The 144,179-nt window shown below is 40.4% G+C and overlaps 1 protein-coding gene across 1 annotated transcript; it reads left to right on the forward strand.

The window, feature by feature from the left end:
• The first annotated feature begins 5,356 nt into the window (after positions 1–5,356).
• On the forward strand, positions 5,357–66,236 carry cnih3 (cornichon family AMPA receptor auxiliary protein 3). The gene is made up of 7 exons (XM_061091888.1): positions 5,357–5,434; positions 19,533–19,601; positions 32,582–32,629; positions 58,772–58,884; positions 60,698–60,700; positions 65,463–65,606; positions 66,209–66,236. The coding sequence occupies exons 1-7, from the start codon at positions 5,357–5,359 to the stop codon at positions 66,234–66,236; spliced, it is 483 nt and encodes a 160-aa protein (XP_060947871.1).
• The last annotated feature ends 77,943 nt before the right edge of the window (positions 66,237–144,179 follow it).

Consider the following 144,179-nt stretch of genomic DNA (forward strand, 5'->3'; position numbering starts at 1 on the left):
ACTTAGCATGCTGTGGAGAAAATGAGAATGCATAAATGATGCAATGAGCTGTAAAATTGCCTTTTGCTTGTTAGAATCTTTTTCACTGTTTATCCCAGCGGATTTATCTCAGTAATAAATCATGTCTTGAATTGAAGTCATTAGACCTGGTGTGAGTTCTCAGCATAAAGTGTTTTAAATTGAACTTTCCACTCATAGCAGAATCAACAACCTAAATAACCCCCAAGTTAACACACTCATAAATCTAACCAGAAGCCTAAGTGTTGCCTGATGTCCAAAGTGTGTCCAAAGTGCATAATGTTTTTTTGTTATTGAGCTTTTACAAAGTTCAGCTCATTATCAAAAGCAACAAGTTAGACTGTAGGATGAATACATTTTCAGTGAGGCCTAATGTTTCAGTGTTTAGCCTGGAGTTTAGATCTCCTGGTGGGTTTTCACTGGATTCCCCTGCTTCCTCCCACAGTCCAAAGACATAAAGACTTGGGTTAGGTTGTTTGGACACTTTAAATAAAATTGTGAATGGGAGGGGGGAATGTTTGTCCAAGTGAACCCTCCATCACGGCGACAGTCAGCTGGTCCCAATCCTAACAGGATCAGCAATAAATATAATGGATGGATGATATTTTGCCCAAAACTTGCAGTTCCTAATTATTAGAAAAAAATTCCTAATGGGCCAAAATACATGCACACATGGCTACAGGAGCAGTTCAGGTCAAACTTCTGCAGCACAACTGGTTGTTGGGTAGCATCAAGGTTGGATCCCATAACACTGCAAATGTCCCACTACAGACTCTGGATGAGACCAGACCAAGACCACCTCCTCTAAGGGGTCTTGGTCTGCACCTGAAAAGGACCACCAAAGGGGAAGAAAAGTTAATTGGTCTAGAAGTTCATATATAAAAATCTTGAAGTGCTGTGTGGACTGGGTGCACTATTGTTGTCCAGGTGATATAAAGCCACTTCTACTATGGTTTGGATTCAAACATCTTGATCAAAATGCTGCTGCTCGTAGTTTAACTAAAACAAACGGTAGGTCTCATGTCATGCCAATCCTTGCATCCCTTCACTGGTTGCCAGTTAAACTCAAGATTGATTTTAAGATTATTTTAAAAACTTTCCAGAGGCTCTGGAATTATCTTTCTGATGACATTAGGCTCGTCAGCTCACTCCCTATCCTTTAGTCACTGCTCAAAACTTATTTTTATAGGAAAGCATTTTTGTTTCACTTGTAAGTCTGGTGCTTCTGTGTTGTTTAAATATTTTCTTTTATCCTTTTCACCACACTTTTACCTACAACTAAATATTATCTAATTTCTTAAATAGGACAGCTTTTGACTCTTATGCCTATGACAGTAGGTGTTTAGTTTAAAAGGGCATAGAGGTAATGATGTATGATCTACAGAGCCTGGCTTTACTGCCATACAAGCCAGTAGCCAGTCAGATTTATCTTTAGCTTCATGCAGCGTTATTTTTACCATGTATTTTGTGAAGCACTCATTAACCTTGTTTGTATAAGTGCTTTATAAATAAAGTTATTAATATTATGATCTACCTGAACCCCAATCAGCTGTCACAGACACGCTGTTGCTAGGCGACAAGCCAACCTTTAAAACCTTCAAAATGATCCTCAGCTTTGACAGGGTGACATCCACCTGCCAGAAATACACACAGGGAGACAGACGTTTAAAGCTGGTTTGCCAGCTACAGTCACAGCGAGCAATTCTGTTAGCACTCAAGCCAAGTCAGCTTTGTTTAGCCTGTGTAAGCTGAATTCACACATTTGACTCAGAGGACTGTACAATCTGTACAGCATATGATTGGGCAGCTATTAAAGGCTGTTTACTTGTGATGCAGCCAGAACAGCATCTTTTCATGCTCCTATTCTCAAGGCCTCTGTTTTCTGCCACTGCTGTTTTAAAGACTCTTTTTATTATCTATTTATTATTTAAATCATTGATTATTCTTCTTATTATTGTATTTTATTCCATTTAACCACTGGGCCACTATTACTACTTCTATTTCTATTAACTAACATAAACTCCTAGTCCTGTCATGTACAGAGATGTTCTGATGACATTGTGCTGTGACTTTTGGAGGGTGGACAGGAGGATGAGGAGAGGGGTCTGGTAGATCCCTCTGTGAGTTGGTGTGAGACAAATCCCCTACAACTGAATGGTATGCAATGAGGGTTGTGGGCGCCACCATCTTCTTCAGTCTGCAGAAAGGAGGCAGAGATAAATGGACAACAGTCAGAAAACCATCTCTCCTACGAACAAGATGTCAATCAGCTAACCGAAGCTCATCTCTAGCCACTCGCCCCTTCTCTGCCGCTGAATACCTGATGAATCCACATCATCTATGGTACAGCTGTCAAAGTTCTCAATAAACTTCAGTCCATCCATAACTCTGATGCCCCTCTACCCTCCCCCCTCTTGCTCCTGTGACCACATCACTCCTGTCCTCCAGAACCTCCAATGGCTCCCGGTCCCTCAGCTTCTGATGCAAACATCCTCCCCCTTCCTCACAGGACCAAGCATCGGACCTGGGGTGACAGAGCCTTCTCTAGCTGCCCCATCCCACCTGAACTCTCTCCCCCAACACATCAGAGACTGCACTGAACCGTCCACCTTCAAATCCCTATTTAAAACTCACCTCGTCAGATCTGCTTTCAATGTTTAATGATGGTAGGTTTTTATCTACAGTGTATATTTATTTCAAATTATATGTAAAGTGTCTCTGAGTTTCTTGAAAAGCTCTACACAAATGATATTTATTGTCATTATTATTATTATTATGATTATTAACAAGCTGGAGAGGTACACCAACGTGAGGCTGTCTACAAGGAGGACCTGAGCTCATGAGACGTAGGTTCTTTAGTGCGTGCAATTAACTGCTTCAAATGTTGAATCAGTCAGTTGTTCCATGTTCTATGTTGGGCTTTGCTGGGGGGCAGGCATTAAAGCTGAGGATGCAAACAGACTTACACTACACTACAATACAATACTCATGTATAAGTACTATAACAGTACATAGTATTCATAGTAAAATTTGTGTGTGCACAAAAGCCTAAAACAACATAAACCAAAGAATAATCAGATATATATTACCACAACAAACCAATTCAGCGCACAGAGCACAGCTCCAGAGGAGTTGTCCGATGAACAAAATCATGGAATCATAGAAATTCTTCATGGTCGCTGAACACTTGTTTATCTCGCGTTGTCCTCTGAGAGCCACTGCATCCAATACGCAGCATTACACATGAGTGTCACTGCAGTCTCTATGATAACAGTGAAAGGACAAATGAGTTCACCCTTCCTAAACTAATCAGGAAAAACAGTGGTATCCCAAACTACACCCAGGGACATCATTTGGAAATGGAGGTGAACATAGTTTATTTTCTTAAGTGGTCTCCAGTGGCTCTGTGCGCTTGACGGAACACGTGTTCACTGCAGCAATTTTACACACAACCTAAATGAAAACTGAAGTCTAACTTGAAACAGTCCCAGTGTTAGAAGACATTTATAACTGCTATTCAATGGTATCTGCAAACTGACACAATACAGTTATCAGAGGTGTTGTAAATGTATTAATTCAACCTCCTAAGATTAACTATAAGTACAGGCTCAAAAATGTAGACTATTAAACCTAAATTACATCACAAAATTATACAAACAAGAGTTGAAGCATGTTTTGCAGCCGTGCTACGTTGTGAATGTTATCGGTGGAAAGTACAAATATTTGTGTTCAAATGTAGAGAGTAAAGTATAAATTCATCAGAAAAATAACTACGAAGGTAAAGTACAGATACCTGAAAAATCTAATTAAGTACACTAACAAAGCATTTGCACTTTATTACTTCCCACCTCTGATGGTTATACATGTGGTTAAAGCTAACACCCCTTAACAGAACACTGCTGAAGTGTGTTACAGAAAACTTTGTGAAACTGTATGCAGGATAATTCAGGTGTTCACTGTGGTTCACTGTGGTGTATGTTACATCAGGAACACACACATCCAGTGAAGATGATAATAAACCAACATCATAGGCTGTTATTGCGATCATATCAATAAGTATTAATTTTACAGGGGGTCAGCACCATTAACCCACTGTGATGTTTTGATTTGCCAATGTCACTGCAGGCGATCTACAAAAACGCCAGAAGGTGGCGACACATCTCCACAGTGTAAATGTGCCTCATGCTCCCAGTTTAGAATGGTGCCATTGAATTAGTTTACCTTCAGTCTGAGTGATTTCTCTCTCTCTCTCTCACACACACACACACACACACACACACACACACACACACACACACACACACACACAAACACAAACACAGTCGTGTCTACTTAACTTCAGATGACTTTCCATTGATTTCCATCGATTTCCTGGAAACTCTCACTAACACCTTAATTAGTTCTCTCACTTACACTTACCTAAACCTGACATCATCCTAACCATAACCTAAATCTAAACTTAACCTAAACCTGACATCATCCTAACCATAACCTTAACCTAAACTCAACATTAAAAACATATTTCACCTTACAACGTAATGATTTACACTATGGGGACTAGATTGTTTTTCCCATCAGGAAGACAAGACCCTATCAACATGAGTTATATTGGGACCACCACCCACATACACAGACGTGCACGCACCGGGCGCAGCGCTTTTAGATCCACCTGTTCACGCGCCTATCCCCTTACTGCTGCTGATAGGTTTGTCAGAGAGAGAGAGAGAGAGAGGGAGGGAGAGAGGGAGGGAGAGAGAGGGAGAGAGAGAGAGAGAGAGAGAGAGAGAGAGAGAGAGAGAGAGAGAGAGAGAGAGAGAGAGAGAGAGAGAGAGAGAGAGAGAGAGATCGAGAGATCTGGGTTTATATTAACGCCTTGTGCACGAAGTGAGGAGCTGCCCTCTCTCTCTGTCTCTCATCAGCACCACACACACAGGATTGTGAATGGATCACCCAGGAACCCTCCTCTCTCGGGTGCTTTTGCGCAGCAGCCTCGTCCCATCGGTTCCTTGAGGAAACTGCTTCACATGATCATCTCTCCGACGCTCTGGACGCTGGATCATGCGGAGCGCACTGATCTGAGAGCAGCTTGGACTTCACTCCCGTCGCTGCTGCCGCTGCTGTTTGGAGGACGACGCGCGCCTCACCACCACCTCCATCATCTGGGGAGGTTTCCTGCAACAATTTGTTGCAAACATTGCGAAGGGCGAAGTCATGGTGCCGGCACCGCCTTGGCTCCTCATGGCACCGTGAGAACTTTCTTCCTGGCCCCGCTTCTCTCCATCTTTTCTTTTTGGATGTTTGTCAGTGGGATCGTGCTCCTTTGGGGAATCCTCCAATAATGTTCACTTTTGCTGCCTTCTGCTACATGCTGTCTCTGGTCCTCTGCGTGTCCCTGATCTTCTTTGCAATATGGCACGTAAGTACCTTAGCTGTGGTATATCCTGTTGTCTCATCATCGGGGATGTGTGTGCATATTGGATGCGCAGGTGTGATATTTGTGCACACATCCTAGTGCATCGATTCTCTTCAGTTTCGAGGCTCGTGCACAGTGCATGCACGATCTTTTTTTTTTTTTTTGCAGACAGGACAGGTGTGCACCTGTGTCTTCACGGAGAAGGCTCCATCGTCAATACTGTGCATGCACACGTCATTTGAATCACAATCTCCTCTCATTGGCTCTCTTCACACATTCGCACTGACCCAGTTCGATATCCAAAGATGCCTGCAGCCTTACACAGCATCTGAGATCAATTAAAGCCCCTAGCTTGCAGATCAATTAGGAAATCTTGTTGAGCCTTATCTCCACTCTCTCATCTCCCTCTTATCCCTCTGCCTTTAATCAAGCCTCAGCTCAGCTACACACCAGTTCCTGTCTGAAAGACTGCATTATGATATTTGAATAATCTCATTATTTGCTCCCTGAGCAACATCTCCATCATGAAGGGCCTTACATAAAGACAGATTTGGGTCAGGTCTTCCAGCCTATTGCCCCAGGGCTGCCTTCTGTATCGAAACAGCAACCGACCTGATGCACTTGTGATGACTGATCCTCTGGCAATTACAGATATTAGCCGGTCTGCCTGTCTATGAGACACTTGGCCTGTCTCTGTTGCACAGAGCAGAATTAAAGAGAGCAGGACAGTGACACGGCAGACAGTAATGATAGTACAAACAAAATGAGTGGTTATGAGAAAAGGAAAACCCTGTGAGATGCTAGTGACTGACAAAGAAAAACATCTCCATCTGTTCTGATTCATAATACAGGGCCAGAAGCCACAAATGCTCCCTTCAAGTGCTGTCTACGGTTTAAAATCGGCACGGGTGGAAGGATCACAGAGGAAGACAATATTCTGTAGCTTCAGCAATAATCCATATCGCACCAGGCTTTATCTTGCATTCTGCTTAACACGGCAAAACAGTGGAGGAGCCTCCTCCGCTGATTCTCTTTCCCGGTGACAGACAGACATGCAGCAATAATAAGCCAGGGCTCCATACTGCGAGTAAGCATAATTAGGAGGGGGGCTGTGAGGTGGGAATATGTGGAGCTGTGGGAAACGAGCAGCAGAGCCAAGGCTGCACATTAACACCAGCCACCTGCCAAAAGCTGGGGAATTTTTTGGGGGTTGGAACTGTTCGGTCGCTTTTGGCAGGTGGCCATCTCTCAGTATAGGATTCAGGTTAGTTTTACGCCTTGAGCAGCAGTGCAAGCATGGGTGCTGAGTCAAACCTACTCTGGGTAAAACCAACCTATAAATAAACGAGACGTATACAGAGACAGAGGTTATATGTTTTTTTCTATACGGCCGCTTTAGCCCTATAAACCCCAATAGGAATAAAGTGAGTAACCAAGTGCTCTGACTCAGACCTATCACCGGTCCTGTCAGCAGGTAACACGAGTGCCGGGGTCCAAGAAGACAAATTACTTCACATAGATAGACTTCTGTCATTAATTGACCATAATCAATCAAAGTACCCGCTGCCTGGTAAATTAGCTCATATGCATGCGTCTTCTACTTATTTTCAGGTGCTGATAAATCTTTCATTAGCTCACACTGAACATAACCGATTCTTCCTCTTCCACTCCCCACATGTGCAAATCAATCTGTGCCGTTAAAACCAATGTGAAGGGAAAAAAGGAGAGTGCATGTTTGTTATCTTTAGAATATCTACTGTCGTTAATCACTCCTCTCTGGCCATCCCTGGACTCACTGTGGGTTGACGTCCTCGATAAGATCAGGTCAGGTAATAAGGACGGAACAGAATGTGGAACTTAAGAAGTTCATTAAAGAGATGCTGCACAATCAAAGGTGTTTCTTGAGCTGTTAACTGAATTCTATGACTGTTCTTTGAGGAAATACATTAATGCAGGTTTTAACTTAACGTTCATTACCACATTTATGAAAAATCTACATTTATCTGTTGAACCTGACTCACAACACCACCTAGAGTTTCAAATCGTCTTGGACCTTGCAAGGCCAATGCTTAGAAAGAATCCCTGTTTAGGATGATAATGTTGATCTTTAGCCTGGATGGATGGCTCAGGGCAAGTACCTGTCTGTGTCATGACATTTACATATATTTGAAAAGTTTACACGTTGGGCAGTTCCCATCCACCAGAGACAACTCATGAGAGGTCTCAGCCAGCAGTCCAAATGGCTCAGGACGGCCGAAGTCTTGTTCGTCGGGAAAACTCTGGAGGTGAGAATCCTCTATTTCAAAGGACATCGCCAAAACCTAGAATTGGAAGTTACACTTTAAAGCCACTGCATGATAAACTGGTGACGAGGCTTCTTTTGGGGAAATCAAGTTGATGGGTTCATTAAACCATTGATGGTACCATTAATCACGATTTATAATCCTGGCCACTGAGCTGTACTTCCAGAGTGAATTTTCTTTTACAACCAGTTGCAGCAATGGGCAGGATGAGTCTGTTCATCACATAAAATAGAAGATCACAATCACCCACGGGAGTACTCACATAAGCAATTTTGAAGCCATTTTAATTAACATATAAGGTGAGCTGCGACCTCCCCCGAGCTCTACGGTTCAGCGCTTCAACAGCTCCACTCTGCTTGAGTGATTCACCTCCCATGTAGCCACGCCGCCTAATGTGCTCCGAGTGTCATTAATGTCGAGAGAGAGGCAGACGCTCGTTTCGCCGCCATCTGATAGATGGGAAAGCCCCATAGCAGTTATGATGAAGAGACTGTCCCGGCAGCGTGGCAGAGGGTAGGATGTCAAACTGACATAATTTACTCTCCCGCTTGGGGTTTCCATTATATTGTGGCAGTTTTGGTATTTACTGGGTGGAAGGTGTAGTGTGGTATGAAAGCACATGTTAAATGTTAAATGGACTAACTTCCCCTGTACCTCCGACCAACGTGAGAGTAGAGGCCCCGAGTTAACTTTGTTTTGTAGTAACTTGAATAATAAGAGTTATAACAGTTTTTAAAGCTGAGCGACGATGCAGTGGCAAATAATTCCATTTAGCTCAGAGTCTGAGCGCTTGACCCGAGCTCGGACTGTGCAATCTATTCAACTGCAACCGGGCCAAACAGCACTTATTCCTCATGACAGCCCCCGGAACCAGAAGAGCTGACGCTGTAACAAACACACCAATCTCAGTTTAAAATCTTGACTTTAAATGTTTCCTCAATGGATATGACTTCCATTTCTTTTTAACTGATCTACAGTTCAGCGTTTCCTTTGCTCAGCCTGATTCTAGCGGTCAAAGCTGCTGATTATCATTCAGTTTTGTGGGTAATCCTAACGGCTCAGCAAAGTTACATGTGCAACAAAGCCGTTAGGATTGCAGAGTGGCAATGAGAGTGTCTCTCTTTTACATAGTGTACAAATACCATGATTCTGAAGCTGTTGTTTTCCGGTAAAATAAAGCATCATTGATAATGTATATAATAGCTTATAGTTAATACAAACTAGACAATGAATGTTGGAATGCTAGAAATCAATAAAATGATGTTTGGGCTTGTTAATTTGTGAAATGAAAGGATATGGTGTATGTTTATCCTCCAATAAACTTTTCTTATAGTCTTCATTGAAGACCCCTAAAGTGGTGTATAGACCATCTTACATTTGTATTATTACCTTATAAACATTTACAGACTTATTCTTAAGAAAGTGAAACCTGAAGAAGCTTTAATAAATAGGAAATATATCAATTATTACCAAGTTAAAAAGATACAGAGCAGTTTGAGAGATTTTTCTCAACCTGGCAACCCAGCACAGTTCCTTATTAGCTTCTCAATGGTCTATAGAATATTAAGTAAATAGTTTATCTTTGAAAAAACAGTGCTTCACTTTTGAGGTTTACACAGTGTTTCATTCCACTTCTCATAATGACACAAGATATCTCTAAGTTGTTTTTTGTTGCTTTCCTGCATTGTAGTATGCAGCACTATTTGTAGCTCACAAGTTAATGGATTCTAACCTGACCCATACCACATCCTTCCATCGTGTTTCATGGTAATCTGTTGAGTAATGTGTGTGTAATGATGTTAAATAACTGACTAGAAGACCAACAAAACAAAAACATGAGCTCATTGGTGTAGATAATTTGTGATTTGTTAAGATGCTGATTGGCAGATTAGTTGAACATTTCTTCTCTGTTTCCAATCTTAATATCCAACAAACCATCCTCTGGTTCCAGCTTTATATTTAGCATGATCTGCATGCTGAGTGACGGTAAAAGCAACCGTCTTAGATAACTGTCTGTAGAAAAAGCTAAGAAGTTTATTCGCTGATATGTCAAACTAATCCTTTCATTTAAGCTGTGAGATAACCTACTAATATACCTAATAAGTGATAGCTTATTACACAGTGGTACAGTTTCACCTCTTTATTGTTGTTTTTTTCAAATTATAGTTTTTTTCCCCAAAGAGCAATGCAAGTGAAAATGTAATATGATAATAACCTTGGTCATGGTAATATGCAAAAGACAGTATGAAGCAATACGGTGAAAAATTAATTTGTTTACCGAATTGTGATGATGTGTCTTTTCGAGGGGCGCTGTTTCAAAACTGGATTGCCTCAGGGTGTATATCAAATTAAATGTATGACTTCCTCCAACCACATAGAAAACATCTTAAATTTGAGACATGCCTCAAACACAAATAAATGTCAAAGATTGAGACACAAACCACATTTTGTCATTATTTCCTCACTGTATATAACAATAATTCATAGTTTATATATATATCATCTTCAAGTTTAATACGGCTGTGGCAGAGAGGAAGGAATATATTCCCCTCACCCTTCATTCCAACTGTCTTCCATTAGTTCACTTAAATCACCTCACACAAAGCACACGCTGATTTGATTAGCACTGAGGCGACACCACACATCAGGATTTTGTGCGCTCTTCAGGATGGATTTTGAGGGGTGCAGCTCAGCTCGAGTCTCAGTTGGCATCGCTTCCTCGCCTAGCGTGACTTTGTATCACACTGAGATTTTGACAAGTACAGGGCATTCGCAGGCTTAACAGAGGTGTCGTGTGAATAATCGTTCACACAGAACAACCATAACACTCCCTCATTCGTTTCTGTCTCTACGGTGCTCTGATGATATGGAGCATAACAAGTTTTTTTATTTATTTATTTATTCAATGGGGTGCTCTGTGCCGGAATGAGAGAAAATGGGGGTGCACGACAGAGATGCCTTTGAGGAAATGCATCGAGAAGAAAGATTGAAAGATTGTCAGAGTGATATTTAGCCAAATGTGGTTAGTGCTCTTTCATTTTAACCCGCAGAAGCCTTATCTTGTTCCCATGATCTGTAACACCTCAGTATGGCTCCTCTGGGGATAGACTGGTCAAGACCCAGAGGAGAAGGAAAAGAGAAAGTGACAGGAAGATAAATGGAAGGGGGTTGAGGCTGGGTCTGCAGACGGCGAGGGAAGCTGCAGGAGTGATGGGATGATGGAGAAATAAGGGGGAAAAGGCCAGAGAGACTATGGATTTCACTTACTAGGGGTTCAGCCCAGTTCAGACTGGACTGAATGGATGACTGGAACAGCAAAGTGATAATCAGCCATGAAAAGGAAGGATAAGGCAGCACTGCAGATAGGACAGGATCAAAAGAAGAGAGGAAGGATTCATTTAAAAAAGTTCTATATGGGAAGGTTGAGTCTCCTTCAAAGTGAGGAAAGGTCCTGATGTACCGAGCCAGGCAGCGTAGATACGAATGCAGAAACAGATAATGAGATGAAGGAGGAAAATAACTTCAGACAGAGGAGCAGACTATAGTAAGAAAAGCTTTATGTTGTGGGGAGGGCACTCAAAGTTTGTCTTCGTCTGGATTATGCATGTCTTTATAACAGCGATGAAATAAAGATGTGGTTCCCACTTAATGTTCTTGTTACAACTGTCTACAGGCTGCCTCTGAAATAATGTACTCATTTAATATTAACTAAATACTATATATGGAATTTAATATAAATAATGATTTAGTTCATTCAGAAATGCAAAAGTTAAAACTATTTATTTATTCCAGTTGTCATTCAAATTCGGCTTTTTTGTAGCAATGCACTATGGTAGCTAGCTCTCATTGACAATCAACTGGTAAATCCCAAAGTTAGCACATCTTAGATGATGGTATTATTCCCCTAATAGCAGAAGAAAAAGGTGTGCGCAAAATAATAATTTATAAGTTTCTCCAGGAAGCTGGTATGGATGACATTTTTGGGTCATATGATCTTTATCAGCTTTCCCAATTCAATTAATTTGGCTAGTCTTATGTATTTTTCAGATCTGAGTGATGCGTTGAGTGTTACAACACAGGGTTTATACAACCCAATCATGTCTTCTGCCATATTGCTCTTATAACTGGAGGATGCCATGTTACCATTCGTTTAAAGGCCAAAGTTTGATTCCTTGTTCCTACAGTTACTTCTATTACGACTACAAAAACCTAAGGGAATATAAAGAAGAAGATCGGTGTTTAAGGTTGGAGAAATAGGTCTCTAAGTATTGAAACAAAAATAAGTTAGTTCAGACCTTCACGGTTTGGTCTGTTGACATGTAGAGTCAGCCTGAAATTCCACCCACCTCCCCTGAACTGTAAAGGAAGTAGCTCAGGCTCAAGGTGCCCTAGTAAGACTTCAAGGGAAAAGAAATGCATGGTGATACAGCTGATTGTAATCTCAATGAACAGTCAACCGGGCTTTCTGGCACCAGCCACTGGAAGCTAATGGAGGTGGCGTTCACTGTATAGCCAAGTTGGTTCAGCATCGATCCATGTGTTCATTAACCCCTGCTGGCTCCTCATCCATCAATCTGACTCCACTGTTTCCATTGTTCCCTACACAGTGCACCCACTGGGGGATTATATGGGTGATCCTTGTCCTCTTTTTCAAATTTCCATCCCACTTCTTTCTTTCTTTTTTCTCGCAATTTCACCCACTACAGCACTTGCTTTTTACACTAGAAAAATATGCAGTTTTCGAGCTTAGCTTTCTTTTTCATATCCTTATTCATTAGCTTTGTAAGTGATAATGTTACAAGAGACTGATGGCGATAACAGAGCCAGTGTTATCACGTTTCGATTGCCCTTCTAGAAGCCCTGACTGCTCCCATTAAGCAGCCCCGTCATAGACAGAGTGCTTGCCACCTCAGACAAATTGCTACTCCAGCGTTTTCTCTGTGGCTATGTTTGGTTTGTGAACATTTCTCTTGGCCAAGTGATCACAAGTGACAAGGTAAAGCTTGTGTGGATTGTGTGGATTAGAATCAACAAGATTTGCATAGATTTTCCCTCTGCGTAAAGAGACTTCAGCCTCTTCACATGTACAGTAGTGGATAACTGTCAGAACAAGGGGCCGTGTGGGGAAAAGGCTTTATTGATGATCAGAATGGTGAAGAGTTGTTGTTTTATTCATTCATTCATTAGATCCTTGCATGTAAAACCCCAATACTGCTTTACCATGTATACATTGTTGACAGATTTTCCGCCATGTAGAAATCATCGACCCTTTTGTCATGGAAATTGGACTGGATTGGTATTTGCCACATTTAACAGGTCGTGTGTATGTATCAGGCAGTTTAGCAGTATAGCTTGTATTGAAAGATCAGAAGGAAAGACAATAGAAAGCTGTATATATTCCCCTCTATGTGTGAGAAAAAAGGAAGATCCATCCGAGGTGATCAGCACTTTAATTCGTTTTTTTCATTGTCAAAATACTGTAAACTTAACAGCAGTAACTGTTTAGAGGTTACAGCTCCAGTCTGTTACAGCCAACGCTCTTTGTTATGTCTTTGTTTAAGCTGTAGCAACCTTTAACTACACATGTAACACCATAGTCCAAAACAAATAGTTACCCTGTTTCCAGGCCATGGGGAATGCAATGTAAATGAGTAACTTTACTGTTTGGTCTTCATTTTGGATGGAGATGTGTTGATCTCTGATTTTCTGCTTAAAATCTCTTAGATTTTCTACACTTCTGTGGTACAACAGTTGGTGTATGTGTTGATTGGTTAGTGCTCTTATGGGGGCATATGCAGGCTGTGTTTGATTGAGATGACCCTAACGTTTCCTTCTTACACTAAATCAACTCTTTTGGTCTTGGCACAGTCGTCAAGTGTTTACCTGTCATGGGAACTGTTGGCTTTCTCTGTAATTTTGTCCTGTAAAGTGCCTTCAGATAATGTACTAGATGTTGTGATTTGTTGCTATACAAATTAAATGGTATTGGCTAGGGCTGCTCAATTAGTCGAAATATAATCGTGATTACGATTATTGGGTCAAACAATCTCCAAACTACTATAATCGTGTTGAAACGATTATTTGGCATTTTTTCTAAAGAGACGCGCCTGCACAATTCAGTCCCTCCCCCAAAGCATTCAGCGCGGCCCCGCTGACTGGCACTCACTCTCAAGCAGCTGTGAAGTGAAGGAGGCGAGTTGTGTGTGTGGGCACCGGAGGTATTTAAAAAACAGCGCGAGTGGAAAATGGCAGAAGGAGGGCAGCCCCGTCTGATCGACTCTTCGAATCCGACGAGCAGCAGCACCACACAGTGTAGCGGCTGCGCAGCGTCCATTCTACAGCGCGCAGCCGCCCGGCTGCTCACACCGGACCCGCGCGGGTCAGCTCGTGATTCTCCGCTTGTTGTTGTATGGAACCCGTTCAATGTCGGGGTTCGGGGGTAAATGATGATGGTCCTCATAGCCCCCCCCTCTTTTTCTCTCTCTCTCTCTGTGTGCTTGTAGTGGGGGGGGGGGCAGATGGGGACATTTAATAATGAGAGGAAATTTCAAAGTTCTCAGTTACAAAGTGTTTTATGGAGAATGTTGCCCTCATTAAGGGTTTGAATAACCAGGCACCGATATCCTGCATGGTTTCACGGAGGAATAAGACACGCAGCCGTAATCGGTGTTTACCGGAACCAGAAGTGACTGGTACTTCCGGTTAGTCATTAAACAAAATAAGGGCACATTAATAATCGTTTGAATAATCGTGATTTCGTTTTTTTCCAAAATAATCGTGATTATGATTTTTTCCATAATCGAGCAGCCCTAGTATTGGCTCTTATTGGTGCATGGTGTTTGACCTTATGTCACAGCTTACCCCGCAATATGAGCAGAGGACAAAGGCCAGAGGCTGCACAGGGAGCTGTAAAACAAATTTGATAGGCTGACGTGATATTACATCATAGAGTTGAAAAGACTAGTGCAAATAAAGTAGTTGCCTATTTACTCAGGCAGCAGACAGGGAGATAAAAAAAGATCGCAGAAACGTGATCATTTTGAGTCAGAACCACAGCAGTTAGTTGGAAGGGAAGGAAAAACAAACAAGAAGCTGCGGCGATCACATATATTTGTTTACAGCACATCACACTTGTGTGGGGCCAATGGGCTCATTCAGACATTATCCAGGGTTTTTACTAGCGGGTTGAAAAGAAAAACTGCGGAGAATGTCCAAAGCAACTAACTCTGATATTTGCATTCTCACTTACAGTTCAATGCAGGTATGAAAGCAGTTTATAAAGCACAAAGCCCCCTCTGGTTATAAAAAAGGTTTACTACTGCAGCTTTAAATATTTAAAACTACCAACATTACTATTTATTTAGGTTATCTTCGTTTGTTTACTCGTTTCATGAACAATGAATATTGTTTGACATTATATTGTGGGTTTTCCTAATTCGTTTTTTATATATTCCAAACTATTCACAATTACCACCTAGAATAAGATCACAGTACACAACCTAAAATGTACAATACTCTATCTGTTGAATATGCTCAGTTGATCTATTAACCTAGTCACTGTAGCTGCATAGGTGCTTATCATTTGCCTTTGGTGCCTCGCTGCACGACCTGATAGCTTAATAAAGCAGAATGCTGATTTAGGAATTTTCGGGAAGGAAGAGCTTTATTTCATTTGATCTTGTCACATGGAACGGAGGAGTTGACTCTGCCAATACCATCTATTCAGGGAATATTCAGCTGTCTCACCCTGACAAGGTGTTCAGCCAAGATATTGCTACCAAGGTGTTCAGCACAGATACAGTGTGACACTGACATGTTGGTTATTAAAAAAAAAGCCATCTGCCACACATGACTCCCAACCAGTGGCCTCTGAGTCTACAAGAGAGAGATATTTTGATGTTCAGCATTAAGTCATTAATAATTAATCTGAAAAGGCAGGGACTGAGAAGCGTAGTACATTTGGTGCAGTTTAACGGATTTATTTATTATCTATACTATTCATTGTTTGAGATTGCTAGAATAATATCTTGTCTCCTATGCATTTAAGCAGAATTGTATGCATGTCTACAACATCGTTTCCAAACATCTCCATTTCCGCACATCCAGAAAACAACTTGGTATTTTTAGTACTAAAGCAGGGCCAGCAGCGTTTCCAAGTTTCCCTGTTTTGGCCACTCTAAACCTCTGGAGTAGTGTTAATGCGAGGTGTATCCATCACAGTGTTCAACAGTTTTCAAATGAAAACATATGGATGTAGCATATGCCTGTATGAAAGCCTTCCAATTAACTAAACGTGCATGAAGCTCAAGTACCCAGTAAAGGATACATGTTTCAAGAATGGAACTGTTAAACTGTAAGGGTTTTCTCCTGAGCTGTTTTCATTCATCATTGAGTGAAGCTTGTGATCCTTCCTCACTGAGCATCCCAATCCTGCTGGGGGTCACCAGCCCTTTTAAATTTCTCTTTGCTTTCCTGACATTTTACAATTGACCCTTCCATTGCTAAAAACTAGAATTTGAAGCTGCAAAACCAACACAGGCTTACTGACATCAGATCTCTCTCTCTTTGTCAGCTAACCTCTGCATTTAACTATCTGCTTGGGGTAAAGATATAATTGTGTGCTCCACATTGGGAGATTTGTTCTAACTGTGTTCTTAACTTTGCATCGTGTCCTGGTGGTTAATACAAAGATTTCATCTGTCAAGTTCAGCACGGTTCAGTTGTCCCTGGCTGCATGCGCGGACGACTTAAGGTTCGGCTTCAGCTTCACTGGGCTGTAATTTGTGCATCAGAGGTTGGTGAGAAGTGGTTGTGCAGAAAATTAACCCACGCCGAGTGGATTTAAAGTCTTGATAAATATTTAAGACGAACTTTGAATAATTTAAACAGACCTTGTAGTCTTTCACATTAGAGTGGAGGTTCCGCTGATTGCTGTTGTTGTTTTTAATGTTGTTATTTCTATTTAATTTCTTTGAAGGCAACATGGGCGGAAACATTTTTTTCGTTTTGGTCGTAGCTTCTACCAACTGACAGACAGTGGAAATGAGCACACATTTTCCTCCGTGGACTAAAACACAACAAATTATGCTCCATCCATCTCGCTGTTGCCGTCTCTCTCCCATGCAAACACATATAGCAGGGCATCGGCCCACTAGCAGCCACAGTCTGCACTGTCACACAGAATTCAGTGAGCCAAAAGAGAGGAGCAGAGGGCGCCAGGTTTGATGCCAGCCAACCATGACTTAAAAGCAGTCAGTTAAAGTGAACATCCACATCAAAAGAGAACTGGATTTGCAAAAAACAGAATCCAGGGTCTCTGCCATGGATCTTCTGCAGGAATCACCCTCTGAGCATGTCACATATTTGAGTTTTGGTCGTCTGGTCTGCAGCTTAGAAACAGATGTTGATACTAATCACTAGCTGAGGATCATAAATCAACGGGAGTGAAATTCTACTATTTTCCTTGGGAATACTTTTTTTTTATTACAACATGGGTCTTTTTAGCTTAAGTCAGTGTTACATAATTTACTTACTTAAATTAGTAGTTGATAACAAGGATTAATGCGTTTTTGCCAAATCTATTTAAAGAGGCACCAATAATCTACAACAGAGTATAAAGGCCACTAAGGGGGAAATCTGAGATTATCAGTAAAGTTGTAAATTCACGAGAATTAAGTCGTAATATTATGAGTAATAAACAAAGTTATAATTTTAAACTGCACATTGTTTAAGAAGGGAAATGTCAAAGGATAAGTATCTTGTTAAGTTATATTATAGGTCTCACAAATAACACGAGGCTAAATATGTGTGGGTCATCAGCACCAGATTATCTAAATTATGAGCGCTTTGACAAGATTGTTTAAGAAACTTTGTCTATTCTGAAGAAAAAAACACACAGGCTTGAAACTGCCTCTATTGTGGAGTTAGAAATAGTTGATGGTGGGTGATTGTATGTCTTTGATTTCATCTGTGTGATATTTAAGGGGTCTAATCTTTTCACAATGAGATTGGTTCTAACATTCACATTCAGGCAAGCATGGTTTCTTTTTTTCCCCTTTTATTATTGTAGAATTATAACTTAAATCCTGTACATTTCTTGTAACGATATCAATTTATTCTCGAGATATACAGTTTTATTCTTGTACTTTGATAGGTTTCTTCTAAATTACTACCTTATTCTCCTACTACTTGAAATCTCAGAATCTTTTAAAGCATGACAACATTCACCGTTCCCCTCATGTGTTGCACAGAAAGGTGCAGTTTTTCTATTTTTTTAATGTAGGCATCCCTGTGGAAGAATGTGTTCCTATATGTCTGGATTGATGCACCTAGAAGACTTGTTTGAGTGAATGATGTGTGCGTACGTGTGTGTGTGTGTGTATTCCCATTGCCCAGGAGGAACAGCCTGGGGGAAGCTCGCTCACTGTAACACAGAGAGGCAATGAGCCAGGATCACTGTCGAGGTACACTGGGAAATAACATGTAAAGAGATGGCTGTTAGTGCGGGGCGAGCCCAGGGAAATAACCCGGGAATGGTGTGAACCTCTGCCGTCTCTCTGATGTTAATTCCCCTCACACATTCACATGTATGAATGCACACACCACTGCTTCCTCTGCTTCCTGCTCAACACTGTATACACACAATGCATCGTTAACATTTTCATAACACACAAACAAATTACATTTCTTACGACACTCTCACTCACACTGATGTACTGATGTTACATTGCACTGTTGCCCTCATGCACAAATACTGATTGACACACTCATATTTCTTCCCCGCGCACACACAGTTCCCTCCTGAGGCCAAACTATTCCAGCAGCAACATCTGTCTCTGGTGTGCACTTGCCTCCATTGCAACTCTTGCAACACACATGGAAGTGCTGCGTAGTGTTTCTACTGTTCATCATTACTTGATGCTGTTATTACCGAGAGTCATCCCAGAGTGTGGCAGTGAGTGGGCGGACAGATCAAATGACACCAATCCGACGGGTTCGTTTTATGTCTCTTGCATCTAAATGTTGTCCCTCTGGGCAGAAGTGATCCAACATCTCTACTGGTGCAGATCATGTTAATTTTGACGACGAGGAAGAGCTGATTGTGAAATGGAGGATGTCTCCTAGTCAACCCTCAAGAGAGCTCTGGCTACATATACTGTTATGTTTAATGTCGGGGCCTGTTTTGTTCACAGTGCAGCACGTGGAGTGGTTTGATGTTGACTTTAAATGCTGACCTTGATGTCTCAGGGCAGTAGAGGCGAGGAAATAAGTGAATAAAGAGCTCTGGCATATACGTTAGGTTTGGGTGTGTGTGGGTGTGTGTGTATGTTTGAGCGAGCGAGCGAGCGTAAGAGAGGTACAGAGATGGCCACTGGTGGTGAGGGGCTGACCATCTTTGATAAGAGGGTGTTAACATTTTCAAATATATATAAATGTCATAATGCAGAGACACTCCAAATGGTTGACACTACGTGAGCATTGGCCCATGAAGGTTTAAGATGACTTGATACACCTGCAGTCGCTTTATGAGTCATGTTCAACCCATAAATGAAGACTGCTTTTTTTGTAAATTTGTGGATGCACCAGTTGTTTTTAGCATTATTAAACACAAAATAAAGTCAGTCCTATAATGTGGTCCTTTACAGCCCAGCTGGATGCATAAAGCTTTACTTTCTGCATGAAAGGTGACAAACTCAGGAGGCTTTTGGCAATAATGAGGCTATTTTATTCTACATTGTCCATCTGCTTTACTCATCCCTTCTAACACTACTCTCTCTCTCTCTCTCTCCTTGTCTCAGATAACAGCTTTTGATGAGCTCCAGACTGACTTCAAAGTGCCGATTGATCAGGGCAATCCACTCCATGCGGTGAGTTTCCTTTCTCTACTCATTTATACATTTCCACTTCTACACATATTGTCCTACATGTTTCTTTCAATTACTGTCTTTTGTTTTGTGTTGGGGAAATAAATACAATCCATTCGCTAAGGGCTACAAACATCAACACACTTGTCTCCCCCTTTCTGCCTCGGTCTTTCCTTGTCTACATTCCTGTTTTTTCACATTTTCTCTCCGTCCATTAATTTTAAATCAGACAGCTGGCAACACACTGGTTTTTTGTACGCCTCTCCTCTGCTTACTTCCTGGCTGACATGCAGACTATTACAAGACATTGGGGCAAAGCATCAAGTATGAATGAATCATCTTTTACAAATAACCCCTGAATCCAAATATAAATAAAACAAAAGTGACAAGCCATAAAAGGAGATAGATATTAAATTTGCATTTGGTGTGATCCTGCTCACAGCAGCAAAAGGTTAAACGCACTCGTTGTAAACTGTGTCTGACCTTTTACTACCCTAAACCAGCTCAGTCCTCACACCTCCAGCTAGTTTTTCAGCGTTGCCTCTGGCTTTTTATATCTTAAATAAACTATATCCAAAATGAATTGCCAAAATCCTACTGGAAATCAGAATCCTGTGGGAAGCTACCTACCTGTTTACTGTGCAAAAATGTTTAATTCCCTGACTTTACGTCAATTTCAGGTATTTTTATGTCCCCCCCCCCATATCTTTATTCAAGAGCGTTCAGGGCATGATTTATTATTTTTCGCAGATTTTGTAATTCAACACCCTGCTCTTGCACTTTAATTGACCCTGTGCGTGCTTAAATTTACTCTGCTTGTGCTCAAACTGTGTTAAAGTAGCCACCTTTACAGGACTCTCAAACAAGTAAAGTAAACGCACACACAATGAGGACAAGACAATTTCATTAGTCACCAGTCAAACAGACAAAAACAATCGGTGGAGATATCTGATTGCACATGTTGTACACATGCACAGAAGCAGCGAATGTGCAAACAGAGCTGAAGCTGAAGCACAGAAAATATATCCAATCAACTATCGCAATGTTTGATGACAAGCAGGGGCTTTTTAAGTGTGGGCTCAGGGTTTAGAGTGAAAAGATTACAAAATCTGACAGAGGGTGATCTACATGCCTGGTGAATATACAAATGTGATGAAAGCAGACTTGTTCAGATTTTTCAGGAGCACAGAATCATTTGTTAGTGCCTTCCCAAAATGAGCATGTACTGATATGTCCACTCAAAGGAATGTTAAGCTCCTGTCAAGAAATAGTGTGGAGTGTTACAGTCCGTGTTAAAATGGGAAATGAACACTGATCTCCTTTGTCAAAGTCACACTCATGGTGGACTTAATGACAAACTCAAAACTCCTTCCTACAAGGCTTTGCCGTGCTAATAGCATAATTCATTATAAAGCTAGAGGTCCTTGTCAAGTAAACATAAAATATAGCAGCTGATGATGTTTTTCAGTTCTAATGTTAGCAGGCAGATTTTTCTTTCAGTGTCATAATCAGCCCTTCTGTTGTGCATAATTCCCTGCCACATTCAGATGACGGCTGATTTGCAGACGTAGTTGCTTTTCTGGCTGTCAGGATTTTGGGTTATTAAATGGCCAAAGGACACCAGGGGAATATGATATGTGTCAAAACACTTGAACCTATTGCTTACCGAGGGAGGTACTGACATTAGCTGCATCTTAATATCTATAAACAGATTCTGCACGTGAATATGTAAATTATGTCGGTTAGGGACAAGATGTTTGGGCTCAGAAGCCCTCTGGTCTCCATTACTAGTTTGACCAATCCTGTTTGAGCAGGCTTTGGTTGCCCGCTGGTAAACAGTCCTAGTGGAGAGCAGAGGAGGTTAATTAAACGCATTGACCGAGATGCATCAGCTAATGACTTTTAAATTGATATGCATCCATATACTGATGTCTAAACCAGGAGCCGCAAAATATTGTCCCCTTTCCCCAGAGGCTAATGCATCTAAGATAGACAATGGGCCATCTTGACATGCATTGTGCATGTTAGGATCCCACTGTGTTGGCTACCAGCATCAATAGGCATGAGTCTAGCAAAGAAAAAACTGTAGTTTAATTTCTCTCCCACATTGATACGTCCCAGATACCAGTGTTTCCCATTAATTATTTAGACTGTGGTTACCCGCCCTATTCTAATTTGTCCCACCACAGTTTTACAATGAACCAAAAATTGTATTTCACATTTTTACCATCCACGCAGACAGACAGACCTCATAGTTTCAGCTGCAGTTGTGGCATGCGATGCAGTTCTGCCTTTCTGAGATTTGAGATTCGTGAGATTTTTTCATGTGCACATGCACTCCCGTTACCGCCATAGATTAAATCAACTTTGTGGAAAATGCTGCAGATACCATGCTTTTATTTTGGGGGTCCAATTCATCTGGTGTGTCATGTGCATCAGTTGACAAATGATGTTTCACTACACAAGGTGGATGTTGTTTGTTTCCAGTGTCTCACTGTTTGATCAAGGAATTCTTTTGACTGAAGATTTCACTTGTCACTGTCATTTCTCACCAGGAACAGCCCAAAACGATACATTGAGGCTCAAGTGTCACCTTGACAGATACATAGCAGCAGTCTCACTGACTCACTGCCACACTCACAGATAATGCTGATCATTTCAACCCATCCCTTTTATGTTTTTAAGACTTTTTCCGGCTAATGCTGGAATTTAATATTTGTGATATTGTGTATCCCATTTGCTACTTAAATAGGAATACACTTTTTTTGTTAATTAAATGCTGTGGTTTAATCTGTGGCCTAGCAGATCTGCATTAATGCATTTAATGTAAAATGTAATTATATGTTTACATTTTAAATTATATGTATGAGTGTACTGTGAGATAAAGTGGTCCTTTCTGAGCCTTGTAGTGTTTTGCTGCAACCCACACGTTTTTTCACCCTTCACCTCAAACATCTCTTTCTTTTCCCTTTCGTCACATTGAGGAACTGAAAAAGCAAACAAAGGAGAGTAAATATGTTCTGGTTCGTTGCTCCTCAGAATTGCCACACCAGCAATGAGGAGAAGCTGTGGAGAGTAATGCACATTTACTGTTGGCCAGCGTAGGAAAGCATGCCCCAAGTGAAGTTGCTCTAGGACGACTTCCAGCCCGCTAAATCCCTTTCCCATGAGTCTTTTGGGCTTCCACTAACACAGTTGGCGCTTAATAATACATGGTGCTGGAGTACAGGACAAACAGTTAGTTTGGAGGTGACTTTGACTTAAGAGCTCTGGACTGCACAGATCCTCTGGAGTATTGACTTCTATAGTTCCTTTGGGATGAGAGAGGGGAGAAAAGTTGGAGAGGGAGGGAGAAAGACGAACAAACTGAGAGCAAAAGAAGAGTCAGAGATGGAGACACACAGAAGGAGGGAGAGATGCATGAATGAGGATTTCTGAGGAGGCGAAATGAAAAGAATTCGTCAGCTTGAAAGGCATTTTCCAGAGTGTGAAAACAGTGCATTAGACCAGATTCCCCCACTCATTGCCACTTTCATACTTTGTCATATTTGCATATCATTATGCAATACAGAATGTATCAAAGAATCCAGCAAGGGAATGGGCACAAAAGTTCCATCTAATTTTCTCTTCCCTTTTCTTTCTTCTCGCTCTCTCTCATGTTTCCTAAACCCATCCTTCCCCTTTGCCTCCTGATTCTTATATGAAATGCATCACTGCTACCCATTTTCAGAATAGAAAAGTGGCCCTAAATGTATTTTTTCTCTTTCATAGCGTCCATTTAATAAATTGTTGAAGTTGTAGCTGCTCTTAAAGTTTTCTAATGAGATCCCGCAGGCACCGGAAAAGCCTAAGAAGATTATGGATTTGGGAAAAGTAATGATCAATAAATAAGGTTTCTAGACATGGTTAAATATTTAACATAACTTCATGTGTGTCTCATATTATGACGGATTATCAGGGTGATCATACTCACGTGCCCAGTATGTAAAGAGCTGAAGCCAGGATGGGATTAGCTTAGCCTAGCGCTGTCAGCAGAGGGAAACAACAAATAGCTCCAAGTAAAAAACACTAATAGTTTCCATTTCTGTTAAACCATGAATTTAAATTAGAAATCATTGCATGGCAGAAGCTTTAGACAAGGGGGGGCTATAAAGGGCCTGGATATTATTTAAAATAATAACTTTTTTCTTCAATATTAAAGTACTAACACGATATGAACTGTCCATTTCATGGATAACTCAAGGGGAGGGCCCAGGGGGACACTGACGTCTAATTGAACCCTAAAGTTCCCCTGTCCTTTAGGAAGTCTTTAAAAATAGGCACCTATTGGTACTGCTGGTTGGTATCTGCTGTTTTCCTCCTTTTGTTTTTAATATCTTTAGATATAATGATGTTACTCATTAAAGGTTAATACATATTTAAGTTATTCATTAATGTTAAGAGACTCTTCTATTCAATATTTTTACCATTAAACTTACATTTAAAGTGTAAAATACTTTAAAGCCTCAAGCACATTTCTTAGGGAGGATATCAGTCCACTGTATGCATGTCTGCAGAGTGTTATATTTTCAGGGTTTAGAAGTGATGGTCAGTGTTTTATTCTGCACTTCGGATTATAGACTGTTGTGAGACTGCTCTCTGTCTCCATGGTAAACTTGGCCAAACTTGTTTTGGCTTCAGCTTCACATGTACCACTCATTGGCTTCAGCTACACATCTAACACTCACTCATTTGTCGCTTGGAAAGAGGGCAAATATACATATTTCCCCAAAATAATGACCCCTCATTAATAATTGAATCTTCTACTTCATATACCCTATATTCCTCTGTAAAAGATCAAGGCCTTTAGTCTCTCTGTAAGCACTACAACTAGTAATGTGTGACTATTAAATATTACTTTTTGTAAGTGATTACAGTTTACAAGCAGTGATCTTTCAAGTGTCTTGGGTTTTGAAATCAAGCTTGAGAATCTCACACCATCTTTCTTTTTCAGTCTGGGTGAGATTTGATCCTGACTGCAGTACTAAGCCTCAGTTCACATAGACACACATCACACACCCAGTCACACACTTACAGAAATTATATATATATATATGTGTTCTCTATCTCCCTTACACACACACATATTCTTTCAAAATGTCTCGCAACCCGGCTTTCTTTCTTTCTATCTTTCGGCATCTCATCTTTTTCTTTCACGCATGATAATTAGCAGGTTCTGTTAGCCTGTTCCCTCGGGGGGGAACCTCACTTTGTGCAGACCTGTCCCACAAACACACACACAAACACACACACAGACACACACACACACACACACACACACACACACACACACACACACACACACACACACACACACACACACACACACACACACACACACACACACAGATACACACGCACACACAAAGAAAAAATTTACTTTACTGCAAATCACCTGCATTTCTAGACCATCTCTTGATTGAAGTAAACAAGCAGCCACCTGGCTGATAGGAAAATGAGAACAATATTAACAGCAGTATATAAATTAGTGGATAAGGACTAGGGTTGGGTACCGAGAACCGGTTCCAATATGGAACCGGTTCCAATACAACCGGTACCTACCCGGACCGAAATGAAACGGAGATTTCGGTGCCTCATTTCGGTGCCTGAGCCAATTGAAGACTGAGGTCTCCGCTCGTCCCGCCTCCTCACACTTCCGCTCCTTCCTTCACGGGAAGCGGCTGCTCCCGCCGGGCCCCCGTGAAAAAGTCTGTTCCGGAGGAACAGACTCTTGTCTCCGCGCTGTCGAGGCTTCCGTGCAGGTGGTGGGGAGGATCTCCTCGCGAGACCTCTCCCCGGCGCTGGCCCCCCCCCCCCGCCGGGTGCATCTCCTCCGTGGCGGTGCGCCGCGACCGGCTCCGGGTCGGCTTGGAAAGGCTCGGGGCGGGAGGAACGAAGACCACGCCGAGAAATGTTTCATAAAAGCGATTTTAGGGGGACGAAGGCGGGCCGAAGCCTGCCTGCCACAGCCCCAGCCGCGGAGACACGGGGGTCTCCGAGTGATGGAAAAGCGACCCTCAGTCTTCATTTGGCTCAGGCTCCGAAGTCAGAGTCACGAGTCAGAGTGTGTGTGTTTTGTATTTATTTTTATTTATTTAAGTATAGTGGAAACTTTTGTTAACAGTTCGTATGTTATTCATAGTTTTAAGTTAAAAAGGGTTTTGTATTTATTTATATTTATAATCTACTTTAAACAGTTAATATATTTGGCAATAAAAAAAGCCTCTCTTAGCATCGTTTTGTGCCCTTTTTTCAAAAAAGTATCGGTTCAGGCACCGTTTAGGCACCGGTATCGTTTTAAAAGTATCGGTTAGGAACCGGTATCGGATAAAAACCAAACGATACCCATCCCTAATAAGGACAGTAAAGGATTTAGTCATATATCATATTGGAATAATGTTTCTATGCTAAATGACATGCATGGGTCATGACCCCCCCCTCACCCTATGTCAGCAGGGATTGGTTCATTGCCTATTTTAAGTACAACTCAGGGCATTACTTTTTCTCTTCAAGCCCAACATCTACTGTGCACAAAATAAACGAGAGACAAATAGCTTTTTTTGTCTACCAGACCGAATACAAAATGGCCAAAATGGTCTTCTTCTTCTTTGTCCGGTTTATTGGCAGGTGGCAACCAACGTCAAGGTGCATTACTGCCATCCACTGTGTTCGGTGCACTGTTCCCTACTTCTATGTCTGGTCTAATAGCTGCTGAAAACCAAAATCAGGCGCATTACTGCCACTTACTATAATTATTTTTCTTCTTTGCTCGATGAGACTCATCCATTATTCTCTTCATTCTGTCTTCATCTCGGTTCGTTTTTTTGGCGAGTGGCAACCACCATCTACTGCTTCTTCTTCTTGGTTTAGCTTATTGGCGGGTGGCAAACAACATCAAGGTGTATCACCGCAATCCACTGTGGAAGCCTTTTTGTCTTTTATCTGACTTAATACAAATGGGCGCCTTTGTCTTTGATAGGACTTAAGACAAAATGGCCGCCTTTTGTGTTGTATTTTCATAGTTAAACAGCTAAATCAGATTGAACTAACACAATTCTTAGTGTGGCACTGCTCTAAATATAATACTCACTTTCTTTCTCACACGCTCTCTCTCTTGCTCTGAACAAGGGCAATCAACAATCATGTGACTGGTTAAAATAAAATGAAATCCAACACCACTTGGGTTGCGGATACATGTGTTGGTAGCCATCATCCAGTTGAATGACAGGTGGTTTGGCGTGAGGTGGCAGCTGATAGCTGTGAACGTTGTGCTCCCAATCAGTGGCCAGCTTCATCTACCAATTACCTGTGTCTGCAAGAGAAGAAGAATCAAGGCGCCATTGGGTTTCAGCCATTAGCTTGACCAGCTACAGCAGCTCTGCAAGGAGTCATCCAGCGTGCAGCACCACTTATTTCAGCTGGTTGAATGAACTTTGCTGCTTTCTGGTGTGACTGGACCTTTGCTGCCAGCAAGAAGCAAACAGGCGTATCTGTGAACATGCACACTTACGTGCTCACACACATTGTCATGCATGACGACATATTCTCTCCCACGCTGCAAAACCACAGCTTGCTGTGCATGTTTCTCATGATTTCACACCCATCACTCCCTCACATGCAGACACACGCACACATAGATGTCCCATGATGAAAATGCATTTGCGCTCTATTTGCATTGTTTTCCACTGTGCTGAGAATTTAAAGTCTCCAATACTAATGTAGCTTGTGTCACTGTCGCACATACGCAGACAGACTCCAACCAGGGTGCACACTCATGTCTTTATACACGCACACAGATTTTTTTATGAGGGGATAAAGCTACAGCCGTGGGCGATGATAATATCAGATACAGTCAGAGTGATAACTGAGGAAGGAGATGAAGGAAAGAGAGATTCATGGTTTTGTTTAAATAGCTTATGGATGCACCAAGGGCATAAGCACAAGTGATGTCTGCTGCTGTAGCCTCTTCTTGCCATTTAAATGACCCCCCCACCCACACTTCGTATCTGTCCATCTCCCCCCCGCTGCCCCACGCCTGTCTCCCCTTCTCAAGTTCAAGTCTTCCTTTAGTCACACAGGGAATTTATTTCACAGCATTTGGACAGTTCATTAACATTATGAACATCACGTCCATTGCCCAATCAAGCTCACACTGCTCAGGCGCTTCGCTTTAAATGAGAGTTTGCTCCTAATTGGTGCGGTTAAATAAAGGTCGATTTAAAGCCCCCCCACCACCACCTCACCCCACTCCACTCCAGCCTCCCTCCTCCCAGCTCCTGTTGATACTGTACTGCCGCGCCACTCTCGCTTGTCAAGCGAATTCTCGCTGAGTAACATTTCAAAGAGGCATCAACCTAATTGCTTGCTAATGAGTAGACAGTTGCACCTACAGACGCACTCACACAGGCACACACTGACACACACACACTCCAGTGTTTTGAGTGGGATATATTTGTGTGTCCTCATTCAAACCCGCCAACAGATGAAGGCGAGGGGAGATGATGCCTTGCAGGAGGGAAATTGTCCAGGTCCTGATGAGATGCATGTTCTCGACCAGAAATAGATATTAGCAGCAGATAATTGGCCACCAGACTGGTCCCTTCATGGCTGTTGTGGTGTGTTTGTGTCAGAAAGACAAGTGTGTGTGTGTGTGTGTGTAGGAATGTTGGTTTAATGTGCCTGGAGGTCATACTGAGGACAGAGCACACGCATATGCAGGGAAATGTAATCCACCACTGTGAATACAAAGTCTGAGCCCGACCAGACCACACCGCCGTTCCTCCTCCCAATCGTAGATTCCCTTTTTTGCCCATCTCCCCTATATATTGCACTTCAAAGTGAAACTTTCTTCTGCTGAAGTGGCTTCTCCTTGTACTTCAAAACATTTTAAATAATGAAAATGCAAAAGGAAGAGCGAAATATTTTTTTTTTCTCTCACATTTTTTCCCACGCTTCCCTCTGATGCTCTTGTGAAATGAGGTAAAGCCACATGAGGCATTTGGGGGGGGGGGTTGGGAGATTGAAAGAGTGGAAGTCGGGACACTTTTATCAGCCTGTCTCTCTGCACACACCCCCAGACACACACACACACGGTCCCAGACACAGGCAAGACTAAGAATAAATGTTACAAAATGATAAGATTGTCACACTCATTTCCATATTAGTTTCTTACTCTGCTCTCTTCAGCTTCTTCTCTCTCCTTTGTTACAGTGGGGTTATCTCAGACTTGTTTGCAGCCTCCCACCCTAGACCCTCTGGTTTCATTATTAAAGCACAAACATAAATTAAACATTTAACAGTAGAAATGTCTTTAACACTCTAGAAAAACTGTAATGATACAATAGCGCTCAATAATAAAAACTCAACAATACATATTTTAGGAAATTCTAAGCCCTATACATGTGAAGATCTATTTTTAAATGAAACTTCTAATTAATGCAACCGCAAGTAGAACTCAGTTGCTTATTTGCTGAGTACATCCATCAGACACACATATAGCATCATTTTGAGTTGTGGTTTCGGTCACCTACCTGTTAGGTCCAATTCTCCTCTATGTTTACCAACCTCTATCTAATTTAAAGTCAATTAAGAGCATTTTCATTGTAGAAAGAAGATGCCCGCCTCTGCTGGAAATGTATGAAAGAGTATTAGGATCACTCAAATTCAAGGGGAACAAATATATGCGATTTGGACAATAAGGAAAAGGCATACATTTACGAGAATGAAGATGTACTGTTATAAGAAGAATGTCATATATTTACAAGAATAAAGCATTTTTACATAATCAGTATCAGTAAGTATCAGGACTTTGAAAAGATTGCACAAGAAGTGGAGGAAATGTTTGGTAGCTAGCTGTCGACTACCAGCGTCATGTTGGTAACATTTGTGTGCTTTTCAAGCGTTTTTTGTTTGATTTGAGATTGGTTCATATGTGATATTGGATCTAGAAGGAGTAAAATTCTTAATTTAGCATTATTACCGTTTTCTCATTACATTAGGGCTTTATTCTCATAACAATATTAAAATGTTCTCGTTAAATTATGACTTTATTCCTGTAAATGTATACGTTTATTCTTGTAAATTTAAGTCTTTATTTTCCCCTTTAATGGAGACCTGAGGGGCCTATAAGCTAAACAGTGGACTAAGAATGCTAATAAATCTATGCATACACTGATATTAGAAACCCTTGTACATGCTGATATTTGACTAGTACAGCTTTCATTAAGGAGCATGGTTTAGCATCAAGAGGTTGAAAAAAGATAGCTTAGATGTGTAGTGAAACAAGCAAACAAGACACTTCCAACACCTCTACAGCTCTCTGATTAATGATGTTTTCTAAACAGCACATGACATTTCTTGACAGTTCATCCATCTAATGAGCAGCTGTTTACAGCATCTTTGGCTAATTTGTTGTACTACTTTATGTCATTATCGTTATTAAGACTATCGACAGTGGTGTGATGGTTAAAATAGTATAGAAAAGTAAAATAACACATGCTGTGCCACACAGTCGATAAAGACTGTGTGCACAGCACGCTGCTATTGATTTGTGTATATTAATACACTCCACATGCACAAAGAGGAGAAATAACTGTCTTACAATAATAAACAGCTTTTACTGGACTGAAATAAACTCACACACATAAGCATATCTCTTGCAGCTTTTTTTTAAGTGAGCTCCTGCCTCTGCATGTTTTTGACACATGCCGACACACCGTCACACTCACTTCTACTTCTATCTTACCATGGACACTCTTTGGCATAATGCATTCCCAATCACCATCTCCTAACTCTAACCATCACAACTAAATGCCCAATCCTAACCCTAACATAAACCTAAAGGTAAGTTAAACCAATAAGTGAGGATCTGCCAAAATGGCCTCACTCCACAAGGTATATGCTCTAAATGGTCCTCACAAAAAATAAGTACAAGTACACACACACAGACACACACACAGACACACACACACACACACACAAACTGCTGCATGACTATGTACACTTCTTCCCTGCACTTAACATTAAACCCACATGATATAAAAAATGCACAGGTGAGCTAGAACTCCTGGTCCTTGAATGTAGACTACAGTGTGAGGTATACAGACACAGATTCTCTCTTCGGCTTCAAGCTGATGAAAAGCTAAATCACAGAGACCAGACCAATGTGGATCAGAAAACACTCAAAACAGGGTTTCCATTTTGTGTTTTCACTCCAATTATTTCAGCAATTTGCTCTGTTTTTTGTTTGGCTTCTAGATATCAGTTCATCTTTTGACATGCTGGCTTTAACACTGTGTGTGAGCCCATATACTGTTTTTTGAGTACATCGTTCCCATGGAGACGCTGTTGTTGACTCGCAACCAGTCCAAGAGGAACAAAGTCAAATGGACTGTCCACGTTTCCACAAGCACAAACAGTGTGGCGCTCAGAGTGATGTATGATTTATAAGCTGCCGCAGCTGTGCATTGCCCCCCCGTGGAACACACTGCACTGCCACTCCACTCCATATTGGGTCTCGGTAGGAGTTCATTTAATATTTGATGATGATGTTAAAAGCTTCGGTGAAACGGTGCCTCAGCATTGTGGCGATTGCTGATTTAGGCATTTTACAGCTGAATACACACACAAAGACCATAGAAATATTAAAATGTACTAACTTGTATAAACAAAGACAACTACTGCTGGAGAGAAACTCAAATTTGTCTCACGACCCCAGAAGGAGGTGAATGAATAGTGAAATTGTGCCGTCACACTGCACTTTTTATATGGAGACTTAATGCAAAGATCTACGGGTTGGTTGTATTTAACAATATATGCAATTAATTTATCTGCAGTACATGGTACTTGTCTGGACGAGGTGTATGTGTGAGAGCAGATGTCTGAGTGAAAGCCTCTGGAGTTTCTGCGGACTTTCTCTGCCTGGCCGTTAAGAATGTAGAAAGCCTGGAGAAACACATGTGAGGAGCAGGAAGCACTGCTCCCTAAATTACAATGTGAAACCAAAAAGAAGTGGGACAAATGTAAACGTGTAAAATGATAAATGTTCAGACTTTCATGTGTGAAAACCCATGATGACATCCTTTGTCCCATCATTCAGGAACAGATGACAAGAAACCTGAGTGAACTCACTCATCTCAGCATGTCCTATATTGGTAGAGGGTCATTTTATGCAGGTTTTGAAGGTTTAGGTTATGGAGAATGAAAAAGGAATGACAGAGGCAACAGAACAGCTCACCTGTGAAATCTAAACCAGACGCTTGTTTAAGTTACAGGCACACTTTTTGATGTTTGCTTTTGCTGGTCATAAAGAATAATAGTTCCTCCTCACCAAGCACTTTCTATGAAGAAGTTAGACACATTCCCTCCTAGTAGTGAGCTGACTGCTCCTCTTCCAAAGATCAGTCTGAAATGTAACACACACCGTCACACAGATCTCCAATATTTAGCTAGTTCAGGAGAGGGTTGTTTTAGAGCTGCACAGAAATAAATAATATGAGCAGGTAATGGAGATGAGTGCTGATTGGCTGCTGTGGGTGACATGACGTTGAGAAGAGGAATATTTATCTTGCAAAATTGGGTGTAACTGCAGCTTTGTGATTTTCTTCAAGTCTGAAGTCTGAACTGGACTTGAATCCAAGCCTTTAAGACATTAAAATAGTTTGTGTGGTGCATTCATGTTCAGTATAATTAATGTCGAGTATATTTGGCTGTGATCGTTCCTGCAGCTTCTCATCATTCATAATTTTGAGCAGCGTTCTGGAAGGGTGCTCTTACTGAGAATCATGCCCATTCGACACCTACAGCGTCTAGATACTTGCACTATTTTTATTCTGCTTCCTCTTTGATCACGTGTCAGCATACTCAGCCATCATAAAAAACAAACTAATTGGATCAAGTGTGACTCCTCAAACTTACCTCTTTCTGTGTTCTGTGTCTTCTTACAGAGGGAAAGACTGCGGAATATCGAGAGGATCTGCAACCTGCTGAGGAAGGTAAGCAGAGGACAAATTATCATCATCATTCCACTTGTGATGTGCAGATTGTAATTACTATGCTAATGAGATTCAAATTAAGTGTAAGGAGCATTGCACCTTTCAGTGAAAATTGAAATGCAAAACGTTTAGCTGATGAAACTTTACGTTACACGGACAGATGACACATTAAAGGATATTATACGTGTTTGAAATGCACGTCATTTGCAGCACAAATGTACGTTTCTAATTGCAAGGCTGCTGTGTGAGAATGTTGCTTTGCACATCAGTGTTCGCTCATAAAACGAGTGTTGTAGTTTGTTAATTCTGTTATTTGCAATGCGATGCTTCTTTTGTCCTCTTGCCTCATGTTGTACTGACATCAAAAGGGAGACTGCTCTGTGCTCTGCAGATGGAAACTCTCTCTCTGTTCTGTGTCTGTGTGTGCGTGTGTGTGTGCGTGCGTGCGTGTGCGTGCGTGTGTGTGTTTGCAGACAATTTGCCTTGAGGTACAAGTGAGTCTGTGAAGAAGCCTCCTCTCAGCTTCAGTGTGACATCTGTTTCTCACTCCAACTCCCCGAAACTCAAGCTGTGTCTGCACACTGCATCCTTGGTTGTGTTTGTGTGTGTGTGTGTGTGTGTGTGTGTGTGTGTGTGTGTGTGTGTGTGTGTGTGTGTGTGTGTGTGTGTGTGTGTTTATGCTGGAGGTTCATTACTCCAACAGCTGATCTTGGTTATCAGTGTTGTCAACTCAAGCCCCCGGGCCCTCCACTGGCCCCTGGAGAGGACATTTTCCCCACAGCACTAACACCGAGAAAAATACACACATGAATGAATGCAGAAAGCAACATACAGAACAAATACACACACATGTGCACACATCCAGATGCACTGTCCTTGCAGCTGTGACCGGCTGTGCAGTGATAACTGGAGGTAGCAGTAGATGTGTTATCACAGTGCATCTTAAAGCTGACCTCCAGCTAATGTATCACTGATCTTTGACAGTTTAATCAACACGAAGAACATTGCTAAATCCTGGATTCACACGTCTTCTAGACCTGTGACGAAATCAGTATAAGGTTAAAATCTGCAGCCATGCGGTCAGTCTTTAAAGTTGATTGATTTTTGTGGGACAGAATTGCATTAGCTGCTTTAGTACGATGGGTTATTGTAAGTGGAAAATGCGGCTTCATTCTCTGGAGACATTAAACGGTTAATTTCACTGTTGTGGTCATATGCAACTTTTTCCACAAGCCTACTATAACACAATATTATGGTTCTGGCAATCTTTGAGGGCTCTACTTGTGCCACGGCTATTGTGCATGACACCTGCTACAAGCCCCCCCCAGGCCTTGTGATAAACACCCATTCAGGGTGTAGTCCACTTACCTTATTTCAGCTGGGATCAGTTTAAACCTTTCTAGGGTCCCTAATGGATTCAGCAAATGGTAGAGCTGATGGATGAATGACAACATGTAAATCTTCAGACATGCTAGAGGCATAGCTCCAATATTGGCAAAGTCCGTCTGTTGGTTGGTTGATCGGTCGAACCACTTTGGTCCTGACAAAAATAGCTCTACACCTATTTAATGGACAGCCAAAACATTTGCTACAGCTGTTCTTGATGCAAAGAGGATGAACTACATTGCCAATACCATCTAATGTTTTGCATCCCCAATGTTCAGCTTTACCCAGCAATACCAATATTTTGTGTTTATGTTATGTATTGGAGCACCATTAGTTGTGCACAGTGCAATTCAGCACAGTCTCAGTTGGGATGGGCTCAGACACAAGCCACTTTTGTACTCTACACTACAGGTAGGCAGATTATTGGAGCTACAGACCTGAGTTAACCTATAGCTCTCTGCACTGAAGAAAACTAAAGCCCAGATAATGACTGAAACCCTGTGTTGACATGGCTGTGTCACCTGCCCCTACCTTATTACATAGGGACGTCTATATAGAGGACTATAGCGTGAGCTCATTGGCAAAGAAAGAAACGCTTCCAGACACTCCTCTGACCATTTTCTCTTCGCCTGTAATTACGTAATTGTCGCAGGATTATGACGTACAACAACAACGTCAGCCAGTGGAAAATCCCACGGCAAATTGTATTTATTTATTTCACACTTTAATATTAATCTGCTCAGGTTTTGCCAAAGATTTAACTGTCACAACTAACAAAATACACTGCTCAAAAAAAATTAAAGGAACACTTTTTTAACAGGGTATGGCATGAATTCAATTGCACTTTTTTGATAATAATCTGGTCAGTTAAGTAGCAGAGGGGGTTGTTAATCAGTTTCAGCTGCATTGGTGTTGATGGAATTAACAACAGGTGCACTAGAGGGGCAACAATGAGACGACCCCCAAAATAGGAGTGGTTTTGCATGTGGAGGCCATTTCAAGTTTCTCCCTCTTGATCACTTCGACTGGTTTTCCATTAGTGTTGGCTTGAGCTAGAGTCATTATCTCTCCTGGGAGCATGAGGCGAATTTCTTAACCCTAAAGAAGTTGCACAGATTGTCCAACTCCTCCAGGATGGCACATCCATGCGTGCCGTTGCATGGAGACACATCAAATCGATGTGTCTCCACCATAGACTGTATATGGTCTCCACGCGTAATCTCCAGAACATGGAGGAGATTCCAGGAGACAGGGCCGTAGAAGGTCCTCAACCCATCAGCAGGACCGATATCTGCTGCTTTGTGCAAGGAGGAACAGGTTGAGCACTGCCCGAGCCCTACAGAATGACTCCAGCAGGCCACTGGTGTGAATGTCTCTGCCGAAACAGTCAGAAACAGACTTCATGAGGGTGGCCTCAGGGGGCGACGTCCTGTAGTGTGCCCTTTGCTCACTGCCCAGCACCGTGGAGCTCGATTGGCATTTGCTTTAGAACACCAGAATTGGCATGTCCGCCACTAGCGCCCTTTGCTTTTCACAGATGAGAGCAGGTTGACCCTGAGCACCTGTGATAGACGTGAAAGGGTCTGGAGAAGCCAAGGAGAACGCTATGCTGTCTGCAACATCGTTCAGCATGACCTGTTTCGTGGTGGGTCAGTGATGGTCTGGGGAGGCATATCCATGGAGGGACGCACAGACCTCTACAGGCTAGAGAATGGCAGTCTTACTGCCATTAGGTATCGGGATGAAATCCTTGAACCCATGGTCAGACCCTACACTGGTGCAGTAGGTCCTGGGTTCCTCCTGATGCACGATAATGCCCGGCCTCATGTGGCAAGGGTATGAAGGCAGTACCTGGAGGATGAAGAAATTGATGCAATTGAATGGCCCTCACGATCACCTGACCTAAACCCGATAGAACACCTCTGGGACATTATGTGTCGGTCCATCAGACGCCGCCAGGTTGCTCCTCAGACTTTACTGGAGCTCACTGATGCCCTTAGACAGATCTGGGAGGACATCCCACAAGACACCATCCGTTGTCTCATTAGGAGCATGTCGCGACGTTGTCAAGCATGCATACAAGCACGTGGGGGCCACACAAGATATGTATGTGGACATGGACAAGCCTGCCACATCACTTTTTGACTATGATCTTGGGGTGTCTATAAAGTTGAGCCCTCTGTAGGCTGAAAACTTTTATTTCCATCAAAGATATGGCATCCTTTTGTTACTAAGACATTAAACTGTCCATATCAGTATAAATATCCAACATAATTTTTTTTCACAATGAGATCTGAAGTGTTTTTAAAGTGTTCCTTTATTTTTTTTGAGCAGTGTATAACCCTATATATTTTTTATATATTACTTGGTTTGTGACCATCGGTTGTACGCTACTTTTCACGATGCATTGTGGGAAACAATGAGTCCACTATATAGGGATTAAAACCTTCAATGAGCATTTGGATAGCACGGCCAAATTGCTAATTCACTATATAGTGGACTATATAGGGACTAGTGAGTGATTTCAGACACAGCCATGGCTCATGCGACTTGTGTTACTCTGCTTTATGGGTGTACCATGGGTGTATCCTCCATTCACCAGTTTGTGTGATATGATTGCTGAGTATTGTACTAAAGCCATCATATTCCTGAAATCATGTGTTGTACTGGTCACACATCTGTGCTGTCTGATAGAAGCATCATTTGTTCAAATCCCTGCAAAGCTATCTGAACAATCTGCAACAATATCCATAGCAACGCAGAGTCAACCACAAATGCAAGGGCAGTCGGAGCAATAACCACATACACGGCCACCCTTCACAGCCAGGCTGTAGACTGTCAAAGGTCAGCCCTTTGAAAGGAGGAATGAGCAATAAATGCATAAAGTGTCACATCTGCTCCTCTTTAGTGTCTACAGAGATAAACCTCGGTGAAATACAACAGGACTGGATTTCTGTGAGAAACGCAGAACCCTTGCAAGGTGTGCTCCCTTGGAGTTAAAAGCCAATTGTGACCTTGTAAACTCTCTCTCAATAACTTTCAACAGTCAAAATAAAGTACAGTGCAGCTGGGCTGACAGCTCCTTTCCTCTAGTGTAACCTCGTTTCACCTGACACGGCTCAAATTTTTCTTATTTTTCAATAGAGTTCGTTTACGCCACTAAATTTCCAGCATAGCTCAACAATAAATAAAAATGCCCACAGCATTTATATTGATATTAATCCTTTGTGGTGCATGTCAGCAAAGATTACTAAGATCTAAAATACAGCACTTAGTCATTGGACTGTAGTTAGTCACTAGTTTCCTATTTATTTCTACTAATTTGTCCTCATCAAACTACCTGCTGTGGATTTTGATTATTGCCAAGGAGTTCAATTGAAAAGCAGACAAAAAATAGTGTCACAAAAATAGGTTTGTATGCTGAATGCACACAGTTTTAGGAAGTATTTTTGATTTGTCACACACTGTGCCAGTCAGTGTGGATGCCTGGGGTCTTGAAGCAGGAGGATCTGCTGCATTGTGAACGTTTTTCCTCCTTTGTCCGGAGCTCCTCTCTACTCCTCTGAAACTCTACAGCTCGCTCCAGCTGGCAAAGTCTCAGCGCGGTGTCCCTGATTGATTTGGTTCAAAGCTTTGGCTGCGTTTCTTTATGTTGGCACACCTACTTTATAGTTTTCACTATGGAAGTGGACACGGGCCATTTTTTATCTCACTGCAGTGTTTGTGTGAGTGTGTGTGTGTGTGTGTGTTCCCCTGGGTATGAAGCGGTTGCAAACACATGGAGATGACAAAAGCTTGAAGGGTTTATTCTGTCCTTCTACTCTCAGCTGTTAGTGAGTGTGTGTGTGTGTGTGTGTGTGTGTGTGTGTGTGTGTGTGTGTGTGTGTCTGTGTGTGTCTGTGTCTCTCCCCCTTTCTTAGTACAGTAATGAGTAGATGATGGAGGATGAGCACAGCACATTATGGTTTATTTCTATGGTCCCAAGGGTATTAATAACTTCCAAAGTTCATCTTCCAAAACCATCTTTGGCTGCTTTTCACTTGTGTCCAAGGTCATAACATTCAGTATTTAAGATAATTCAGATAATTCCATCCGTCTTTAGTAGTGGTCACAGAACGCAGGTTACAGCTTGAGATGGTTCTCTGCTTGATGACACTGTGTCAAACCGTGTGCGCGTATGGGTGTTGGTTTGTGTGTGTGAGAGAATGGGTAAAAGTGACCTGTAGTTTAAAGCACTGGGAGCTGACAATAAGACTGGAAAAGTTTGGAAAAACAAGGACTCTTCCTGAAGCTCGGCCAAACTGAGCAGCCAGGGGAGCCGGGACTTGGTAAGAGAGGTGAACAAGGACCTGATGGTCACCCTGGCTAAGCTGAAGAGATCCTGTGAGGACATGTGAGAAACTTCCAGAATGACCACAGTGGACTTGTGTTGTTAAGTCGGGAGAATCTATAAGAAAGCGGTTGGTGATGTCCTGGGGGCATTTGTTTAAGGTTTTGCTGTCTACAAACAGTCACTCAACTAACCTGATTTCCCAGCTGCTCAGGACCAGCTGGGTTAACAGCGAACAGGAGCCACACTTGCAGATGTAAGGGCAGTTTAAGTTGCATCAATTTCTTGTTTTCTTCACGTATAATGGTGGCACACAAGTAAATTAAAAACTTCTCATGTCTGCCTCCCATCACCTTCACAGCTCCTCTGGTCAGACTTCCTCACAAACTCTGCTGCTCCAATGAAACAGCTTTTCCTGTATTTATCTGCCACCACATTCAATAGAACCTCCAGCGGTAAACATAGTTCATGGTTGGTTTAACGTTGTATCTGTGAAAAGGCTTCGGTGCGTCCCATTTTTCACAGCAGTGAGCTGGAAGCTGAAGTCCACTGGGATGCGCTCTGTTTGAACAGTGCTCCTAGTGCTGCTGCAAACAAAGACAGGAAATTCTTATTATGAAAAGTAAGCAGAAGAAAGTAGGATTGAATTGATTACATTGAAATATGAACTAAATTGATATTGACATGAATCCTATCATTAAAGTACTCTTGAAATGAGGAAAGTGGCCACACACTGTTATTAACAAATGGTGTAACTTGGATGTTTTTTATGATTTCAATTTATTAATTTTAGCTATTTGTTTAAAGACTGAATGAATTGGGGAATTGACCTTCTTGGGAAACAGTCTATCTTTGGTGAAGTCATGAAGAAAATTGTTAAGCAAACAGGATATCAGGTGACAGGCTGGACGTGGCAGAGATTGTGTGTGGAGGTGGAAACCAGCAGTTTCGTCAACACGCCAACTGTCGCTCTGCTGTTTTCTCCTATGGGCTCATTTGGACAATCTCAGGAGATTTTATATGGGGACATCTAGAGAATGTCCGTATCGACTGACTTGGACATTTGCCTTTACGTATACAGCCCCTCCAGTGAATGTCAGGAAATGATCTGCAGTTCAGTGCAGGTCTGGAAGCAACTCGAGAGTTGAGTTCAATCTTGTGAGTCTTGTTTCTTGTAGCTTGAATCCTTTGTGTCTTTCCCTGAGGAGGGGCATTAATCCCAGATCTGGGATTGCTGCAATGATTACGCTACTTCTCCACACAGGATCTGTGGAGCACGGCCAGAGAGACCATCATGTTCTTGTTAACCTCTGTTACCAAGACTATTCTCCCCTGATTGCTCAGACCACATCTCATTGGAAGTTTTTTGTAGCCTTCCCAAGATCTGTGCCCTAGCACAATATAGTCTGTGAGCTCTGAAGACAGCTACTCCCACCTCATGGCTTGGTTTTGGTCTGATATACATTTCCTCATGACCAATCAACTGAATTTACTCCAAACAACACAAAGAAACAAAGAAAAAAGGTCGAAATAATGATCTCAATATTAAATTTCAGTTTACAGTATGTCCTTCTTAATATCTTTTCAAAACCATTAAATTCTGGTTTTACTTGCATGGGCTCATTATGGGCTATTAGGCTGATCAACAACAAAATGATAAAGAGTGTGTTTTTTCCAGCAGAAACACTGAGCAGTGGGCGTCATGGGGACCAAAGCCTGCAAAACGTAATATCTGAGGTCCTAGTTAATCAATAAGGATGGCTGCAAAAACCTGTGCGTGTATGTGTGTCTGTGTGAAATCTGCGTCATTGAGCTGCTTAATAAAAGTGACTTAATTAACATTGCTAAAATTAATAAATAACAAAACTTTCTTCACGTTTTTCCTGCTTTTCATTTCACATATTTTGTTGATTGACAGCGGAGCTTTTGCTTTAAAAACACCCAATTGTGCTCTTGTGTCGGACAATAAGACGAACATGATGCGACTGCCAGACACTAAGTAAACCGACAACAACAACAAGGCCATCCGGTGTGTTGCTGATAAATGGCTGTACATGTGTGATTTCTCGTGTGTTATCCTTCACGCAGCAGCTGTGTGAGTTCCCCGTCAGTCACAATAATGAGCTTATATGCAAAACCACAGTGCTCCCTCGATCCCACACACTGTTGCCAGGAAAAAAGACCTGAGAGGTGAAGTGAAAGGAGGGAGGGGGATGAAGAGGGAGGGGGAACCTCGTCCTAGACAAGAAAACACCAGCCACTGTAAGGCTCAGCAGGAAATGAATAATAATGGTGTGCCGCATGACTTACGCTCAAAACAGCCCCGATTTCCATAGTTGTAGTCATCATAAAATAAACTCTCTTTTCTCAGATTCTCTACTATTGTGCACAGGAAGCGTGTTGAATAAATGATGATGTGATTGGTGACTATAATAGTCTGGATGCTGATTTGGGTTATAGAGTGGAGGCTTTCAAAGTCTGACGCTGTGCCATTACCACACTGTGCTAAATTCTTCAAACTGCATACCGTGGCAAAATATAAAACCGTTAACCTCATATCTAGGAAGAACCTTTAATTTTTCTTGAGAAAACCATGGATTCAACTATCTTGACACTAATTGATGTATACAAACAAATAATTTGTAAAATAATAGTGATTGAAGGTCTAGATCAATAACATAAATGGAATGGGGGCCGGAATGATGCGCAGCACAGTCATGTCAGGTCTGTGTGGAGTTTGCATGTTATCCCTGCGTCTGTAGGAACCCAAAGTCCAAATCATGCATATTGGGGGTTTATTGGAGACTCTACATGCATTTGACGATGTTTTAATCTGAAAACGGTGTCCAGACAGCGTTTTTGCTCCTAACCAGTTACAACCCCTGTCCATACTAACTCACGTGACCGCTCACATACACTGGACCTGCACGTGCCAAACAGGAACACATGCGTGTGCTGGTGTACACAGAAAGCGTTTGGATGTTAGCTCCAGATTTCTCTAATAATAGCTTTTCTCCTATGTAAGAACTTGTTCCACTGTAATACTCAAAATATATCTGCTGAACAGCTGTGAGTAAAGACGACAGGGCCAGTAACCCGTGTAATTAATTATTCACGTTGTATTGTACACTGGTAGCCGAAGCAAAGCAAACCAGTAGGCAAAGCTACGTGGTGAGTAATGTGGAGTAGAGTAAGACAGAGTTGAGTCATTTTCAAACAAAAACATAGTTATTGCATTACCCTGAATTGTCTGTAGGTGTGAATGTGAGTAGGTTGGGTTGTTTGTCTCCGTGAAGCCGTTTTCAGACGTGACCTGCGGGTAAAATCCAGAGAATTGGCCACGGAGTTTACCCGCCTGCCTTTCACCAATGCTCTATGCAGCAGGAGGTTCCCTGCACAGATGTGTTCAAGGCAAAAAATCCTCCACATTATTCAGGCGAGAGATGGAGCAGCCAGGTGCAGCAGACAGAAACAGGAAGCGATGTATTAACTTGCTGCATGATTTTCTTTACAACACACAGACACCAGTGTCGGCTCTTATCACCACTCTCTTGACATCTTCGACTGTGTCTTCTACGTGTGTGTCACCACGTTTTCATCGGGAGATATTTGTTTTCTTTCTGATTTTTTAGAGTTTTGCATCTGCCACGAGTTAGAAGCATCATCAACCTTCTCCCATTTCTACGGACAATGTACTAGGAGGCCAGGCGGAGAAAGTCTTCAGAAACTGTGGATCGTTCCATTTGGACAATGTTTGCCCTGTGATACCATGGGATTGGTTCCAGCCAAGTGAAGTGTTACAGATAATGGATGGATGGAATAAAAGCTTGTCATTAATGTTTGACTGATAAAACACCCCTGTAACCAATAGTATATCCCATACAGCATGAATCCACCCATCCAGTCTTCTCCTAAATAAGCAACATCATGCACTACAGCACAGAGTGCGTTGGTAGAGCTAGACCGTGAAACAGATGTGCTTCGTACGAGGCTGTGCTCACACATGAATGAAGAGGTATTACACAGTGTACACTCCATCTGCCAACACCTGGCTGATGTTATAGCAGCATGTTGTCATCAAACAGACAACACACCCTAATAAAAAGATATATATGCAAAGCAGGTTATAACAGCAGCAGGGTTTGCATGGTTTTGATGGCAGCTTGCTCGCTGCCGCATGGAGAAGAATATGACAAGCAGCATAATCCCCAATCATTGTACAGTTGTTACTCCATTAGATGCTACCCCCATCCAAACATCTGTCCATCCAGATGTTGCTTATAAGACTTAAGTGTACATCCATCCATAACTTCCTACAACAGACCTTTCTCTTAACCCATGACTTTTCACGAGCACGATTAGCAGATGCTGGATGCTGCGTTTGCAAATTGAAGCTCTGCAGCATCATGGTGTGAACTCTCTCCAGGAATCTAAACTCAGCCGGTCAGCCTGCCTGTTCCAAGTTAACTCAGATTCAAGCCCAGGGCAAAACAGCAATGCATTCTGAACTCAATTCATATTCATGAGGAGGGAGCACTTGGTTAAAAACTTAGCTGGAATGAGGTGGGGGGGACAGCTTGTATCTACGGCATGGCACAAAATAAATCAGCAGAGCTCCACTTCATGGATTTCCCTGTTTGCATGAATATGATGAATAAAAATGGGATGATTTTAAGGAAAATATAAGAGCACAGCGCTTTCCTAACATAAAATCCCTGTTACACCAACATAGTAATTGTTTTCTAAATGACAGAACAATCTCTCAAGCAGTTTTCAGACATTCGTAAACACCTTCGTGTAATATCCGGAGAATTGGCCTCAATGTTTACCCAGAGTTTGCCTTTCACACATGCACAACGCAACAGGAGGTTCTTTGCACAGACATGTTCACAACAGCAACAAATCCTCTGCATTTTTCAGGCGAAAGGTGGAGCAGCGCGTGCAGCAAACAGAGGCAGGAAGTGATGTTTTAACTCTTCTGCGAACATAACGTGATTTTGTTTACACCACCCTGACACCCTCGTCATCTCTTATCACCACAAACTCTATTGCAGCTCGCTCACAGCTTTAATTAACCACGAAACAGGCAGGTGAAATATATTCTTTGGTCTGTACCCGGACCGACCCTGAGGTTCTGCTCCTGCCGCAGCCCTATACTCATCACTCTCTGTGTCCCCTGAGCCGCCTCAGGTCAGTGTCTTTACTCATTACAGGAAATTCTCACCAAACCCAATGAGAAATAGGGGTCACACCATTAATAATCAAGCAAAATATTATATTATATTTTTTGGAAGCCATAAACTCTTTAATTGCAGGCTTCCTCCCTTATTTCTGTCCCTTCCTTCACTCCTACATGCTAGTGATGTCATCGTGAAGCTTACCCCACGCTCCAGTTATAGCCAACCAGATTTGAGGATGCAGAGGAGTCAGCCGAAAAGGGGAGGGGGAGGGAGGGTCCCCTGTGGTTGCCGTGATGTGTTTGAAGTTTCAGTACAAAGGTCTCTTTGCCTCTTTGCCTCCTTCCATCCCTCAGACACCCCCCCCCCCCCCATCTCTCATTGACTCGCTCTCATTTCCTGTATCCATCATGCATCCATACCCACATCTCCCTCAGTCTGTCCCCTGTCCTTTCTATGTGTTTATCCACCATTGTGTACACACACTCACACACACGCACGCACACACACACACACACACACACACACACACACACACACACACACACACACACACACACACACACACACACACACACACACACAAGCGAGCTGCACAGTAGAAGATCCCCCACTGGATTCACCGCAAGCATGTGGGGTTTATGAAAAAAAAATTTAAAGGTGAAAAAGCGGTGACACACGTAGAAGACACCGACCAAGACACCAGTTGTGGCGCTAAGAGCCGACACTGGTTATTGTTTGAAGTGAAGAAAATCACGTAATCTGCACAGCAGTGTATATACGCCACTTCCTGCCTCTGTCTGCTGCGCCCGCCTGCTCCTTCTCTTGCTGAATAAAAGGATTTGTTGCTGTTGTGAACACGTCTGTGCAGAGAACCTCCCTCCGTGTTGTGCATGTGTGAAAGGCAAACTGAGGGTATGTCAGTCAGCTACACACACATACACACACACACACTACATAGTAGCCTCTTGGTAGACAATCCTCAGAAGCCAGTAGGAGGAGCTAGGCTTGCAGGTGCAAGTGTGTATGTACTGTGGAGTGTGTATGTGTGTGTGTGTGTGTGTGTGAGAGAGTGTATTGTCTGATATGGGGCCACTGAGGGCCTGTCCTGCATACTTTGATAAAACTCTGTGAAGTTTGCCAAGACACAGGACACATAGGAAAACTGCAGTCTGCACTGCACAGATGGCGATTCTGTGTGTGGGATTTATCTCTGAATGTTTGTGTGTGTGCGCTCGTGTGTTTTCTCGTTTGGCTTGTGTTTATGGGTGAACTTTCTTGCGAAAAGGTGGATGTCAGTCATGCAATCTTCTAAAGTAATGTATTCAATGTAGATATCTTAAAATAGCATGTAATTCAAGGGACACATTTAGACTCTTTCTATTCAAGCAATGAATCTCTGCAGTCTGACGACTATATTTTCCTGCAGGTGCACTGCAAGCTTATGGGGAAATGCAGTTTTTATGCAGTTTTCTTCTTGCACATTTTCTCAAATTCCTGCTTCCAAAAGAATGTGTTTCCTCACATGTGGGGGAGAGGTGCGGCTTGTGTTTTTACCGATTAGGTGATGCAATGGAATACTGGTGCTGATTTTGGGGCCAAATTGCATCTGTGTATGATTAAACCACCTTTTATCACAATGGAAGGGCTTTGCCTGGCAGACACGCAGGGAGACACACGGAGACACAAACACACACACACAGACCTACACACAAAGATCTGTCCAGTAAAAAAAAACTTGTGTGGACTCTTTCTGTTTGCTTCTTTTTCCATCAGCTGCAAATTAAAAAAAAAAAACAGACACTACCTACAATAACATCCATGAGTGTGACACATCAGTGCAGCTGTTGTGTGAAGAGTGAACGACCTATAGAATCACCAAGATTTGTTTGTCCCTTAAACACCTGGTACATGTGTTTTATCTGCAGTCTGTGATTTCGGAGAAGGGTTGTGAATAATTCTACACTTGGCAGGCACAACAGCATCACTACATACATCATTTAAATGTCCATGATTTCAGTGGATTATGTTCACTGGTTTTTCCTGCTGCTCTGCACCGTCTTCACGTTTCAAGCTCGGGCTAGCAGCTCTCCCACAGCTCTCCCATATTACCTGATACACTTGCGTGGATACCTTATTAAATTATTAATAAATTCTCCAAACCCTATTTTGAAGATTAAAGGATAAAAGTGCTGGTTTTTGTTAGACAAATAAGAACAGTTGTGCAGTTGAAAAAAAGAACTTCTTCCAACTGCAATTATTTATGCTTTTTAATGTGCAGAGCAAATTGTGGATTAAATTGTTCAATTACATTTGATTTGTATTTGTATCACGCTACGTTACAGCATTCATCATCTCAAGGAACATTACAAAGTAAGGTTGAGCCACTCAAATGAGAGCCGCCCCATGAACAGGTAACGTTTATCTAATGAGCAAGCTAAAATACACAAATGCTCTGCACAAGGCGAAATATATATGTGTGGAAAAGGTCAGGGAATGTTTAATGTAAGGAAACTAAAACACAGTATGTCATTCAGGTAAGGGAAGGATCGTGTCAGCAACCCTCTGCATCCAGCAGGAAAGATGCACCAGTAATAAACTATACAATCATCTACCACCACTATCTCCACATCCCAACTTCTGATACAATAAATGCTGGCACAGCAAAATGCGCTTTGCTGATTTGAATGAAAATAATTCCCAGGGTTACTTAGCTGGGTATCCCATCATGCATCTTAACATTGAACTGTCATTGCTGGAGAAAAGGTGTATAATCCAAGTTACTGAAAAAACTACTAAGAATTTACTTATGCAGCATTTTCTTTTGCATGTCTTCTGTTTGCTTCTGCCAGACAGAAGCTGTTCTCTATGAACAGTACGTGTTACAGTAGTGGGAATACACTCAGAGTCAGTCATACACTCAGCCAATGTGCTTTATTCTCTATGGGTCTGCATATACCAGACTGTCACCTTGACAAGTTCTACATACAAATATGTGTGTGTATCTGTGTGTATTCATACACTTGAGTGTGTGTGGACGTGGCCTGGTGTTCTTTGTTTATATTGGTTTTGAATATCAGACTTTTGTGAAAGCTAAAGTGTTCCTGAGCCTGTAGAACATCAGTAAAGGATATAACAGTGTCACATCATCATTAAGTGCCTGCAGGGTTATTTATAGACAATTTGTTCTCATAATGATAATTAACAAATACATTAGCATAAGAGAATGATAGTAATTGTGGCAGAGATGTTCAGTGATGGAGGCGTAGCTGAACTCCTTCTGCACCATTGCTCCATTCCCAATGCAATTGTCTGGAAAATTTAAACAGCATCATATTCTTAGTCGTTCACAAGCAGGGGCACTGTTAGCATATGTGGACCCACTGAAACAATGTTGCTCCAGCTCCCAGTTTATTACTGTACATTCCAGTAGACGCTTTATACTACATAGCAGACCCCTGTAACCATCATCACTTTTTACCTGGTTATTGAGAGCTATGGGCTCAAGGAGGAGGGATAACATGTTATTCAAGGGAGACGGTAAGAACTGCCATTTGTTCCCAATTAAGTAGAACATACTGGCCTAGTATATGTACACATTCAAGGAATTTAACTCTGGATTAACACCGCTCTTATTGTTCTTACATAGAAGTAGACATACAGCTAGGGAAGTTAAAGAATGGTCCAAAACTACTTAAATTATAGTGGTGGATGGTCTGGACTGTACTCTACAGTAATAATGGAGAATATGTAGTACTTTGAAAACACCATATAAGTATTTCCACCATGAGAGTGTGTACACACGTAAAGTGGTTATGTATGTCATAAGAGTACTTTGCAAAGAAGCAGCAAAGTTTTGCAATTTGGCATGGAAGAACATATTAATACAGGCTTTGTTGTTTAGCACAAATTATTTAAAAAGTGTATATTACCCTCCTAATTTCATTGTTACAAATTCGCCAAAGACAAAAAGTATTTCTTCAAAATCTTGGTTTAGGGTTAAAGAAATCAAGAATAACACAAAATAGTAGTTTCATTCTGTGGGGACCATGAATATTCAATGTTAATTCAATTAAACTGCCCAAAAGCTGATGCTTTGACACCAAGTTGTTGGACAAGTTTGACTTGACTATTAGATCTACTAATATCATAGTAACATGTGGATAGGAAGGGTGGTGATGAAGCCACTACTCAATAAGAAGGGAGTCTGAAACAAGTGGTATTGCTGCATCATCGCACATGACCACCATTGTCCACATCTTCCGAAACAGAACAGGGTATAATCAAAGGGAAAGGCTGGGCCTGCCAAAGAGGAGGCGATGCAGAGGGGAAAGTGTGGGAGAGGAGGACTCATTAGCTTGTCAGGGAGCCTGTGAAGCTTTGTTGGAAGAGACCAGGCTGAATATATGGGAGGGGGCATGGAAGGGCTAACTAGAAGAAACAATACCGCGAGGCACAGCAACATATTCAACCCAGTATCCTTAGGAGGTTCGGTCATAGTGGACAATTCTGCACCTAATGATTCACGTTCCGAAGCAGATGTTCAAATAGTGTGTGCCCTGTGTAGTGAGGTGGCAATTTCAGGTCTTTGTTTTATTTATGCAATTGTAAGCCTTTACTCATGGCTAATGTGATGACAATAGTTAGCTTCTTAGCCGGCAACATATACACCAATCCAAAATCTGCAGTTCTTGTTTAAGTGAGCTCAAGCTGATTTTAATCATCCAAATAGTAACAACAGAAATTTGTTTTGAATTATCTTAGTCCAGTTTTTCTTCCTCTTGTCATTTAACATTGATCCAGGGTCCTATATTGGCTGGAGGTCAGTTCTTGGCATGTTAATGTTAAACTGCTCTGAGTAAGTCGTTAACTTTGCACCAAGATAGCTTGTCAGTTTCATTCTAATTAAATATAAAGACCTTCAGTGGGATGAGAGAGCAAACAGGTTTAAGAGAAGATATCCAGTATATCTACTACACAAGGATGCACTCGTTTGTGCTTTAACAGACTCAGATGCTGTGATGGATGCTCCAGCTCTTATTAGTGTTTGTATCAAGAACCCCTTCAACAACTCAACTTTCAGTGAGATTACGACCCTGTCACATACTTTTAGCAAGACACAATAGTGTGTCTGTGTGTGTGTGTGTGTGCATGTCTCAAAGTCAGAGGGATATTCTACTTGGCAATCCCCACTTGGACGCCTTTCATTACAAAATGAGAAACACCGCTTTTAATTTAGTGACAGCTACTGTAACACAATGGCAGCTGACACATCTAAAACGTAAAAGTTGATGGGAGACTATTTTTTAGCAGTTACTTTAGTAGTCATGACAGTACAATAAAGTAAAAACTCAAAGTGATGCACATATATCACAGTAAATCTTGGAATTTAATTCTCCAGTTTCCTCCGGCTGAAGGCAACATTGCATATGTCGCCCGACCCAAAGCTCCATCCGAGTGTGTGAGGGCTTTTGGAATATGCCCACGCCTGGGGCAGCCGTCCTCCCCAACTCATGCGGAAAGAGCATTTCATCAACTCAATTGCAAAAACAAGACTCTTCCAATTTCACGCCTATCATTCCTGGCCTCAGGGTGAAAGGGCATCAGCAGAGAGCTGCTGAATACTGTAGTGAGCGCAGTGTGTTTGAGACGAGGAAGAGGGGGCTTTGATGTTTCAGCTCAAGGGAACATGGTCTCTCAGCAGCTTGGCAATCAATGCAAGAAGCCGTGGAATAATATATAGTATCACTACTGTTGTGCCAAATCCTTATATCTTGAAAATGTCAATATTTAAGCAATTATAAAACTGCCATGATATTTTAATTGAATTTAGAATATAGAATACCCCTTCAATGTAAAGGAAAACTAGGAGTTATTTCAATTCTTAATATCACTATTCCAACCCTTGATACTTTTGATAAACTGATGAGATTGATCTCTGAAGAACAAAACAGGCGGTCAGCTGATTGTACCTGTTGAAAACACACCAAGATAGATCACTGTTTTTGATATGACCATTTATAGATCGACAGTCCTGGTTCACCTTTGAGCTACACCACTATTGGAGTTGTGCACATGTGATTTTCCAGTGCAGTGCAGGATAATGAGTGAAATTACAGATGGTAGCTGAACTCTATCTTTTGTATATAGTTGTCTTCTGCTGTTAGTATTTTAGCTTTTCAGGCTTTATTTCTATAAATCTTTACACTAGAATATATATGCATACCGTATCTTTGAATCTTGAATCTTACCAAGGTAAAACACACAGTAAAAACTAATAATTATGTTAATACATTTGAAATGGTTGTAATAAACTCCAAATGTCTATAATGTATCCATGTCATATTGATAAATTGTACTGTTTATTGTTAGCACTAAGTGACATGATAAAAGACTGCTGACAGAGGGCACTTCAGGGGCTAGTCAGATTTCAGCTGGACCAGTGCTCCCCTGGCCAACACCCTGGAACAGCCCCTGGTTGCACTCAATAATGAATGTGGGAGAGTTTAGGAGGAGGGAACCACATGTTCACACAGATTTAAAGACACCATTGATTTCTCTGGGGCACCTTTGTCAAATAATATTAAAAATAAACCTGATGATGTCATCAATCAAATGCAGAAAGAGGGAGAGTTTGAGTGATTTGGGCATTTATTAGTCCACGAGAGTCTGGAAGTGTGAAATGAGTCATTGATTCTCAAAATTGTTTTTGTGTCAGCAAACTGACTAATAATCTGATTGCTTCAGCAACAAAAAAAACAACAAGATTCCACAATTGTTCTTAGACATGCATTCAGTTTGATGGAAATAATACAGAAAACTACTCCATCCATAACCTTGTCCATCATCTAGTTATGTATTTTATGCTTTGAAGTCTGATGGATGTTATACGCAGGCTTCATCTGGTTCGGTGATGATGAATGATGCATGACACAAGACCAAAGCCACTTTACTATGGACTTATCTATTTTTCCACTGTTAAATGGTTAAAACATATAGAGTATAACTAATGTGCTGCTACAAGTGACACCTCCCATTTCCTTTAAAACCCAGGTGTGATTTATATATATTGCTAATAAAGCATTTTGGCATTTTGTGCTAGTAAGAGTGAATACTTTCTGTAGAGGAGACTGTTTCAAATCACAGAAGCCAAAAACATCCTTTGTGTGTGTGTGTGTGTGTGTGTGTGTGTGTGTGTGTGTGTGTGTGTGTGTGTGTGTGTGTGTGTGTGTGTGTGTAAACATGATGTGCGCCCACCAATGAAGGAGTAGCATTATACCATATTGATAATATGTCCTTTAAACAACGTTGAAATGCTAAGCTAATGATGTTTTTGTTGGTCGACCTCACAATCGTTTAGCAAGATTAGGCCCAAAGTGCCCCAGCCACTCTGCACTGTTGGGATCTGTGCTTTCACACGTGCTGCGGCTCTGCAAGCTGCACAAGCAGGTGGCTGACAAACAGTCAGTGTGACCCGGGTGTGATGGTGACTGGAGAAATGAAGTTGTGAAACTGGTGAGCCGCCTCACAATGAACATGCTCAGCTCTCTTTCTTTTCCCATCGCTTCTCCATCATCTCCTTTATCCTCTATTTATTGCCCTCAGTTGTTAGTGTTGCTTGTGAGCCAGCGACTTACCCGGCGCTCCTAAAAAGAAAGTCACATTCGAAAAAGCCTCTGAGCACACTCCATGGCAGGGGGCCTGACTAATTGGACCTGGAGAGGATGGGCCGAGTGGAGTCGTCCCTGCCAGGTTCCACTTGGGCTCCGACACACGCGTGGGCAGAGGCGCTCAATTACCATGTTGGATGGTGATTTGCAGTAAGAGGTCTGCTTGAGCGCCGGGGTAATGAGAAGGAAAAAAAGAGCATGTGACGGTGAACGAGCAAAGAAAATCGAGTGATCACTTACAAGTGATGTGAAATATGGGCTGGATTACCATATTATCAGAGACAGCGGAATAAAATAAAGTAAAGTGTTGATTTTGCCACCTTACTTTCATTTGGTCGTTTTTTTGATGAAAATAAATCATCTTTAGTTTGACCTTAGTTGAGATTGTTGTTGGTTTTAGCCTCAATTTAATGAACAAAGATTCTGTCTAATTTTCATCAGTGAAATATGACCCTAAGTTTTTTAAATTACTGGTGGTCCACCAAGATAATTGGCCATATGGGTTATATGGCATTTATGCCGACTCTCACATACGAAGCATTCCAGCTGTACAGGTACTATATTTTACCCAAACAGCCCATGAGTTTATTTTGCAGAGGGCAGTGTGGCGTTTTTGATATTTTATAGTAGAAGGGTTATGGGAAGCAGTAAAGTTCAGTAAAAAAGCTGGGGGGCAAAACAGATAGATAGGAATTGCTTTTCTCCCATTATCTTTTGGCTGATAATAAAGAGACAGTAACTTCCAGTAGTAGTTTTGTCACCATGACCTTAACAGGCAAACACTGTGAACTGCAAGAAGTCCCTTTGAGTCAAAAACCAACATTTACATCACACAGAGCAGCTTACTCTATAACCACAACTACAGTGTTTGTGCTAAGGTAGGGTGATCGCAGGTGGAACAGCAAGAAGCTTCTGGGTTTGAACCTGATGACCAGCCTTCTGTGTGACGTTTGCTTTATCTGTGCCTGCGTGGGTTTTCTGCAGCTACTCCAGCTTCCTCCCACAGTCCAAAGACAAGTGGCCTCGGCTAATTGGCGACTCAATTGCCCAGAGGTGTGAAAGTAGGCGTCAGTTTGTCCCTGTGTCAGGCCTGTGATGGACTGGTCAGCTGGCTCCCTCAAGGATAAAGGGTATAAGGATAACGTATGGGAATGCTATTGCCTCCTGGCTCTTCTTAATACACAGACATATAAGCACTATCAATATTCTTATAACACATTCAGCAAGAAAAACTGCTTAAATGTTGCCATCACAGTGTGTGGAACCTATCATTTATACATAATTCATGCAAATATTTGGGATTTTTTCAGGGATTATGCTGAATTGTGAGAGTTTTTTCCCAATGGACATTAGAGAGAATGAAATTTTTGGGAAGTGTGAGTCGGATTGAATCAAAAATCTAAGTATACTGTTTGTCTGACTGCAGAAGAGTGTGATTCAGTTTTTAGAAAATTATGTTTAAAAGTAAGACAAATTAGTAGAACTAGTACAGTGCCCATCCTGAAACCGCCTGTTTGTAATGTTAACTTCTCTTGTCTTGTGTTAATTCTCCGGAGAAACGTCAGCATTTTTCCTTTTCATTAGTGAGTACTCCTCAGTTCTACAATATACTGTCCCTTTTTGGAAAAAGTCTATGGTGCACAGTAACATTGATCAAATTAAGCAGAATTTACTATATTACTGTTCATGTGTGTAGTTTATATCTAAATTTTAATAATTTTGTGATCCAATGTTATTTTTTTATAAATTGTGTGTCAGCTTTTTAAGAAATCAACACAATCTTTAGACACAAGTTCACAACTTTTCAATATAAAAGCTCCATAATTCAGCTCAATATAAAACATTGCAGCAAAAAAGATTTTCCTTTATTAGTGTGTTGTGAATGTTGTTGCCATGGCAGAGAACAGCACCCACGACTCCCGCAAATGTTCGCTAAGATGAAATAAAAAAAAAAAGTTTACCAAAATGATCTGGTGACGATTTAGACCGATACTCTGACCTAGTTACCGACCACTGCCATAGTTTATCTGAGGATGTAAAAGAAGACATGTTCAACTCAGTTGCGGAGAGACTGTTTTCTTTTTCATTGTTATTATTGTCTGTATATTTTACCCTAAATATCTTCAATAGTGTAAACTGCTATTGGTGCCGATATGAGATAAATACCTAACGTTATAATTCAATCCATTAAAGCATCCTTGCAGACAACTGTGTTCATGTAGCTCGTCATGGTTAAACTACAGATACCTATATCTATACCTACAGTATATGTACACTTTTAATGTTCTAAGATACACAGTGCTGTGAGTTTTTTGGCTGTGGAAGGCAGCATGGTTGCAGTCGTGTTTCTAAATTGCAGAGTCGCTGTGTATCTTGGGGCTCTAGTAGTGACTGGGGTAAAATGTAGATCCCCATATGAATGATGCCTTGCCAGTGCTGCTTGCTGGATGGATCAGATGGGTTATGAGGGGGAGCCCCCGGGCACCACAGCCAGAGAAACAGATCTGCTGTCCCAGCCAGGCACAGTCCCAGATGGGTCCTCAGTCAACACACACACACACACACACACACACTAGTCTATGATTGAAGGAAGAAAAATACATTAGCATGGAAATTGAATGCATATGCTTTCATACACACATATATATATATATGCCAAATTGTAAACACATGCACTGAATATAAATATACAAAGAAGTCATTGCAAGGGCATCTGCCGTGTTCAGTGGAGTTTATTAATTGTTAATTTGCATTTGTGTGTGTGTGTGCACTGACAATATACATTCAGTATTTGTAATGGTAAACAATGAACAGCCTCTGTTTGGTCAGTTTATTTTGACAATTATACGAATGGGTGCGACTGCTCAGCAGACCTTGGCTGAATGGTTTGTGGTCACACTGTTGGATTTAGAGAGCAAATAGGACTTTATGCTTTCTACCCAAATTATAAATAGGAAAAAGGGAGTTTGTTTTTTCCAGAACCTCAACTTTAACAGTAGACTACTAAATGGTTTACATTGGTTTCTCCATGAGTCTCTGATGTTATATAGATTTGTAGTAGTAAATGTGGGAGGGAAGAGAGGGCCTCATTCTGCTCTCAGACATGCACTGAACTCTGTATGTTTGAATGCATATGTCCAAGTGAGAGCCTCTGCAGTTTCTTAGGACTTTCTACGCCTGGACTTTCATTGTGAGCAAATGTGGGTGGTGGTGACGCTTTCAACACGCAACCAACACTAAAATAAAAAAGAAATACACATAGAAGACACTGACATTACAGTTTTTTCCTATCGTTTTAGGCAATTTACCTAAACCATGTTCACATTCCCTAAACACTTCACACAGTGAGCATACCAGTAGACCATGTGAACAAAACTGTGGTTACTTGCCCCTATGCTAAGATACAAATGCTGGCAATGACGCCTTCTTCCAAATTTCATGGATACCTGCCCCAGTCAATGTTCACTACCAGCAAAACGCTGTGGAACTACAGCATATTTTACCAATGTTTAGATACTCTGTTCAAAACAGTGAACTTTCTGTTCAAAACCTAACTTATCAGTAATTTAGATCACTGTAGATGGAAAGATGCTGCATTTGGACAGACAAATGAAGTTACATGTTTGAATAAGAAAAAATGTTTAGTTTATAGTTTATTTATTTTATTTTACAGTAATTTAGATTTTTTTCCCCCTGTGCACCATTGTTCTTGGTGAATTGGCATGGAATTACTTTTTTTACGTAAAAAGCAACACCAATTCTGCGCCACTGTTGGGCAACTGTAATATACAGTATGTGCAGGTTTTGTGCATTGCATTTTTTGTTAGAACACATTTTTTGACTTTTTTCTGTTTTGTGTAACACTTGCACTGTGACAAAATCTCCAAAAAGTAAAGCACAGTGAAAAAAACTGTTGTGTTTGTGATTTGTTTCTGGATCATATATTACATACTTACTGTATGTAATTTGCATTACAAAAACTGAAAATTGTTATTCTCAGTTTCTCATAAAACACTTACAGTATTTACTGTATTTACAATTACAGTACATTTACCACACTCAATTGTGACATCTTTTGTGGGAGGTAAACCGACATATGAACACTGTCAGCAGATACTTGGCTTGGATTGTCATACTGTAATATTACAAACTTTATTACTGTAGTCCAATGAAGTGTTTGTCTGTGTTTTTTCTCTTTTTTTCAATGCAACACTACAGGAAATCTATGCCAAACTGGAGGACACAGCAACATTTTATATATGCAATTGGCAATGCTTCAAGATGTTAGTGTTTTTTAGGTCATAGTGTTCTGAGAGGAAACATGTGTTAAGTTATGGCAGCATTGTTTGTGGTGTGGTTGTTGTAGTGCATTTTGCACCAAAGGTTAACAGATATGCAGAGGTGTGTGTCTCTAAAGCCCACTGTGTTAAGTGATAGGGAAAAGTGACCATAGTATGGGTACATGACCGAAAACGATAGGAAAAAACTGTAATGTCAAGAGAGATTGCGGAGATAAGAGCTGACGCCGGTGACGATGTGTTCCGCAGCGGAATCGATACGTTACAAAAAAAATGCTAAAGATTTGTTGCTGTTGTGAACTTGTCTATGCAGAAAACCTCCTGCTGTGTTGTGCATGTGTGAAAGGCAAACTGGTGATCAAATGTTGACTCGATTTACCGGACTTTATCCTCAGGTAATGTCTGAAAGTGGCTGATGTTGTGACACAATCCTTTGTTTGATATCAACATCGGTTTGCCATTAAAAACTACAAAAAGCCAGTAATGTATATTTTACTTAATGGAATGCTAATTATGTTTTTGTTAGGGTAAATTTGGGTAACCTTGGACAGTTTTGCAAATGTTGACTTCTTTTAGTGTTCTTTATGCCAAACAGCAAATTCTGCTTGAGTTTATAATCTGGGACTGGTCAATTTGTTATGCCAAGCTCACAGAGAGGAGTTTCGGTGTCTCACGTTACCCGAATTCACCCTCTTTTATCAAACTGGAACATAATCAAAGAAGAAATGTATCTATCGTTTTACAGTTTATCCTGCCACTGCTGTATTTCATCTCTGTTCTACAGAGCTGACATGGCCAGAATTCTGTCTACCTTTATAAAATCCAAATCTTCAACTTTAGTTGTTGACACACATATTGCTGTTGTTTTTCCAATACAACCAGGTTGAGTCTTACAATGATTATTGAACTTTTACTTGAGTTTTAAGACCTGTTTCTGTCAACTGATTCATAAATACAAAACAGGCCACCGACTGTGTCATGGTACATTTAGTTGGATCCAGTGGTCCACAGACTGATGTAGTTGCATCTCTTACATTTCATTTAAACCTTTAAAGGTCATATCTGTGAATTGTTACGCCTTCATTAATTCCTCTGTTTTCTAGTATGTGGGAGCTGGACTTAGAACAATAACGATGCCTGAATTGGTTTGAGTAACCACTTTTAAGCCATAACTGGAGGAGGTCAACACGTCTGCATCATAAAATCATCATTGAACATGTGATAGGATACTTGAAACTTCCGCATTGGTGCTTTCATATTAAATGCCTATAACAGCGTAGTTATTTGGAATTTTTTAACAAGGCCACTTGGGGACAATGCTTTCTTCATCTTGTTGACATCACATTGTGATGTTGTTGCCTTTAAAGTTTCATGCACATCTCAGTGTTGTGTAGTTTCTGCAGTGACAGAAACTAGTTTGCACCTTCATCTGAGCACTGAGCCAATAAACATGAGGGATCTCAACAGGGAAGAGAGAATGTAAAGCTCAGAGTGACTATTTGTCTTTAACTTCAAGCTTTTTCTCTGTGTGTGACTGTGTGTTTGTGTGTATTTGTGTGTGTGTGTGTGTGTGTGTGTGTGTGTGTGTGTGTGTGTGTGTGTGTGTGTGTGTGTGTGTGTGTGTGTGTGTGTGTGTGTGCTCTCGTCCATGTGCTGCACTGTGCACAGTTTCACTGCTGCATGTGTTAAAACTAATGGATATATTTAGGTTTTGTCTTCACAGCAGTTTTCTGGTCTTCCACTGTTAAAGAGCTATTGAGTGGAGACGTGTTTTTCTGTTATTAGGAGGCATGTAGCCATCTGAATAATGCATCCTGAACACGGCCTTGTTATGGCAGCGTATACAGTAATGTTCAAGGCCCAGAGTGGCACCATAATGTGCCGCCCTGTACACTGTTAAATATACATGAGTGATGAAGTGGCTTTCTTTGTGAATAACATTAACTATAGTGGTGAAAGGCTTCGGTGGACTAACACTAGGATTTGGGTTATTGTTTGCAGGGATTTGCATGACACACAATTTTAACCACGCAATACAAATAGTCCTAAGACTCACATAGCTTGGTAAGCCAGGCTTTAGTGTTTTTCTGTCAGCTCCTGTGGTAGCGAAGTATTATACATGTATTTAATCTAACCTGAAGTGATCATCTGTAACAGTGTCAGGGCTAATGATGCACAAACGTCTGTTGCTTAACAACAACAGAATCTTAGCTGATCATCATGAAAAGATTTATATTAGAGGTGCCAGGTATCAAACCAAAGACGTTCTTTCTCATTTATTTTGAATAATAACCCAGGCAGGGGAAAATGAAGTGAAGTGAAGAACTTGTACATTTTTAAATAGAAGTAAACATGATAAATGTTATTGCAATGTAATTGCACATCAGCAGCTATCTTCAGGGTGCATTCTTATAGTAATCTTTTATTTTTTTAACTGAAAAACATATCTAGATTTCTTGTACCCTATCTCCTTCAATGAATTCTTCTTCATGTGACCTTTGTTTAGCTGTTGGGCTACTTCTCATGAGGACTTGTCGAGTGAGGGCGTATGTGGATGAAATGCAAATGTTTGGTATTGGGTCATTATAAAAAATACATAACTTCTTTAAACTTCCCTCAACCTTTCCATTTGGGGAGCAAAAGGGAGCTTTGTTACTTAAGGGGAGGGGGTGGGGGAAAGATAGTGGAATCTGTTGGGTTTGGTGGCGAGCACCTTCACACATATTCTTACCCTCACTGTTTGCCAAGAGGTGGTCTTGTTATATGATAATTATGATAATGATGGCACACTGCCATCAGTGTGTGCTGCCCATTGTGAAGCTAAGCTCCCCATAATCTTGAATGGGGGCATTTAGCCACTTGGAATACATACAGATAGACAGATTTCAGTGGCTAAATATAGGCTAGGCTAAGGATTTGAATGCTAATGATGCCTGATGCGTTTTCTTTCACCTGTGGGCATTAAAATGATAATGTGGCATCTGCTAGCAAACTGCCCTTTGAATGTAGTTTAAGCTCAAGTAATATCTGCATTTAGTATCAGCACTGCAGTAAAAAAGAAGATGGAGAAACAGATAAAACTGAGTGTAACATTTTATTAGGGATGTACATCTGAATAATCAATCTAGCGTGGCATTTTCTTTACGGGGAAGCAGCATTTAAATTACAGCAATCACCTCCCCACGTACAAATGTTCCAACAAACCAAGTTCAGCTGCCCAAGAAGATGAACTATGTGACAAATCCTCATTAACCTCCTGACTCTCTCTCCCTCCTCTGTAGTTGGTGCTACCGGAGTATTCCATCCATGGGCTCTTCTGTATCATGTTCCTGTGTGCCCAGGAGTGGCTGACTGTGGGCCTCAACATCCCCCTACTGTTCTACAACACTTGGAGGTAACTATCCAATCCGTTGGATTGGCCGTGTGTGTGTGTGTGTGTGTGTGCGCGCGTGTGTATGTCTGAAACTTTGACGAATAGAAACCTATGCTTGAAAAGCTGTAGATAACAATGAAACTTATGATATTCTATTTTTTTGCCAATGCAGCAATGTTAAAGTGAAAGTAATTATATCCTGATGTGTTTCCAGACCTCATAATTTACATGAAACATTTACTTGAAGTAGCCAAACCTTGCACATTGTTTAACCACAATTTACTAACCATAATCTCTCTATAATCACACCAAAGTTGCCATTGCAAATTTATGTACTTCTTTCTCAAAAGTTAGAAACAAGATGTGATATAACCCATAAAAATAGCATAGCTAAGTATCAATAAATACCACAAAGTATTTTCATGATTTCTCTCAGTTTGAGCAACAGTTCCTAAAAAGAGTCCTTACATGGAATCACAAATTCATCTTCCAATCTTGTCCAAACACAGCCTTCTTTTCAGCAAATCTGACAAATTTGTGTAATTTTTCAAGAATCTTAGCAATAACAGTTTTTGTAAAATGTATTCATGTTTGTCACCAGACTCACTTACTGGTTCTAAAGATGCAAACGTGTGTGACATAAACGTCTAAAATTTAAAACTGACTTCTGAAGTCCATTTCCTCTGCACAAAAGTGGGCTCTTAATTACATAGTACCACGTAAAACGTTGTAGTCAAACACAAACACAAACTTCTTATTGTAAGACACACCTGGAAAAAGGCTGAAACAAGTTTACAGACATGATAGTATGACAGAAGCTGTTGCGTTCATATCTAATACAACTGGCCTATTGTTAGTGGCAACAAAGTGGTACGCTCAAGTGATTGCATAGAAATGTTCTAAATGTTAAAATTTTTAAATATATAAAATAAAAACATGGTTCTAAAATTACGTGGGAAAATTGAGCTTTTTTAGCTTTTTCCTCTCGCAATTTTGAAGCAAAACAGCCAAAACACATCAACACACTACGCATATTTTCTAGAAAAGCTGCCGTGAAATCTCCTAACTGAAGGGACGTTAAAAATCTCTACTTTAGGATAATTGTAATTATATATTTATGAGACTACATGTTTTCAGTAGGAATGAATGGGCTTGGGACTGAAGGTTAGGGAACTTATTGATCACGGCAGCTAAAGAAAAAGTGGTAACAAGATCCTTTGGTTTCTCTTCAAAGCTTTGTTGTGTTCTTTGTTCTGGCTTCTTCTGACATTTCTCCACATCATGATACACCGCCCCTGTCATTCATGTATTTAATGGCATCATGGGGTTATGTCGCGTTTCTGAGGACAAAACTCCCCCATTGAAGCTGAATGAAGTGTATCAGTGATGTACGCACCACTAGCCCCTTGAACAGCAGTGTCTGAAAATAGGTCACCAATCAGCGATCTTCAGATTCCCTTAGCTGCTCCTTCTGTATCTGTTTTTGTCTTTGTTGCTGCTCTTCCCGCTGGTCGTGGGTCGGACGCTGGCTGCTGACAGCCTGATTGGTTTAAGCTCGTGTGCTCAGCTGGTTGAACTTACAGAGTGAGCGGAGAGGAGAGCCAAAGAGGGAAAAGCATCTTGCTGTCTCATTAATTGGAGACTGTGCCAGATGCCCACCAGCGACAGATGCTGCTTCCTGCACAGCTGAGAGAGAGAGAGAGAGAGAGAGAGAGAGAGAGAGAGAGAGAGAGAGAGAGAGAGAGAGAGAGAGAGAGAGAGAGAGAGAGAGAGAGAGAGAATAGAGAGAGAGGAGGGGATGAGAACACAAGGAAGAGGGGGTAAGTCATCGAAGCAGGTGGATGGAAGTTGAACGAGGGGGTAGCTGGTGTCAGATAGGTTTGGTGAGAAAGGAAGTGAGTAAGTGACAGGAGACTGATCTAATTTGGACAAGATATGCAGTGGGGAGTGAGAGGGGGAGGAATGGAGTCACTGAGGGTGGAACAAAATGAACACTCAGCTCATGGATACATGCAGTGTCCACGTATCACAGCAACAAAAAGCAGGATGTGTATATGCTATAGCTTTTCGCTCAGATGTAAGGCTCCGATCAGATTTTTGTGGAGGACTGTTTTGAAAGGGCAGATTCACACAGACACCATTGATTTTGAGAGGTCTGTCGATTCAAACTTGTATTGAAGGATTTCCTGTTGCGAGGGAAACCAGTTGTCGTAAATTGCTCACTTGAAATGACTCACTTTCAGTGGCTTCAGAAAGTAATCAGACCCCAGCTCTGGTCTGATGAGACAAAAATCAAACGCTCTTAGTGGATCAACAATATTCCTGTTGTTGTCTGTGTCTGTTTAACACCTAATATACCTGGCAGCATCATTCTATATGTGGGGAGTGGTCTTCTCATAAGCGGGGACAGAGGAACAGATGAATGAATGCATCCAAGACTTGGGGGGGGCGTACATGTCTTTAGGACAAGTCTCTGACTGTCCTAAAGTGGATTAACCCAAAGAACAGACTAAAAAGTCCACACACCATCTGCCACACGTTTACACAAGAAGACTGGAAAACCTGACGCTTTGCCCTATCGCATTGGTGTTTGTTATATACTGATGTTTAATCTGTCCTCACAGCTTTAACATTAGCTTTACCAAATTAAGTGTTTGTCCTGAGGGTGGTGCAATAGGAAAGGTCAGAGACCATTCAAACACCGTAAAAAGCTCTTCACTGCAGCAGTTCATAATACCCACATTCAAAATGTAAACTTGTTCAAATAATAAATTTAATCCACTTTTATGTCTGTTTAATTCAGTCACAAGTAATTAAGAAGTGTCAAGATTTCAAAGTCGTATTAATTCCTTTACTAAAAGCCAACACTGTACTTAAGTGGTGTGGCCAAAGCCCAGATTTAAACCTCAAAAAACATCTGTGGAGAGACTTGAAGATGACAGGCAGTCTCAAGAAGACTCAAAGCTCTAGCTGCTTTCAACAAATGGCCAAATTAAGACAAAACATTTAATTGTATGCATTTTTTCCAATTTTCCAATACAAGAGTTTGTTCTTGTTTGACATTTCTGCTAAACCACTTTAGAATATTAAAGTTTTGAAAATATGAAAACTAAATATTTGAAAAAACAATGTCTTTCTGACCTCTGGAAATCTGCTTTTCTCATATAAGCCTTTTCCACTGCCTTTGTGGTACACATCAAATGCCAGGGAATGTCAGGACTACTTTGCAACACGGAAAAACATGCAAATAAATAACACAAATACATAGGAAGTGAGTTCAGGCAAAATCATGGTTCAGAACGGCTGACATGTATATTGCCGCAATGTTCTGGATTTGTCCACATCAACTGTAGATCAGTGAAACATGTAGCCAAGGGGCTTTTGAGGTGGAGATATGGAGAAGGAGCGATATTAGGTGTAATATAAATTGCACAAGATAAAATGGGCAGATATTTCCAAATTACTTTCCTCCATTTTGTCATGTATTACAACTCGACAACTGCCGGTCAAGTGGGTCTCCTGCCAGCCCCTCGAAAAAGCTCTAGATAATGTCAGTATGAGCTTATGTGACCAAACCGCAGTAGGTTATCCGAATGATTCACCTAGGTGCCTCAATGAAGCTTCTATCATGCAACATAATAATAAAAATATATCTCAGAATGGAAAATTGGAGCCATATACAAAGAAGATACTGAAGAAGTTTTAAACTTGGAAGGACAACAAGATTGGAGAGCTTTGATAAGGGCAGACTCCGGTGTCGATGTGCTGTAAACAAAATCACGTGATCTCTGCAGTAAGGAAGTAAATTGTTACATCCTGCATGCTGCACCACATCTCACTTGAACGCCGCCAAGACTGTGAATTAAACAATGACTTAACCTTAGATTTTGGAGTAGTAATACAGTGTGTACAATACTGTGTCACCAGGATTACCTAAATTAAAGTGATGATGTTGTCTTAAGTCCCTCATTGGCCTACTAGGGCTGTTCCTTTGGCTCAAAGTGTGACAGAGCAACACGCAGACAGACAATGTGCCCGGCCTCAGTGGAGAATTAATGATCGCATTAGTCGTGCGATTATGTAACTGGCTGCTTCACTTGTGGGGAATATTTGCTTGTTTATCAAAACAAATAAGTTCTCACAATATGTGAGCGTGGGTGTGTGATGGGAAATTTTAAGGAAAACTGGCGATGTGCAATTTCTTAGAATGCTTTGGGAGCCAGCTAAATCATTCTCAAAGTGTGTGTGTGTGTAAGTGTGTGTGTGTGCGTGTGCGTGCGTGTGTTGTTTAACATATTGCAGACGATTTGTTTACGCATCTCACTCTTGTGTCATCTGTTATCTTTTCTCAGGGGAATAGTGTAACAAATGGTGTTGTTTTTTTATTTTAAATGACAATTTATTAGCAAATCCTATCGTTAACTATTATACTATCTTGTTTACCTCATCATCAGTCATTTGTGCATGTAAATGTTGCAAGAATACGTGGTAATGATGTTCAGTGACTCATTACAAAGACCCCTGTTTCATTCAGACTACATCAAGAGGCATTTTCTGCTGCATTATAGAGTATTTCACACATGCATGAGTCATACTTGGCCGACAGTAACAGTGACTTAGTGAATGTACATTGTAATTAATTCATGTCAACCAAATGTAAAATGTTTCACATTCATTAAAAACCAATGAACGTGAATTTAAATTCAGTATGGACATGCATTAACCATCTGTGCACCTGGGTTACGACAGAACAGGCCACATGCATTAGCTGTGATGGCAGCTTTCTGGTTAGACTTCATTACCCATCAAGCCACTCAAGCCATCATTTGAATGTGCAATTCATTATGATGGACTAAATGACTAAAGGAGTAAGAAGAAGCAAACCATCTGAATGCATCTGGTCCCTACCATAATGTTCAGTAATCCGTTGTAACAGATTCCTGTTCATTTGTATCAACCCTGGGGTCCATTAAAGGCAAATTTCACCCTATAAAATCAGCAAGAAGGCAATTGCATCAGTGCATGAACAGCTTTCTCTCAAATCAAATGCCAGCACTTCACAGAGCGGCTTGATTTCATAATTGTAACAGCCCTCCTGAGATAGGTCTCACTGGGATGTAAAGGCTCCTGAAAGAATCCAGCAATTCCCCCAGCCCCTACTCTGCTATTAATCACCACCAGGTTTTGGGTTTTGTTTTGGTGACACATCTTCATTTGACACAGCCTTAAGAGAGAGATAGATACGGCTGTTTACAAATATTGATTATGCTAAAACCCTTAAAATATTTTATGCAGATTCTCTTATAGGGTGGATTTTCTCTTCAGTCATAAATCAGTCAGCATATAAACTAACTAATTTGAAACAGAACAAAATTATTCTTTGAATCATGTTAATGCATAAGAAAATCTGAGTTGTAATTAAACAACTGAGGCTGACAGGATTAAGGAACCGCATCCCTGATACCTGTCGAACTGACCTTGGTGAAAATATATTTGAATATCTTCTGAAATACTGTATTGAATCATGCTTTGTTTATCTTGTTGGAAACAAACAGTTTCACCACAAGATAAGTCACATCAACTTATATCCCTGATGGACTGTTTGCTGCTACCCTTACTTGTTGCTACACCTGTCAAGCTTTCTATTCATGGAACATATGTAGATTGGAGTGATTTGAAATTCCCTGTAACATGCATATCAGTTATCTTATGTCTAGATCGTGACTGTCAATGTTCATCCTTCCGAGGCAGCAGGATTCCACTCAAAACAAGAATCTATCTCATCAGGCTCCAAGCCATTCACATTTGGCTACAGTGGTTATCAATAATTGAAATCCTATTAGAGCTGCTGTAATATATATCCAAACATTGATTACCCCAGGCTAACTGTCCCATATCCATCCTTTTGACGGAAGGAAAAGACAGCTTTGAGTTTATTAAAGTAACATATCTCAAGTGTCATGTCGTGTTTGGCTAGAATCGCTCAAGGTTAAACTCCTCTTAATCCAGTATAGAACATGATAAAGCAGCTAATGTTAGCCTAAACTCTTACAGTATGCATAATCATGCTTAACCTGGGTGTTCTAGTCCAGTACAGAGTTGATGTTTTTTCAAATGTAACCTACAGTTAACATAGTTAGCTAATGATACCCCCTTAGCCTTTGGAGTAACACTAGGTTATTACTGACAGTTTAAAGGTAGTTAACATGCTAGCATTTACACCGAAAGTTAAAGTAGGTGAAATGCTTTTGGTTGAGGTTAAACAAATCTTGGACCCACTCTCCAAACTCTTTGTTTACCAAGCATCTCTTTCATTATAGCGACATGATCATGGCTTCGGCATGTTGAAAATTGTAAAGCTTGACAGGCAAGACAAGAGGTTTCGCAAACAGTCAATCACTTTAAGCCTATTCAATTGCTATTTCACCCACATCTTCTGCATGATGGTGCTCCGCCTAACTCATCATGCCATCTTTGTCCATACTTTGTCTTTCCCATTTCCTCCGCCATCTACCCTGCCTCCCTCCTTTCTTTCCCCCTACCCCTGGGTTCTGGAACGGGTCAACTACCCGCGGTGTGGTCTTTGCCCTCTGTGGTAGGTACTTTCATTCCCCAACGGACACTAAGGAGCTGCTCTACGACCCAGCGTCTGTGATGAATGGCGACACACTCAAGTTCTGCCTGAAAGAGGCGTGGTGCAAGCTGTCCTTCTTCGTCCTCTCCTTCTTCTACTATCTCTACTGGTGAGCACAAGGCAGATATGATGTGGGAAATGATCGGATAACATTTCAAATAGATTACATTAATCTTATTGCAACAGCTAGAGTTTACAAAAAGCTGAGCTGAAGTTACTCTTTTAAAACATGGATTAGACCTGTTTTTGAAGGAAAATTGTGAAAACAAAATATTTACACTCACATCGCTTTTGATTCCAACTGCTTCTATCGTTTGGCCATTTAACTTGTTTGATTCCCCAGTTCTGACAAAGCAATGTGAGTGCAAATCACTGAATAAAGTAACCATTTCTCTGGCAATCACATGCAAGTTATCTCCTGTACTCTAGGTTTGTTAGGCTTATAATGTGTGTTTGTAGGGCCACTACTGATAATGCATGTGATGTTAAGAGAATTTGATTCTTTACTTCATTGACAAGCACCACTGTAATGCTGACATGGATAAAAATACGTCACTAGATTGCTCCTTGATTTAACATGTGCCTGATATTTGCCATTGTTTTTGCTAGATATCTTTCCTTTGAAATGCACTCAATGGTCCTGTCCATGTCTAACGATGCTGTTATTAATCACTCCGGATTCCTGTCCCATGTGTCATGTGGGTGCTGCAGTGTGTGGAACCTGGAAATATCCCTCTAATAGGTCTTATCAATGGAAACACTTAAAGGTACAATCCTTATCTTTTTTTGATCTTCTTTGCTAGGATAGTAAATTGAAAGAATAACATTGCTTTGAAGAAAATTTGCCCTTAACAATCTTCCATATGGCTACCACAGTGTTTCATAAAATCCCCTGATATGGAGGCCAAGCTTGCCTTCAATTATTAATATTTCATGCATGGCTGCTGTGGCTGTATGGCTTTTAGCTGTATAGCCACGTAGCTTGAGATTTTTGTGGAGCCATATCAGTTGCAGATTGTAATTTGGGGATTTGGGCATCTCTGTAGACAGGGCAATATTAGCACAGATCAAAGGCGATTTTTTACTACAAATTATTCCCGAACCTGAAAAGGATTGCAACTTTAACATGAAGTTGCTTTTGTATGCGTGAGATAATGCTGTGATAAAACATTTAACACATGCTGCTAGGTTGGTTAGGTCCCACCATTGTATGATGTGCTGTTGTTATGTCTTTTTATGCAGCAGGTATGTTTGTATGCTGTTAACATGTTTATCACAGCAATACCACACAGGTAGAAAAGCAACATCATGAGCAATGATGTGTTGGTCTTTTTCTGTAACGCAATATATTTTTGATTTATTTATGTGATTATAATAGAAATATCTTCACCAGACCTCTAGCAAGTTAACCTATATCGTTCATGACAATATATCATAAAATCAAGATATACCAGAGAGATGAGGTGCCGCTTTGTGTTGATCCCACTGGATGTTTTTCAAGATATATACCGGGTCTCATTCCCTTGGCAAAAGCAATTTGCTCTTCTAAAGATATCATCATACTTACTATAACCTTTCATCGATAATGGTAAAGATGATGTCTTTAAAAAACGCAAATTTTCACACTATAGAGTATACTCCCTCCTGGCATGATATAGTAGCAATAATTAGAAGAAACAGAAAAAAAGGGTAACCGATATATGCCTTTTGATTTATGCTCACATCTCGTTGAGCATAAATCATATACCAGTGCATTATCAATATAAACTATTACTATAGTCAGTAATATACAGTATGTCCTGGATACTGTGTTTTGGTCCACATGTGGACATGGCTGACTACAGCTGTAAACAGAGCATTCTTCTTGTCCTTAAATCATCTTGCTTCTCCATCTCACTCCATCCTTTCCTGCTTCAGCTCATGTTGGATTGATCTGATGTTTTAAAGACCACTGACAACAGCAGCGGCAGCAGCAGCAGCAGCAGCAGATGTGAGGTATAGCCCTTTACAAAGCACAGTGATGGCCCATTCACTTTCAGTTCCACCAAGTTCAAGAGAAATTCTTTTAAGACGTATTTTGGATATCAAACATGGTCTGATTTTCATGTAGGAACAAAAAAATCACAGTTCAGCATCAACCTGGGAGCTGGCCAGCATCTAAATTTAGTATTCTTTCATTCACAAATCTTCTATCACGGAAGAAGAGAATTGTGCATGTTAAACCAATTCAGGAAGTAAACTATGATTGCATAAAAAAATTAACAGCATCAGGGGGGCGATGCACACCCTTCCTGCATTCTGTATAAATCCCAATCAGGCAATGCACATTTATATATTGTATCAAAGCCACTTTTTAAGGATGCCATCATTACATTTTAAACCATGATGATGAAGCTAAATAAGCTAAGGCATCAAAAAAGAATGTGTCTATAGTCCTGTAGCATGTAGCGATACCTGGAGGAATGCATTTTTAAGTGTGATGCGTGATGTAATTTTCTGACTTATTGTGACCTCCTCTTAATATCACATGTCATATTGATGGAAAATTATTTAATGATGAATATTATACTTTTTGTGGCGATATCATGCAAAAAAAATTCTGAGCTTTCTTTTTCGTTTAAGCAGACCCAATCAGCTCCATGAGTTAATCAGCCGTAGATATCCTTCCACTTAATATTCCCACCAAATTCACCCCTCTGTTGATTCATTTTGCCCACATACACTGACAGATGTGCAGGGCAAACATATTGTTGGTCAACACAAAGAGATGATATGATGAATAAATATAACTGGTTGAATTGGAAGTGAAGAGACCTGAAACCTGCTCTGTGGGGCTTTGTTTCTGTTTTCTTATATCATGACACTGACCCTTCTCTCTCACTGCTCCCTGAAACCAAACACTCTCTGGCTCACTTTCCTGCATCTGTGACCGAAAGATCCTTCACACCCTCACAATAAATCTTACACTCACACAGACACGTGCGCAAAATACCACATATACACGTAATGAAATCGTGCATGCCCTCACAGACAAAGATGAAAACACACTCTGCACCTGAGCACTCAGCATCACACCTGGGTGAGGGGTGATGTAAAATCCTTTTTGCTCGGGCAGTGGAGCGTATCCGGTGCAGATGACAAACTGGAATCACTCTACAAATCTTGACTTTGTCCATCTGGGCGACAGCAGGAGGAAAAAAGCTGAGGGGGAATTGAGCAGATTAATAAATGTATACACGCACTCATCTATTTACTTTATATTTTGTTCATTGAGATAGATCAACGTAATGTTTCAGTTGATAAATCAAGACCTAGAAACCAGGAGACATTTTTTATAATTTAGCACAATATCAATATACATAAATCTCACTTTCCTCAGCAGAACGACACCCTGCCTGAATAACAGTCTCCCTCAGAATGTGACGTCTGATCTTTACCCTCCAGCCTCTCTCTTCCCTCTCTCCTCTGTGGAGACTGTGTGTAATGTGATGCACTCAGGTGTCTAATCCTTTTCTTTCCCCATGGAAGAAGAATACAGGCTTCGGTATTTTCACAGCTGTTTTTTTTTTTTTTAACCCTGTGCTCTAACGTACTGGTCCTCAGCATGTTGTTGGATGTGACTGCCCTGCGTGTCGTGACTGTCATCCTGCTGTACATTTACAAGTCATACCTTTTTATCCCAACTGTTGCTCCTTCCACCATCCAGAGTACATGATAATCTGCCCTTTGTATTTGCTCACACACACAAACGCACACCCACAAATACACTGATACACAAACACACCTTTGCTCATTAACTGGACAGATGCTCATACTTGACTATAGGGAACATGTACAAATCATGAAAATTAGTGTAGTTATAACGTTATCAATATGTAGAATGTTTATCACTGGCAGCCATTGAGCTACGGACCAATGCGTGTGGTCATTTTTCAGTGAATTAGAATCAAAGGTGTTCATTCAAGGTTTACTCTTGTATCACAGTGAATCCACTGACTATATGTAGCAATGTGAAGCTAGATTGAAGCAACAAAACTTGAAGGAGCAATACTGCAATTACCACAATTTGCAATAAGACATATATCTTAACAACAAGGTAGACTATTAACCTTAGTATACTGTTTGTAGAGATAGATTATAAACCATGCAGCACTGAGTCACAAGACACGAATGTCCTATACATTTGTACGCATTGCTTTAAATTCCCTCCATCAAAGAATATTGGAGAATAAGGAGCCTGTGGACATTTGGAGACTGTCTGGAAAGAAATATATAAGATTGCAGCGTTTGGTGAAAATCCCATAATAGTTGAAGGGAATTAGATTTCCCGTCCTTTCACCTCAAACATTAACATGCAAGGCTGCACTGCACTCTAATTAACAATAATTGGATGTTACCTCATTACCACATGTTGTTACTGTGTAATAAGGTGTCTTGTGAGGAGCCTGTATTCAGCACAATTTCACCTCACGTTTGCTCTAATGATCCTGGGACCTGATTGCACTTTGCTACAGTTATAATGCAGATCCTGGTCTAATGGCTGATAACGCTCACTAAACCCAGCTGGACTTTCACAATTAAACAAACAGAAAGTGTTTGTTATTGTTTTTCTCCCCCCCACCCCAAACATGAACATAAAAATATTACACTGCTGAATGCTTTTATTACAATCATCATTATCATTATGAATATTTTCTTGTTGTTAATGTTGTAAACAATATGATAAGTAGTCGTGGAAATGTAGCAACGAAACTGTATTACACATTTTCGAGAGAAGTATTTCTCTGCTGCAGTATCTCGTGACACAAGTCATATTTTAGAATACAGTCTTTAGTTAATGTCTAATTAGGCTAATGTTCTAGTTGCATGATAAGCTTGTTTGTTATCATCCCTGGCAGCATTTTAGCACAATTCCCACATTAAGAGAGGCGTATATAGAAAGATGTTTATATATGTTTTGTTTAAGAAGTTCGATCAATGAGAAAGAGTGGGCTGTTGAGGAGGCCTAAGCTTATACTGCCTGTTTCAGTCTGAGGGGCTGCATAACAGGTCATTTGAGATAAATAAAGATGTTATTTGAACTATGAATCATGCAAAGCTGCTCTAGTGGAGTCCCAGAATAAAAATATAGAGCCTTTAGATATAAGGTTAACAAAAGCAACCGTGGAAAGCAGTAGAGACTGCAGGTTTTCTTAAAATATAAATGAAACAATACACATATACAAAGACATGACTTCCACTGTCGCATTCCTTTTATCCAGGGATTATTTACTGCAATGCTTATTCCTCAGATAATAAACCCACTCACATACAGTTTACAACATCTAAATAAATAAATCAAATGTAAACCCACATACTTATGGGCCAGTTATAAATTCCCAACCGAGTTTGGACTTTGACAAAACATGCAGACAAGCCTGTCCCTGGTTCTGCAAGTTTGTAACAGTAGGACAACAAGACCCTGAGGAGAAATCATTCACTCCTGATGACTCTGGGATGAATACTGCAGTTTGGAGTCATGAGTTACTGTCAGCGAGATGCAAATCTGTTCCTGTCAAGTCACAGCTCAGTGAAACTGAAAAAGTGTGACTTCCCGATCTGTGATTTTAATGCTGTTGACGTTTCATTTGATGCTTAATCATCCTGTTTGTTTTCCAGGTTCAAATAATCATATAAAGTATGTTGACTGAAGCTCATCAGTGTTGAAGCATCACCCTGGTGGAATCACAATACAATTCGCAGCAATGTGTTGTACAGCTTATTGTTTACATGATCATTGCATTACATGATGCTCATCAGCCTTTGCTTTTTTATTTTTCATTCAGCTGCAAAGTTTTTCACTGCTGGTGAATTCTAGGAAATAAAAAACAACACAAACATGCCAGGAAGTATTGTTTCCTTTACATTTTTACATCATAGCAGGAAAAACCCCTGTAAAATTGCTTTGCAGTGTAGGAAAAATGTAAAAAAATGGGTATTTAGTTTTGCAACTCAATGTTATTTAATATATTTTGTCACATTAATTATTCTGCCTCTCTTAAAATCTGGACTGTTTTCTTATTTTAGCTTCTGATACAGATCTATGTCTAATTGTAAGGGCTCACCAATGTGATTAATGCTAAGATACATCTCAACTACTTATAAAACAAAATATTTATTTAATTTTTACTTATTTGTTCCTATTATATAAACCTGATTCCATTGATTACATACACCAATATATTGTTGTGATCAATTTCCACATTTTTCCTCTTATCAGTGTTTTTTGCAACATTAGACGTAAAATCCAGACTTTGTAACTTCTATGTTAATGTTTGCCACCTTGGCCACAAATTTAACAAAAATTTAAATTTCCAACTTATTTTTGTGTATATTTGGTGTCACAGGCCCCAGAAAGACCAGTGTTAAACTTTAGATTTACAAGATTAAAAGTTTAGAATTACTGGTGGCGTTATCACAAAATTGGCAGATGGATGCTTACATACATTTTGATGAAATCATGATCATGATGAAAGACAGGTTTGCACAGAAGAGAGGAGTTATAAACTCAACAAACTACAGCAAAATTATGGGGTCTTTCAATCTGAGAGCAGGACTTATTAATTTCACATTCTTGTTTTCACTCAAAACTGAGCGCCCACATTGTGAATGTGTAAACTGAGTCTGTAAATTAAGCTGTGAAGGGTGCGCTAACACAGCGAGGGCGGGACAATTTCATTGTTAACACTATACCTGGCATTCTATTGGTTGGATAATTTTGACAGACTTGATGCACAAAAAACTCCAAATGCAGAAGAAAAAAAACATAAGCAGAGGAGGAATCTGAAGGCAGAGTTAGTGCACAGATATTGTGAGGGCGAGAAGAAGAGCTGAAGCTGGAGCGCAGGAAATCAGAGTGCAAGATCACAGTTTGAGCACAAGCAGATCAAGTCTAAGCCCAAGCAGGGGCTATTTGAGTGCAAGCGCAGGGTTCTCAAAGTTGCTCTTGGATAAAGACAGGAAAAACCTCAATACAAAACCTATTGAACTAAGAAATGGTACATTCTATTACAAACAAATTCCACTTTTCTTTTGTAAGAGGAACAATGTGAACATTATGTCAATTTAACCCGACTGATTATTATTGAACTCGGACCATTAAGTTGCATAGCAGGATCCCTGACACAGTGTCTCTATGGCAGAAATTCAGCCTTTAGAGAGGTTTATGCAGATTATGACAATGGAAGCTTCAAAGGGACGTCACATATAAAAGTCTGTTGTCTTGTCAGAATCCGAGATAAATAAGTCAACTGCTGACATCAAGTACACAAACAAACTGACTTCCCTTTAAATGCGAGCAGCTGAGGCAGCAGCATTGAGATCAATCACCAAGAACTATGGATGAATGAGATGTCAAACACACACAGACACACACAAAGTTTTATCGTAATGCTTAAAATGGGCCTTTAGATGATTTCAATTGTTATGTAATTTTTTGCTTCGTCACGTCTGCCTCGTCTCACTTCCTTTCTCCTGTTCTTCTCTTGTGTTGCAGTATGGTCTACTCCTTGGTTACCTCATAACAACTGATTTATACTACAGAGAAATAGAAAAGGCCTCTGGATTCACAGACTGCCCTTCCGGTCAGTTCTAGAATTGAAATGACAGGACATTTTACAGAAAAGACAATGAAGGAAACATGTTTTGTGTTGTGAAGCCAAACGATGAACACGTCGGGGCTGAAGCTCATTCTATGCTCTGGCCCTCGCCCCCAAAGAGGAAAGGACTTGCTTTATGCTCGACTGTACATAAAAACTGAAGACTAAATCTGCTGTTTACAGTCTGATTGGTTATAGCGAGACCCAAGTTAATCACTGCCTGGCCAATGTTTGTATCACACACACACACACACAAAACACACATCCTCTGAGTGGTACCATACTCACTGTACAGTAGCAGTGCCGGTAGCCCGGAGGACGAAGAGCACAGTAGCGTTTGCACAGTTTGTCTCAGGCAAAGCACACGGTGAAGCACTGTCCAGCCCAGCGCCGCTCGTCGACCCTCAGTCATTCCTCGCCGAGGCCTCGCCAACTGTAGCTTCCCCGGTGAGCCCGAAACGAGGGGTGGATGGACGAGTGGACCGATGAATCACACTGTACAGAGAAGAGAAACAAGTTCTGGAGGAAGCACCAGGGAGGAGAGTTCTCTTTGTACCTCCCCCCAGATGGCACATAACAGTCCACAACCTGTGGACTTCTCTTTCTAACATTATGTGAATGGCTTTTGTGACGTGTGCATTTTTGGTGTATTCTTTAACAAAAGGCATTTCTAATCGATCTACGGCAAAAGGTATTCTATACAGCAAAAGCCTTCTTCGTGTTGTCCTCGTGTTGTTCTACTGTGGGAAACTTTTCTAGAACTCGGAACCGAAGTAAAACCACAAAAAAACTGAAACCTGTCAAAGCTTTTATAGTAGAGGAGCACACATTCTTTGCACAAATAGTGTCTTTGATCTCGCACAATATTCGCAATATTTGGCTATATATTAGACATGATTTATGATAGTCTAGCCACACAGGTGACGGTCTTCCAACATATAGAGAACTATCCAGCCCTGTTTGAAGATAAGGGGTGGGGGGGTCTTTTCTAGCTCTATTTACACCATGGACCAAAATGTTGTCTTTCCAGTATTTGAATTGATTGATTTATTTATTTATGTCTATTTGTGAGATACTGACAGCTTGCCTCCATACTCTAAAATAAGAATAAGAGGAAGTGAAAGGTGTCTCGAAATAATCTCTCTCAGTGATTTGAATAAAAGCAAAAGTAGCAGACAATGCAAATAATATTTGAGAAACTACCTGGGTATATTGAAATGTTATATAGTTATTTCCCGGAGATAAAGTCCCCTTCCATATGCAGGTAAGAGGTCATCCCTTGCAGCTGCAGGGAACTCGGTGTCTGGCTCGTATGACAATTTAGCAGTGCAGGTGATTGGACCTCCCCTTTCCACATGTAGCACAGTTTGCCACTTTTAGATCTTTTAGTACGCACCTGGTATTAACATGTGGGTTTTGTGGTCACAAGTTATCACAGGAGACACATTCAGGACACACTTTAATGCCAGGTGTGAACACACGTCCTTATCACTGGCTACTAGTGATTGGATCTCTCAGGACGGATGGTAATACCAGGTGTGTAGATCTCCACCGTCATCCCTCACTTGATCACGGACTCAAGGAGCAGATAGGAATGCCCACTTCTTGTTGTTTTCTCTTATTCTAAGTCATTTTCTATCCTTACCGTGTATGTGACCAACCAAGTAAAATTTAGATATTGTTTATGAAATAAAAGTATTTTAAAATCAAAACTTGGTGTCCTTATTTTTCCACTCGTCATACTTTTGCCTATATATTATGTTTAGATAGGATATAACACAGAGATGGTTCCGCAACATGTATTTAAACTATTCACCCACACTGACTGTAGACTGTGTAGAGAAAATACTCAGGGAGACCAACAATTTTCATCGTTCTTGCTAAAAGAATACTCACATGCCTCTCCGATAAGTTAACATTCGTTCCTGTCCACCCAAAGATCCACAGTCTTTTTCCTGTGCAAAAATATTCCACCGTTCAACCATGAATGAACTTGAATGAGGATTCCGACGTATGGTGGGTCGTAAGGAGTGTATTCTACAATTCATCACTAAGTACATACTGACTTGTTATGTTATTGTTTGGTAAGATTTCCTTTAGCATCACACTTTAGTAAATTAGGCTAAATAGACGCCACTCTGCTTTAAAAACACACAGTTCTGAAGTACTGCAGATTTTGCCTTGACACGAGGGAGCTCAAGTTAAGCTACTGTAAATCTCCTTCCTCAATTCTGCAATTTATTTGCTCAGAAATTGACTTCCACTCTCCTTTACCTCAGTAAAACCAGCAAAACTACACTTTACAGTCTGTTAAAACTCTTGCATTGGTTAAATTACAGATATATAAAGTGCAGAATGTAACTGCAGTATACGAAACAAAAATGACACAGTTGACTGGAAAACACAGAAACACGATAGTGATGGGAAAAAAACAGAGAAGAAATATTTAAGAAAATGAATTATGTATAAGACAGTCCAGCCAGGAGGTGACACAGAGGAGCAGACTGAGATGATTGGTTTGAACTGCATTTAAATACACATTTCATGGTTAAATTGATCACTGACTGTGACAGAATAGTTTTAGTGTGTGTGTGTTTGTGTGTGTGTAAAGGTACACGTAAGTGAGTGTGTGTGTGTGTCTGTGGCAGACAGGCGACGACAGATTGGTGACAGTCTGTCTTCCCAGTATGCACCTGGGTGCTGTCCACATCACTGCCATGTATTTCCTCATAATTAAACTAGTCACATGCTCCTGACCTTTTGGCTCTCCATTGTTTGTGTATATATGTGTGTGTGTGCAGACTGGAAGTGATGAATCTGCATGAGCCCCCCCATCCCACTCTGCACCATTTCATCCCATCCCTCTCTCTCTCTCTTCCCCAAATCCTCACCAGTGCTCCTCTCAAAGCTGTGAAATGACACTGAGCTCTTGTCCTCCGGCTCTGGCACACTGTGCTCAGCCGTCTGGAACCTGAGGTTTGTCTGTAAAATTCTGTTCCCTCAACTTTTCACAGCGAGGGAGCCACTTTTAATCTCACGCTGTATGGGGCTGTAGCCCGCTGATGCATTTTGTTACTGTGTCGACGTGAAAGCCCTTCAGAAAGAGGCCCTGTGACTCACGTAGAGTTCAAACACAAACTTTTTCCAAAATGTGAATATAGGACAGGGAGTCAGTTTTTGTAGAATGGGCTGACATGGGACACATAAGAGCTGAAGTTTATCCAGGTTGATGGTTTTGTTCAATGAAACCACGTCCTGGGCGGCTATGGCTGAGGATAAAGTGGTCGTCCTCCAACCAGAAGGTCGGCAGTTCAATCCCAGTCTTTTAAGGCATACTATTTTGAGTCTATCATCTGCTCGTACAATATTTACATATTTATTTCTTTTATTATTCCTTTTTACTAAAGATGGATTTTATACCTACTAAGGAAACCATAGCATTCTTAATTACCTTTATGAATTGGATACAATGTCATTTTTTGTTCAACAGTGCACTTCTTGAATATCACACGGTGAGCATACAGAGACAGAAAAACATTCATACCTACGGTCTAATGAGTCAAATTAATTAATTTACCTATCAGCTAACCCCTGTATGTCCTTAGACTGTGGGGTACCTGGAGAACACCCATGCAAACAAGAGGACAACATGATATCTCAACACAGAGCCCTGGCTTAACCAAGAACCTTCTTGATGTGCAGTGACAGTGAAAACCACTGTTCCACTTTGCCACCCATGTCATTTTTACCTTCAAAATGTATTATTTCGAATGGCAGGGAACTCGTGAAAGACTGACAGGTTGATCACTATTGATGGTTTGCATTACCATATATTACATTACATTACATTTAATTTAGCTGACGCTTTTATCCAAAGCGACTTACAATAAGTGCTTTCAACCAGGAGGGTACAAACCCAGAACAACAAAAATCAAGAAAGTACAATATCTTCCAGAAAGCCAAACTACAAAGTTCTATAAGAAAGTGACATTTACATATGGTAATTTATAGTTCTAAGTTCCAGGATTATTGGTCTCTCACGAATGTCCCTATAGTCAGATGTTGTCCTGATATTCAAGGGTTACAATATCTGGACCACTGTCATTCTTATTGAGCCGCTGAGTCATCTTTTGTTGAGTGCTGTGTCCTGACTCATTCACTTTGTCCTCAAAACACCTCTCAAGTCGCCTGCCATCTTTTCAACAGTCCCCACGGAGCTGGAGTCCTTTGTTTTCTCCTTATCGCAAAAACTTTTGTCTTTCACAATTTTTTCTATTGTTTGTTTCACTACACGTCCTTCAGCCTCTTTCACTATCCTCCCCCGAGATCATTTTATCCTCAGACACTGAGCGGGAGAGAGAAGGGTAGGGGTGGCAGATGCACTTAAGCATTATGGTACTTGACGTGTGCAATTGAGCCGTCCTGCAGAGCTGGATGGGCAGTCTGTCAGCGCCCCGTGTGCTTCATATGGCTGTGCTGTCAAACTGCATTACTCACAGCGCCACTGGTGACAGGGGGATGATTTCACCTGTGTGGCCAGTGTGCATCAAACAGAATTACAGTTCAGAGGTCCATTAACTGATTCAAGTCAAACTGCAGATTTACCCTAATGAGAAAAGCTCTGTTTGTATATTAAGTTTGTGAACTCAGAAGTTACTTAGAAAAGATATTATGTACACACAGTTTTGCATACCCCACTTGTGATTTTATCTCTAATCCATTTTCCTCATGTTGTAGTTAATTTTCTTCCACATTTTTAGCCCTGCCACATATATCCTTTTCATCTGTCTCCCTTTTGAATAAAACAATGACTGGTTGGCGATGTTAGTGTTTATCTCCCTCCCACAATCCATTATTAAATTTTGTTTAAACATGGTGCAACTTGTGCTGATGTCAATTGGTGGCAATTCCGTCAACGGTTTTCCCTTACGGCTGTCAATCCATACAAATTAACAAATCACTTAATCTGTTTTATGATGTCAGTTAGATCAACCTGCTTTTTTGACAGCACATTGTAGGTAATCTGAATCCTAATTCACTTATTGATAGCAACATTATTTGGTCGGTAGATCTTGTTGAGCTGGTCATTTCAAGAGTAGCTCACAAGCCTATAAAGTGTGGGAACCCCTGGTGTATTATATCGCTGTAAAATAAATATAATTCCTGTAATTGAGCCACCTGTACAATGTCCTCCCTAATTCCCAAAATGCATATTAGCCACGTGTGACCTGCTGGTTTCTCTGTGTGTAATGTGTGTTGTGCCACTTAAGCGTAAATAGTAAGAAAACAAGAGTAGGTTTTCTCCCCATAGTGAATAAGAAAATAATAAAACCTTGTTGATTTGCACTGCCATACATCATAATACCTAGTCCAGTAAATTGCTATTTGATTGAGTTTTAATACAAGAAAGGAGCTCATGATGAAGTCCTTCACATAAGCACGGAAAAGAGAAATGGGCACCATGGCAGGTTGTCACCATGTTTTCTGTTATATCTGAGTAACCCTTCGAATCCATCCATAACTAAATAACATTCACTGGTGTTTTACAGCCCATTCTTGGACAGGCAGCCTAAATTATTTCCCCTATCTTGGCAAGATGAGTCTTCACCATATATTTAGCTAATTTTCCTATACTACACATTCTGTACGACAGACGAATGAGGACTGCCGGTGCCTCTGATAACTGAGAGCACACTGTAGCACGTTGAATCCCTCTGTGTTTCACAGTTGCCTCATCTCTAAGTTAAAGGTTCAGTGGGTAGAATTTACTGACATCAAGGGGTAAAGTTGCATGTTGCAGCTGAATACCCCTCACCTCACGCTTCCAAACATGAAAGGAACCTGTGGCAGCCTCCAAAGAGAGGACCCGCCCCTGATGTAAATATAAAGTATTGAAATACAAAGGGCCCATTCTAGGGTAAAGAAAACAACAAATCCTACAATTTATTTGAAACACACAATTGAAAACATCACTAAAATCATTTCGTATTCAAATTCTGCCATTATATCCCTTTCACCTAAATCTTACACACTGAACCTTGAAGTAACCTTGAGACTCTTTGATTAGTCATTGGCATGGCAGACCAACCTCCGGCCTCCTGGCTGTTTTTTGTCTGTGTGACAATCCATAATTACAAAAAAGCAACTCAGATTTATCACAAACAAACAAAAAACTCATGACAGCACTTAATTGTGTATTTACAGTGTTGCTAGAAACAAAACTGGAATACTGACCAACACAAGACCACATTCTAACAGAGACAAAGTTTGGTGGTGAGCAAGCTAATAGCTAAGAAGCCAAAACTTCATTCAGAAGGAGAACTTGTTATAGAGCCTTGTTGCTACTGTTGAGCTGGTCAACTCTCAATTCTCCAGATTTTACCCAGAGGTCAGGTCTGAAACGGCTGTTAGAGAACCACTCAGTCCCTTGGGTCATGTTTTATTATTTCCTTGTTTGAAGTCACTAACCTCTCGTCTTGTCACTTCCTGTCCTTGCGTGTCTCCGGCTGCTGTGACTATCTGGCCAGCCCTAATGTGTTACACCTGTGTCTCAGCGCCTCTCCTCCCCCTGTGTATTCCGTGCTTCCTTTCCCTTGTGCCACTTTGTTTTAGTTCCCTTGTGTCCAGCCAAATTTCTTCCAGTGTGAAGTTTCCCCGGCTAGATAACTCTGCTCTCATTCTTTAATTAAGCCTCTGCCTCATCCTCCTCTTCATTGTCTGCCTGAGATATTCATCTACCCGTGCACTGAGCTGTATTTTAGGGAATTGTGATTTTTGTTTCCAACTCATGCTTTTGAGTAAAGCGCAAAAATCCAATCGACAGAGAATAAAACATTTGCACAAGGACAAACAGGAGCATGAAGCAAGACCAAGGATATAGTATGACCAGAAAAACTGAAAAGGGGCACTGGGAGCTCAGAAGAAAGGACATATCAACAATAATGCAGAAGTTTGTCAAACTTTTTTCTCTGTTTGGACTTCTTGTCAACTTTTTAATCCATTGAATCATTACAAAATATTTTCAAAAAACTCCAGTTTCTATGTTTCCATGTGTACAAATCTGAGTGATGTGAAAAGATGGTGTAGCAGTTTACCTTGTGCATGCCCACTGTTACGTTGCATATTGAGCACGTGCCTGAAACAACAACAATGACAGCTATGCACCAGTTTTGTAAAGCATCACTCCTCAACACTGCTGACATTCAAAGGTATCTGCCTCCTCCAATATCACTCTGACCTAAGTTCACTGAGCATGATTACAATGTTCTTCCCTGGTATTTTAAAGATCTTTTCCTTTATCGCCACCTACTGGCCTGGCATGCTTGTTTGAACATTGAGTGTTCTCGTCTGGAAGGTGATATCTTGTAAAAACAGACGGAGATTTTTTTTTTTTCAACTAAAAGGTAAAACATCAGTTGAATAAATATAAAAATAAATATAGTATATCTATACTATAGTACTTGTCTATAACTTGCCGGTGTGAGTAGTTATTTTAACACTGACTTGGTTCTGCGTGAAGGGATAGTTCACAGAAAAATTCTAATTCACAAATGATCTACTCAACACTGCCAATGGAGGCGTGGGTGAAGTGTTTGAGTCCACAAAACACTTCTGGAGTTTCATGGGATAAACAGTTTTGCAGCCCAATCCAATCCAATTGAAATAAATGGGAACCCTTCTTTAGACCAAATAAAACAACAACAAAAAAACACAACATGCCTCCATACTTATCTTGTGGTGTCATCCAAGTGTCCGAAAGAAGCAACACTGTTTACCCCTGAGACTCCTAAAGTGTTTTGTGGACTCAAACACTTCACCCATTCCCTCCATCGGCACAAGTGGTGAGTAGACAAACGGTGAATACAATTTTTCCGGTGAACTAACCCTTTAAGACTGGTTGTCCAAAATGTGGAGAACCAGCAGCGAGTAGCATCATCATCTCACGCCTCAACAAAGAGGGGCAGTCCCAGCTATCTTATTAGAGAGGTTAGTGTGATATATGTGTTCAATAGGAACTGCCCTCGAAGGTGGTCATAAAAATTGAAATGGCCCCTCTACAGGAAAAAGGTTTGTGAGTGACTGAGAGTGACTTGTGCAGTGTCCCCAGGCTCCTGCACCAAAAGCTTCTCTTAATTGTAACTGATCAATAATTAAACAAGATATAAGCAGTAAACGTAAAAGCTGACAAAATGACTTGCTCATCTGTATCTATTATTGTCCATGAATAAACCACACTAATTATAATTCTAAACGATCAGGGCACTTTTCAGAGCCTTCAAAGTAAGTTCTATTTTATCTCACTTTATGAATATCACATCTCACGTCACAGTAACTCAGCATCAGAGACAAAAACATGATTAATTGCAAATATTAACTCAAAGAAATCATAAAATATTTCCAAACACAATACAATACAATATTTAACAAAAAAGAATAATTCCTCTGCCATGGAGGTTATGTTTTAAATGTTGTTTCTCTGTTACAAGGATTCAGCAAAAACTGCTGAACACATTTTCTTGAAAGCTGGACAGGTGGCATCTGGCCCAAAAAATAACCCATTCAATTTAGGTGCAGATCCGGGGGTAATTCAAATTTTTTTTATCGCTTTCTTTATCATTGTAAGTTTTATCAATGATTTCCCAGGAAATAATTCATGGATCTTGATGAAAAAATTCTGGCATATTAAATCCCCTCCAAGGAGTTTTTATCTGGTTATGAAACAGCCTTTTTTTAATAATCCTGCCTCTTTATGAGCTTCAACGGCAAATAAAACAACCAGGGAGAATATTGGCTTTTCCTATGAACTATTCTCAATGTCTGTGGCCCGGTCAGATTACCCACGAAGGAAGACTAACGATTTACGTCAGTCAGGTTTGAAAGGCTTTTGTCTAGGCAGGAGGAGAGGAAACAGAAGCGGGGGGATGTGAGCTAGCCTTCAGGCTAAAGGTTAACCTGTACAGACCAGTGGTCCCGTGTCTGTTCCTCACCAAGACCACATCTCTTACAAATGAGATGGATAAGATCAGGATGAGAGTGACATTACCTCATCGCTCTGCATCCTGCAAATTGCTGTGTGTTATGGTGTGGTTTGATATTCCAGCCGACTTTAAGCCAAATGCATTGAGTGACTTGGTATTGTTTCAGGTGGGATGTTCCATTTGCCAACAAGAGGAGGGGGGAGTATGGATTTCTTGTATCTGTATACAGTTATTTAATACTTAATGGTTATGGAAAATCTGTTCTCATATACGTTTTATTGAATGCCATTCCAGTTCAATGATTACATCCTGTGGGTGAATTTGAAAGTGTCTATGACCAATGTTCTAAACATAAAGTTGTAATATAAACCAATCAATAACAGAGTTTGTGATTACTTTCAACTACAGTTTGGACATAAACTTGACGCAATTCTGCTAGATGTGTAAAGACCTTGAGCCAACACATCACTATTAACTACTTCACAACATATTAATACTGTGTTTACAGTTTGTTGCAGAGGACCGCCAACATGATCAACAATATTCTTGGGAAGCCTAACATACATCCTTTGGAATCATTTGTCTATTTTCTTTACATTTAGTTTTCTACTGTTATGTGAAAGAACACTAAAACAAATATATCTTAGAAAGGCATTAGACATGTATTAGAAATATCTTCACCATGTCAACTGAATGCCGAAATATCATGATAATTTCAATAGAGGAATCTGGAAACTTTTCACATGCGCTCACAGGGGGTCCTTGGACCCCTATTTAAGCACCACTGCCCCATTGTGTAAATTTGATTTTGGGTTAGCGTTTTTTTGCTTTAGAAACGAGTCTGATTAAGATCAATTTTTAACAGTAAAGAAGTGTACAATGAAATTGAAGAATTATAATTTTCAGGCCAGGTTTTTCTTTTCTTTTCATGTATCTCTACTATACCCAACCTGACTACTGTTATACAAGTACAAACCCTGTTCAGAGAATACTACAGAGTTAAAACAGCGAAATGAGGCCATCAAAAAGAAAAGGATTATAGCTCGTTCCATTGTGACGTTAGAGAGGACTGCAAATGAACCCATCTCTAAAGAGCACTTGTACCTTCAGAGCCTCTGGCACAGACTCCAGTGATACAGAAGAATCAGCCTTTACTGCCATTTGCACCGTAGGAAGCCTGTCCTGCTTTAATACATCAGGATAGAGGGAGAATGTGTAAGTGACTCTCCAGAGCACTAGAATGATGTGGATGGTTGATGTTCTGCTTAACCGCCCAGGTGACGAGGTGTGTGGTGGACCGGACAGTGACAATTGGCTGAAATTAACACAAGGCCTATGAATGATACAGGTGATACAGAATACAACTTTATTCATTTATATTGTGTTCAGCTCAAACAGAAATGTCATCATGCCTGATCATAGCTTTAAGTTTAAGTGACACTGCACACTTGAAGGTGTTTCTTTAAGCTGCACAACTTATTTATATGACTCCACCTTGGACCTAGAGTCAACTGTTTGGGACGTCTCAACATCATGACATTTATATTGAAAGGGTTAACACCGTGTGATCAAAGGTGGGCGGCTCCCCGCTATCAGCAACTGCTCCTGAATGGGAATCTGGAAAGCCCTTCTCATTTCCAGATCCGTGTTGAAACTGAAACCCTAAACTACCACATCGTCTAGCATTCAGAGATGTCCCCCATCCTCAAAATCATAAAAACATTTAGATATAATATCTCTTACTTTGTGTTTTGCACTGTTGCTTCATCTCTCTATCAGCAGCACTGAAAGAAATCCCACCGCACAGATGTGTATCAAAACACCTACAAAGTTTTTTACCATCCTCAAAGGCAGCCAGACCTCCTCATGACTCAACATAAAAAAACATAAAAAACGAAATGCCGCTGCTGTTATCCTGATTATTATCCTGATTATATAAACTGTGCTATTGAAGTGTGCTAGTGAACAAGTGTGAATGAGATCATTTAACTTGGCTTTTGGTCATTTATCTCCCAAAAATAAATAAACCAAATTTTATCAGGTCGACTCGACTGAAATTCTATTCTATTGAAGCACTCAGAATTTGGTGACATTAATATTTTCAAACCCTCAAACTGGGACCCTGATGTGTACCGCTCATTTATTCTCGCCCACATGTATGTGTTGCACTATCTGCATTTTTATATTTCTTAGCGCACCATTTAACAACTTGGATGCGATGAATGCAGCATCTTCATTTTACAACAAGTAGGGATCAGTTCATTAATAGGTCAGTTTATCCAAGTTGAGTTTAACTCCTATTAACTCTGTTATCCTAATAAGATTGTTCCATCCAATGTGTAAATGCCCTGCATTTGTGTTAGTCATCTTAATTTATTATTTGTGGTTCAGCTGTAAGAAACACCTGCTGAGTCCTCGGTCACCTAACAGGTGAACTGGGGAGGGACTTTAAAGAGTGGCAAAAGTGTCGGGAAGGGAATGGAGTAAAACCTGAAGCCTAATAGAGACCAAGGCTATTTTCTGCAGCCCACAAATAATATATGTAGAAATCGTTATCCATGGCAAGTCACTACTGGTGAGATTTTTTTTACCTTGGCTTAGCCATGTTTTATTCATGGGTTGAAGACAGATCTTTTTCTATGTTTTTTTTCGAGCTAAATTGTGCATAGGTAATATGGAAAACTTTTGTTGTCTTAAACTTCCACTGAGTGCGGTTTTTTTTATTCCTAAAGGAGTTTTTGGAATGGTTTATTTTGGGACAAAGAGACTGAGCATGGGGCTCGTGGAAGAAACCGAATCGAGTATAAACATGATGTATTGATGTTCGTGAGTCATGTGATTCGTAAAGATGTTGTAAACACTTCTCTTTGGGGTTATCCGTTTCTGTTGTCAAAGCCTGATGTATATTACAGGTTCTGTAAGAAAGAGCCAATAGCATTACATTCTATGACACTTGCAGATTAGTCATAGGGCAGCAACAGCCTTAACGATGGCACGTTGCCTGATTTACACACAATCAGACCAATCGGTGTTGAATTCTGACAGGGGGTTCCTTGTTTACAATGTTTTACATAAGGTTGGCTAATGAGTGGGACAAAACACGATAAATATCCATATTATTGCTTTGAACAAATATCCATCCATCAGTCCAATCTGGAGAGTTGGAGCCATCCCAGTTGCTACTGGGCGGAAGGCAGGAGTTACAGAATGAATGCAGTCAATGAGAGCCTGTGTGGGTGAGCTCTGCCTGTGTGAGTGTACAGTGGCTTGGTTACACATAGATGCTGAGCTCTCTGTGGGAGTGCTAATTACAGATAGATATGCTCCTTGACGCTGAGGTGACCTTCAACACTGTTGCATTAACCACGAGGGTGGCGGAGCTCACACTAGCTCCCACGCACTCTGAGACACACATATTGCTCAGAAATACTGTTACTCTCCAACTATGTCTGAGGAGCTTATCCATTAACTCCGAAACAGCTTTAGACATGAAGTCCTTCCTCTTCTCTTCCTCTCCATCTGCTCACAGCTCAAGGCTCTGTGCTAAATGTGGACGAGCTAAATGGGCGAATGCGATGATCATTATGTGTTAGAGAATATATAAATAAATATAATTAACTGTGCTCACCAAATGTTTTTGATCTCCTTAAAAGTTGCAATAAACAAAGTTTACAGTTGTGAAATTCGAATTCGAAATTAGAGATTATTCCTTCAACAGCACATCTGGCTTAGCGTCTGTACACTGCTTTATTTTAGGCTGATAAAGAGATGCTAGAATTCTACATTGACTATTGTAATGGTTGCAGGTTTTTTTTTTAAACTGTCAAAGTTATCGGCAGTAATTAAGCCGCAGCAAGTTAAGACCTGCTGCAGGACTCAGTCCATAGAACCATGAAGCTGCACCTGCATAAAGAGCTGTTCATCTGTTAATTCAAAGTTCAATGGTGCTCGATTCAGTTGTTGTTGCTGTTGTCATGAACGCACATGTTGTTGTGAACACGTAAGTGACAATGTCAAATGAGTCACAGCCACCACTGCTGCAGAGTGCTGGTCGTGTGTTAAGGTTATTTCAGTCATCACTTTGTCATGATTTAACCATTAATTGCACATATGGGAAAACAGTTATGCTTGGCACGGACATCTCCATTACTTGGATTTTCCCTTGATTAGCCACTATTTTAAGTTAAAACAGGCAACATATGCAAATCCCCCCTGTGAGTGTAGCAGGCAAGACACAATTGTTCGAGATGAATACCAGTCACCACAACTGTGTTTGGACTCAGTTCTAAAAGGTGGAGGCTGGGGTGGTGGAGCCAAGTTCGGCAGCAGAGCATGTGGCAGTGTAGCTGAGCAGGGATCAGTGAGGAGGAGGTCGTATTTAAAGGGGCCGCTTTGCTGAGAGACTGGCTGTGATTGGTAAGTGCGCCCCTTTACCTATCAGTAGCCGACAGCTTATGACAGCTGAGCACATGACTCCGTATCCTGCATGAACTAACATGATGCTTCATCAATAATGAATGCATTGCATGTCCAAATGGTTCAAGAATTTACCTCTGCACTTCTTTGGGCATTTAACAATACACCTGCATAGTGTGAAGCCGATAAGGAGGGTTTCTAAAAATCTGACTCCACATACATCAAAATTTCGGTGTGAAAGTGGGTGCGAGTGTAGGAGTTGTGTTGAACCGTTAAAGGGATAGTTCACCAAAAAATGTAAATTCCCTCATCCCTCACCACTATGCCGATGGAGGAGTGGTTGAAGTGTTTTAGTCTGTAAGCCAAAAACATTCAAATTCTACTTGAAACAAGGTTACTTACACCAGCTTACGCTAGCCTAAATGTCTGCGTTATCCTTCTAGTTACTACTGCAGTAACTACAGCTATCACGAGTTCTCACAAGAACAACTGCAGTAATAGGAGTAGGACAACAGCGGACACCTGGGCTAAAAACATGGTTTAAATGAAGCCATTTCCAGTTGAAATTAAATAATCTTAGCTATTGGACACTTAAATGACACCAAAGGAGCAGTTTTTTTTTACCCTTGAGACTCCAGAAGTGTTTTGCGGATTCAAGTACTTCACCAACCCTTTAAAGGGTACTCACCATGATGCCACAGCTCGTCCTGGGTCTGAATCAGACGCTGTGGCTTCCATAATGAACCCAGCAACCCAGATTAAGACGATTAAAATTCACCTTGTGTGCGTCTCTGCCTCTTGCCTCTGTGTGTTTTTCTCCCTGCAGAGCCACTTTTGTAGTTTGACATCCTAACAAGTTTGAGGCCTCAGATCAGTGGGCAAGGCCCTGTGGGGGAAGTGATGGACAGAAGCCCCTGTGAGACATTTAACCTTGAGTTGCTCCCATTTGATGCTTTGTCGTGTCACCTGCCGACTGCAGCAGTAGTGGGCTAAGATACATATATGGGTCCAGTGGACTGTTCAGTGTGATTTATCATGTAAACATTCCTAAGGGGCTTAATAAATTTGCATTAAAACAAAGGATGCATGAAAAAAGCAAGGAAAACAATGATAATAGAGAGTGTAATAAATGTATTTGATAATCAGAAGCCTGTTAAATTGAACATGTATTATTTACTTGTGTATAAAAAGACTCAAACTGAACAAAGCAGTTTAAAACTAAACAATCAAACCAAACTCAAGGCCACAAACAACTAAAATAACTAATTTGCTTGAAGATTTAATTTATCTCTTTAATGCAAATTTTTAAACTTTACGTTGTTATAAAATACTTTTATATAACTCAACACATAACACCAACTTTTTAATTAGCACATTTGTTAAAGTTAAAAAAACTAATCAAATTGATTAAAGTACATACTAGTTGCTTAAGTCAAAACTAAATAAAGTAGGTAAGAAAAAAATTATCATTTTGCGAAATAAAAGATCTCATTACCAGATACCACATGTAACAATTTCATATTATCCGAGTTCAATTTAATTCAGAAAAAAACATCCCGCAATGCTATGCATTTTACAGATAACCCTTGAGTAGCATTGCACCCAATGTGAAACAACAATGATTCATAACACTAGAGAACTGACGTTGCTAACAGAAATGGTAAACAAAAATTCATTGAACTGGAGATTTTAAGGTCAAGTTTAATGAATTTTGGGGATCTACTGGAGGATTGGGAAAATATATTCTGACATTTGTTGGTGTATTACCACCTGATACTAAACAGTAATGTAAATTCATTTGGAATTGGCCCAACAAGTTGCCATGATGCATAGCCACAGTTGCCCATAATAGACAAACAACAAACAAACACTGCGAGGGCCTTTAACGTGTTTATGTTGAGGGCTACTGTAGTTTCTCCGACAGGCTCGTAAGGAAAGGGTGCGTTGAGGGGTATGGTTGCAATCTGCAACGTTACCGCTAGATGCCACTGGATCCTACACACTGAACTTTCGAATATAAGTTATTTAGCAGAACCACAGATGGAGAGAAATAAATGCATAAATGATCAAGCAGGTGCACAGAGAAATGGGTGAAAAAAAAATCCAACTTATATCTAGCGTTAACCCTGGTCACACTGCTGTCTGAAAGTGGTCGAACTGATGAGACTGAAGAACACATCAAATATTCTCTTAGGAACATCCCCTATGTTCCTACAGCTCTGTAATTATAGACTGTAGAAATAAAAAAGGATAAGTCATATACGAAGGATCGACATATATGTTTAATTTGTCCCCCCTTTTCTGTGGTTCTGTAAACGTTTTATTTTCAAAGTGGATTGCTCTAGATGCAATGCTATTGTTGCCTAGCAACTGATATGCACATCATTAAAGTCTTTACCCACTAAGACACCTTAATTGAATAAACCCCTCATTTGTAACAAGACTTTAGGATGGATGTGAATAACTGCTGCAACCAAATCCAGTTATTGTTTTATCACACTAGAGGACGTCCCTATTTCGCAGCAAAAAACACGAACAATAACATGTTAAACATTGTGCCAGCAGCTAACACTAGTTGTTATACGCTCTGAACTTTGTCAGCTCTTCCCCCTTTGATAGTACACAATTCATAATTTAAGGTGTTGCAAATATTTAAATTTTTATAAAACTTTAACAGTGTTTCTTTGAGACAGCAGAGAGAGAGAGCAGAGATGAAGAGATACATGTACTTCAATTTTGTAAGCACGGTTAAGGCATGGGAGGTTTATTAGATATTCCTCTGCAGTAAAACAGACTTAGAACCAAACATCTAATAGTCTTTACACAATTCTTCGCAGGATGCATTTTAACAATACAACAAGGTTGTCCGGTTTAAATGTTAAGAAGCTATAGAATAAACACTAAAAGAAACCGTTAAAGCCTTGAATCGCTCTATATCTAGCCCGGACCAGAGTGTGTAGCTGCGAGATTCACTCGCATGAGAACCATCACAGTAGATGCATTTCACACTCGGATTTGAATATCTGGAGCGTTTTACCCTTTAGTTCAGTGTATTTAGGTAGATGCATTATGTGAAATTCATGTTCACATACACACACAGCATTCCAAATTTGCCATTAGACAGTGCACCCTTTTATTTTGTATTAATTTTATTTATTTATTTGCCTTTATCCCTCTCTATTTCCGTCTTTATCCATCTCGGTACTTCTCACTCTCTCCTTTTTTCACAGTTTGTTTTTCCTCATCCCCCACTGGCTCCATGTCTACCCTGCCAACCTCTCATCTGTTTATGGAGGATAAGGACACCAGAACTAATAAAAATGGAATCCGTGAAACAGACACACACACACACACACACACACACACACACACACACACACACACACACACACACACACACACACACACACACACACACACACACACACACACACACACACACACACACACACACACACACACATGCACATTTACATGCAACATGCGTAGTGAAAAATGCACATGATATAGAGACACACGTGAACACTGCAGTGACAGACACACAGTCACATGCCAACATAGTCTCCAGAGGAAATCTGCATTGGCAAAATTTTATTTCTTTAGAGCTTTGCATCTGTTCTTAGGTAACCTATTTTTGATGGGGATTTGGATTTGTGTGTGTGTGTGTTAGTTACTCAATGGCAGTCTTACATTGAATGTTCATTGTGTGTCAGAACTCAGCACATAAAACACAAGGTTGACAAGCAGTCGGTTACATGTAGTCGGTGATGTGGGATTACAGTAATCTGATCAAAGAGACAAAAAAAGGCTCAAAACTCTGCTAGCAGCCCCTAGAGGCTGTAATGACCACTACACTCCATTAAACCAACAGGCAGTCAAATATAGTTATTTTCAGAATACGTTACACCACTGAGAAATGTAATAATTTGAGACATAAGTGATACCATACATGTCGAGGTGCTTACATCATGCAATGAATGCATTTCTTTTCTAATAAGGGCAATTCTTTTTTTTTTTTTTTTTTTATACTTTATTTTTCGTTTTACATATGAGCATAAAACAACAAACAAGTAAACAAAAGAGGGCTAGGACACGACAGTACACACATTTGGAAGCAGGTATAAAGAAGTTAAGCATAGGTGCAGTACAAAATACAGATATTTCTCGCTTTTGATTGGAATGGAGTGAGATAGAATCAGGAGTCTTTATGTTTGTAGCGATCCCATTTTTTCCAGTATTCCTCTCCTTTATCCTTTTGAAGCCGCAGCACAAAAGTCAAATTCTCTATCGCCTGGATGGAGTTTATAATGTTTGTTAAGAGTCTCATGGTAGGAGGATTCTTCTGGAGCCAGCATTTAGTAATTGCTTTTTTACTTGCAACCATGAAAATCTTCATTAGGTATGTGTCTCCTTTACTGAGACCTTCAGGGAGTTCTCCAAGATATAAACAGCTAAAAGAAAAGTCAAATATTATGTCCAGAGTTTCCACAATTAACTCTCTCACTCCCCTCCAAAAAGGCAGAATACAAGGACAAGACCAAAAGACATGAACACAATCTGCAGAAATCCCACCACACTCCCTCCAGCAGGAGACCTGCGTACCGCTAAATTTTGATGTCTGGTTAGGGGTAATAAAAAATCTCATCAAATTCTTCCAACAGAAATCTCGCCAGAAATAAGAGTTTGTGGAAGTGGATTGATTTTTCCAAATTTGAAGCCACGTTTCTTCTGGAATTACTATATTAGCTTCTTTTTCCCAGCGTTGTCTAATATAATCTGTTGAGTTTTTATTTAATAAAGTAAAGCTTTTGTATAGTTTTCCAGTGATACCTTTAATACTTTTGGAATCATAAGCATCTATAAAAATTTGAATTATTTTCGAGGGTTCAGTTAAATTAGGGGTCTTTATTGTTTCCAGAAAAAAGTGGCGGATCTGTAAGTAACGATAAAAATCTTCTCCACCCAACTCATAAGATTTACGCAAATCCTCAAAAGATTTTGGGTTTCCGTTCTTTATTATCCTACAGAAGGAGGTGATTCCTCGCTTAGTCCATTGTTTGTACCTATGGTCCTGTAAAGCTGGAGGGAAGTGTGGATGGAACGCAGGCCAGCCCAACACTCCAATCTCTCTACAGAGCTGATATTTCTTTACTACATCTGACCACATCTTCAGAGAGAAACTAGTACAATGATTATGTAGCTGGTGAACATCCTTAAACCTGCCAGGCCAACCCAGAACTGACTGGATAGGTATTTCAATTAAAGATAGCTCAATATCTTTCCACCTAGCCTCATAAGATGGGTTACACCAACATACAAGATACCTCAGCTGAGCTGACAGATAGTAATCTTTAAGACAAGGGAGGGCCATGCCACCCCTCTCCCCCGGCTGTTGTAAAGTTGAGTATCTCACCCTTGGTCGTTTGTTGTTCCAAATAAATCTTGAAAAATGTTTATCCCACTCTCTGAATTGTTTTGCAGGAACCTCTATTGGAAGTGCTGAAAATAAGTATAATAGTCTTGGGAGAATATTCATTTTGATTGTCCGAATCCTACTGCCGAGGTCGAGGGGGAGCAAGCTCCACCTGCCCAGATCATCATATATTTTCTTATTTATCTGTCTATAATTAACATCATATAGTTGTGAAAGGTCTTTTGTCAATGAGACACCAAGATATTTAAGTTGTGATTGGTGCCAATTAAATTGGTGCCTGCCCATCAATTGCTTTGAGGGCGTAAAACGGAAGGTCAAGACTTGGGTTTTTTGTACGTTCAGTGTATAACCAGAGTATTGCCCATACGTTCCCAGGATGTTCATAAGCAATGGGATACCAGATTCAGGATTTTTAATTGTGACAAGGACGTCGTCCGCATATAGAAAAATTTTGTTCTCTACACTTCCCACATCTATACCCACCAGAGCGGTCTCCTCTCTGATAACCTGGGCAAGGGGCTCGATAAAAAAATTAAAAAGTAGTGGACTTAATGGGCAACCTTGCCTACATCCTCGTTGTAGCATTATTTGATTCGAAAGGCTCCCATTAATTTTTATCCTCGCTGTTGGGGAGGAGTACAGCATTCTTATGCATTGTATAAATGAATCACTAAAACCAAATCTTTCCATAACTTGAAATAAGAAATCCCATCCTACCGAATCAAATGCCTTCTCGGCGTCTAGGCTGAGAAGGACTGCGCTTGATGTTCCTTTTGAAATTTGATTAATAATGTTTATGGCTCTTCTAATATTATCGTGTGTTTGCCTATTACTTATAAAACCTGTTTGGTCCTCATCTATCAAGGAAGGCATTATTGTGTTTAATCTTTTAGCCAATATAGCTGCATACAGTTTATAGTCTATGTTTAAGACACTTATTGGTCTATACCCTTTGCAGTCCATTTTGTCTTTTCCCTCCTTTGGTATTACTGAAATAAATGCCTCGCTCCATGATGGCGGGAGAGCCCCACCCCTGAGAGTGTAGTTGAAGGAAGCCTTCAATAAAGGAACCAAGAATTCTTTCATGCACTTATACCATTCCGGAGGAAATCCGTCACAGCCTGGTGATTTATTGGCTCTAAGATTTGAGATTCCATTATCTATTTCCTCGGTTGAGATTTCACGAATTAACTCCTCGTTTTGATTTTTACCTATTGAGGTGAGATCTAAAGAAGAGAGAAATGTTTGAATTGTAGGTCTGTCTGATTTGTCTGGCTGTGTATATAGTAATCTGTAATATTTTTCGAATGCACTCTGAATTTCCTCTAATTTAGTAGCTACCTTATTTGTGATAGGATCCCTAATTTTGTGAATTGAGTTTTCTGCTTGCTGTTTTCTAATTCTCCATGCAAGTATTTTAGACGCTTTAGGCCCTGCCTCATAATATCGCTGTCTTAGGAATTTCATTTTTTTTTCAATTTCCTCACTAAGAATTTTGTCTATCTCCTGTTTAACAGGCCTCATTTGCTCACGTAAAGAGGGGTCGTTGTTAGTAGTATGAAGTAGCTCAAGATTTTTTAATTTCTTCTGCAAGTCTGACAGCTTTTTATCTCTGATCTTTTTTAGCCTAGCACACTTAGCTATGATTTTTCCTCTAAGAAATGCTTTTGCTGCATCCCATAGAATTGCAGGACTGACTTCTCCATTATCATTATATTCTAAATAAGTTTCTACTTCCTTGGCCATTTCGGTTTTAAATGAATTACTATTTAATAAACCAGAATTCAGCCTCCATAAAGTAGTTTTAGGATTTCTATCTAAAGTAAGTTTCAAAGTTAAGCCTGAGTGATCAGAAATATCTCTCTGTCCAATTGTGCAATATTTCACCTTATGGAAATCTCTGCTAAACATGAAGATATAATCGATTCTAGAGTATATATTATGCCTTGCAGAGTAAAAGGTAAAATCACTATCGTGTTTGTGTAAATGTCTCCAAATATCGATTAGTCCAAGATCTTGAAGAATTTTATTTATTTGTTTTTCTAAGAGATTCTTTCTTCTCACTCGATTTGTTGTGTCCAATTTAGGATTAAGAAGTAAATTAAAGTCCCCTGCACATATACATGTGCCACATGTTTCTGCAGCAATGAGGTTAAATACCTCCCTGAAGAAAGAGATGTTGCTACCAGGGGGTGCATACACGTTACACAAAGTAACTTCTTCCTGCTCTATTTTTCCCCTGACTAGGACAAATCTACCCTCTTTGTCTTTATGTTCTGCGATCAATTCAAAACAAACAGAATTTGGAATAAGAATTGCTACTCCCCTTTTCTTTCCTGTCCTGTGTGAGGAGAAAAAGGTATTTATATATCCAATTTTCTTAAATTTCTCATGTTCTATAGCAGAGAGATGCGTTTCCTGCAGAAAAACTATATTAATTCTTTCTCGTTTCAACTTTGCAACTATTTTGCTCCTTTTGATGGGATTGTTTATGCCATTCACATTCCAAGACTGTATATTATAATACTGCATTCACATTAGTCACCATAAATATATTTTCTTGTACCTTTAGGAATTCAGTCAAAGCCCTCACAACACAAACAACACAAGATATAACATTCACTGAACATGTGATAAACTTACAGAACAGGTCTTCCAGTTCGGAGGTTCTCTTGAAACCTCTTTAGGTTGAGGGGGGAATGCCACTAAGTGGGGCCCCTCAGCAGTACTTAGGAAATAAAATATGAGAAAATAGAAACACTGAAAAAAAGTGGTGGCCTATTATGAAGGTCAGCTGCATCGAACCATTGCTATACTAACTTATATTTAAGGGAGGTCACAGGTTCCACATGAGTCTTTACTGTGGCTTTATGTGTATAGCTTCTTTAGCTTATTGTAACATTAAATGAAGGTATCGATTGCTTAAGAACCATTAACTTACAGGTGGAGATAGATTAACATATCTCTATGAGGGAGGGGCGGAGAAAGTTACTCATCCATTATTATGGCATCCTGGCTGGCTGGCATCCGAAACACCTTCAACTTCTCGCGTGCGCTCTCCTGACGGTTATGCGCGTCCCCTGCTCGCTGAGTCCCTGCTGTACTCCACGGTAGAAGTTTGTTGATGGACTCCACGGTGATGTCTTTGGATCTTCTTAACGATAGCGGATCCACTGTGAATCCACGACTCTTTAAATCCTCCGCGGCATCCTCGGCGTTGCTGTACGTCACCGTGCCTGAATCGAAGTGCACGCGCATCCTCGTCAGCGGAGTTTGGAAGCGGATCCTTTTTTCTTTGAGCGCTTTTTTGATGGGAGTGTACTCTTTCCTCCTCTGCTGTACATTCTCGGCGTAATCGTGGTCAAAGTACACTCGCTTTTCTTGAACACAGATGGGTTTCTTCCACGCAGCATGGAGGATTTTCTCCTTAATATTAAACTATAGGAACCGTAGCACTGTAGAGCGCGGGGGCGCGCCCGCAGGTGGCTGTGGGCCGAGCGACCTGTGCGCTCTCTCGATTCCCAGACTCCCCTCTCTGCGGAGGCCCACGTTGTCCCCCAGTTCAGTCAGAATCATATGTTCCACATACCGTAGCATAGAAGAGCCCTCTGCGTTTTCGGGGATGCCATAAATCCTTATGTTGTTACGCCGTGAGCGCCCTTCCAAGTCCGTTATCTTCTCCTGGAGAGACTTTTGATTGTCAAGCAGTTGGATAAGAGTGTCTTTAACGCCAATGTCCCATTTCTCCTTCCCTGTCAAGTTCTTCTCAATTTCTCCCAGTCGTTCCGCCACCTCCTCTATTTTGCCAGTAGCGGCACTCACTTGTTGGTTGATTTCGGTGGTCAGCTCGTCCAGTTGCATTTTCATGTCTTCTTTAAGACTTGTTCTTACTTGCGACAGTTCTTTTTTCATTTCTGATTTAAGATCCTGCATTCCGGCGGCTACCACCTCACTCACCACTCTCCTCAGGGAGCTGAGTGTGGCAGGTGCAGTCCCATCCTCCGTGTCGTCGCCATTTTCACTGCGAGTTTCGCTACTGCTAGCATTGCCGTTGTTTCGGGTTTCTCGGTCAGTTCGATTCTGATACCTGGCTCCCTCCTTTTTCTTTTTACCCCCATCCATCATTCTTTGAGTTTAACTCACATTAGCCGTGTTAAGAATTTGAATTACGGGGTATTATTTATGTCGATGCAGGAGCTCCTTTCTATGCTGCCATTCTAGTTGCCGGGCCACCGGAAGTCTCATAAGGGCAATTCTTAAACACATCATAGCAGTGTTGGTTTGAATATGATAATAATAATAATAATAATAATAATAATAATAATAATAATAATAATAATAATAATAATAATACATTGAATTTATATAGCGCTTTTCAAATTTCTCAAAGATGTTTTACCTAGTGAAGGATAAAATAAGGAAACAATCAGTATACTCTTTAAAACTAAGAAAAAGACTGAAAATACAGGTAAGCAGTGTTTTCCCTCATTTTCTGAAGAAAGCATGGTGGCTAGCTAGCTGAAGGTTACATTCTAATCCAGCCTACACAGCTCATAGGAATGCTCTTGAAGTCTTCCAATTGGACAGAGATTATCCTCTGTGGAGCATGAATAAAATCAGCAAATCTCATGGTAATGTGCAGTTAAGATTTTTCTATAGTTTTGACCTCATGTCGTCCATATGGCCATTATTTTGATTATTAAAGGAAATTTCATTGAAAATTCAGAGACTGTTACAGCTGATGAAGTAAGTAAACACTAAGATGACAGAAGTCCTGATTCCCTTACACCTGCTGAGTTTGCATATTAACAGATTCATCTTCAGGCCTCCGTCCACTGATGAAGACCAAGTGGTTGAAAGCTCGAAAGAAACTATGTGCAGAGAGATTGTTGTTAAGTCAAATTTGTTTCTGCAACAAAAGGACAGAAGCTGCAATGTAGAACAAGCATGGTCTGCATGAAATGTAGCATTGAATTGGCAACATCCATATTAAAGTATCACAAGAAAATTCCAGCAAATGTAATATTATTGCTTTTCACACTATTTGAATTAAAGTCACCAGTTGGAATAGATTACACACACACACTCACACACACACATACACACAGGGTACCATTATGAATCACCATGAGTGGATTTATTATTAGAAGCGTGGTTGTCTGGGTGTGTGCCAGGATTTATTAGCTACATTTTGTCCAGTTGTGATGTTCATATTGCGTGTAACTGTTGATTTACCGCAGTCGGGAGGTCGTTGTCTGCACAGCTTCGACTTGAAGCATGAATTAAACGGCAATTTCACTTCATCTATCACCACCCAAGTGTGTAACGGAGCTATTGTTTGGCGTGGTTCCAATCCAGACGATGACAATCCCTGTTTACTCTGTGTGTGTGTGTGTGTGTGGACTACAAATGTGTTTGTGCTACAGTGTTAGGCAGGCTGTGAAGTACCGCCTCTGGGAAGTCTAAAATAAGAAGAGCATTCAGACTGTTACTGTCCACACACACAAACACACACACAAAGCAATAGCTGGGTGAAAAAATTTGGACAAATCTTAGAAGCTGCCTTTACCACATAATGAGAAAGAAGTGTCAGTATCAAATGTTCCAGTATCAGTTTCACTCATTATTTATCCACAGTATCTGAATAAATGATGTTTACAGTTAACAGTTCTAATCCTGGATGTGTCCTGAGGAGAGAAATCTGACTCAAAATGAAAGTAAAAAGTATTTACAAATGCATACAGTGATTTGTGTGTGACTCCTTGATACTCAACAAATATGTGTTCCGATCCACAAATACCCCAACTGAAACACACAGATTGAATAGCTTACATGTAGAGCTCCACTAAAAATCCACAAATTCATGCTACATTGAAAAAAATTGCAGGAACTAAGGAAATGCATTGTTCTAAATAAACAAGTACATTAAGTACTACCAGGCCAACAGTATCTGAACACAATCACTATTGTATTAAGTTCTCACTTTGTTTCCCTTGTACCTGAATTGGCCGTTTTACAGGAATAAACCCACCACCTATATCATTAACCATACATATTTTCATTAAAAGGCTGATGTTTTCATTGAGTTACCTGACAACTGACGCTATAGATAATAGTAAATGTAAAGCAGTTTTTAGACATGATACTCTAGAATGCAGCCGGAAGTTCTCAGCTCAGATACATTCACAACCATTCTCAAATCTAGTTGTCTTTCCCGGTTGACATCTTTGTCTGTGTCTTTCACTTCTTTATGGCTCCTCTTATTCATCCAGAGATCTTTTTATTGTTTTTTGAGTTTCTCATAACAGAATGCGAAATGTGTCAAAGTTCACGAAAGTTGAACTCCACGCGAAACCACATTGTGGATTTGCTTTACCACAGGAAGTGAATGTTTCATCCGCCTCTCTGCTCACATAGATTAGAAGTGAATGGGAGGCAAAGGTTTGCAACTGATATATTCCTGTATGTGTGACCGTTGCCTTAGAAACATCAACGTGCCCACTTTATTTTCACATAGGCTCACTTGGACATTATCCAGAGTTATAACTAGGGGCCTGGCAGGAGAAACTCCAGAGGATATCTGCAGCAACTGACTCAGACATTTGTGTTCTCACATACAGGCCCTTCCGCCTGGAGGTCAGTGAATGTCTAAAAGGTGTGTTATTCTAAATGAGGGGTGAAGAGCAACTCTGTCCATTCAGAAAAACACTTCAATTGCACACAAATTCACTGAAGACCCAATATTTGTAGATGTAAGATGTAATACACGTTTGTGACCTTCCCCAACCAAACTTCTGTCAATGGTAATCCAATAAGAGAGGGAGACAGGTCAAGCAGACCATTATACAGTAAATTATGGATTAATGTATCAATCAGACATGTCTCATATCTATTGTTTGTCACTTCCAGGCTGTATCCCAAAAACCATCGTTAAAGGCTGACAGGAATCGACGTGCTGTGCCAGAGGGAACAGGTGGCTTCTCGAGCGGCGGCGATGAGTTGAGAGATGAAGAAGCAGCAGCACGGAATGAGCAAATGAGTTTGACAGTTTAAACGGGCCACCCAAATGGTCATGGCAGTGTGCAAGCTCAGCTGACATGTTGGATGACTCAAGACCACAGCATCACCTTGACTCGTCCGCCTCAGCTTACTTCATTCACTTTATTATGGCCTGAGAGAGGACATGAGAAACCAGATACAATGCTACAGATGGACAAGAACAGAAAAGAGCAGCATCATCAAATTCATCAACAACATTCCACAGTGTCAGGAGTGGTCCAACAAATAAATAAGCCTTTAAACAACCAAGAGGAATTTAAGGAAGCGGCCAATTGAAACTCCCAGTTTGACTGATAGCTACATTAATTATTCAGCCATGGCCTTTTGCAAAAGTATGTTGTGTTCACTTGCGACAGTAGATTTGTAAACACATATAGTTCATTTAATATTTCTTATTTGCTCTAGCAGTCTGTAATGAGCAACAATTCCACATTAGCCCATACCTATCATGGGGTCAACATCAGCTTGTCACGAGAGGCGGTTGTTGTACTGAGGACAGGATTTCAGGGGACAGAACCACAGACTGTATATAAGATGGACAATGTCACTCCACTGCTTCCCACTGTCCAGACATGAAGACAAAATGTCCTGGATACGAAAGCTGTCATCTTGTGCAGTTGACATATTTGGAGCCAGAGTGTGCACAGGAGATGGAGCTGCAGTCATGACATTTCAGCCCATTGTTACAACGTCAAACCATCTCAACCCGGCAGCAGCAGATGCCAGGTCCTGGCTCTCTGCTCTTGCTCTGTCATCTGCTGCACGTCCCAATGTCCAATCCTTTGCTTGAAATATAATCACACTTTCGACCATTTAGGAATTTGTTGTCTTGCCGATTTTGAGGGTGGCATGTGAGGAGAGCAAAAACTGTCCAAGAGTGAGGTCGATCACAGAGACCAAACAAACAAGGAAGGTGAGCAAAATTGTGAATAGGTGAAACTGACTGAGGCAAATCCGAACGGCAATGAAATCTCCATCATCATTTACAGGGCAACTGCCTATAAGCAACTGAATCACCCGTCTCATCGACTGCCTCTTCCTCTCCTTTCATTTCCTCCTTCCCCAATCATCTTATCTGGCCAACCGCCACACTGCCCGCTCCTCTTTCTTCCCCATCCCCATCTCATTCCCTCTTATTTGCTCTGTCATTTAATACAAGGAAGCCAGCAACAATGGCTCCTCGGAGAGAGCCGCAGATCAATTTCCCCTGCACCCTGGTATTGAATGGTGTCTTTTTGTTGGGGGGGTCACAGTGAGCGACCTCGCTTCTACTGGGAACTATCAGTTCACCCGGCAGCCCCGGAATATTTTACTTTCTCCTCCATCCTCTGACACCGCTGACACGTTCAATTAAACAAAGCATTGTTGCTTTGGTGGAATTACTCTTTAATAATGATTTAGGTTCTTGGGCTCTAAGTAGGGGAGATATCTCAAGAGCCCTATTAATAATCTGGGCGGGCAGCATGAATGAGTAATGCCCAGGCCTTCCTCAATAGCAGCAGACTCTTAACCTGCAGTTAAGCTGCTTAGTAGACAAAAGCATGCGGGTGAGGTTGTTCATGTAAGCTCCCTGTTGTGCAAAAAAAGTATTATAGTCTTAAAGAGCAGTAGTAAAACTCCTTAACATTCCAGATAAATAACACAGATGAAAGTGGGCCCTGCAAAAGAAAAGAAAAGAAATGACATGCTTTCAAATGAAAATAGACACGATAAGTAGAAGGCCATGATATATGCAACATAAGACGGAAGATAAAACCCACTTCATAAGTATAAATGAGAGAAAGGAAAATTATGAAATAAAGTCAAGCTTAAAGAGTTTTTTAATGAATCTATAATTTTTTAGTAAAATCTAAAATAATCTCAGAGCATATGCTGCTGACAGGTAAGTGTCTTTGGATCAGTGGGCATTGAAGGGAAATTTTTGAATTATATATAAATATATATATTTATTTAAAGGAAAGGTATATATGGTGTGTTTATATCACAGGTGTATAGAGCATTACTTTAAATAAACAGTATGACATTCCTTCTAAAGACATTATTGCATAAATTATTAGCAAAATAATATTGCTCATGAATTCCACAAGCATTGTTAATTAGTGATGTAGAGTTCCAAAAGAACGTAACCTTGCCTCTGGGTCCTTGGACTATGTTTTGCATTTCTGTGTGTGTGTGTGTGTGTGTGTGTGTGTGTGTGTGTGTGTGTGTGTGTGTGTGTGTGTGTGTGTGTGTGTGTGTGTGTGTGTGTGTGTGTGTGTGTGTGCATGCGTGCGTGTGCATGCGTGCGTGTGTGTGTGTGTGTGTGTGTGTAATATATGATTACATATTCAAAGTTCATGCGATTTTACCCGGAAGGCAAGTAATCAGAGATTATAGAGACGTGAGCCACAAATAGTAGTAATAATGCACAAAGGACTGAATGCACCCAAAGACAAAAACACAGTCGTGTTAGTTGTGTAAACCAGGTGGAAAATGTCATAGCAATTAAGCTTTAAAAGAAAAATTTGATCAGAAGGGAGCAAAAACAACTGGTGTAGATGATGGCCAGGACAAGGCAGAAGTTCTGAGGATGTATCAACTAATGCAAAGCAAATATGGCAGTTTATCTTACCAAAGTTATGATTAAAGACCATCAAGTTTCAATTTATGACCATGTGACATAAATTATGCCACCAAACGTCCCGCTGAACCCTGTATCAATGTGGCAGTTCAAAAAAGCAATGCTTGATTGTTTATAAACTGAACAAATTGTCGACTTTTATATTATTGAACAGCCAAATCTGATCGGACTAACTAAATGACAGTATGTTTACAGTCTGTTTAAAAAGCACATTATAACAGACCTAAGAGAGATTCAGAGGATTTTAAGTGAATAAACAGCAGAGGCAAAGGTTACTGTTCCAATGACTCCACATGACACCTATTTAGCTGCATTCACCTCACTTCCACCGGGATTATGCAGTGTGTGTCTGTGTGTGACCGTGTGTGCGTGTGCATTTGTGTGTGTGTCTCAGCAGGATCTCCACTTTGCTCCCAGTGTGTATCTCCGGTGTTGGAGGAAGACCTTTGGATTAACTTTAAACCAGCGCCACATGGTTCCAGCGTGTAAATATTAACAACCTTGCACAGACACACACACACAAAATAATCATAAGATGACTGATTGAACAGGTGAATTGAATGGTTTTCAAATAATTAATTATTGATATAAGGTAGCTTGTTTTGCACAGGTACGGAAAATGTGACGAGGTCAGTGTTATGGTCGTGTTTTCAAGTTGCTGGATGTTTTAAACAGTTTTTTAAAATTATTTTTATCATTCTGCTTTGATTGTTTTTGCTTTTATTATCATAGCAGAACTTCCAACGAAAAATGGTGAAGCCAGTGAGCAGTTCAATCAAGTGAATTGTGCTGGTTGATCTGGGTTTCTGCAGAGTCAGGAATGGAACTGGAAATACACCGTTTGTGCTTTGCTTTTAGCTGAGATTGCGTCTCCAACCCGACCCAGAAACTCACCACGGTCTGCCATCATTGAAGACATTTCAATCCTTTAAATGTGTATCACACATCACATCTTTCAAGGCCCCGAGAAACATTGGGAACTTCATACGGTTTGCATTGTTCCATCCAGAGCCTTTTACTCCTTTGAAGCTGTGTCGAAGACCTTTGTCCAAAGCTCATCCGCTCAACATAGGAAATCAAGCAGCTATTGACACCACTCTGATCAAGTGGCGTTGAGCATTGACTTTGCTGTGGTTCAATGGCATTGAGTGGATTACAAGTGGGCGGGGGGGCCAAGAGACTAAGACAGACAGAGGGAGTTCAGAAGCGGGACAAGACGTGGGCATCAGCTCCAGTCTGAGTGATATCAGACAAAACAGTTCCCAAGAGGGCTCCACTAGAGGTATACAGGAATATAATGAATAAGTAAAGTCCATCTCTTCAGAAGACGAGAATGTGCAAATGTCTGAAGTGGGGCCTGTGCCCAAACCTTACCTACTGGGGAGGTCAAATAAATACATTTGTGGTAGCATTAACTGGAGTTAGCACATTCAGGTCTTCTGAATTTCATCACTTCTGTCAAGCACTTAGTGGTTACCAAATTTGGATGTGTGGGAATAAATGGCAAATGCTTTGTATTTATATAGCGCTTTTCTAGTCTTGATGACCACTCAAAGCGCTTCACAGTTCAGTTTGCCATTCACCCATTCACACACACACATTCATACAGTGCATCTATTAGCAGCGCTTTCCTTTTTTGTATGAGGGGCAATTTGGGGTTCAGCATCTTGTCCAAGGTCACTTCGGCATGCAGATTTGTAAGACTGAGATCGAACTGCCGACTTTTTGGTTGGAGAATGACCGCTCCCTCTCTCAGCCACAGCTGCCCGGTTCCATTTGGTAAATAATATTTCTGCATCTTAATCCATCTTCATGGCATCTCCCTCTATTTTGAGGAGCTAAAAGATGGAGAACAGGTATAGAAGCCAGGAGCAATGTTAGCCAAATCGATAGCACTTAATGTGTTAGTGAGGTAGCACATGTAGGAGGTATCAGTGACAGGAATTGCAGCGCACAGGGAATTAGAGATTCCACATTTAGGGCGAAAGAGAGAGAAAAAATCTTTACGTTTAGCTCTTCAGAGCAGTGAGGATGCATCATGGTACATGTGGTTACATCTTGTTGCCCAGACACCTTTAGCTCTGCTGCTGCTGCTGAATCCCTATGCACCATCTGCTGCATTTTAAATGATGCTCTCAAGGCTGTGTCCTTGTTCAGACGGGCTATGTGTCACACGGCCTCGAACCAAATAAGATAACAGCACTGTGAATAGCTCGGCAGCGTTATCAGAACACAGGGAGTGGATGGAAATAAATCATAGCTGCTAGGATGATGAATTAGAATCAATGGTGATTGCAAGATTAGCAGCAGGTTATATTTCAGTGTGTCTGGCAGTCATTTATGTTGTTAATTTGTTCCTCAGTAGTATTGTCTGTGCTTATGTGTGTATTTGTATAGTAAGGAGGGAGATTAGACACGGGAAAGGTCACTTGTCCTGTTCGGCCGTGTGTTGTGTGCCTGCTCTGCTACTTGAAACGCCTTTTTATAGTGAATTCGTTAATTTGTTAAATTAAAAAATTGTGATAGAAGAGTTTCAGTATATATGAACAAAGTTAGTTAAAAAAATGGAAGGGGTATAATTTGCGATTTCAATCTTTTGGTTCTACTTGATAAACACACACACACACACACACATTAGGGATGTTTCCAGGCCCAAACCATAGTAGAACGTCAATACACACCCATTATACAAGTCTTTGACTTGTTTTAATATACATTTTGGAGGATACATTTTAACTAGAGGAGTTATAAATGGCAATTTTGGATTTTAGGGCACAAGCAGTTAATTGTAAAGTAATGTGTTTATTCCCTCATTTGGTGTGTTAAGTGTTAAATACCACCTTCTATCACTGTTCATACACATTTCAAACAAATACGTATTTTTTTTTTTGATGTTTATTATTGGATGAAGGACTACAGATTTTGTTGGTGAGAGATGCTGACCCATTGACACATTCTTTTGTTGTAAAAAGAATTATCATAAAATCCTCACTTGAAAGACCTCAGTGAACCAAAAGTCTAATTATGTCCTTGTAGAAGGGGGAGCACGTTCATTAACTTAGGGCACATCAAAGGCTTTTCTCCCATGAATCTCTTCTTCCATTCAAGGATTTGGTGTCTTACATGTAGCCCACTCTGTTCCACACATCTGGTTTTAAATTGCACCTGTGTCCTGCACAGCTCCTCCAAGCACAGAGATTAATGGTGGTTTGATTGTATCGCATTCATTTAATTCTCTCTCGCCTGTGGCCCAGACACAGCCCATTTGAAGTTTTCTATGGCCCACGAGGCCGGCTACAACTCAGGCCGACATGTGGGTGACATGAAATTACAAATGTAAAGCTAAAGCCTCATACACAGACAAACAAAAGCTAACACATGACTTAAATCACACTTGAGTGCTCACACCCAGCATGATCAGAGCTGAGTCGACACAGTGAGCAAGGTGAAGAGATGTTAAATCGAGTCGAACACCAAAACACTTTTTTTGATTATATGGGGGAATAAGTGAAAGGCCAGTGAAGCATTTCATAAACCACAGCTCCACATGTTTTACATAAATACTTTTGATATTAAGATTTGTGAATAATTATTAAGGTGTGACAAACCAAAGCTGTCTGTTTGTCCTCTGAGTTATAATGTTTGTCATGAGTTTGTCTCGATAACTTATCTTTTGTCTAAGATAAACTGTTACATTTTCTTTAAAATAACTCACTACATGTCAAAATTCTATCCAATAATTACCATGTAAGAAGGAACTGCGGCATTACAAAGTACCAGAGGTACTAAATTGTGGCTTTAACAAACAAACTTTTTCTCCAGGGGAGCATGTCCCCGGACAGAAAGGCTAGGTTAAATAATTAGCATATATCTAAATCCAGAAAACTGATATCATTGCAACAAAATGTAATCCTGCGAACTAACAAAAACAAAACAACAAAAATCATAACTTCCTTGTCAGAAGTATCCCATCTAAAGCAGGATAATATTTAAAAAGCCGCAAGACATTTCAGACAGGGAACTTAATTTACTGCAATTTTAATCATTTTTGTTGTATATCAATCAAGTGTTTCCAGTCTCTGAATCCTGAGTACTACAACTTTGACTCAATGATGACCAAATGTAGTTTACATTTCCAACTGACTGACCTTGACAGGCTGATTTGGAGAAGAAACATTTGATGCGACCATGCCGTCTGTCTGAGGATCTCCATCCCCCTCCCCCAATTCCTTATGCTGCTCTGATCTAACGTCTGTCAGACAAAGCAAAAAGTGACAAATTAAGGAAAAGCAACTGATGATTCATGGCTGTAGCAGACTGAGGCAGTGAAGCAGCAGGAATACAGATGTACTTCCACAAACAAGGACATCCATTAAATACACAGTATGTATTTCATTTCTATTTTTCAGTTTTAAATTACCGTCACAGTTTCAAAGGCCTAAATAGACAAATTGTCAGCTCTGTTACGGCTTTTCTTTATGAATAACCTTTCAGCAGTCTAACATCGAATGAACAGCACTAACCATAAGCCTGAATTCAATTTAAATGTATCAGAATGACTATTGGCCTTGTCGTACCACATTTGAAACAGCAAAATGTCATGAGTTCGCCAACTCACAGGCAGCTAACTGGCTAGGACAGCCTCTAGCACTAATATGTAACACTAATATGTAACACCTTCAGAGGTTCTAGTCTATGAAGACCAGGCCTCCATAGACTGAGTAGAACGTGAGGGCCGAACTGAGATGTCATGGTCTAGTCTGCAGAAGATATCCTATGTGTGGCTCTATCGTCCTCACTCTCCCTCACTGTATTAACAGCAGCAGTCATTAATGACATAATTGCTGTGGCCATCAAACAATCTGTCTTTCTTCACCTCCACCTCACTAACAGACACCATTATAAGCAGGATCATTTACTAATCATGAGGTGCTTTGCATAGACCGTTTATGCTTCAACCTGGGCGTGTAGAGGGCGGGATATGAGGCAGATCCACATAAGATTTGGTGTCTCCAAGTGGACTGTGATTTATAAAGGGAAAATTGTGTTGAGGTGCAAGGTTTTATGAATTCGACAATTTTTTGCTCTGCGCCTTTTTTAGGCTTTTGTGTGCACGTACACTTTTAGTATGAATCCTATGCACTGTTTTATAAATGAGGTCCCTGGTTACTCCCTGTGGAGATTAGCTACAGAGACCTCCCAGTCAAATCCACATGGCAGCTGTTGTCAGCTGTTGTCAGCACTTGGCCTGGAGCAAGAGTCAAGTAGCTCAGAGGAAGTGGTAGGAGGCAGAACGAGTCTCTTGCCAGAGAAGGTGAGAGCTGATGGGCAGTGATTTTTTTAAGGATGAAAACTCACAATGCACCACCTGATGACATCAGCTCAGGGCCAAAAGTTATGGTTACCTCATCAGGTAGCCAGAGATTGTACCTCAGCAGGTGGCACAACAGTAAATCCTACTGGAATCATTCTATTGGACAATTGCATACTGCTGGAGTTGTGAATAATAAGGGAAATATATTCAGACTCATCTCCAGGTACAGAAGCACATGCATTCTGTAGTGGTTAGTTGCTGAATTGTACACATAACTGACATTCATCATCCCACCATCACACAGGGTTTCAACTTCATAGTTTGTATCCGATAAACCTTTTTCCTCTCATAATTACTATAGCTAAAAAGGTGTTGAAGCTGACAGTGGCAGGCGGCTCCTCAACTGAAAAGAGCCACTTTGGGTGGTTTAGTTTGGATTGATTGGCTCCTGGATGCCTCCCTGAGGACGTATAGGCTTGTCCAACTGGGAAGAGACCCTGTGGCAGAACCTCAAATCCCTGAAGAGATTAAGTTCCATATTACCTTTGGATCCCTCAGGAGTAGCTTGGGGACTATACTAGGGAGAGGACGCATGGGATACCATACAAAACCTGCCGACACCCTGACCTCAGTAAATGGCAGAAAATGGATGGATGAAGGCTTGAGGGACGGAGTACCTGTCACACCTCAGTCAAAATGTCCATATCTGGGGATCTCAGTGACCGCCAGCACAACACATTTGCATCACTTGCTATAGGCAAGTTTATGATATTACACTTGTTAAAGGCTGCTAAGCTGTGCTGGACACTAGAGAGGAATCCCTGCAAAAGCTGTTACTCCTAAAGGCCAATTTATGCCTCTCCGTTTTTTCTATTACGGACAGATAAGACCGCCCTATCCGGCGTGGAACGCCCTCTCCGAGCGCCTCAGAGAGCTTTTCGTACACCTCTGATTTTTCTAACTGTCCGTATTTATGTCGGAGACCAAACGGACAGCTCTTGGCTGTGATTGGTCCGCGAACGACAGAATTTCCGTATGACGTCATTTCCGTATTTCCGGACCTCAAACTTCCTGTTTCCTTCCCTGTAGCAACAAACACGAACACAACTATGATTCTACGATTAATGTGACGTGTGTGTTAAGCCAGCGGAGTTGTCCGGCTGGCGGTGGCTTGTTAGAGCACTGACGGCATGTGTGCACGGTCACATACGGTTATAATGAGCTTTCAAAACGGCGCTAGCAGGCTAGGCTAGCGGGCTAGCCACCATGCTAACTGCGGTGGTAACAGTGCAAAAACGACTTTAATTCCACTTCTATCATGACACTGTTTCTACAATACCGTCAGGCTAGAAGCAAACACTGGATAGTAGTAGTTAGTGTCGGGAGTCCCTGCTGACTGTGTGTGGAAGCTGGGAGGGGAGCTAGCTTCAAGCTAGCTCCGTGTAGCTACACGGAGCTTCAAGCTGTGGAATCAGCAACACAGTTCGGAAACAAGACCGGGGAACCGCTGCGCTAAGAAACGATAACATCAGCATTTTGACCCGCTGGGTGTCACTTTATTTAGTTCTGTTAGTTGCCATGGTTCAGTGTGTGGGAGGCAAGCTAACAGAGATAAACAGACACACGTGGACTTCTTCGTCCCAAAATTGGGGTAGGCTTCTCTGAGCTCGTCTTCCGTTGCGCCACCTATGGGTTTGAGGTGAATTTGTACAGTGGTCGGACTAGTAAAAATCAAAAAGACTCTTTGCCCTCCGTGGAGCCCTCTCCGAGAAACGGATACGTAGAAGCATACTGGAGCCTTAACTGAACCCATGTTTTGGAGTTTAGAGTGACGACTGCGTTTTCAGATTTTAGCCTTGTTTTAATATTCACTGATCACTTACTGTACAGGCAAATGACTGAATCTCTTCTTCTATGGCTCTCCACTGTCAGAATTCATTTGTCGTCAAGTGATTAGAGCAAATAAGATTAAGATTAAGATTAAGATACATTTATTTGTCCCAAACACATGCACAGACATGCACAAGCACACTCATGCAAGGAGGGAAATTTAACCTCTGCATTTAACCCATCTGGTGCAGGACACACAGAGCAGTGGGCAGCCATGTACGGCGCCCGGGGAGCAGATGTTGGGGGAGTAAGGTGCCTTGCTCAGGGGCACTAGACACGGTAGGGAGAATCCTCTTGGATTTTTGGACAGATCAATCCAGGTTCATCTATTTGTAATGTGTTTGTCACCAGGTTAGTGGAGCTTCATTAGCGCTACAGATACAACTAGTTGACCTTGCTCTGCAGTACAGTGGGATTGAGGCAGCACAGCTTGATTGATCACAGCGTTCATGGCATGACTCAGCATGATCAACAGTAAAAAGAGTTCCTAAAAGGTATGTTTGAAAAGTGAAGATGAAAATGGCATCTTAGCCCCCGCAAATAAAACTTTTCTGGATTTAAAACACTAATAATCCAAAATGTCACAGGTAACCCATAACCACGACAGGATGCCACTTAAAGAGACAGCTGGTGTGATGAACAGTCATTAAATCCGACTTCTGCGAGGCTAATGAGTTTATATAGCTTGTGTTTGTCACAGACTGTACTGCACTGATTTGAAGACACGCCGCTAAATTTATTCATCTTTGATTGTATGTGTGTATTTGTGTTAGAGATCACTTAATTTACTGAGCTCGTAAGAGTGAAGCGGCGAAAATCTTCCCTCACATCATGAGAGTTGCTCTTATTGTTTTCACTGATGTCATCCATGGAAGTGATCCTCAAACAATGCACACAAACACATGAAAAAAAATATCATATTCATTCACAAGTGCTCCCATTTAGATGGCTTGGTCACTCAAGTGCACACAATAACACACGATTGGTAACAGGAGGGAAAACAGGGAAGTCAGGACAAATTGTCTCCATCAAGCATGACACATCCATTTGACATCGCACCATGAAAAACGTGCTTAAGCAATCACAGTTTTGGCCAACATCAGAAATGTAATTGAACCCAAAACAATTTCAGGGACCAAATCAAGAACAGGGTGTAAAACCTGGTGATCCAAACTCAGCTGACAGGAGGCCACACAGGGGAACTGAACAAAGGCTGACAGACAGTGAGGGGAGGGTGGAGCTTATCACACACAGGTGAAGCACATCAGGGCGTAGCTAGTTATCGCTAAGGCGGGAAACACACACTGGGGGAGGAAGTATAACACCTGCATACATATGAGGAAGAGGAAGTTTCAAAATAAACCAGGAAATGATAACAGATAAAAATAAAATCACTCCTTTGGCAGATCAGGGCAGTGTTAGACTACTTTCACACATCATTGCCCACCCCCCCTCTGTGAACTAGATCTGACTATTTAATAACAGTGTTAACAGCAATAATCCCAGGGAATCTGATTTTACAGAATCAGACTTTGGTCACTTTCCTTTATGGTTCTAAATCAGATACAGATCAGGTTTTTTATTTAAATTCAACCTCAGTCTGAACAGCCATGTGACCCGTATCTGAATTCAATGTGACTTGTGCGTCACTTTAGATCGACATTCCTCAGAATTTCGCCAGGAGAAGGGGCGGGCGGTAGTAAACTGGCAAAAACAAACAGTATAGGAACAGTTTGCTTTTAGACTTATGTACAATCAATACTTGAGGGGTTTGTGTTGAAATGCAAATCAAAAGAAATATTAAACCGTAAATGCTCACATCTGTGGCTTCCATGTTTATTGCCGACTTCTTCTCCTTGTTTACTTCCTTAAACAGCGTTCAACTGCACATGCTGGTCACATCAGGGCCATAACCAGTAGACAGTGGAACCTGATCCAGGCCAGTTTTTCCAAGTTATGTGAACAGCTTCATAAAAAAATCTAGAAAAGAATCAGAATTGAGCACTAAGGCTTGCAGTGTGAACATAGGCTTAGATAATCACTATCAAGCCAGTGGAGGCCTTTGAATCAAGATTAAAAAGTTAAAGTTAATCAAGTTTGAAACAGGAATGTGGGTAAATGGTTTGTATTTGTATAGCCCTTTGCTAGTCCTGATGTACACTCAAAGTGCTTTACAGTATTACGTTCACCCAAACATTCATACAGTGCATCTATTTTCAGCACTTTATCTATGTGAAGGCAATTTAGGGCTCAGTATCTTGCCCAAGGACACTACAGCTCTAACCCCTGAGCCAATCATTAGTATGAATCTAAGTGTAACTGTTGTCCACAGATAATGCCCACATTACTGTTGTGAACACGTATGATGCAGCGTGTGTCTATGTCTGTGTATGATTTCTAATCTAACAAATGAATATATATCTTGTTTTTCAAGATACTTCAAAAGTGAGCGGCCCCAGGAGTGATTCTCCTGCCAGGCCCTTAGTAAAGACTCTGGAGAATGATCTTCCATAGGATTCACCATGAGCACATTCAAGCAGAGAATCTTGTGCTGTGTTGGTCATGTGTGAAAGACAGACTGGAGAACATCCAGACTTACTGCTGAGTCTGAAAACGTTTATATTCTGTCACATGGTGTTCTCCTTCCTCTGCCTTCTTCTCTGCAGCAAAGGTATCCTCATGTGTTGGTCTGGAGAGTTGACATTAAGGTCACGATCTCCCTATACAAATGAAATTGTCAGCCTTTGAGTGGAGCAATTTTAAAGGACAACTCACTTAATACTGAACTAAAGGGCACAAAATGTTGACACATTAGCATTTGTAAAGATGTTATGGCCCCAGTGTAGACAAACAGTTGGCCTTTACACATTTAGCAGACATGGGGCAACATTAGCTGTCAGAGATTTGACTTGAATCTGTCACTACATGCTGCAAGTCTTACATTACATTAAACAATCATTTGATACAGTAATGTGAAATAAATATGTATAATATAAAATCTAAAAATATTAGATGTAAATGTAAAATGATATTGAAAGAGATTCAAACTGTAGTCTTGCTGTATTCTCACTTTCTTTCTGTCCAGCTCTCTGTCCCTCTACCCCTTCTTTTCCATTCCCCTCTATTTGCTGATGCACATCATCCCTTTTTCCAGAGAAAGAATTGAATTTCACATTGATCGAGCCAGACGGTGGCACAGTTTCATCTGCTCGGCCAGCTGTGATTCCAACCTGAAATATGGGACCAAACCGTACAGCATGTCACAGTGTTTAGGAGCAATAATACCAGCGCTTAGCCAAGCCGAAGGTCTCCAATACTGACCTCTCATGGGTGATGATCCACCGCACTGATCAGTGTGTTTGTGTGTGTGTGAGTGTGCCTGTATTTACAGTACACTTTATCTCCACACACACACCTCAAGGTCACCCATTCATGTGAAAGGGTGACTCACTGAAAAGGAACATCACGTACGATGAACAGTTTCAGGGCCAAATGAGAAGCTCTAATGATTCGGAATAAATGGATGACAGGCATAAGAAATAAATGAGGGGGATTCAGTGTTGAGAAGATGCGTTAGGGAGGTTACTTTCCGCATGGTTTCTATTGCAACGATTGAATACGCAGACTTATTTCTCACAAACCCATTGAAATAGACAAAAGGTTATCCTACTTATCCAGGACATATAAAACTTCAACCCAGCAAGAGGCACAGTTTGCTTAAATGATCAAGTGTGATAGACAAGCAGGAGGAAGTGAAGCAAGAGCTGAAGGCACGGGATGAAAGGAAGAAGTGATTGGAAAGGCGAAGAGGAAGTGAAAGGATTCATTTGATCCCAATTACGACTTGATTGCTTCATGTGGCAGCTCATATCCAGCGTGTGAGCTGAGGCAGTATGTTGTGTCATGATGAGTGGCTTTTGATTGAGCTCTATCAGGCTGTTGACTCAGGTTCTGCTTGTGATAAATGGTGTTTGCTCTTATACTTAATGTTTTTGCTTCATTATTTATGGAGTGTGTTTAGTGGAATTCCTCCATATTTAATCATATTTTATTTATATATATATATAGATACAAAGAGAGAGAGAGAGAGAGAGAGAGAGAGAGAGAGAGAGAGAGAGAGAGAGAGAGAGAGAGAGAGAGAGAGAGAGAGAGAGAGAGAGAGAGAGAGAGAGAGAGAGAGAGAGAGAGAGAGAGAGAGAATTATTTTGATTTCACACCAAACCAAAAATGTTTGCCCAAACCAAACAAGATATGTAAATGTGCCCAGAACTGGACCAGACCAGTGTATGACTTGGCCATGGCCCTGGACCCATGAAGAATTGACAAATGTCAGACATTAACTCTGTACAGTCAGGAAAACCAGACACAGTGCCTGTGATTAATTGTGACTTTATCTAGGCCATTCCTTGCGGTCATGCTACACTCGTGTTTATGATAGGCAAAATACCTGCAGTGAGGTGCAGTGCTAATCACTGGAAGACTGGATGTAATTTTTTTTACACAATAATAAATTGAGCCTTTTGTTGGTGAAAAGAAGAACGTATAGTGTTAATGTTGATGGGTCCTAGATGTCCAAACAAAGTGTCCACAGTTGGTCAGGATGAGAGAACATCTTGTCTATACTCACCCTCAACACCGGAAACCCTCAAGGCTCTGTTCTCACCCCCTGCGTTACTCCCTCTACAAGAAATGGCTGTCATGCTCGGCTCCAACATGCTGGTACATTCACTGTGAGTTGTAATATAAAGCATTTCCCTGTCATTACAAAACAGGTGTTCGATGTGTATGTGACAAAAACATTGAACCTCACTGCAAATTTCCTCATTCGTCATTTAATACTGTGTTAACAGTGGTCACGTTTCAACTGATTCAATTTTTAAACACCATTTCCTTTTCTGTGAGTAATATTTCTACATGTTACTATTTTCTTAAAAAATATGCTATTAGCTACATTAATTTTGTGTTGGCCCATGAGAGATTTAATAAGCAGAAGCCCTTAAATCACTTGTTGCTGTTTGTAAAGTCTAATTGATGTGAATCAATGTTTCTCTTCTCCCTTCTGGATTTTGGCAGCTTGACTGTCCAAAGATTTTCTTCAGAGAGAATTTTAATGAGTAAATCAAGCTGAGAGAGGGTTTTCCATCCCCATTAGAAATTCTGCACTTGTTCACAACATAACTGTGTGACACTGATGTGTATAAAGATGATAGTTGATTATAATGGTTGAGTTAGCATCCATAGACCTGTCTGTGGTTAGATTTAGGCCCTCACGGTCTGGCTTGTTACAGAAAAAGTTCACAGTGGCTCCAGACAGAAGGCTACTTGTTTATTCACATTTAAGCAGAGGTGCACATTTCCTCTTATCTTAACCAAGTGCTATGAGAGTGTAAAAGATTTGCATCTATTTGTGTATTTGCATTTGATTTGTACGTAATCATGTAATCCCATCGTGAGAAACTTTGTATTTGTGTTTGCTTTGAATGCACAATTAAAAGTAACTTTTACAAACTTCTTTACTTTAAATTATGATTTCCTTTAATGCTTTCCATTCATTTAAAGTAAGCAAGTGTAATTTTATCACATCTCTGTCTCATCTTGTAGCTTCATTGAGAGAACTGATGAATGAAAAGGTTTTTATAATAACCCATGTTTCTACAGTAGCCAAGAAGGAAGGAACCACAGCCTGGCTCCAATATGAGCTTTTCCCATTATAACACTACCTGGGGGGTTGATAAGAGGAGTTTTTGTTTGGTTGCAATCTGCAACCTCACCACTAGATGTTAATTAATAATAATATCGTGTGTCCTTTGATGACTGAGATGAAACCTGACTCCTTCTCACTCACATGAATTATATTCATCAGTGACTTTGAGTATTTCACCTCTTTTTGTAATTCCACCATGTGAGAGAAAGGTGGGGATTTCCAGGTTTAATGTTCATTTTAATCTCAGTCAATTCCTTTTTGTGTTGAAGAGATGAATAATAAGTAGAGGAATCGGTTTCCTACAGCTAATGAACTTCCAACATCCCATATCTATCAGCCTATACAGTACATACAGTGTGTCTGTCTGTCCAGGCCTTACTCTCTTTGCAAGAGCTCATGCTTTGGATTCATGAGCTGGTCTGTGTCCTTGGGATTTCCTCCCAGGAGATGCTCCTCTCACACACTTTGTAAGTCTTTCATCAGCTTGAATATTATAGATAGAACAATATGGAATACAGAGGAGAGAATTATGAAACCAGGCTGGGGTGGAAGTAAGATCAAAGCAGTTTGTCATTTTTATTTAATATTAATTAATACCTTTATTCATTTAAATTTGTATTTAAATTTACAGGACCAAGCATTTGAAAATATAATGCTATCCGGTGTTTTTATGAATAAATTGTGTTGTCATTATGTAAAAGCAATGTTTTTTGATAATAATTTGAATGATTTTATTTAAATTAACAGCTAGCGTCTCTATTTTTTTTTCTAATCTGATACCACGACTTTTTTTCTCCACTTGAGGAAGGAAAATATTCATAGTTCACACAATCCATTTGAAATTCACATAAACTCTTTAGATGTTGAAATATCCGATCACGACTTGTGTTGTATTGACTGAGTGATGACTAAAAAATGACTCACAGCTTAAAAGTAAGTAGTAGTTGCTGATAGACTTTGACCAGAACATTGAATTAAATATTTGTTCTACTAGCTAATGTACTAAGCTACTAAAAGGCAGCAAAACTTCCTGTCATTCATCTCACTCCTCTCACTGTTTCTTTATTTGTGATGCATTTACAAAGAAAGCTTAATTATATAAATAATAAATTAGCAAAATGTAAAGTTTGTTGAAAATCTGATTGCGTTGCAGAAGTTTGACTAGTTTGTTTTCATAAGATTTCCAGATACATTTTGAAACTGGGTGTATCTCGCAGCTGCAAGACAATAATGATGATTGTAATTGTTTTAGACCGCTCTATAGCTCCACTATAGAGTTGGTTTTGTACAGTATGTGTTAGTATGCACGCCTGCATGTGTGTGTATCTGCACTCCTGTATTATGCATGCCTTTTTCCAGCAGTCTCATGACATTGTTCTGCAGCAGTATAGACAGCTTGAGGTCTCTCTCACTTTCTTTTTCTCCAAGCCTCTCGACCTGTTTGGGCATCAGCAGCGTTAAGAGGCACACTGGACCCTGTGACATCAGTGATTACTTAGCACGACAGTACATGGAGCCCAGGTCCCCCGGCTGGTTCCTGTCTGCTCTTATATTCTGCTTACCGTAACACGAATCTGACAGTGAACAAATTGACTGTGAGTGTGTGTGTGTGTGTGTGTGTAAATATATTTATATACTGTGTGTGTGCCTGATAAATTGTTCTGTCGTATTGGTTTCAGTTACAGTACGGATATTCAATACGAAGCCCTATATCTGCAGTTTTGTCACTGTGCTGATAATTGATAGTTACTTCACATATCTATTATATTTTCTATGTCTCTGCCATTTCTCAGCTTGATTTATGACAGCAGACGCCCACTAGAATTCCTGGACTGGATGAAAATCTATGTGAAGATGTTATAGACCAGGATGCTGGGTAGACTTTGAAACTGTGTGTGTGTGTGTGTGGTGTATTTGATTGTTTCCATGAATTATTTGTTTATCTACAGGTGACAGCACTAATTCATCAACAGTGGCATTTTGAAAACATTGACGTGAAAGTGTCAGGGTAATCGCAACAGCTAATGCATGCATTAATCTACCGAAACATCAAAGTTAGTTTAATGGGTACAAACAGATGATAAATCATGCTGCATGTTCCACGTCAGTCCTAAAAAAGCAGGCAAAGCATGAAAGGATAGAACATGATATAGTAGTTCAATCTATAAGTCCATCAACGTGGGTGTCATGGTGGTGTATGGGTCCAATAACCTACAGTAACAGCAATATGTTATTTATCATTTCTTGTCTTCTTCTTTACGCTCACAGCATAAAATCTTTTTCTTTTGATTCTGTGATTCTGTGTTCTTTTAGTTGAGGTTATTTTGTCTTGAATTGCCGGCTAATCTTTTATCAATCTGCTAGTTTTTTATCTCTGTTACACTAAAATTAGCGGGAATATGCAGGCTGTTCAATGTCACATAAGCACCAAAATATTACACATTCTTTCATCTCGCTGTCGTGCCAAATTTTCCCTCTAGACCCTGTGTCGTTTTTCCATTACTGTAGATCAGAGCCAGATCAGAGTCAGATCAGAGTTTGTGTCATTTGAACCAAGAGTCAATGCCAATTTAATCCATTCTAATTGCAGACAAAAGTTAGATCTTAGCAAGTGTTAGTTTGTTTTCTAGTGGAAAAGTTTTTTTTAGTATACTCTGCTCTACTGACGCTAGTAACCATTTTTGTATTTTACTGATGTTTTATCTGTATATGTTCTATGAATTGGCAGTGATTCGTACACACAGGCTCAGCAGGACCCTGGAACTTCCTGTTCTCATGCATCTTCAATGTCACTGTCATCCAGTCTTCCTTCTCCTCCTCGTCACTATCACTGATCTGATCAGGAGCCCCAGCGACTGCAGAGTCAGTCGTGCCGTCATCGTGGTGCCACAGAATGAAGGGTTGGCTGTGAACTAAGGAAGCTTCATGTACCGGAGCTGCAATTGCTTGCAAGAATGACAATTTTTTGTATAACTAGTATAACAAGAAGGACGTGCTCCTAAGTTGAAACATTGAGTTCATAAAGATCATTGGGTGTGCATGGAAAATTCATCAAGTTAAGGGTTTTCCCATAGCAAAGTGACACAAGGAGACATCTGCAAGGCAAATGGTGTTGTTGTTGTAAATGTTTTAATTTGTAGAAAAAGAATAAATGGCTCTGTGATCATAATTTGGTTGAGGCTTTACCAGTAAGAGGAACTGATAAATTAACCAGTGTTGGCGATGCATGAGTGAATCAAGCTGAGCTCTAAGTTTATTAAGGTTTGATCTTTTATCCCAATTAAAAAAGATGCCGAATGAAATGAGATAGTATTTTATTACTAATAATTCATAATTCATAATTTATTCATACTTTGTCATTTGCCATTACAGCGGCAAATGGGATAGAAAAAAATACACATAAGGGTATATTAAAACAGCACAGACAGAAGAAATCTCCTAATGCAGATACACTAGATCATCCATGACAATTAAAGCTCTGAGTGCATTGGATTAGCTTAAAAAAATGATAAGTGTGTTGTTGAAATGCTGGATTTTTACCATCATACAATCAGACCTCACTATCTCTCTCCTCCCGCTCACTCAGATTCATTGTATGAGCTGGTGTGCTGATACTGTCAACGCTGTCCTCTCACAGAAACATCAGTGTCAGCACGCGGTAACTATTCCACAGCCTGTGTATCATGTCTCAGGCAGAATGTGCACCAAACCGCCTCACTTATTGTTGGTCTGACATTTGCACTGCACCCCTGGGCGAAGAAAGACTCTGTAAAATACCAAGCGTTATGTAAAGGCCTGTCCAGATGGGATTAATTGTACCAGAAGAGGTCAAGTTAGTCTTGTGTGGGGAAGCATTATTTAATAAAAGAAAAAGATGTGCCTCAGCAGTCTGGAGGATTATAACTGCAAACGATTCATCCAGGACAGGACGTTAACTCAAATCACTGTCCTGCCCTCACAGACTCAACACCATCCTGACATGCAGCCCTGTCTGTGAAGGCTTTAATGCTGCATTCAATGCAAGAGGGGAGAAAGAGTCAATTACAGTGGTAAGCAACCAGCAGTATTGCCCTTTACACCTTGAGAGTGCACTGTTAGCCCTATTGAGGAACATTCATTTATCCCAGTTATTGACACCAGCATCCACCTGAAAAGACATTGTTCTCCTCTTGTGTTTAGCGCTCACCCTGTATGGACCAGCGTTGTTGTGTTCAAAGCTGTTGTTGAAACGGTATGTAAATTACCAGCTGATGTAACCAACAGCAACTGTGTCAGACCAGTTCAAACACTGTGACTCGAGGGAGTAGTCCCATTCTAAAGATAGATACAATACGCTTTAATTGGCTGTGTCTTCTGCTGGCTTGTACATTGTAAAAGACAAAGTCAAATATTCAAGTATTTAAAGCTAGGGTTGGTAATCCTAGAAAAGCTAGGACCCCCTCCTACCCCCTTGCACCAGCCCTCTCGTGAAAGCTACACCCCGATGAACAAGACATGACAACTGCTTGAAGCCGACTTGTCCCTGAGTTGCTAGCTTACTCCTGACTACCATCTCTGCTGCAGCGATGCATGTCTCTCCAGCTTAAGCCTCGCATTGATTTGTCAACGTTAAGTTATTTTTAGATTCCGGATTTTCAATCTGTACTACACTTGCACATTTTAAATAAAGTGCGATGATGACATAATAACTACCTAACTGGTGTCGACTTCCACATCAGCACCATCCATCACACTGTCTGTATTTGTTTTTTGCAATTGCCTCTTTGGCAGGTAAACAGCATCTATTTTTAGGTGTGTTAGTGTATATTCATGATGACAGGGATCATTGTTCATCTTGCCTCTGATACACTTCCAAATAATGTTTATTTTACTGAATAAGAGGAACCCTTGAATACCTCCCACATAATCATCAAATAGAGTCGGTCTCATGTGATTATCCTCGGTCACAACCCTTAGGACCATATCCGCGGCAGGTATAGCAATAATAAATACATGGTTCAAATGATGGAATCTTCACTGTTGTTTGGTTTATATATGAGCAGCAGTCTCCTATTTTAAAGTCCTGTGTTGAGTCAACCCATCCACCATAACCTATGCATAACATGTACTTTGGTAGGTTTCTGTATATACAACCATTACAGAGTGTCCTCCATTGCTCCTGTCATGATTACAACTCCTGATAATGGTCAGCTAACACATATTAGTTGCTTGTACCGACGACCTATAAAGCTTTTGAGTGGACAAATTCTAGATGTCTGTACAATTCAGTTTAAATGATAAAATCTTGACTATTACTGTGGGATAAAACAATAGATTTACTTCAAGATAATTGATATAAGCAGTGGTCACACTAATGTCTTTATACGTTTGATCAGCATCCAAACTTAGATATACTCGATGACATAATATTACATTGTCCTTTATATGTCTCACCACGCGGACATTTTACCGTGTTAAAGCAGCAAAGAGGCAATAGTGAAATACACTCTAGGTAAAGGTAATAAATGAATACAAAATACAATACAAATACAAGACAATGTCAAACTTGTGAAATATGTTCAATCTAACAGTATTGCAGTGGTTTAAGAGTAAATACAACAGAATAAATAACTGTATATAATGTCAAAATTTTAATCGTCCTTTTTGTTTAATTGTTTTCTGATTTCTGTTTATTTCTAACCTAATTTTCTCAGGCACGAAGTCTGTTATTTCTACACTCTCCACATTTTCTTATTTTTAGGACAAAAACAATCTCAATCTGCTGCAATTCCAGCAGCAGGGATTTCCTAAGATATAATCATACTAATCACATCGGGAGCACGGTGATGAAATTTTGCTGATGTAATTTTTACTGCACGTACACAACAATCATGTATACATTCTCACATGAAATAACAAATACCTTATTATTCTCACATAAAGAGATGCAATTTTCAGCCCAGGGGCACTTATTGGTCCATACCGCTTTCCTGCGAAACGCATGTTCAGCAGAACAGTTTCTGCATCGTGGCTTTATGCTGTGACTGGATCAGAATAATTACCATCGCCTGTCTTTTAAAGCTGCTTTGTGCCATGAGTCAACCTGAAGAAAAAAGCCATGGATCATTTGAATGATCCTGCGATCAAAAGGTTTATCTCATGTTATGATATGTGTAAGAAATGCACAGAGAACCTCAGACAGGACAAATCAGGAGACCCAGTTTGTGAAGCATCACAGTTAATCTTACATGACCTTACTTAATGGGAATCATGATATCATCATCAAATATTATAATAATGGGTTCTCTGTGTTAAGATACACATATAAATGACTCTGGGGGCACAGACTACATGTTCCATATGGATGATCGGCACATCATACCCTGGGTACACATGAGCTTAGGGAACATAAGGGATTTCGCACTGACATATTCCACAGCCCTTATGCATTATACATGTTCCCAAGCTGCATTGTAATGACTCGAGAAAGGCTTGCTGCTGCCTTCAAAATGACTGCATACGTTTTGATTTATATGAGTTATCTTATTTTTCAAACACATTTTTTACATTTATCTGTTAAATTACAGTCTTGTAACCTAGAAAATAAAATGAATGTAAACACCTTAGTTAATCTTCATTCACTTGTAAACCTGAGTGTTTGGAATTTCCTGTTCTCTTGTCCTGTGTTGATGCTCTGGAGCTACTACGGAATTATTCCTTGTCATTAGTGACTCCTCCTTAAACAGTTTTTCAGTATACTGTCACTTTTTTATTGTTTGTGTGCTGGACGTTGTGTTTTTTAGTCAATGGTGCAAAGTGAAGTTAGACAACTTTGTGTTCATCCTACCTGGTTTGGCCATTCCAGCTGGTGTTACACAGCAACTGGTGACAAGGGGAGAGGAAATCAGGAGTCACACCCCCACTGGACATGACTGTACACAAAGTTGAAGCCTTTTTTAAGTAAAATCTCCCAGAAAGTCCCAATGACACAATTAGACCACATGTCAAACTCCAGCCAGCCACAGTGAGTGACACTCAATTACTGCAGGCCCTTTGGAGCTGTTCTCAAATTGTCCTCCTTGGACTAAAAAATTCTAATTTCCATATGAATTTATCCCATCATTTCTCCTGGCGGCTGACTGTGGCTTGATGTGTTCCTTTTTTCTTTATTTTTTACACATTCCTAATTTCCCCCCAAACAGGCTTATCCGAGCCAAGAGGGGGTCCAGGAGAGAGGAGTTCAGGCAGCTGCCAGAGCCAGACGAGCATTTCAAACTACAAGTTTGGATGAAGGGGTTTCTTTTACCCTAACTGAGATCAACAAGCAGCGCTGCTTTACACTGATGGGGGAAAGAAAAAATCACACCAAAGCTGCTCTGCATTCTGGAGATAACAGAGTTTTTACAGAAAATGTCAGCAGGCGACGTTTTCAGCCAAAAGAGAGCTTTGTGGGCAGAGGGAGGGGAGCAGTGTTTGATGAGCCCAAGTCATCAGCCATCTGGAAAACAATGATGAGCAGGGTCAGGGGCTGCATCCAACACTATACAGAGTGTGTAGCTGCGTGTTTCCAGTGTGTATTCAAATGTATTATCTTGTTTGTGAAGATGCTTGTTTGTCTCATCAGGAATATAGTAGTGTGTGTGTGTGTGTGTGTGTGTGTGTGTGTGTGTGTGTGTGTGTGTGTGTCAACTGTCGTTATTAGTTTATTTGTTTGTCTCTGCATCTAAAGTATAGAGTAGGCATTAAGTTAAAATTTGTTTTGCTTTTTTAAACCCTGTTTTGATATTGGAAATATACTTTTATATGTAAATATGAATGCTTTCTAACCTGTTATAAGTAGTTTTTGTGCAATTTCAAATTTTGCTGTTGTATGTAGAATTCCCAAATACAGGGTCAACAAATAACATCTTCAAGATGAAATGTTGTAAAAAATAAAATCAGTACACCAGTCGAGAGAACAATTGAGGCTTCGAAGATTATTGTTATTCACTTGATGTTTTTAAATTTATGATAAAAAGAGTTAATCAGGCACGTGTATTTTGTATATGTTCAAATGAGATTCTATACTTTATATATTGAAGCCCATTTCTGCTTCTACCAAGTCAATGGATTCACTTCATATACATACTTCATCAGCACAGTGCTTACAGACGGGCACTGTGCACCTTCTGCAGATAAGTAGGTTAAACGTCATCCTCATGGGCACCTCAACTGTAATTACAGAGGAGAGGAGCAGCATTAATCATTTACTGTCATTGACTGTCAGAGGGCTGGATGTCGTGAACCTATTCACAAAGCTCAAGTCTCTACCTTTCATTTCTCTTCTTCTGTTCATCATCCCTGAAGGTGATGTATTTTTTTAACTGTATTTCATGTTTATATGTGTGTGTATCTTTGTAATAAATGTATATATATATATATATATATATATATATATATATATATATATATATATATATATATATATATATATATCCAAGATCTTCAGTAAGGCTTAGCTAAGCTAATATCTTTGTTCTTGTAGCTTGTCTCGTGGTCATTCTTCCAGTCACCGAACCATTCAGGTGGATTCACAGTGAGTGCCAACCAGGCCCCTTTTATCTTTATTCTCTCCCAAATATCCACTGAACATTTGGCTTTTCTTTAATTCGGTGTGCTATTTGTTTAATTGTCGTGATTGGTTGATGCTTTGGTTCAATGAAGTATTGAGCAATCACACAGCTTGTGTATGGACATTAGTGCACATTCTAATACTGTTGGTTTTCATATACTGCAGTTTTATTTGCCATGTATAAGATGTGATGAAGTGGATGTGAGAGGGTCGGGTGGAACACAACAGTTTTGCAGAGGCAACATCTGTGCTGGAGGTGTGGACAGTAAAGTCCTGTTATTTTTGTCTGCTGTCCTTTCTGCCATTGTTCTGCAGATTTGCAACAAAGTGACCCTTTACCTTGTCTGATACTTTTAATATGAGAAACCGTAAAGACTTACAGTCGGATGTTTTATGTTTTGTGCTGGGAGTCACTGTCATGTCTCTGTCATTGGGATAAGATGAACCTTGAGGAAGACTAGGTTCTAAATTAAATAATAACAATGAGCAAAACGTGTTAAATGCTCTCTACCATATTAGTCAAACCAAAGAACTTAAAGTAAAGTACAATAGAAACATCCCAATGTAGTTGTACATTAAGATCTTTCGTTTGTCTTGCATGCACGTTGGACCAAAACCTTCTCACGACAGATGTATGTCGTAATAAACGTATTTATCGAGTCTCAACCTTCGTTTCTTGTCTTTCTTGTCTCATTCCTGTACAGGCACCGCGATGCCAGTTGCTTGCCCTCCCTCCCCATGTGTACAGGCAGCTACAACTGTTTGCTAACCAAGCATCTGCTACTGCTGAACAACACTAGAAAAACGTGTTTACAATAAGAAGCCTTTTTTCTCCTTTTCAGATGAAATACTGTCCCATACAACACGGAGCCATTCCAGGACAGTCTGGGAAAAAAGTTGAATTAGTGTATTTGCAATGTCACATTGATTCATGGTCCTCTACAGAGAACACAGACAGTCTACTCAGATGATTACCTTCTGTTTCAGAGGAATAATGAGGCAGCACAGTGGCTCAGTTGATAACACCATCACCCTTAAGCAAGAAGGTTTGTATGCCAGTTTTTAAATGGTTTAAACCAGAGCATATCCAGCCCTGTCCCTGCAGTTATACCAACTTACCCATTATTCCCCAGGTGGGATTTATTCGTGACATTGTATCAGCAGTGTATTTGACGAACTCTGTTCATTGTCTGTTTTTATGGCTCTGCACCTGCTCCTCAAGTGCACACATACATCACATTTATCTCACCATAAACTGCTTACTCCACTTTGATTTATTAACTTAATTTAATCAGACTGGAGGCAGTTCAGCTTCAAATAAAAAAATTATGTAATTTGAATGTTGGGTTTAGTGTTCTACTGATGCCACACAAGTTTTTACTGTTTGTTTTTTGTTCTTTTTTGCTCAAGGAAATATACAAAGTGACTAAGACAGTTTAATGTGTTCATCTCTGTAACTGCTCAATCATTCTGCTACATATAGTTGATGTTTAGGCCTTTACAGCTGTGGCATATGGTGACTTTTAAAGATAGGCAGCCAGAGCTGAGAAACCAACCACAGCCCTCACTACACTGCAAATAGCACGTTGCTACTGTTGAAGTCATTTTCTAATGAGCAAAGTAGTTTTCGCACACATTTCTGCACATGTATAACAATTTGTGCAATATCACATCTGATCTTAGAACTGTGGAAGCTGAGTCAAAGGCAGCTGGACAAGCATACTTGTCTGTAGCTGTTTATAGCGTGTCCCTCATAATCCCAGGAATATCTCTCTACTTTTCTGTACAAGCCCAAGACTTAGTCAATGGGACATGGCCACGGAAATGATAGAGCTGGTACTCAAGCTAGCTTTGTGGCCACAAGAGGGTAGTAAATTGCAAGATAATGAGATAAAATAATCTTTATTAGACTCACAACGGGGAAATTAGCTCAGTTACAGCAGCAAAGGGGATAGTAAAATAAGAAGCATCAGTAAAAGTCATAAAATAAGTAAACATGCAGTGAAAATATACAAATAATAAAAGAAATATTACCAATATAAACATAAAAAAACATGCAACATGAGATCCTTTATGGGACAGAAAACTGATGGTAAATGGTGTGTTTTATACAGACCTTATATAGTCTTGATGACCACAGTGCATCTATGTGCAGCACTTCGTCCATCAATCACACCAGGGGCAACTTTGGGTTCAGTGGCTTACCCCCAAAGAATGTTAGCACATGAAATAGAGGAGCTGGGGATCGGGGGATCGGGGGATCGGGGGATCGTTGGGTCAGTTTTGCTGAAATGGTTGACATGGTCAAATTATTCAGCGTCATTCAGCTTCTTCAGCTCCAGGGATCAGAGAAGCAGATGATCAATGGCAGAGTTATGACACAGTTTAAAAGGTTAAATGCAGCCGATGAAGGTCAAAGCTTTGTTGGGGAGTTTAGAGTCTAAGATCGTCACTGATCGATAGATTGTAGTCATTATTAATCAGGCTGTGAGATGGCTGACTTCAGGCAGCTCACCCTGCAAATCTAAAACATGATCTTCAAAAATACACAATTGGATAATCAAAGTAGAACCACAGTATCATTAGATGGCTCACATTTTCGTTCTTCATTGGGATTTTCCCCTTGTGTCTGACTAAAGTGTGAACACGCTCATTCTACATTTTTTATTAGGAAAAACATATTAATGTTGACTCCAGATTCAATCTCTTAGCATGTGAGGCCTGAGCAGAAATCCAGATTCATCACACCAGGATACGTTTTTTTCAGTCTTCTACTGTCCAGTGATGTAGAGTCTGTGTCACTGCAGCCTCACATTGCTGTTCTTGGCTGACAGGAGTGAACCTGACGCCGTCTCTGCTGTTGTTGAACCATCAGCCTCCATGTTCAATGAGTTTGTTCAATCTGAGATGTCACTTTGTTCACCATCGTTGTAAAATCCCACAATTTACTCCAGATTCTGATATTTTTTACCTGAAGTGTCTCTCCTGTATCTTCTGATGTTATGCACTTTAGGCACTTATGCCACACATTTGGCCAACTGGGTAGTTGTATAAATAAGCAGGTGAACAAGTGTGTTTTAAAAAGTGCTTACCAATTTTATAATATAAAAGGTACAACATAAACCTCTATTACAGGAACACAGCATTATGAGGAAATAACCTGATCTTTTATGAATGTACTGCTCCATGACTGACATGCAGTCAGGGTTCAATTATATAATTATTATCATTATTATAAGTGGAAGTAGTATTATTAGTTTAAATAGTTCATAATTTATGTTGTGGGGAACATGGAGTTGAACTGGTGACGTTGGATTCACTCTCACATACACACTCGCAGAGAATTTCAAAAAATGTCTAAATCGCTTTGGATGCAACTGAGCTGCGCTTAGATTTTTTATTGGGGACAAGAGCACAGTGTGAGACTAATGAACAAATCTAATGATACTACTTTTGCTCCTAGATTCAGTGAAGTTAATGGAACAGTCTGCCTGGAAAGCAGCATCAGTTTCCTCTAAACCCTCACAGTTTGATACACAACCCTGACTTCTCAACAGCAAAAATATCAAAACATATTTCTTACTTATTAGAAAATAGTAGCTGGTGGTAGCTGACTCGGTTGACCTAAAACACATTTATTTTCCAAAACGATCAATGGGCAGCCCCACACATAGTTTCAAAGTGTGTGTGTGTCATTCGACGGATAAAAGAAAGGTCAGAGTGGCTTTTAGAAGATAAGATCAATGAACTGTGAGTACTCCACTCTATAAAAAGAAAATAGACATCATGGCACACAGCATGTTATTTAAGTCCCCAAAATATGGAATTGCATTGGTGTCTGGATTCTGAGAACACCATAGATTTAATCTAATTTAGTTTTATTTGTTTAGCATCAAATCAAAACCCACATCTGAAGGCACTTTACAGAGTGAGGTCAATATTATAGAGCAGCTCACACCAGGAGCAAGCACCTGAATGTGGCGATTAAAAAAAAAACTCCCCCATAACGAGGGGTCGACCTCACTGCATGAGTTGAATAGAGGAAAAAGGGGGAGAAGAGAGAGGAGAGACAAGAAGCACCTGCATACGCTGCTTTATTTAAAGGAGACATACGGTGCCTTTAATTTTTCCTTTTCGTCTAATCAGAACAACCTACAGAAACTTTCTTTGTTTTTGTCCCATGTGAAAATAGACCTCATACCATACCTCAACAACAGAACACAATATCCTAGAGGAGATATAATTACACACACTAGTTTTTACTGTAGATGTCTGATGTTATTTGGGGGCCAAACAATTTTTGGATTTCAGTTACCAAACACAGACACACACCAGGGCAGGAAGGTACAGAGGGACACAGGTGTAAGAACAGGAAACACACTGGGCCAGGATGTAAAACAGCTGCAGACACATGAGGAAGGACATCGATACAAATAAAACAGGAAGTTCATGCATAAAGTCACTCAAGGGGCAGATCAGGACAGGCAAAGCATGTAATTATCGGAGGAAATGAGCATGCACTGATCGCACAGCGCTAAGGTGTTATAGCCAAGTGAGTTAGTCGATTTGGCAGCAGGGATTTTACAGTAACTTTGTATCACTGTACAGAGGCTAAGGACTCAGAGACAGGATTTGGAAGAACACAAAGTTCAGTGAACAAAAGATATCAGAGGTAGCAAAATTGAGAAAGGCTTGTGTTTAATCATCTAAATTTTATGTTCTTTACCCTGGAAGGGGCCCTTTATATTTAAATACTAATCTTTACACCAGGAGTGGGTCCTCTCTAAGAAAAAAAATAGGACTTAAATGTTCAAATGATATAATAATGTGAGAAAAAAATACATGGTGAAAACCTTATTTAAGTTCTGAAAAATGATATGTGTGCATTCGACAATCAGGGGATTGAAACAACTTTTATACGTTGTATTTAGGTCTGATGATGATATTTATATTAAGTTGTTTTGATATTTATATTTATATTAATATGGTTCTGACGACAATGTTGTGAACTGTCACAGTCATGCATCACAGTTGAATTATCAGTTTTGTTGTGCATATGTTATTCTTGAGCAAATCTCTTTTTCCTGCACTTGAGATGTAATCTACGTTTCTACATGCAAACAAACAGGAAAGAGATTATGAAGCAGAAACCAAAGTCTAAACATTCATAAATGTGAGCATTGTCAAGGTAATAGTCCTGAACTAGCAGCCCTAGACCACAGATGTGGGGTCATTCAGTGTCATGGAGTCATTCAAGTCACACTCCCCACCTCTTTGAATGAGTCAAATGTTCCTCTGGAGCGTGAAGTCAGGATGCAGTGGAGTCAGTTCACTTCCAGTGGTGTTATGTAACTGTGTTTGCCATGTCTGTCAGTGTGACTGACTCCAGCTGTCATCAAGCTGTCGCACAGCCTCGTCCTTACGTGGAAGCTTCTCCACTTTCTCCCTGCGTCAAATAACCAAAATATTAGAGTGTGACATTGACAGTGTGCACTTCAAACTCGTAAAAACATTTAACAAAGAACAGTTGTGAGACATACTGATGTGCTTTCTTGAGTTCGAAAGTTAAAAGAGAACGAGATACAATATGAAAAGTTACTTCCTGCAAGACAATGAAGATCAGAAAAATTAGACTGCTGACATACAACAACTGACCAGGCATCAGGAATGCAACAGTAAACATGTTTCTCTCATTTATGGCTTTATCTTTTGTTTTTGTTCGGTTCAGTTTTGCCACTTGTTACCCAAGTATTACTTTTTCGTATGAATTTTTCACTCATATTCAAATATTTTAACTTGAGTAGATTAAAGTTACAGTGGGTAGAATTTAATGATATCTAGAGGTGAAGTTGCATCAAATAACCAAAATATTAGAGTGTGACATTGACAGTGTGCACTTCAAACTCGTAAAAACATTTAACAAAGAACAGTTGTGAGACATACTGATGTGCTTTCTTGAGTTCGAAAGTTAAAAGAGAACGAGATACAATATGAAAAGTTACTTCCTGCAAGACAATGAAGATCAGAAAAATTAGACTGCTGACATACAACAACTGACCAGGCATCAGGAATGCAACAGTAAACATGTTTCTCTCATTTATGGCTTTATCTTTTGTTTTTGTTCGGTTCAGTTTTGCCACTTGTTACCCAAGTATTACTTTTTCGTATGAATTTTTCACTCATATTCAAATATTTTAACTTGAGTAGATTAAAGTTACAGTGGGTAGAATTTAATGATATCTAGAGGTGAAGTTGCATATTGCAGCTGAATACCCCACACCTCATTCTCCCCTGCCATACATGAAAGAGAACCTGTGGTAGCCTTCAGTTGTCATAAATACTTGAAGGGTGTATAGTTTGTCCAGTCTGGGCTACTACAAGAAACATGGCGGCCTCCGTAGAGAGGACCCCCCCTGATTTAAATAGAAAGTATTTCAATATAAAAGGCCTATAGGGTAAGTAAAACAACAATTTGTATAATTTAGATGAAACACACTCGTAACAACATCACTAGTATTATTTTACTTTCTGTCAATAGATCCCTTTCACCTATATCTTACAAACTGACTGGACCTTTAAGCAAATAACGCAAAATTGGCGTTGGTCTTTGCGAAGGCTTTATATATCTTGGTTTGTGTTTGGTGCAAACGCACCATTAAAGTCAGTAGATGTGGCAGGACTGCGATATAGAATTAAATAATCGGCCATTTACAAACACTTCATTGAAACAGTCTCAAGTTTCTGTTGCAGATTCACAGGCTCTGTTACCTATAGGGTTCTGGTATAACCTATTGGATGATTGTGATTATGTGTAAACCATATTTTTTACAATACTGAGCAAAAATATGACACATTGTAAAGTGCAGTGTACCAGTATAAATGTACGTGCAAATGAACATTTCTAATAAATTGCAGAGCTTTGTTTAGGCCACGTTTTGAACCTTCAAGGTCATCTTAAGTGTGAAGCTTACAAGAAGAGCAGCCATTTGTGCAGTAAGTGCACTCAACCATCTCAGTGTCACACTTCTCTCTGCAGCTATTGCAATAACAGGCCGATTTTGAGTTGTCAGCCAATCAGAAGCAAGGCTCAGAGCCTCTGCGACCTCTGTGAAAGAATTTTGAAATATGTGGTTATTGAATTGAGTCAAAGCAGTGGTGTGTGACCCACAGAACATTAACTCAGTAATTAGAAATGTACATTAGCAAATGTTAATGAATGAAAGATACATTTGCATAGGATTTCTCCATGTACATCATTGGACCATTGTCTCTTTAGTTCTCTTCCCAGTTTGGGAAAATGATTGGCCTGAGGCATATGCCCAGCCCAGCGGTGTGTGAGTGATATCTATGTGTATGAATGGTGTCTTCTAAAATGATCTTATCTCCTTTAGTTAGGTAATAGTAATCGTCATTAAAACCCAGATGAAGGCCAGAAGCTATAATACTTGTCATTCCATTGCCGCTTTTACAAAAAAATGGGTTTCAATATTGTAACCCATTTTGTAATCCAATACAATTGATTCAAATTTTAGTTGAAAAACCTCATTTACACTGTGTTTTAGCGTAAATTTCCTCTGTGATCCTACTCTTAGGGTTAGCTCGCTTGCTGATTACAAAGATTCGAGAACAGGCAGAACACAGAGTCAGGCAGAGTAACAGAGTGGAACGTGCTGATGGCATTTGTATCACTGTGGGTGTACAACAATCTGATGGAGTCTCATGAGATGAACCAGGCTTAATATACTGATGCAGGCTTCATGAGTTGATTGCAGAATGCAGCTCATGTGTACAGGTGAATCGGCTGGGGAACATGAACCAGGAAGCCACGCCCAGCAAGCCACACAACACAGGCAGAATGTGGACACACAACACACAGCAAAGAAGGAGGAAAACAGAAAGAGAGTTAAAAAACAGTTATACACAGTACTTTGCATGCAAAAGAAAAGGTAAAAGAGGAAGATGGGAAGAGAAAGAGCTGAGGAGGTGGGACGTGTGCCTTAGATAAGAGGAGGAGTGAAGGGGATCAAGGAGAGAAGTCGTCTGGGATTAATTAGAGTGGACTGAGTGTCTGACTCTTTCACAATGTTAATGCCTTGTATCAGCAGTGGACGGTGATTAACTTCATGCTTTGTGTGTATGTGTGGGAGAGAGAGATCAGCTGGCTGAATACTGCAGTTCTATAGAGTCTATCAGCCGGTTACAAGACATCAGTCACTACAGAGGACGGGATAATGGGATGGGGTATGAAAGAATATGATGATGACAGAATAATACAAAGAGCACAGCAGGGAGCAGCCACACACACAGACTGAGCACAAGCACACACACACACACACACACACACACTCACACACACACGTTGCTTTAACGGTGGACAGTGGATGTGCCTGATGCTTGGTGCTGGTGCGATCGTCACACACAATTGTGTGTCCCACTCAGGAGACACAACATAGCTGGCGTTGATGCAAGGATGCCAAGCAATGCTAAAGGGAGGTACACAGGAAATAAAACACCACAATCTGATGAATACAGACCAGGTTCATCAGCTGCTTCCTATCTTCAGACACATTTTGATGACGGGACATGTCTTTGCATCAATGTGATTTGATATTGATTATTTGTTAGAATGTGATTTGATTGGCTTGTGCCTGAGCTGCGGCTTAAAAAGAGAATGAGCAACTTTTCAGATTTTCACTTTTGTAGCTTCCAACACCTATGAAAACACGCACATGCAAACTTGATTCGATGCTAGACAAAAGCAATGAAAGCAATGAAAACCAGTAGGACCTCCCATAAACTTTTTATATACTTAACTCTACCATAGGTTTTCATTGGCTCAAGCTCTTCTTCAGTATGTATAGACTTTCCTAGGTGGTCTTTGAGTGCACATCGGTGACATTAATGCAGTCGAGTAAAAATAACAACATTTCCTTGTCAGCTGTTGTGGAGTATGTGTATGTAATGTCTCATTTTATATTTATCTGTTATGTCTTCTCATAAATATTTTGTGCAAAACAAGTAGTTTGACTTAAAAAGTGCCTCTAAGCTGAGCAAATAACTTTGACTACCTTGGACTCAATTTCCAATAAACCCCCCCCCCCATCTCCTGTTGCTACTTCAAAAAAGCATAGCCCAACCCATCCTGCTACACTGCTTCTACAACATGCTCTCTGTCACCAAGATAAACACACACACACACACGGGCATGACACTCACGGCTCTTCCACATTCATCCCACACCCAAAATCACAGACCTGAACGACAGAGCCTTTACCCGCCCACACTCACCATAGCAGAACATACAGACCACCCCCGTAGTCAAAACTTTACATTACTGACATCCGGATGCAGGTACAGAACACTTATATAGAGAAGGGCCCGACTCAGTAGAAGCTTTTATATCCTCTGCCGTTGCAGCACTCAATAAATTGCCACAGTGAATTATGATTTGTCTTCGCAGGTTTTATGTTGCATGTGATGTTCGGTAGGTTGCCCACGGTGAAATGTGTCCTTTTGTGTTGATTGTACTGAAATGACTGTGATAACAAATTTCCCCCGAGGGGACAATAAAGTCTCATCAACCTAGTCTCCTAAAAATGACATTTATATCCACAGATTTATGTTTTCTATTAACACAATGACAATACACATGATATAAAATGTTCATATTATTGGTTCTCAAGATCATGGAGGCTCAGGACATTTATGCAGCGACAACATATCTGAGTGCAGAATAAGGGAATTTGCAAGGACTATTTGATGCATTTCATGCAAATAACCAAGTGTGAAATGAAGAAATACTGCTTTCAAAATAAAAGATTACACACTTGAATATAAGGGCAAGAAACTCCACATCATTGGTGTCACCTGAAACACAACTAAAAAACTTGGTATTAATGAGGGATCAAATACAGGACAAATATGTTGGGAATGAGTGAGTAAATGAGAAGCATCCAAATGGCACAGATGACTCAGGGAACAATCAAATAATGGCTCCACAGTCAAGGTCAATCCCAGCACTTGTAAACTTTTGTTATAGTTCAGAAAGATAATAACACACACTAAATCTACTGTGTGGGTCAGCTACATGGTAACTTTTACCTTGGTGGGACATCAAAACACTCAGTGTTCCCTGTGGAAAGCTTGAAGGGCCTGTCGTGAACAACAGGTATACGTAATCAAGAAAAGTCTTAAAACTGTAAAATGGTTCAAACAAAGACGACTTAAAACATACCTTGCAGGACACTAACCTGCCCCTGCTACCAAACGCATCAAGACTGCACCTCTGAATGTTACCTGCATGTCAGTTTTAAACAAGACAATCAGGTGTGTGCTTGCAGTGAGAGAGGCAAAAGGGATGGGGCTCCCAGGAAGCATGAAAGATGGGAAGGTGGCATTACTAGGCCCAAAGCCCATCCATCACAAAGGGAACTATACGGATGGGTGACAAGTTAAAGAAAAAACCTGAAGAATGCCTGGAGAAACAAGACGACAATACCTCCATCCTCACGATGGACCAGTGAATGGGTTTTTGGACTATTAAAATGATGGGAATCATATATTAAGACCCATCACAGTCATCAACTTTCATTTTTTTAGACAGCGCTCTCCACCATCAACCAAGATTACTGATACTGGACTATTCTGCATTAAATGTTGCCATTCGACATAAACATATACCTGAAGCGTAATCCAGTATGATTTCAAAACAAAAGTTGGACAACAGTTGGCATCGCAGTGAGAATTCACATGTGACATAATTAAAGTGTTCTGAACTGTAATTGCAGATGCTTATCATATTATATAATAATTATAGGATAATGAAAACGTAGCAGAAGCGTGAAATCGTGCATGAAAATAATGTATGATCATATAGTAGGAATGACAGCATCAGGATGTCACTATGAAAACAGAAGATGACATCATTAAATGTTGCATTAACTTTTGCAACCAATACGATTAGAGACACAATGTGCAGATTCTTTAGATATACCAATCAATTATCATTATATATATTGTTTAACTCATATTGATAAATAGGCTTAACAAGGTGCATCATCAATCCCTCAAATATGATTGGCCCATGAGGTGCCCCTGTCCTGTAAGTGCCCCGGTTACTTTCTAACAATAGTAGCAATAAATATGAAAATTTGTTAAGCATTTTTATTTTCTAATATTTTTTGAAGTACATAAATGTGCACCTAACTGAATCAGGAATTGTGTATGGATGTTGGACATATTATTGGCCCCTCTGGGGACCCTGGGGACTGTGAACTGCCTTTTAAGAATTGGATCCACCCACAAGTGGCTGTTCTGGGATCCTTTGGAAGCACCTGCTGGCCTCCACCCATGCAGCAACTCTGTATTAAACTGTAGGTGAGTGATGTGCAGCAGCCTCCAGCTGTTTTCTCCTTGTGGGATATACCTTCGTAGCTGGAGTTAGAAAGTGTGGGTGTTGCTGTGAGTGATGAAATGATGAAAGTTGAAAAAGAGCAGGATTTGGTTCTGCTGGGAGAGATTGCCAATGGAAGAGAAATGCACTGTGTCAATAACACTGCTTGAATTTAATTGGAAAAACAGGTTGAAAGAGAGATGCTCAGAGATCCAGAGAAAGTGAACCAGATGCAAAAAGCCACATGCAGCGATGTCAATTTACCACTGTGCCTCTCCAAGTGCTTCTCTCCCTCGGAATGCATGTGTTCGCACCGGGGGAACAAAGCCAGCAGGAACAAACAAAGACAGAGATTGAGAATGACAGCAAGAGAGCAAGCGACAGAAAGAGAAACGCGCACGAGAGTGAGAGAGGACGGCGGAGGGAAAGACTGAGGACAACCAACAGGCATAACAAGAGACGACATTGCCACAACATCCCTAGCATATGCCAGGACCATTAGAATATACTCTGGGTACAGTGCACTCTGGGATTTGCACGCTCTGACCCTTGTGTTGTGAAGAGAGAAATGGATCCACGGCAGGATCTCCTCCTCCAGGGAATATAGCTTCCAAGGAACAAATAAGAAGAGGAGGTTCACTCTGGAGAACAAGCTCTGAACATAAGGGAGGGAAAATAAGAAGGTGCATGGATTGTGCGGCGAAAACAAACTCATATGCATATACAGAGAACAGGCAGCTACAGCTATATATTCTTTTTGATGTGTTTGATATGACACCTTCAAAAACACAGCCGCGGGGTTGAGCCAGAGAAGCAGCAACAACAAAGGAGGCGAATGCATAGTATGGATCGAGTGAAGGGGACGGAGGGAAGGAAGGAAGGAAAGATGGAGGGTGAAGAAGGTAGGAGTAGAACATGGAGTACAAAAGGAAATACCTGCTCCACATATGGGCCATGAAAGCAACCTGTAGGGGGGGGACCTGAGCTGAGCTGGGCTGAGCTGCGTTGTGTTCCAGAGTCTTTGTGTGAGAACATGAGGAGCTTTCCCCAGAACCCCTTCATCTAGAGACAGCAGCTTTTTGGTCTTAATTCTTAAGCAAAACCAGACAGCTCGTTTATGTGAAAATACAATAACTAAGGAAGCACTATGGGTAGTGAGAAGAAACCCCTTGTCAAACTTCAAATATATTGAAATGTTGAAAGCTCCTTCAAATTTAGCAAGAAAATGCATAATTTTATCTGAGGAAACAATGATTCCAATGGATTGAATCTTCCTGGCCTCAAGGATTAAATGTTCTTCTGTGACAAATTGTTTTTAAAGAAGTAATGCTGCCAGCAAGTGACGAGGCCAGTACACATGTAACAAAAACCAAGGGGATTTAATACTTTCTTGTCATGTCCAGCTTCAACTCTGTTGCAATAAGGGATACAAATTAGGAGATCAGACAACATTTGGACCAGACTGTTTCCTCTGAAGGAGGCGTCCCCTGAAATGGAACATCACTATGGTTAATGATCTATGTTCCTCTACGGTAATATGCAGGATGTTGAAAATAGAGAAGAGGCAGATTGACGTTAACTATAAAAGCCATGGAATCCATCAGTTCTGCAGATCATGGTGATCGTCCTTTACCTCTTGGTGCTATGGTTTCATTAAGCATTTTACCTGTTCTGATGTCTAAAAGCTCAAGTGTCATTCAGTTTGATGCACATATTAACCCTAGAACACTAAAGTCGGGTGTTTTTTACCCGAGCGAATGTGGTCATGGGATTTTCATTAAGTTGCTGCTGTCTGAGTGGCGTAGGTCCTTTGGGTAGCTTCGTGCTGCTCACTGACGTCATAGAAGGTAGGATAGTTTCCCAGGTAGCTCCCATCCCTGTTTTTTTCAAAAGGCACATGTTCGGGTAATTTTCACCCGACGTTAGTGTTAGAAGGTAAAAAAAAAATTGTATATGATATAAGTTGTAAATGATGTAGGGAGACTGCGCCTTCGCCAAACATGTCCCAGGAATGGCTGGACTGAAGAACAAGTTCCCAGCTCTATGATTTATTTTTTTAGGATTTATTTTTTTAATGACCCCCTAATTTTTCACAAATTTTAGAGCCTTTTTATAGGGTCCCCCCATGATACCTTTTTTTCGTTTTATGATATGTTGTATTGGGGAATATCAAAGAAGAGTACTTTAAATTGCCATGTATTGTTGTACATTAATATATTCTGATGAGAAGTATTTTTTATCAGATATTTTATATCGGGTAAAATTTACCCGACGTTAGTGGTGGTGTAACTAATTTCACGTTAGTGTTCTAGGGTTAAGATGGGAGCACATCCAACATTATTTATCATCCTAAATGAAGGTAAGACCGTCCTGTCTCACAGTCTGCTGCTGTGCTGGGGAGCATTGGTCACCTAATTTAGCTAGATGAGGTAAACTGGTTTTGTCCAATTGCCAGTAGTTTCCACTGCGATGGGATACGCCACTTTCAATCCTGGAACAGTGTGCTAGGGGGTTAAGGTGACACCAAGCTTGCTGGTGTTAGCAGTTGCTTTGTATCCTGACCCTCCATCTTGAATGACCTCATCCCCTGGCAGTTCATCAGGAGCAAACAACAGGCTTTACTACAGGCTTAGCACTGGTTCTGATACCATCAGAAGCAGGTGTACAACTTCAAACTCTCGCACAGTGGCATATTTAGATGGAAAGCCGTCAGGGGCACACAAAAAAAGTAAATTTGCAACAGGTTATAATTTGTGATAATTTGATTCTTTATTTTATTAATACTATGTAGCAATTGTTTATATTCTTCATATTTGACATTTGCAATCTTCATGATTGGACATAATTTTAGGTATTTATGGTTGATTTTCCTGAGGACGCTTCTACTCAGACGTCACACAATTTGAACCATTTAATCTCCAATGAGGGCATGCTTCTGTGTGTTGGCAGCTTTCATGTTGTTAATTTAATCTGGACTCACTTCCCTGCTGTGAATCAACAACAGATACTATAACCATATGCAGTATATTTAACCACCATCACCAGAGGCCTGGGAATAATTCAGTACACAACTCATACTATGAACGCCACAAAATGAAATGAATTATTTACATGACAACATTAAATCTGCAGCCCAATCAAACAAAATGCCACCACGAAAGAACACTTGTCTTTATATCATCATACATAGGAACAACAAGCTCAGATAGGCTATGGAGGAAGAAGAATGTTAGTCCCCACAGCTTTTAGTGCCAAGCTCTTCCGTCTTCATTCCTTTACTCGGTTCCACAATTCAACATGTCTGTATCCATCGTATCAATGGGTAAACTGACAAACAGCACTTCAGAAAACTGTAACAGAAATGCTTGTGACCATCTGAAACTCATGCATGGAAAGTCCCACATGGAACAATTATTTTCATTTTATTTATTTATTTTAGTTGTCATCCTCTAATCCTCTGGCTTTTCTAAAAAGGAGAAATCAAATGATTTTAGTGAAATGCTATTTCCCCCGTGGGTGGGCTAAAAAAACACATCCCACACATTTATACAACCGTGGCCATTTCTTGTGATCCCCGGTATTTATTTTAATCCAACGTTTCCTGTCAAATGCCATCTAGACAGGTGCAAACTTTCAGTCACCTGTAATCAATGTTATATGCAACCTATCATACTGTCTGTCACATTGCTATCTTGTCATCAGTGCTCATGGCTAAAGTTTGGCAGGAGAAATTGCTGCTAATCCTCTTCGTCTCACAAAGATGGGTTTTTGTATGTTGGCTTGCTAAACCCCCACATGTTGGTGGCATCCAGTTAAAAACATTGCACCCCCCTGGTTGGGTTGCATCACTCCACAGTTCTCCGCCTCATTTCATATCACATCAGCATCACACCCATGTTTCTATCATGGTAACATCACATTGTGGGAGCAGTGGGAGCATTGCCGCTCATCCCTGGCTGCAGAACAATCTGCTGTACAGAGATTGATGGACTGGTTTCGCTGGTGCATGGCCATGCAGTTGGTTCAGGGTTATTTTTCCAATTTGGGTTATCCATAGATTTCAGCCACCATCCCAACACAAAGAATGGTGGATGCTGAATGAGCTGCATTGACTAGTCTTCATGACCACTCAAAGTGCTTTACAGTCAAGTGTTTCAACTGCACATTCATACAAATGTGAACTTGCATATAATTTACAAAAAGAGAAAAAAATCCATCCATTATCTATACTGCTTATCCTTTGAGGGTCGCCTTGGGAGCTGGATTCAGTCCCAGCCTGGACAGAATGCCAGCATAAGACAGGGCCAACATACAGAGAAAAACAACCATTCACACTCATATTCACATGTACTGTCAATTTAGAGTCTCTGATAAATCTAACCCCCAATCTGTAAGACTTTGGACCGTGGGAGGAAGCCAAAGTACCAGAGAAAACCCACACTGACACAGGGAGAATAATGGAATTACATAATTACTTTCTCCTCCCCGTTACCCTCTTCCATTTGAATAGCCAAGGCTGATAATTTGAACTAAACGGTACAAGATATTACTGCAAATAAGGTGGATAATTCAATTGGATACATTTTTATATCAGTGGCAACCAGACAATGTGTCCTCTTAAATTTAAAGATGGCCATTTAAGTGCATTATACATTATTAAGTGAGAGGTTATCCAAGTCTAAATCTGATGTCTATTATAGGCTCTGTTTTGTGGGGAAAGATCGGATTTCGATGCATTCCTATGGACACTGAGTGTAAAGCAATTCTGAGATCAATGTAAAATATTGATTCCCAGTTGTCTTTGTTTGGGAGATGATCAATGTGTTATTTGAATTAGATTTTTATGGTATGGATTTTTTAGTTTCTGTGTAGTAAGATCATAATATAAGACTCAAGAAGCCATCAAATATGTAACCATTTAAAAGTCTTTCTGTACTTCAGTATGTGTAATAGATACATAACAATGAAATAGATCAAATTAAACAAGTACACTAATTAAATAATTGACATGTCTTTATTAAAGATTAAGCAAGATTTTTTTTGATCAAAGATCTTACTCATGTAGCACACAGGAAGTCAATGACTCCCTTTGTGTAATGTTTTTCTGGAAGCGTTTAACATGGACATGGCTCGCTGGAGATCAGCAGGGAGACCTGGGTTTTATTTTCTTCCCGATAATCACCTCCCACTGGTGTCATTACATGAGGCGGTGGAGAAACTGCTACCATTCGCTGTCATCCTCCGCTGCTTCTCTCCCTCTGATTGGTCTGCCTATACCAACTATACCTGTCGCTCTATCAAATCTATCTGCGTTCTCTCACTCCACCGCCCACTCATTCTCCTTCACCATCTTGCTCCCATCCATATCGATAGCAGTCTGTCTCTGTTATTTTCTCGTCTTCTGCCCTCCCCTCCTTCCTTCCCATTTTCCCTTCCCCACCAGTGTAACACGCTTATTTGCGCCTCCCAAAAAACGCTGACAGATACAGTGTGTTCCTGAAATGGCTTTTCCCTGTGAAAAATCCCACTGGCCCTCCAGTCGCTTAGAGTAACTAAAAGGGCAAAAATCCCCTGCTGGTAGCTTGATGACATATTTTTGATAAAACGTCTAGCAAAGAGGCAGCTCCCTGGTAAAATTCCAGGGAATACATGACATGAAAGCTTGTAGTGAAATCCCATGTAGTGTAGATAAAGAGCATTTATCCATCTCCCAGAATGTCTCGCTCCATCCAGCTCCAGGCTCGCTAGGCTCTGTATGCAGGAGACCACGTCTGTTTTCCACTGCCAGGTCACGTGAGCGGGGTTTTCTCAAACAGCTACAGAATCATAACACAGAAGCAATATTTAAGGTAAAGTGGTTATCAAATGTTAATGGTTTTTATAAGATCTATGAAATCCATTACCCACAAATTTGATATTGTAACATTTCTAATGTACACATTTGTCAGCGTGATTTATCTTTGCTCTACTTAAATTGGACAATGTTTTGTACCAGCTTGGGTCCCTGTCCTGTGGTGGCGGTTTGGGTGGGTGAAATAAGCAAAGAGAAGTTTGTAAATTCCTGCAACAAGCGCTGCGAGTGAGCGCTCATTCAGCACAGCCGTGTGCATCACTGAGGCAAGGCAGAGTCGCCTATATCCTGGCACAGTGGATGCTATTTTATTTTTGGAACGTTCACGTGGGTGCAGGTCTCTAAAATGGATGAAATAATTCCTTTGGGTGGGTGATGGGTGGATGAGTTAAGCATTCGTGCTGATAAGGATGATGCCAGAGCCGATCCCTGCAACTCTATTCCACATGCTCGTCTTTTTCTTTTTTTTTACATAAGCCACACATCAACCTTACCAAGCTCTTGTTGAGGTTTGGTTTAATTTAGGAAACTACTACTACCCTGTCAACGTTTGGGAAAGACTGTGTCCATGGTTCATGGTTAAATGAAACCCACAGCGAGCATTGGTTGGAGATGTGATCAGAACTCATTTTGCGTGTCCAAGTCAAAGAACGTTATCGACCTACAGTATAGACATTCCCCTTGACTGGTCTCTAAAAGTGCAGAGGTTTGCACAACAGCTAATCACACCTGCATGTTTTTGGAAGACAGCTTCCAAACAAAAGAAAGCTCAGCATACAGCTACATGACCTCAATTCTGTCCAATGCCAACCTGTTCCCTGGTCAGATGTTCTGTGGATGCCTACATGTCGGCCAACTGTAGTTTTGTCGATGTTTGAAGTGAAAGCTTGATGTAACAGGGCCCAACATTAATGGCCTGATAAAAGATGTTTTGCTCCTTATTTTCCTTGTGACTCCGCCTCTGTGGCTAACCTCCAGATAGAGTTAATTACTTTAGTGTTGCTCCAGAAAAAACGAGTCAAAGATAAGAGCTGGAAACTGCTGACATGCACTGATATGGTTAATAGTTAGCTTTGAGACCAAGATCCTCCCTGCCTCATTATCATTCATTTCCAGTTTTCCTTCAAAAGCCCCAGTTTTATAGGAGCATTTCCTACATTAAATATTAGTTTGTAATAGAGGGGGAGGTAGAGGAGAGGGGATGAGTGTGTGTAAATGGTGTGGAGCTAAAGCTAACTCAAGATGGTAATATCATTTAATTTAATAATTATCACTGACTTTTCATCTTTCCCTGGGACGGGAGCAGAATGAATGTTTGTGTACTGACTGAAGATGACACTTCATTAAAAATATAAATAATGTGAAATGTTACGCTAAATTCATGGGAACATGGGCTCATTCATGGGCAGATTAAATTTTCTAAGCTTTTTCGGACAACACAATGTGCTTGAACAACATTTTTCCCGAATACATATAATTTGCTCAGAACTATGGATCCACATTACTGAATCAGGAATAATGCATGGATGGACATATAATTGCCCCTTTGTGTAAATGGTGGTCAAAAGCCAAAGAATATTTACAACACATAACATAAATCATTGTTGCAGAATGTTTTTACAGTAATCAATTAGTTGAATGTGATGTGTACAGTCATCATATTTTTTAATATTCATATAGGTCTCATGGTTCATCTGGTTATTCTCAAAACAATATGTGAAATACTTCCAAATTTGAAGGTAATGAAGAACTTTTTAAAAAATGGAGGTAAATAAAAAATATTAATATATGCATTGTGAGACATCAATAAATAACAGTAGCTACCATCAACTTAAAAAGGAATCTTCATAAAAAACACGTAATTGTGCATTCTTTCATTTCTTAGATCATTTTCTCAGCGTCGTAGTGAGACATCAGTCCTCACCTCTGCCATGTGGATGCAACCTGCCCACGTGGAGATCACAACAGCTCCGTGCACAGAACTACAACACACACTGTGATTCAACCCATTTTTGAAGGTCTGATGTATCAAGTAAAATTCCGAACACTAACATGCTGTCACGCATACTGCACATGTTGCCATGGTTACCACATAATCTTACATAACTATAGAACAGATCCCCTCCGTGATCAGCAGATGCTCAGTTTATCTTCTCAGTTCGTACGAATGTCTCTCATGACTCAGGCCTGTGGTTGTTAATTCACATGAATGCAGTCTGAGACTTATCTTGTAAAGTTGTCCCAGTCTGGTTGTCTCACTGACAAACACGCAAATGTGTTAAACAATGTTAAACAGGTATGTGGGAAAGTGACCCGAGTTCACAACTAAATTAAGATTTGAAATAGACAAAAAACTAAAATGCAAATGGTCGACTGGCTGAAGGGACATCCGTTGCTGTGGAAACGCTGGAGAAGCCAGTCATGTCAGGTGGGAGCATCTGGAGGTGCTGACTGCTCTCAAAACATTATTAGTTTCCAGCACTGTACCTGAAGCTGAGCAGTGACCAGTTTGACCTCCCAGCTCAGGTCGCTGCCAGGAGCTGTCCCCAAGAGTTTTCATTCTCAGCGCGAATTGGCTTTCAAGGCATCGCATCATGCAAATCTTTTGCTCAAGTTCAAATTTTTCAGCTTGAACGAGTGAAGCGAATGATAATTTCACGTCTATCGCTGGGCAGCGGGTTCGATGCAAATGACGTGGAATTTGCATCTATTTGTGTCTTTGCATTGACTTTGTAAGTAATTTCCCTGTGTAAAAGAAAATTGTTACGCATGCAGATGTGAACGCATCAATCATCAACAAATCAAAGCAAGTGTGTGTGTTTGTGTGTGTTTGCAGCCTCCATAGCAAAATTAGTTTGTCTAGCTGCTGGAGTTGAGATGACCCACATGTCTCGGTTTGAAGTCCAGAACTTCTGCTGTCAGCTTTTCTTTAAAGCAAACTCCCTCCTTTAAGCTCGGTATCCACCTCTCCCTCATTAACAGTTTTCCCTGGTGCCTGCAGAAGCTCATAGTCGGTGCTCAGAGTATTGATTATGGAGTCGGTTCAACAGCTCATCCCAGATCCCTCGGCCCACATAGCTTTGCCTTCCTCTGCAGCTGGCAGGCAGACAGGAGCTTTGAGTATATGTGTAAGGGCAGAAATCACCAAATCACCAGACAGTGAACATCTTCACCTCTGGCTAATCCTGTCTTTATAAGATCCAATTGATGTAGTTAGTTCAGTTGTCTGACCAGGTTTCTTATAAGCTGATTCAGATACTGCACATTCATTTTAATTTATGATTTCTCCAGTAAAACATACTTTGGTTCTCACCCAGAGCCCGTCCGCATTTATTTAATTGTTACCGTGCCTTTATCCATAAATGTATATAAATTATAGATCTATTTTTGGTGTTATTGTTTATTTTACCATTAATTCACCACGCATACAAGCCTTGTACAGGACTTTAATCTCAATCACTTGAGATTTATTTTTTTAAATGTGTTGTTCATTCATTTGTTAATTTCAGCAAGTTAAAATGTTTAAAAAGGAGCTTTTAACACCTGAGAACTCCACTCACGAAGAAGTGTGTATTTATGTTTTAACTATGGGGAAAATATCTCTTTTCATTATGTTGCCATGTGTCTGACATGTGTTTCTAAACTTAGAAAAATTAGTTCCTGTATCCTTATCTCACTGCTGTCACGTTCACTATGACCTAACAGGTTTTGCTTTAATACAAAGGCTTGTTTAATCTGTAATTTGTGGAGTAGAATGTGGGGTTTAACATATTAATATTGAATATTTATTTAGTTTT

Source organism: Limanda limanda, chromosome 18, assembly GCF_963576545.1.
Source record: "Limanda limanda chromosome 18, fLimLim1.1, whole genome shotgun sequence".
NCBI lineage: Eukaryota > Metazoa > Chordata > Actinopteri > Pleuronectiformes > Pleuronectidae > Limanda > Limanda limanda.

Excerpts from the sequence above, each read along its gene's own strand:
- cnih3 (XM_061091888.1), top strand. The coding sequence starts at position 5,357 with ATGTTCACTTTTGCTGCCTTCTGCTACATGCTGTCTCTGGTCCTCTGC. Across the intron at positions 5,435-19,532 it reads TCTTCTTTGCAATATGGCAC|ATAACAGCTTTTGATGAGCT; the intron begins GTAAGTACCTTA and ends TCCTTGTCTCAG. Across the intron at positions 65,607-66,208 it reads TTCTTCTACTATCTCTACTG|TGTGTGGAACCTGGAAATAT; the intron begins GTGAGCACAAGG and ends TGGGTGCTGCAG.